The sequence below is a fragment of the Acomys minous genome (genome assembly GCF_964271855.1).
Source record: "Acomys minous genome assembly, chromosome: 9".
Classification (NCBI taxonomy): domain Eukaryota; kingdom Metazoa; phylum Chordata; class Mammalia; order Rodentia; family Muridae; genus Acomys; species Acomys minous.
The window spans coordinates 26,758,226-26,902,404 of record NC_140490.1 but is presented as its reverse complement, the minus strand read 5'-3'; the positions used below and the strand labels follow the sequence as shown (position 1 = coordinate 26,902,404).

The 144,179-nt window shown below is 41.7% G+C and overlaps 1 pseudogene across 1 annotated transcript; it reads left to right on the top strand.

Annotated features, from left to right (window-relative positions):
- Window positions 1-103,939: 103,939 nt before the first annotated feature.
- LOC311605084 (mitochondrial fission 1 protein-like) lies at window positions 103,940-104,424 on the top strand (annotated as a pseudogene). Its single transcript has one exon. The product of its transcript is annotated as a mitochondrial fission 1 protein-like (transcript).
- The last annotated feature ends 39,755 nt before the right edge of the window (window positions 104,425-144,179 follow it).

The following is a 144,179-nucleotide window of genomic DNA, read 5'->3' as shown; positions in this document are numbered from 1 at the left end:
TGATAAGCAGAAGAGATAACATTTCAACTTGGTTGTATTTGCATCCCCCAGAATCCTTTCTCTGGACTTCCCAACACTGCCAGCAAAGGTGTCTGCAGCCTACCTGGGCCCATACCAACAGACGAATGCAGTCATTACTCTTCAAGTGCTTCCTTCTAGAATGTCCTTCAATTGTCTCCCATAATTGGAGGAAACCTCTGCAGGCAAGTTGACCTGAGAGGAGCTTATGGCATGACCAGCAAGGCTTCATGGGGTTTCTGGGAACTATGGTGATCCATCATTAAAAGAGTGCATGTCTGGATGATGGCCATAGGGTTTCCAGCCAGTGAGATTGCTCAGTGGGTAAGGGCACTTGCCTCCAAACTCAAAAAGCTGAGTTCAATCACTAGGACCTATCTGGTGTAAGGGGATAACTGACTCCTGCAAGCTGTACATCCCTTGTTGCATGTGCATGCCCACAAATAACATATACATATGCAAACATGTACACACACAGATAAATAAATAAAATGCACTAAATTTTTAAGGGAAGTTCTAAATGCTCAGATGCATGCAATTTAATAAGCCATTAACATAGTAGATGATGTTTTGAGCACACTCCTAAGATCTTGCCATGTTCCAAACAACCACCTGTTCAGGTGTCAAAGGACAGGATTGATAAATGTGACTCAGAGGCATAAGGGGGCCTCTGAAGGGCAGGACTGGCATTTGAGGGCTCAAACTCAAACTCAAATTGAAGGCAAGGCTCTTCACACATAAAATATCCAGAATCAATTGGGTGAATTATAATCAAAATATCTTCACAAACTCAGTCTTTTCTGCTGCAAAACATACATCTGCAGCATACATTAATGCTGTGGGATGGATAATCAGAGTAATGGCATCATTCTAAGGAAGCACTATGGCGGTTCCTGATGGAGTTTCCCCAGAACCTGCATGGCTGATAGTACATCACAGGGGCTAAACAACACGCTCCCACAGCAAAGGATGCGGGGAATGCTATACCCTGTATGTCTCACACCAATATGTCTGCTCATCACTCAGCATGGACAAAAATCTTGTCTTGGAAAACTTTATGTCTCTCTGTTGTTAAAGTTCTTTTTATATAACTGTGTTAGTTTCTCTCTTAACCTGGTTATCACAAAAAATACCTGAGACTCATTTATATCTGTTTATAAAGCTGTACAACACAATCTGATCAGCTTTGGTTGTTCTTAACCCTCTATGTCGTTTTATCTTACTCCCAGCAAACATCCCAGTGATACTTGCCCATGGTAGCTTTCCTCAGCGCCATTTCCTTCCTCCTGACCTTCCTTGGACCTCCCCTAACTCCTCCTCCCCTGCTCATTGATTGGCTGTAAGCTACTTTATTGACATAGCAGGGGGACAATTGCAGATCAGAGTTTACACAACATTTAGACAACAAATTCTCAGGACAAAGCTTGCAAACCAGACATAGAGAGTACAGAAATCAGCATTTAAACTATACAATAACCTTATGTCTACACTCTGTGTATCTACCTATCTATCTATCACATATATGTAGTTATATATCATCTCCATAGTACTCAGCAGCCTTCACACCTTCCCCCGTTTTATCTATCTAGTTACTTTCTTTTAAAGGAAAACCATATAATATTTCATATATACATGTAGCACCTTATTATAAGGAATTTGACGTGTCTCTTCAACACATTTGTATGTTTTTAAATTAACACACTTGTGTGTTTTTAATTTTTTTGTGAATTTCACATCATACACCCAATCGCACTCATCTCCTCATCCATTCATATCTGTCCCCTATCCCAAAAGAAAACAAAAAATAAAAATACATAAAAATAAAATAAATCTCACCATGGAAGTTGCACTATGACACGGTGTGTCACACAGTATACCCCTTTGCCCAAACAGCTTTGTTTGTAAATGTTCATGGCAATGCGTCTGGTTCAAGGTCTGGTTCAAGGCCCGTGGCTTCTGTTACACTATCAATACCAGATCCTCACTGAGGCTCCTCTCAAATAACCTGTTGTTGCCCTGTGTCATAGAAATCCTACAGTCTGGTTCTGCAGGACTGGGCCTTCAAGCCCTCCCAGGTGGTGGTGTGGGTACAGGAGAGCTGGTCCTGATGGCATGAGCATGACCTTGGGAGAGCCAACATGCCTCATCCTGGCTGTTGCAGGCAGGAGAGCTGCCCCTGCCCCTCACCTGAGCACAGTGGGAAGCAGGTGGGCTGACCACCTCAGCTACCACCTAAGTCCAGATCCAGGGTTTTGAGTTGGTCCACTGTAACTATGAATGGAGCATTTGTATTTTTCTAATTAGGGCTATCCATCCTTCGAATATAAGGTCACATTGTACATCTTTGGTCGGCTGTGTTTTAATTCCACCTTACCCATAATCCTTGCCATTGTTAATGTGTCACATTTCAAAACTACAGGTTATCCCAAGAATGTACACACAATGCTCTAACAGAAAGTACTTGTTCATAATATCTGCAAAAACATTCTATAGAGAAAGAAAAAACATTCTTTAGGACCCATAGACTACTCCCAGATTCCCATCACCTCTTAGTTTCTAAAGGCAATAGGTTTGGGTATGTAATCTCCACAGTGAAGTGGCTGAGTTATCATACAATTAGCACTCAACTCTGAAAAGGCTCTTCTATTGTCCACTTAGTATACAGCTACTTGAATTTCAATGATGCTTATATATTTCATGAGGTTTTTCCAAGATGGCTTGAGGAATTAGCATCCAAAAGTTCTAAAGGGAGTCAATGGCAAATAAACTTTTGAGTTATTATCATCTTGAAAGAAGAATAACAGCAAGTACACACTGACCTCACTGCTTGCCAGCCCTAAGCCCCATAGATACCTTGCTGCTTTAGACAGCAGTGATGCCCCAGGGAGCCACAGGCTATGTTAAGGAGAATAAGAAATATGTCTTCACTAAGGGTTGCTGTCTGGTGGCAGCAGGCCAGAATATAAAGATGTACTGATCAAGTGTTCCAAGGGAATTCCCTCTACTTCTTGGCAGAAGAGACTCACGAGAGTACAACTCTGGAAAGGCTCCTTCAAAGAAGCTATCTTTCTTTGATACTGTGGGAACTGGATAAACAAGACACTGAATAAAAGCGTGTGAGCTGAGATCTATAAGATGATAAATTCCCAGAAAATTCACAGCTTCTCCATGGTCACCACTTGCATTTTATAGATCATAGTAACATTGGCACTAATTTACACACACATGCGCACGCACGCACGCACGCACGCACACACACACACACACACACACACACACACTCCACTGTCAAACTGATATGGTTTCAGCTCAGCTCAATCTCTGGGGCTGTAGGCACTCTCACCTTAGGGTATAGACATTCATTCCCAAATGATAGCACAAAGACTATATACAGACATTGGTGCAAAACTAAGTACAAATAGTTTTGAAAAGGAAGGGGAGATCCAGTTTATTGTTATATAGTATGCCAATCTGAAATTGTAAGTGCTGTGTTTGATGATACTAGAAAGCCATGTTTGCAACGAAAAATGAATATATTCATGACTACAAAAAACCCTTCACAATGAAGAAAGAAATTACAGAAGACCTATTGGATGATAGATCTTCCATTCCCCTGGACTTAGAAGAAAACTGTGAAAATGCCATACTATCAAAAGTAATTTACAACTTCAGTGCAGTGCTCATCAAAATTACATTGCTGTAATGACTGAACACTTTCTAAAATACTTCCTGTCCATTTCAAATAACTAGAAAGACAACCTTAAAATTCATATATAAACAGTAAATGTGGGCAGCCCAAACAATCTTAAGAAAAAGCAATAATGTGTAAGATAACACACTGTCTAACCTCAAATTACATTGCAGAGCAATAATGGCAAAGCCTGGTACTGACACAAAAACAACATATAGACCAATGGAGAGGACCCAGAAATAAATTCACACAGCTGTAGTCACATAACTTCCAACCAACGTGTCAAAAGCACATCAAGAAAAAGACAGCACATTCAATAAACAGTGCTGACAAAACTCGACACACACCTGTTGAATATTGGGACTAGAGTTGTATCTCTCAGCTCACACATCAGTTCACATGGAATCACAGACTACCATCACACACACACACACACACACACACACACACACACACACACACTTTACATAGTAACAGAAGAAACACTCTCTCAAGTTGGCAAATGGGATTACATGAACAGGCTTCTGCACAGCAGAGGATTTCCAGCTACGTGAACAGATAGTCTACAGAATAGGGGATAATCTTTGCCAGCTGCACTGCTGAAAGGCTGTTAGTATCTAGAATGCACAAATAACCTCAAGAAACTGAACACCAAAAAGCCCAGAATCAATCAATAAAGGGGCTAATGAACAGACTGTTCTCAAAAGAAGAAACACAGTTGGACAGTAAGTATTTTAGAAAGTGTTTGGTGTCCATTGCCACCATAGAAATGTTACACAAAAGTGCACTGAAAGCCCATCTTACCGTGGAGCTAGAATTGTAACTCCCAGAAGACAGATGATAACAAATGCTTGTGAGGATGACCAGAGAGGGGAACCCTTAATTCCTGCTGGGAGGAGTACAAACATGCATAGCCGCTATGGGCACCAGTGTGATCCATCTATAGCATTCCGCGGCATGCACTCGGGGGGCTTTGTGTCCTTCCACAGAGTTCTTGCACAGTCATAGCTACTGCTGTACTACTCACAGTAGCAAGGGACGACAAGCAGTCTAGATGGCCATCAGTACATGAATGGGTAATAGAAGTGTGCTATATGCACAATGGAGTTTTATAGAATTATATAAAGGGAAATTGGAGCATATGAATGCATTTGGAAACTGATAAGCAAGGTGACAGAAGCTCAGAAAGAGAAATATTGCCTGTTTGCTCTCATAAGTTGAAGCAAGTTTTTAATGTTTGCATATATTTATGCATGTGGGTGAGAGTCTAGGTACAGACTATGAAGATAGAGAGGGGAAAACAAGAAGGGAATAGACTGATAGAGGAAACGTGATACAAAAGGGGAAAGGAAGTTAATGGACAGCGGTGATATAACTGGAGTGGGTGGGAGTAGAGAAGAGGCCCAACAGAAACAAACTGTTTGAAAAGTCCATGATGAAACCCAATAGTTTGTATGCTAATTAAAGTTAATTTTTAGAAACAAATCACAGTATTTAATGCAATAGGCAACATTTGTTAATTGACACTCTGACACTATTCCCCGTGTGAATAGAACCCAGCTGGAATGTTGTCATGTCTATGGCACTGTCACTTCACCACTGCTCGGTAACTACTGATTGCTGTCCTTTGTGCTCTGATTTTAACCCCATAGAACTCAGTGCCGCTAAGATTTTATTGTCAGAAGGACACTGTGTTTTCCCAACCAGTTTACCTTTTCCTCCCTAGATAATGTTGCGTCGTGACATGGTTCACATCATCACTACATGGTCACCAGATGAAGTGGCACTTGGGCTCACCACCACTGCAGGGAAAGAAAGTGCAGGACACTTGGCCATCAGCATCCACTTGACTGTCAAGGACATAACAGTGGCAGCCTGTAGGATGCGCCTCTGTAGGCGCCAGGTCCTATGCAGCTGACAGACACAGACGAGCATTCCTAGGTTCAAACTGCAGCCCCGTCTCCTGCTTCCATTTGTGTGGTGCTAGGCCAGTGGTCTAACCTCTCTAGCCTTCATTCATATTTCTCAGATGAAAGCAGAATCTATCAGAGAGCACAGCAGTATAGATTAACAAGACAATGGTATTCAATATTTTATACACAGTTAAGTTCCAGCAAGGCATGGCACTATCCCTACCACTTGGAAGAAAGCTAAAGTGAAAGAATCCTCATGAACTTGAAGCCAGCATGGGCTATATAGTAAATTTTAGGGCAGTCTGGGCCACCCAGGAAGACCCTGTCTCAAAGAAAACAACAAAAAATATATTTAGCATTCATTCAAGTCTTCCATCAACATTCTATATTCCCATAATTTTAGCAACAATTGCCTATAGTGTATCAGGCACTGGTCTACGTGGGGACTTAGAAGAGCATAATTCTCATAGAGGTTCTCGTGCTCAGAGGACATAGAAGACAGGACAGCATATGAAGCTGAAGCTGGCATGTAAGTCGGTGGGCCAAGATGCTCGCTCTTCCAGGTAAAGGCTGTGAGCTGACCTTCTACCACAGTGCTTCTCACCCTTCACTATGCTGTGACCCATTAATATTGTTCTTCATGTTATGGTGACCCCCAGCCATAAAATTATTTCACTGTCATTTCATAACTGTAATTTTGCTACTGTGATAAATCATAATGTGATTTTTTTTTGGATATAGATGTTTGCCAAAGGGGTTGAGACCCACACGTCGAGAACTGCTGTATCACCTTAGGGTTTAGGATCCTATACGTCTCCTTACTCATAATCAATATATTCCAAGGGACCAATTCTGACTTGTTACAGACATTTAGAAAGGACTGTCTGTCCATAAAATTATTGTTATTATTTCCCCCTCTAGTTTTAAAAACCAAACTTAAGATGTTTGGTATTGCAATGGGATGTTCTTTTACAAATCTCCTGATTCTAGTATCTAATAGCCAGGATAACTAACTCCTACAAATTATACATTTTCCCAGGCACCAAATGCTGCTGACTTTGACCTTAGCCATCCTGTCATTCCACTCTGCTTATTCAGAAAATGGATCCATCTGTTAGTGTGAAATACAGTTTTCACAAAAACAGCGCCTTAAAATATTCTGATACAATGTTCCATCAGTGGTCCTTCTAGTTAGTCAAATAAAGACAATGAAGGGCCATGCCGACCTGCTAACATCTGCTCAAAACCTGCACCAGCACTGCCATGCCTCTGCTCACTCTCGCTGCAGCTAGAATTCATTTAGATAATTCCTTAAGCTTCGAATGCTTAGCATGTCACATTTCCACCAAGTCTCATTTATATAATTAGTGCTAACATATGGCTCAGAATCAACATTGGGGGATTGGAATCACTTTTAGCCTGCCGTTAGACCTAAAGGGGTATGGATTCAATATGGAAGAAAGAGAATTAGGCATGTGAGTTCCATTTACGATAACAAGAACCTTGCAATGGAAATTTACCCCCAAAAGGCTTGGCTGCTAATCACATAGCAAGCAGAAAGAATTACATTGTTAATAACCCTTACCAAGTGCAATAAAAGGAAATAGAAGTTTGTTTTATGTGCTGCTTAGGGTTTCTGCTTCTCCCTCTAAACTCAGAAGTATTTTCAAAAACTCATGCTAACAACTAAGTTCACACCAACAAAATCCTTTCTCATGTGGCCCAGTTTAGGTATGTAAATCAAGAGCATACCTAGTCATCATTCACTAAGATGCTCGGTTCACACTTGAATCCACGTGGCACTCTATCCCTCCGCTGGACCAGATGGCTTTCCTAGTCATCTTTCATGAATTCTCTACTGCAAATGTTGGCCTTTCCAAAAACAATCCATTTTCTCCTTGTTCTTTCACTTTAAAGTATTACTAAGAACGTTGAGATAGTAAGAAGATAAAGGAAAGAGACTGGCTAAATAATGTACCCAAGTCTAGAGTATTCACAATCCAATATAGACCTCACAGTAATAAAGAATTCCTGGGGCTAGGTGCAGCTCAGTGGGGGAGCTCAGGGTACCTTATGAAAATCCTGGGTCTAACATCCATTTAAATACATCCCCTCCCCTACAAAAATCCTCTACATGAACATGATACCTAAGTTTTTGTTATTAATCAATGAATCTAACGCTCCTGACAGTAATGCTTCCAGAAAACTGAAAACTTGCAGGCAGCAGGAGGCAATTTAACCACTATAATACCACGTGATCCTCAGAAAAGCCTCAACTGAAATTACCTTAATTCAACAGATGAACGAGTTGAAATCATACAATTTGAGTGAGGCTGCTTGGGCAGTAATGGCAGAGAACTCACTCCTAATACCAAGCTTTTCAGTCAAGTGCCTAATTCTCTACCTGTCTCTAGCTTCTCTATCTCTTTGTCTTAATAGTTAGCCATCCACTAAGACCCAGTGATTCTAAACACTAAAATTATCAGTAACTGTGTTCATCACAATTTACTTCATTACACGAGGCTTTCATTATCTCACATGTAAATTAGAATAAATAAATTCCAAGATCTGCTTCATACTGAACATACTTCTACAATTATTGAATCTCTCAATGGCATCTTCCAAACTCTACAGAGCCCTTTGGTGTGTCACACAACCCACGTGCGAAGACAAGGTGGAAGTGAGTAAGGCTTGCAATGAGGCAGTGCCCATATATGATGGGGGAACTGTATGTAGTCCCAGTTACCACACAAGAACTGTGTGGCTTTAAGCAACAATCAAACTCTTGGAAACATGAATGAAAACACTTCCTATGCTCAAGGAGCCCACTTCTTCTCTTTGGGAAAATCACAATTAAATATATTCAGCCTGGAAACCTGATTAGTCACATGCTGATATCATGAAAATATGTACACCTAAATGCTGGAATTTACCTATAAGCTTTTAGTTCTCCAATTTTGTCAATAACTCAGGCTTACTCAGACAATGATCATCTCTGTAGCTTGAAGGGAAGAAATGCAGATACAAGATTTTCAAATGTCGGTCTACGTATGAGTGCTTTACAGCCCATGGGAAAATGAGACAAAAACAGGAATGAAGAATTTTTATAAAGGTATGTTATCTGTCTTCCATCTCTGGAGATTCTATATTCATGAGTGCAAGCAATTGCAGATAGAAAATACTCAAAGAAACGGGTATTCCTATCTAATATAGATTTTTCATGAAATTAGATCCTAAAAATATTATACAACTATGTACACAGCACATGCACTACATCAAATATTATAAGAATATACAGGGCCAATGAGATGGCTCATCAGCCAAAGAACTATGGAAAAGAACCAAATGCCAAGTTGAGGCTTAAATGGGCAAATAACTTGAAAGATACTGTTAAAATTAAACTTGTATAGAATCCTTTCTTTTCCCTCCTGTGGAATTCTCTTCTAGACAAAAGATAGGGCTCCTCCATCCATGTTAAATGACCTTCCTACATCCTTAACACTGTCAGCCTATACCACATAGGAGTTTTTAAGCCAATGGAAAAAAGTCTTAACTACAGGGTTCTTCCATTACTTCTTTGGCTAGACAAAAAGGACAGTTTGGTACAAAATTGTCACATGAAGCTCCTTTGGCACTGTGAAAGGATGAAATGATGGGCTAACCCATTGATGCAGGCACTGGGCACTGCTCTCCCTAGAGGGACCCATGCCCACCAGTGAAAGGCTGCACTTCCTGTCCTCTACTGTGGATGAGAGGAGCTGAGTGTTGTTCCGCATCATTCTGTGGCTGAACTCTAATGACATTACAATGTGTTTAAATAAACAAAATCTTTGTTAGGATGGAAATAATAAAATATGTCTAAAATGAGTGGCATTTATTTATAAGAAAAATGGCTACACAAAATGTCATCTGTGTATATAGACTATAGATTTGCCCTGTCAGTATGGCATTACTTCAGGTCAGACCGTATCTTCACATAGAATTCTATAAGGACTTTTATGTGGAACTGCAACAATGTGTTGATGAATTTGCTTTGGTATTAAAAAGCTGATGGCCAGATGAGCACAGCTTGTAGTATTGCAAAGAATGTGTTCTGTGTCTGTGGTGGATTCCTAAAGGAACAGTAATTTAAAAAAGAAAATTACCCAAATAATTCAACTGAAACCAAATGTGTGGTGGACGGCTTGAAAAATGTAAACAATAATATTGATCAAAATTCAACCCCAAGAAACTCTTTTTTGTTTAGGAGATCTACACATATTCATCTTTTCTGACACCATAATTTCCATGTGAAAGAAAATAATGGCTTATACTAGAAAAGCAAATAAGTACTGAGAGTGGAAAGGATCATTGAATGCAGCTTACATGGCCCTGCTATAAACGTATGTTAACATGTTGACATTTGGGCAAAAGGTTAAACCGTTTCCATATAATGCAAGGATTCCATATCTAGACATGAAGAAGAGCTTCCAACAGACTGATCAAAGTTGGGAACCATCTGCTTTTAGTCATTTTGCTATTTCAAAATAATGATGGACGACATCAGAAAGGCAAAAGTCTACCTCCAATTGATTTTGTTTTTAAAGTAACAGAAGATGAAAATATCTGTAGGACAAAAATTTTAAAAATGTTTCTATGACCTAAGGAAGTACACAGATCCTCCATATAAAAATACAGATGCCACAAGGTTCTGAAAGAAGGTACATGGTGCTTTCAAAAGCATCACTCACAGACAACTCTAGGGTAATTATGGACATCTTTTAAAGAGGAAACAGTGGATTATAAATCTTGAATTGCCCTTCTTGGGGTAGGTCTTTAACCCCAGCACTAGGGAGGCTAAGACAAAAGAATTTCTATGAGTTCTAGGGTATATGGGGGTACACGGTGAGTTCCAGGTTAGACTGGGCCATGAGAAGAAATCTTGAGAAAGAAAGAAGAGAGGCATGAAGAAAAGAGGGGAAGGAAAGGAAAGCGGAGGCAGGAGAGGGCAGGGTAGGATGTAGGAGAAGAAGTGATTTGGGAGAGAGAGGCAACGAGAGAGAGAGAGAGACAGAGACAGAGCTAAGCATAAAGGAGAGGGTAAAAAGAGGAGAAGAGGGAGGAAAGGAAAGTAGGGAGAGGAGAGGAGAGGAGAGGAGAGGAGAGGAGAGGAGAAGAGAGGAGGGGAGGGGAGGGGAAGGGAGGGAAGGGGAGGGGAGGGAAGGGGAGGGGAGGGGAGGGGAGGGGAGAGGAGAGGATTGTGTTGTTAGTGTTGGCCCCCAAAAGTGTCAGTTTCCTGTGGCTATGCTTTAAGATGCCTACTGGGCCACTTTCCCTACTTTCACCTCAATATTGACCTCATCACGATAAATTTTGACTCTCAATTTATCAATCTCTCTTCAACCATCAACTTGCATGCAGTCACTACGCACATAAGGAGAGGGAAAGCCATGCTGGTCCACCCAGGCCAGGTAGCAGTGGGCTCTATCCTCTAAGCACTGGTGAGCACAGCCATTGCACTGATATTCTGAGACCAGTGTTTGGAGCTTCCTCCTCAGGAATTCTTTCATTGGATATCTGGATCCGTGATCAAGAGCTCTCGATTTTTAAGTCTTGTTGTGACTACTTAAAGTGTTCTATGCACCAAGTAAAACATCCATGAGCCCAGCTCTCTCTACCCATCTGCGTCCGTGTCCGTGAGTGTCCCCTGGTGTTCACAGATAACCAAGTACAATGAGGCAGTTCTAGACAGGCCTGGAGTCCCCTTTGCCTAAGTCAATCCAAGAAGAAACAAAGCTCTTCTTTCTTCCCCTACATCCAGCCCCCTCTTTAATTGCCCTGGGACCCAGAACTAGCTGGTTTCCTGTCATCTGATACACTGGACTTGGGTGGGAAGGCAGTGCTGGGAGGGTCTGAGGAGGAAGAGGTAAAGATAGAGGCCAGCTTCAGACCAGCCTTGGGGTTAGGGTAGCTCCTGGAGCTAGACAACACAGTGGTGGTGTCCATCCCCTTCAAATGCTCATGGGCTACACAGAGGAGCAAGGCCTCAGGCACACTGTGAATTTCCACAGTAATCGTCACTTTTTTCTGTGGTAAGATTAGTTATAAGGAAGATAAAAGAACAAAAAGGGAGGAAGGAAGAAGACATGACTTTCATTTTTGTTTCCTTGTGATAAATCTGTTTAACCAGTAGTTAAAACCCAGGGCATGCCTCAAGTGAGACAACTGCCTTTTGAAATTGTATCTTTAAGTTATATTTTTTAAAAAAGATGAATTTTATATCCTTTTACAGACAATAGCCAAGAGAGATCCATTTTTATTTCTTATAATGGCTTCAACAGTCACATATGACCATCACAGAGACTTATCCAGCCTCTGCATAGATAGTTAACCCAGGACTGGCCTCTTTCTTTGGAATTTTGGCACAGCACACCCTACACACTCCACAGCATTTAATTAACTGGAGGCCGTTCTCAAGAACACTTAATTATAGGTCAGTATTCTGACTATATAAATCATGGAAAAGGAAAGGAAATGACACAAAAGCCCTAGACTAATATAATTTATAGCTCTCTGAACTAACACAGAGAAAGAACGGTTCTGCTCTATAATTAAAGATTAGGTTAGTGCCAAAAAATCATAATTTTCTGCTTGGCTTTAAAAGAAAATGTCATGTTAATGACAGTTAACTTTTGATTACCCAGAGATGATTATATATAGTTTGTGGATTATCTATGCCCTCGCTTTCTTCCCCTTTCTCTCATGTTGCTTTATTGCTAATTAATCCCTCTATGAGAATTCTGATTAAGGAAGGGAAGAGAAGTAGATTAAATTAGTCGTAGCTGCCTTGGATAAAACTCTTGGTGCAGCTAATGTGAAAAATGTCTCTCTGGGTCTCGGTGCTCTTTCCTGACTCTGTAAGTAAAGGATGGGAGTGGGATAGCCAGACACGGGGTGGCACGGGGTTTCAAAGCAAAGACTCCAGACAGTGTGACCCAATGTCCTCACGAGTAGAACCCCGGAAACTCCTTTGTTCCCCATATTAATGAGTAAGACAAAATGTATCTCATGAATGATTCGGTGCCCTGTTAGCATCACACATCTGGAAGTTATGAGTGTCTTAAAGGCTCTGGGACCATGACATACTTCCAGTAAACACAGACTATGAGCAAAATGGCATACCTCACAGTAGTAAAGCAGTATGGAGAGGCCATCTCTGGAATGCATAGGTAAGAGGCTAAGAGGCCCTAGGAAGAACTTCCCCTAGTAATCAGCAACTACCATCCCCTAGACAGCAAAGTTCTAGAAGACCTCCAGCTAATTTTCAATCTACACGGCTCCCCCAAGACAACAAAAATTACCTACTATGTGCCAGTTCATCAGTGGTTGAAAAGAAAAAAGTAAAACTAAAGAGAGCAAATGAACTCTCAGATACTAAGGCAATGAACAGGAGCCAGCAGCTCGCCAGGTTGCTGCCACCAATCTGACTCCACTCGGCCAGTGACTGTGAGGGCAAGTGAAATCAAATCCCCCATAGTGACCCTCCTAAGCAGAATAATTCTGCGATGGTCCATAGAGAGGTGTCCACTCTGACACACAGAGCATAGTCTAAATGTTGGGGCCTGCGGAAAGTCAGCAAAGTAGCTCACTTTTCATAGTAAGATGAGGGTGTGGTTTTTTGAAACATGAACAAATTTTAAAATTAAAAATCTCTTTGGCCAGGAAGTTCTAGCCAAGGTCTGTGAGACCAACATGGAAGTGATAGCAGGTAAGGGAACAGTCTCAGTGAGATAGCTTAGCAAGCTTCCACAGAGAGCTGTAATACTGTCTGCTTTCCAGGCTATTTTAGTTTGCTTTACTTGGCACATGCGGATTGTTTAAGAGGAATGGACAGAGACTAGGTGTTATTTTCCACTCTTAATTCCTGGCACTCAAAGATCCACATATATAAAATGATGTGAAGTCTTCGTTCCACACCTAAGTAAAACAAAGCCATGCAATGTCTGCTGGAAACAGGCAACAGAGTGTGGAGGATCTTCAGGAGTGAAGCCAGCCAGCTGTACCCTTCGCTGAGCTTCATGAAGGAAATGAGGATGATAGAGTAGGGTATAACCACCCTTCAAATCTCTCTCCTTCTGGAAAATGTAACTTGACACAGCCCTGTGCAAAAGGAAGGTTGTCCACCATGACTGCCCCACGTGATCTGTTCTGTTAACCGCTTGTTGTCTTTAGGGTGCCTTTTGAAATTTTAAAATATTTCTGCTACATGCTACCATGATTTTAATACCCCAAAATATCATTCGCTTTTAAAAGAGCCAATTTGTTTTTGATGTTTGATGAGTCTTGGTTGCCACTGATTGGCCCAAGATTCATTTCTGCTGCCTTACGACAGCTCATTCTGATTATATTTCCCTCAATGAAGCAAAATTTAAAAACAAACAAACAAACAAACAAGTAAATAAAACCACCTTGGAACTAAAATGCTATTTTGTCAAAATACTACAGGAATATGCCAGGCATTTTCTTCTTTTGCATTCAAAGTAGTGTAATTATTTATGGCAGCAAAAATTAGTCATCTTTTGATTATATAAGTATATTTCCAAATAGCTGTCTGAAGCAGAGTAGAGCTATAGCACTAGTAGCATCAAATATACAGTTTTCATTCACAAAACCACAAAGAAAAAGAAGTTTCTTTCAGGCAAGACAACACTTCGGGCTTACTAAAGCGCAGTGTTCAGAGCAGAGAAAATCCAGCCTAGCAAAATGAGGAAGGCAGTGACTCTCTCCCTGACCCTCACGGGAATGGGGATGGAAGAAACACACAGCAGTCAAGCAAAGGATAGTTAAAGAGAAGCACTCTTACCAGGAGGGCTCCCCACAACATCTCCGGGCTACACAGCTAGCAGAAACAGCTCATCTATAGCTGGCAAATGCAGTAGAGACAGCCAGGATGGAGAGGCATGGGCAACGCTCTCCTCAGTTCATGAGGACCCGGGGCCACAACAGAACACTGAACACATGAGTCGCCATGAGCACAAAAACCTCCACAATACCTTTTGGCAAGTAACAATTGGAAAAGGCCCATTATTTATCATCCTGCTCTTCAAAAGGGAACTTCACAGCCAAGCTGTGGGAAGCCTGCTTAACAAAGCAAAGTGCAGTCCTGAAGGCCCCAGGGATGTGGAGAGCACTCCTAGTTCTCTCATGCAGTGGGTTAAGGCATGAGAATGCATACCAAAAAAAAAAAAAAAAAAAAGAAAGAAAGAAAAAAGAAAAAAAAAGAAAGAAAGAAATAAAAAGAAAAAGAAAAAGAAAAAAGAAAAATTTCACATGTGTTTTCATGAATTTATACCACCAGTTTTAAAATACTTGATCTGGTGATGTTTTATTTATTTTATTATGACTTAACAGAAACAAGAAAGATCATGAAGGCAGTGTTCATTTTAAAAATACTGATTCGCTGATTTTTCAAAACAAATAAATAGATAAAAAGAGTAAACTGGCTTAAAGTCATTAAAGTGGTCATCTAATAAATAAGGTCTAGCCCAGTGAGGTGGTGCATGTCTTTAATCCTAGAACCTTGGAGGCAAAGAAGGCAGTTTTCAGAGTTGGAATTAGCCTTGTCTACACAGGCCATCCAGGGCTACACAGGGAGTCCCAGGCTCAAAACAAAACAGCAGTTTTGAGACAGGATCTTCCCTAGAGAGCTTGTTTCTCTGAGCCTGTGGTCACTGTGGCTCTGAAGAGTTCCTTGTGGGCTCAGACTCTAGGACTCGGCTTGCACATGAGCTAAGTGGCTTGAAAAGCACAGCTCTGCTCAGAAGTAAGAAGGTCACTGGGCAGCCACCAAGAAACACTCACACTTGAAAACTGCCATCCCGGAAGTGGGGGTGGATTACAGTGTTCAGATTTACCTTTGAGGAAAATGTAAATAGGCTTAAATAGCAATATAAAAGACACAAAATGTTTTTCTTAATAGATTCATCTTCCAAACATTATATTCATAAAAACATGCAAAGAAGTTTTATAGTGAAATGTTGCCATTATCTGTCCATTTCTCCAAATCCAAAGCCAATAATTCTTGTTTAGGAGATTGAAAACATGCAGTTATTTGAAAGCATGTTTGCTGAGATTTGCATATTTTCCTTTGTTACCTTGGGCAGGGGGAGGAACGAATCACACAAAAAACACTCTTCCTTTTCTTTTAGGAAATTATTTTCCTCCACATTTGACACTACAGTTATACATTGAAATGTCTCAAATTAAAATTTTACCTTATTTAAATTTCTGGCATCAATATTTTTTCTGCCTTATATCATCAGTGCACCAGTTTTCTTCTGTAATGACATCCTATTAGTAAGAAAATTATATGGGCTTCTTCTTTTCTACAATCATTAATTACTCTTTCTGAGCTGAAAAAGAAATAAGACTGGAGGCCAGATTATCATCCCCACCAACTCTGTGAGGCAATGTTGGTTTCCTCAAAGTAGTGACTGTGATTGAATCCTAGTGGCTGCTTTCTGCTCAGCTGATAAATAACATTTCACAGCCATGCAGTAAAACCTCTTTAATCAGACAACTCTGTGAAAAAAGTGTGAACATGCTACTATCTGTCCTTGTCTTTAAAAAACAAAAAGCAAAACAAAGAAACTTAGAATAGTAAATTAAATAAATTCAAACCACTAGCCTATAAGAAATATACATAAGACTTTGCAGTTATTAAAAATTACAACAGAAACATTAACTATGTAACCATTTTGTGTGTGTGTAAAAATGTATGACTACGTGTTTACTTAAAACATACTAGAAATAAACATTTGATGTGGTCTTTGGAGTTAGTCTCCAGTGTCAATGGCAACAGGTGAAGAGACACAGTTCCATGCTGCCACCCCTTGGCAGTCTAGAATGTTCCCTCTAGGGACATCAACTCAGGTAAAGCTAGATTCTTGGATTTGCCACAGGAAAGAAATTCAGGACAAGCCACACTGAAGCAGAGTTGGAGTTTATTACAAGACACATTTATCATGGGTTTTAAAGTATCAGAATGAATAGAGAAGTACTCCTGGTGAAAACGAGACATCCATAGTTGTAGGCATGGATTTCTAGCAAGGAAGTCATGCTTGCTGAATTAACAGTGGCTATGTTGAGTGATTTAGATAGGTGTTGATGCTGTTATTTTTAATGGATTTTTAAAAAAGAAATCTAAGGGCTGGAGAGACAGCTTAGCTGTCGAAAGCACTTGCTGCTCTTGCTGAAGACCTGGGTTCAGTTCCCAGAATACACACAGTATCTCACAGGCATCTTTAACCTCAGTTCCTGGGCTCTGAGTACCTCCTTCTGGTTTTTGAAGGCACTACATGAACACACTACACTTAGATACATGTGGTTGAAACACTCACACACATAAAAATAAGGATAATTGATCTTTAAAGGACAAACAACCTCAATAATATCACAGTGGTTTCTGCGATGTGCCATGCTGAGAATCTTTGAGATGATAAAGCTCCATACAGCAGTGACTCGGGATGTTCAGATATTCCACTGTAACTAAAGTGGGCTAGAGCAGTGGCTCGGTGGCTGCTCTTACAAAGGACCTAGGTTTAATTCACATTACCTATATTGCTACTCACAACTCTCTGAAACTCCAGTCCAGGGGCACCCAACACCCTCCTCTGGATTCCACAGTACATCGACATACAGGCAGGCAAAAAACATCCATATCCATAAAACAATAAAATGATAACTTTTTTAAAGTTTTAAATTAATAGTCTTGTTTGAGAGATTCCTAGAAAACAGCTGGGAGCAGGCAGAGATCTTACTTGAAAAGTGGTACACACTTCAGGACTGGATCCTGGTTCACTATTATATTTTGAACAGTATATTATCTGTAGCTAGTAATTTTCACAGCAGATGTTGATGGTGTTAGAATTCTTGATCATTGACTTGCAAGAAGCTCCAGAAAGGGGACTCCCATTTTCTTCCCATGCCTGCATAACTTACCTATTTTTCCATCTTGCCTCATTGAATGTGAACATTATATCAACCAAAACAATAAAATGACAGTGAGACAGAAGAGAAAGACAGGGGAATTATTGGGACTTGGGACAGAGGAAAAGACCCTTAGCCCAGATAGTAGTTGAAATGTCTTGTCATTAATTCCAATACAATTAGCAGCATTTGCTTAAGGCTTTTCTTCCTTCCCAGCTATGGACTTACAATGTTCTAGGACTATCATCAGAAACGTCATTACATAAAAGCAATGTCCTATGTTCCTTGTGCAATCTTAGTGGCTCCAAGTTTTATCTTTTCAGATGATGACCCCATCCAAGGCACCCTACACCCAGTCTATAATTTATTTATCTAAGTAGAAAGAATAGGAAAACAATGCTTAACAATTTAATGGACAAAACTGGAAAGCCACCGACAAGGTTTCCATGGCCAAGCCTGACCATCTAATTGCTGTGCTCTCAATAGGAGTCCACAGTTGTATCTTTCTGAACATCCATCTTTCCCCTAACTCTTGTACTTAAAACTTATACTGAGTTGTTTTTAATAAATTTTCCAACATTGTTTCATACTCCCTGGTTCTGAAACTTTTTTCTGAGTGGATCTTTACCCATCTTAGTCTCTACTCAATTCAAGGAACTATACATAGCTAAGCAGTGCGAAAAAGCCTGGGCTATAGTCCCAGCCCTAAAGCTGACCAGCTCATCTGCAGCAAATTTCTCTGCATTCTATTACAATGTGTTCCATACAGGGCTTCTTTAAAGATGAACAAATTAGTAACTGAGAAGTGCTTGGAACACCATCAGACACACAGTAGGTATCATAGGTATGTTCAGTGGAAGCAACATTGCTAAACTAACACACATACATGCTAAAGCTTGGGAACACAAGATTGAAACAGATACAGAATTTACAGCAACATCCACAGCCTGTCAAGTAGCTTTCTCTGGCTTTCTATAATGACTGCCAATTAAAATAATTTGGATTTGGGGAATAGAGTGGAGTTTTTATAATGCCAGCAACAACCATATATTTCAATTCTGCTGCACTCAGAGGAGCTGATGTGCAGTGGTAAGTGTGAAGCCCTGACACAGACTGCCTCTTATCCTTTCTCTTCACTCGAAATCATAAAGGGAAAAGACTCTGCATAGCTCTCTAAGGAGAGCTCCACACTCCATCCAAACGCAGACCGCTGCCTCCCAGCTTTGCTTGATACGTTCTCTTGTTCTGTTTTAATAAACCTGTTTGTTTTCAGTGTGCAAAAATGTTCTTTGACAGTGTGATCAATAAAAATCCTCCTAATTTTCCAGTCAAATTAAAATATTCCATATCAGGTTCCAGAGCTGTCAGTAGCCCTTGGGAAAAAAATATCTTGACTTAGAAATGATTAAGGTATCATACTGTGCATGAACACATCAATTAACAATCAGAAGTGTTGGAGGAAAACTTAAGAACACAGAGCTGAAGAGATGCCTCAGCAGTTAAGAGCACTTGCTGGTCTTCCCAAAGGACCCAGGTTTGGTTTCCAGCACCAATGTTGGGCAATTCTCATATATCTGTATCTCTAGCTGCAGGGGATGCAATGTCCTCTTGTGGCCAGCACAGACACCTGTGCATACATTGCATACACACAAAGGAATAAAAGTAGATCTCGAGAACAGAATGTCATCATGGGCAGAGTCAGCACACACAGTCTTTGTAAGTATCTAGGGTTTGCCTATGGGGCAGCACTTCCAGGCATTCAGAATACAGAGGGCACAGGGCCACAGGACAATGTGGCAGGTGGTAACATAGAGGGTCTGAAAGAGGTCTCCTGCTAAGTGCTAGAGTCAAGATCCTGGAGATTGGGGAAAAGGAGAGAGGAGTAAAAGTTTGGCTCCTTTTATTTTTCTAACCTTACTTCTCCAGGATCTAGTACAGTGTTCCTGATTATAAAAGAAGGTACAATGGTTATTTTTGAAACAGATGAGCAGTGCCAGAGTCCTCTAACTTTTTACCTAAAGTTGTATTTTCCACTTGCAGAATAGAACAATGCTTCTTTGCTCTTTCATTAATGCTAGTTGTAAGGCATTATATTATGCCTTATATTATGTAGTCCTGGGCATTTTCCCCTAAAATGCATTTCACTTTTTTTTTTATTATTCTCATTGCAAGGTGAGGTCTTCCTATCATTTATCCACAGGGATAGCTAGTGCAATGTGCACGCAGGGTTTCTGCTGCACAGAACAACTTCCAAATCATGTATTAAAATACTAAGAGCGCTGGTACCCATCCCCACACCTCAGGAGATCCCACGATCAACCTGTTGTTCTATTTCCTCTTGACAAAGCCTAAAAATGCTTTCTAAATGTGACTTATATTATATCTCCCCCCACCCCCACCCCCACCCACCACCAAGTGATATTGTGAGGTTGTCAGGGTGAACCTAAGGAAACAAACCATGGTTTAGTTTGATATTTAATGTCATGTCTTTTCTAAAATTTGTTTCCCAAATAAAACAGGCATTTCAATGAATATAAGTAAGCATGGCTGTGACACTTGGAATAATCATTCTTGGGGGAGGGGCAAGATTCTTTCTTTTCTATTTGCAAGGTTTTCTGTGTCTTAATATGTAACTGGTTTCCTCAAGCAATGCAACTCTGAGGGGTTACTAATGAAAAGTAAGACTGATTTGGTAAGCATTTTATTTGCATTCACTACACATGCTCCGAGAAAGGGACTGTGTAAATTGAAAATATTCTGCCATCAGAAGGCATCTAAGTAAGTATTTCAGAGCCGACACCATGCTTAGCCATAAGCATTCATCTGTAAAAGGATGCTGCAGAGCCAGCCAACTGTCTCCAAGACCCAGACAAGGAGAGGCAGTGAATGATACTTGCACAGCCACTGAGAATGTGCAGAGATGGAGTTTAAACAGATGTCTCATAATCAGAGTGATTGGGACAGTGGCCCAGGTTGTGGAGATTTGCACTTTGTAAAGCTGTGCCTTGAAGGCCTACATTCCCCACCCAGCCCCACAACAGCAAATTGCACCTGACAGCCTCAGAAAGACAGGTGGGCAAAGCACAGGACCCTGACCTGGTCTTCAGGCTGGCATAGAAAGCAGCCAGGCATCCTTTTGCATCAGTGTAGAAGTGCAGGCCACGCTGGCCTCTCTGCACACACAGCCTTCCTTTTACATGGAGCACAAATGATCAGGACTTTAGACAGTCGTGTTCATACTCTACAAACAGGACAGTATGAATTAGCTGTGATGCCTGTCCCTAATGTTTAGGGCTTCATTTTCCTTCTTTAAAATAAGATGATGGTTATTTTTTTAACCCTATGAAATTACAACCCAATCCATGCTTGGAATGTTGAAATGTCACTCAATTAAAATAAATGATATTCAATTCTCTTTAAAAAATGGATTTTGAGGTCCTAATGAAAACAACTTGAGATTTAAAAAATTACAAATACAAGAAAAAAAACAAGCCATCGCTTACTTGGAAGGAAATGCCTTCAAGGCTACAGAATACCCTTGTAAAGTGCAAAACATTTGAAGAGTTAGAGACCATCAGCTGGATGGCAGTCCCACCATCTTCTCATTATGACATAATTATTTCATGCACCGGTGACACTTTGCTATCCATGTTGACTGTACTTTGGGTACATAAAAGACAAACCATACTTTTGGCATGAAAGATATAAGCTCTTTCAAATTCAGCACACCGAGACCAAGGGCAATTTTAAAGGGTTCCTCCACCTTTTCCTGTGTTTGACACTGTATATTGAAAATGCTGGTGTCTGGTGCTTTTCTCTGGCTTTCAATGGCCTGAACGCACTTAGCCTCACTCAGGGTTTCTTCACCGGGGTGGGGGGAGTTCTGTTTTACAACTCACTTTTCTAGTCTCAATAAGGCCCCTTGATTTACTGTGCAGTGCTCAGAAATACTTAAGATTCTTGGTTTTCTTTTACGCCTATGAGTACAGAATACGGCAGTCACTATGTACAAGAATAATGGGGACAGCACCTTCATGACAAGGCAAGGTGATGCTAAGTGTTTGTCCCTTCTAATCCAAAGTATATGATGATGCTTTAGTTTCTGCCACCTGGTTTTAATGGACATGCCAAACCCTTCTAGCACTACTAACTCAATGGAACACACACCACTATGAGTAGATGGAATGTTGTACATATATATATATGTGTGTGTGTGTGTGTGTGTGTGTATGTATGTATGTATATGTATGTATATTATTTGTATACATAGTTCCAAGGCACATGTGTATAAGTTAGAAGACAACCTTCAGAAGTTCTCTCCTTCTACCTTGGGCCCCAAGAATGGAAACTCAGGTCATCAATCAGGGTTAGTGGCAAGCTCCCTTACCTGCTGAGCTTTCTATCTAGGCCATAGTGCACAGATCCAGATACTTCAAAGATACAATTAACTCGGTGTTTTGTTTTTTGATTAGCAGGACATCACAGATCATCAATCCTTAATGCCTGGCCAGCACCACAAAGATACTTCACAAAGGAGGCTCCCTGCTCAACTAAGATAAATGTGAGTGAGTGTGAGGTGTGAATGTGTGTGTATGTGCGTGTGTGTGTGTGTGTGTGTGTGTGTGTGTGTGTGTGTGTGAATGGGTTAGTGCCCTCTCTTTCCCACTTGTATGTAAAGCACCACAGAATGTATTCACTTGTGAAAAATAGTCTAACTCCTGGCTAGTGAAACAGGTGACTTCTTGCTCAACATATAGACCTTCTTATACTCCCATCACAGGCTTCAACTGTACATGCTCTGCACTGCATTTTTTCAGCCTTGCTACCATCTCAATACTTCCCAACACCCTAAAGACTACTTATCTTGCCATTATGCCTCATTGCATTTGTTTCCATAAGAGTCAACTTTTTAATTTAAACCTTCTCAAGAGACAAAGAAAATTAAGAAAAGGACACTTGAAAAGTGTAACAAAGATTGCACTCCTACCAGCAATGGAGGAGTGTTCCTCTTTCTCTACATCCTCACCAGCATGTGCAGTTACTTGATTTTTTTTTTATCATAGCCAACCTGATGAGTATAAGATAAAATTTTGAGGTTGTTTTGATTTGCATAACCCTGATGACTTGTGATGTTGAACATTTCTTTAAGTGGTTCTTGGCCATTCAAAATTCCTGTTGGGAATTTTGTTTAACTCTGTACTCCATTTTTTAATTGGCTTATTTGGTTTGTCAGTGTCTAATTTCTTGAGTAGGGTTGGTGACAATCTTTCTCCATTCTGTTGGCTGCCATTTTGTCCTATTGACAGTGTGCTTTCATATCATGGGAGAAAACCACTCCCTGACACTATTAATATTACTCCGCTATTCTTGCAGACAGGAGCCTAGCAAAACTCCTCTGAGAGGCTTCACCCAGCAGCTGATGAAAACAGATGCAGAGGACCACTGCCAAGCATTAGATAGATCTTGGAGAGTCTTATGGATGAGTTAGAGGAAGGACGGAGGTAGAGGAGTCAAGGACTCTACAAGAAGACCTACAAAGTCAACTGGCCTGGGCCCATGGGGGCTTACAAAGACTGAACCACCAACCAAAAAAATATGCACATACATAGTAGATGTGCAGCTTGGTCTTCATGTGCATCCCCCAACAACTATAGCAGGGGCCCTCTCTGACTCTTATGCCTCCATTTGGATCCAGTTCCGCGGACTGGATTACTTTGTCTGGCCTCAGTGCTGAACTGTATGCTGAATGGCTAGGCAACCTTGATGACTCTTAGGTTCTCTTTTGATTACTTTATTTCTCTGTGGTTGTCATTGAATCATGCACATTTTGGGGATACTATGAAAGCTATACATTATAATTACCTAATCAGTGTAATTAGCATAGTATAACCACAAACATCTAGCATTTATTTGTAATTAGGTCATTCAATATCCCTATTTTAGCTGTTTTAAAATATTCTATGCATAATTGACAAATATCTTCACCCTGCTGTACATTGGACATGAGAAGTGATGTCTCTGATGGTAATTGGGTAGTGGCTGAACAGTTTCTCATTCTTCTCCCTTCTCTACCACCATAAACTCTTGTAACACTCTACCCTTATCTCCTAGGGCTCCAACTCTTGTTGATTCCTCACGCACATGAAATTGCCCAATATTTGCCTACTGTGTATGTCTGTGCCTGGCTTAGTTCACTTAACACATCGTCCTCTAAGACCTATCCATCATGTGGCCACAAATGAGGCCTCAGCTTTTATGATACACAATGATGCAATTGAGGCTATCATTTCCCAAGAGTCCAATGCTGTCACAATATCTAAACATCAGCAACCACAGAAACCTGCCTTCACTATTTCTTCCCACTCCCCATCCACTCTTAGTACTTTTCAAAGAGAGCAAACACTTGCAGTCTATAAATAAGAACCCAAATATTCCCTTGTACTAAGAGTCTTTGAGCTTCATCTGCTTTTAAGGTCTATATTTGCTCAGTTCCATTTATTTTCTCAAGCCTTCCCAATAATTCCACATGATCTATTCAGCTGTCTGCAGGATTAGACAGTCCTCAGGGGCAATTCTTATGCTTCGCCCTAAGCACACGGCCTTTCAGGCTAGCGCTAAATCCACTGGGTTTATTCTTGATACTTTTGCCTTGTATCTCAAAAAGCAAATTGTCGGAGCTGAAACTTTGCCTCTACATGTTGCAGATTCAAAATAGAAAAGGGAGGGGGGGAAGAAAAGAAAAAGAAGTGCCTATATAAGGTTTTAAAATAACGATTCTATAATTATTGGTAGATCTCAATGGATTTAGCACATCACTAATTATACTGCATTACTGTCAAATGAATTCTTTTAGCATGATTAATGTTATTATGCCAAATCCCAAATTAATTCACAATGAGTATCTTAAAGTCTCAGCAATGCTTTAAAAGGGAGGGGAAAAAAAAAGGTGACAAATTAAGCTGGGCCATTATAGTGAAATACAGAGAGGTTTGCTATCTAAGCACTTCAGATATATTGCTGGAATTAACCTATATATTTATGAAGCACCCTCTGATCTCAGTTCAGTTTTGCAGTAGATTTCCCAGCTGGGAAAATAATGGGCTAAATGAATAGCTCACACACCCAGTCTCTTGACCTTTTACCCTTGTCTGCACATCTCCATTGTTTGTGTGCCTTTTGTTATACCCTGCAGCAAGTCATTGTGGAAGCAAAGTGGGATGTAAATAAGGAATCCAAGAACAAAGGAAAAATACCATCTCTTTGTCAGTTAGTTTTTTAGCTGTATAATTACTGAATTATTTTTTCTGATACATTTAATCTTCTCCAAATTACCTGGGGTTTGATCATTCCTGGCCAAGTTGACAACGAAAATCTTGGGCAGGGCTCCCTGCCCTCCAGAGGGAGAGCAGGCAGGAGGAAAGCATTTAGGCACAGCTTGCACAGAAGTTGCTAGATTCCAGAGTCTTTCTTCTTAACCTTTGACACCAGAAGTATTTTCATAAGTTATTTCCTTCCATTGGGAGAGGGCAATGGCACCGACCTTTACAAAGGAGTCAGTGACACCTGGCTGAAACTGGCTTCTTTTAGCTTATAGGATTAGACTGCTACAATTTGGAGGCCTGGATACATTTCTTGAGCCTTGTAGCAAACGGTAGCATATATGGCTGTCTACTGAAATCTCTGAGGAAAGAAGCCTTGGGGAACAGGCAGTGCATACCCAATCTGAAATCTCAAGCCAACAAGTGCATGAATCAGTTATCCATGACAAGGGCATTTGTCAGGGATATAGGGTTGGAGCCCATACCTCCAGGACGGACTGCAACCTGGAGGTCGTGTCTTAGACCACTCTGTGGTCCTGACAAGAGACAACCAGGGTATTTGAACATGCTGCCCCTTAAAACTGTGCCCCATCTAAGAATCGGCATCGGTCACTAATTACAGAGATCTCCCACAAATCGCTGATCCGTCTCTAATTCTCAGCACAGGTCTAGACATTTTTCAGCAAATCTCAGCATGAGGGAATGGTCAGGATGCATGGTGCTCATGAGGCGTGAGAAACCACTCCTCCTTCTGTCTGCGGTGCTGTGCTCAGAGCACAGCGAGTCAGCAGTGTGAGGATGGACTAGCCAGGTGCTGTCTACGGCAAGGGGGCCGGCAAAGTTTCAGCCACAAGCTGATTAACTAACTACTTAGAATTTTACCACTTCATAATTATCTTCCATATCCCCAGGAGAAGACTGTATACATAGCCTTGCCACGCCATTTGAAAACACACAGAAATGTGCCAAGCAGGCCTTGACCATTTCCCCTGCTGGGGTTGAGGAGGGATTGTGTTGTGCCTTGACTTGTAGACACGGCAGTCATGGAGTGGAGGGGCATGTCGGGTAAGAGGTAGGTAGTGCCCGTGTGAGCGTTAAATGACCTACTTAGGAGTAAAGACGACTTTGATTTGTCACTCAGATATTAGCTAAACAGCATGAAACTGGGGCACTTAGAAGATGATTAACAAAACTAAGGAGATCTGCTAAAGACAACCAAGTTGTGGGCAGGAGGCTCAGTCTAACAGGAGTTTGTGACTCCAGGGCACAAGCATAGGATGGAACTGTCCTTAACAGGACCAGAAATCTAGCTCAGCACAAAGATGAGTAGTGAGCAGTGTAACTGCAAATTCCATCTGGAAGGGAAAAAAACTATTTTAACTTCCAATTTTAACCTGGTGTTAAAATCTTACAGAGCCGACAGCCAGAGCTAGCATGTTGAAATGGAAATAAAGGTGAGCATGCCAAAGACTGCCATTTTTTTGGTGAAATTTTTGAGTTTATTGCTTCAAAGAGCTCCAGTTTTAAATCCTGCAATTATCATGTTTTGAGATGTGGTAACTGTGCTATCTTCACACTGAAAATATTTGTTCTGACAATTAATAGGATCATTAATGATTAAGACAGCATTGGCCCTCACTGGGGGTAGAGGTTGATTGTTGGCGACAACTCCCCCACACACCTCATATGCAATCACTGAGCTGAGCTCCCAGTTGTCACATGGAAAGATACCAGCAGGGCTCTGCAGGAGAACACTTGGTAACAGCCAGTTCTCATTGTTAGCCTCACTAAAAAGTAAAGCAACTGCCTCTCATTGCTAGATGAACTTTAAATCAGCCTGCAGAGTGTATAAGTAGGACACCCACAATCTCTCTAAATGGAAGTTTGAGTCTCACCCAACCCATTCCTGATAGTTAGCCCCAATTTAACAACAGCCTGCTTTTTTCCTACCTAGGGACCACACCCCTCCATTCACATCAGCTCAGAATGACACCCCGAGAAGCAGGAAAAGTCAAATCAGTGTCTCACATTAAGACCAGTGCATCCTACTTTATAGGTGAAGACCCCCAGCCCTCACTTAGCCACTGTGGCCTTTCTCTCTTATAAGTCTTAACTGTATCTGAACTATTACCAGAGTTCAACAGCACCGTGAGAAGCTATCAAGGACAGTTCTCTTTTCTAAAGGTATGAAGAGAACAGAAGGAAAGGACCGTGGCAGAGGAGAAAAAGAGAAAGGTGCAAGAGTCACAATAGCATTGGGTTGTATGTCCTTTAAGGAATGAAGCCCTGTTTCAGAAAACAGACAAACAAGCAAAAATAAATAAATAAAAAGAAAAAAGGAAAAGAGAAAGAGAGGAATGACATCTATAGAGCTGGACAGCAAGTCAGAAAACGCACATGCATTCAAGGTTATGAACTTTGAGCTAAAAAACAAGAGTAAAATTCCGGCCAGGCTTTCTCTGCGTCGTTACCATAGTCTTTAAGTTTATTAACTCTTTGGTTTGTTGAAGTCGTGCTGAGTATGTTTATCTCCTGCAGGCCCCTTAGCACTAGGAAATGGTAATGTGCTATCATGATATTTCATAGAATACAAATAAGTCACAGAGAGACCAAGTAACTTTAAAAAGTTTCAGAGCGAGGATGAAGGCGATGAGGGACTAAATTCCATTGCCTAGTGAGGAAACAGTTCTTGGTGGCTTCTGAGTGAGTCCCAATCTGTGTTCTATTCATAATCTATGACATTGTAAACACCTTTGGGATATAAAATCCCATGACAACAGCTCTCACACTACAAGCCAATGATTGTCACCAAACTTATAAACTTACAGAGGTATCACAGCAAAATTTCTAGGACATTTCAGTCTCCCACAGCAGCCCCCTCTTGCTCACTTTTCCTCATAGGTAATTACTTACCTATTTGCTTTCTTTATAGATTTACCCTTTCAGGATATACCATAGAGATAAGAGGTTGCACTACAAAGTCCAGGGCAGAGATCTGGCCGCCTCCACTTGCAAGGTTCAGGTCATAGTCCATCCCACACACTGGCACGGTCTCTCACCACTCTGCTGCTGCTAGAATCTACATTGCTTCTATTTGTTCTCTGATATGGCTCCTGCTCTGAAAATTCACCCACAAATCTTTTGGCAGATCTGTGGCCTTATTTCCCTTTCATGCCATGATGGGTCGTGTGATTGTTGTATACTTAACATTTCCAAAAAATGAGAAAACGTGAAATACTTGCATCATTCTACATCCCTACAGCTGTGTCTGAGGATCCACATGCTCACCAATAATTGATTTTTGCTTGGTTTTGTTTCAAGACAGTCTTACTAGCGATGCAGTTTAGGCTGACCTCAAACTCAAAATCTTCCTGCCTTCATTGCCAAAGTGTTGGGACTGCATACAAGAACAACCATACCCTGCTTGCCTCCTTCCTGGTAGCCATCTTAGTAGGTGAAAGGCAGCTGGCACTTCTCTCTGGAGACCAATTCCTAAAGCATGTATTTATCATCTTCAGTGCAGTGACCTTTCAAACCTTTGCCTCTTATTACTGAGTTTTAAGTTGTTTGGTGCTGGATCCTATATCAAGTCTCGGATTTGAAAATATTTTCTTACCCAGGTTTTTTTCTTTACTATTTTGTTTTCCAAGGCAAAAAATTAAGTTCTACTGTTTTGACTTACCCACATTTTCTTTTGTGAATAATGGCTTCTGATGTCACAGGTAAAGCCTCTGCTTAATTCAAGGCCAGGAGTATTTTTCCTCCCTGATCACCCCATAAGTTTTATAATTTTAACTTTTTGGTTTGTGATCTGTTTTTGAATGTTTATTTCTTGCATAGCATAGGAGCCTAATTTGTTTCCTCTAAAGAAGCCAAGTTTACACATTGTCCATACCCTCCAACAACTTTATTCTGAACATTTTTAAAGAGATCAAAGGCTGAAGAATTACACAGTAAACCTCCATGTCACACTGCTTAAGCCCTTGCTGTGCTCATCTGATCACACCCTGTCTGTCCGTCTATATTGCTATCAGTCAGCTCATCTTATTTCTTGATACATTTCAAAATAATGGCATGCTTAGTGTCAGAGCTCACTATGGTTTCCTTGAGCTGCAATTTACATAAAATGCACAAATCTCAGCTCTCCTACCTGATTAGTTTGGAACACTTTCACACTTTTTGTTACCATAAGTCTTAATAGCATATAACAGTGCATAAAGCATACTCATTACTGCAAATGACCTGGGCCCCAGCAAGACCCTCCAGCTTCAAAAACCACTGTCATGGTTTTCCCTGTGAATTCATTCTGCCCCTTCAACTTCATAAACATGACAGGTTTAATGCTATGCTTCTTTGACTATGTGGCCCGTTTCTGAGGGTCATGATTTTCTTGATGGAGGCTTTCCTTCTGCACGTGTTCTGTAACTTAAGCATAGATTCTGCTACTGGACACCCCACTAGGGTTCACGGGGAGAAGACTTTCCTATATTCGTGGAACATTCTTTTGAATGGAAAACACATAGAAAAAAGAGAGTAGGTCGCAAAAAGAATGACTAACTCAACCTCCTGAAGAAGTACAAGACTGTCTTTTCTTTCTACCCTCCTATCAACAACCTAGACGTCTACCTGTGCCACATGATAATTTGGCCTCTTGGGCATGCTGTGCTCCAAGGCTGCTGTGTTGCCACTAGACCACCAGAGAGAACAGCATGGGTGCCACAGAGTGAGCGTAAGGGTTCTACGCTGTTTGGGGGAGGAGAATAATGACAGCCCAGGCCTTGGTTATACAAACAGAGAAGACCAGGACTTCTTCCCAGACCCTCCTAGGAATCCCAAGGACCCACAGGAAAAGCCCTGGAAGAAAGCAATCACTAGCCAGACACAGGACATTAGGTGAGAGGGGGGCCTTGGACAAACCAGTGTGACCCTTGTCCCAGTGACTAAAATGGAGCATCCAGCTCACAGAGTTTCTTTTTATACTGTGTTATTGCTTCTTGGGAAAGCCTGATTTTTTTTAAAGCTCAAACATAAACACAAACATCTCTGCTTGTGTTCTCACTATATTGAAGTCAGCCACCAAGGACAGACCTGGTTTTTATTAGCTCTCTTGTCCACTCGAGCCAGCACACCTCCACAAAGCATCTGCATGCCTTGCTCTCCTGAACCGCTGTATCCCGCCTTCCTCCCTAGCCTGCATCCTCCCTCCCTGCTCCTCCTGGAGTCTGCTCCTGTTCACTCCCCTCCTGCGCTATGCCACAGCTTCCCTTCCCAGCTTCTATTCCTGGTTGCAGACACCCCACTCTTTCTCCTGAGATAACATCTCTACAACTGACCGTTCAATTTAATGCTCCACCTCCTCACCTATGTTTGCACAGATCCGGGATCGATACAGAAGCAGTACCAGAGAACTGTTGGGTGGGCTCACCATGGTTAAAAATGTCACCTCATCTCATGCATCACTTGGAACAAATCCAGAGTCACATACAACGTCAGCGCTGCTATACACAAGCACATACATCACAGCCAATGTGTAATTTCCCTTTCTGAAGGACTTGAAAAGCTTCTTCAAAGAACAAAATTTGGACATTTATCTCTAACTAGAAACTGCTCTAGAGAATTTAAAAGGATTTCTTAGCAATTTTGGAGCACGGCTTTTCGGCTGTCTTAATATGCCAGGCACCAGAGAACTGAGATGCACTGTGCATATATAAAGTACACATATCATGATAAAGAACAAGTGTAGAATACATCAGTTACTTTTTAGTTTCAGTGGCTTGTTGCAATATTTGGATATTCCAAGTTCATTGAAATGATTGAAACTAGCCCCATTTCTGTCAACATGACTACCGACATGTTAAAATTGTGTATTTGGCTTATATGTGTAGAGAGCTAGTGTCTATGGGATTTTCAATGGAAGTCTTTCAGAATACTCCATCCTTATTTCCAACGTTAGCATCTTCTATCTAAAATCAGAAGCTCTAAAATCAGCAATGCCTCCTAAGTGGGATCTTGTTCCAACTTTTCACATACACTATCAAATAGCCACTTTTGCCTTCCCAGTCAGCTCTCTCCAGCCAACTGATGGGCTCTCCAGAATGCCCCACACAGCAGAGGGGCCCACCATGTGAGGACAAGGTTCACTTTAGGAAGAAAGATGTCTATTAGATATTTTCCTCATTGCTGTGACCAAATGCCTGAGAAGAAGTAATTAAAGGAGGGGTGTTTACTTGGGCATATTGCTTAGAAGACACTGTATGCTCTAAGATGGCAGGAAGGCACTGTGGTGGGACTAGGCCCTGCTCATCACAGTAGCCCCAACATTTTAGAAGGCAGGAAAGGGAGAATACCAGCTCTTCGCTGTCCTCTTCCCTTTTCCCTTTCCTTTATTCAGGCTGCCACCCCAGCACATGGGACAGTGCTAGCCATGTTCAAAGTGGGTCTCCCCATCTAGTTAGCCCTCCCTAGAACTGCCTCCATGGACAGTGAACATATTCAAACGTGTACCTCACTAATATCCTAAGCATGTCTTAATCCAAACCAGCCAATGATCAACATTAGCCATCACAGATCGCAATGGGAAAGGCCACGGAAACAGAACAGAATGAGACGCATCTGCGGTGGCACGTGTGTGTTTAAAACAGGCAAATCATGGAGCCACGAGAACTGATATCCCACATTCTGACCACTGTTTTCCACGTCACTGATAGGAAATACTATAAGCTCCACATCCAGGGAGTTTGCTAGCCTTTTCCCATGAGCAGGGTGGGCACTTATGACAAAGGCCTTAGGTACTTCCCTGTCTCCAATAATCCTTTAGCATCTCTCAAACTAAGATTCTTTAAGGTCACAGCAAATGGAAATAGCTCAGGAATCCAGGACCCACTCATCCTGGAGATGCCTCGGAAAAACCCTGGGAAATAATGCTCAAGAGATCTGTGCCTGTGCCTGCAGTAATGCTAAAAAGATGCACAGTAACACTCTGCCTCAGGTTTCACCTCAGAGCCTTTTACTTCTCACACTAAGTAACTAGCATCACAGGCTGCAAGGCTCCATCTGTGGTCAGAGCTGTCAGCCAAGCCCGTCTCCTGCGTCTATAGCCAGCCTCCTTCTGTACCTGGCACTTGAGTAGTCCCAGTGCATAGCAGCAAGGACAGACAGACTGCCTTCAAACAGTGCAATTTAAATTCTGAAACAATTCTTCAATCCCTTTTCTCCATATGGTACTGGGCAACAAACATATGGTCTTGTTCATGATAGTCACATTACCCAGCTGTCTTACAAAGTCACCTAGGCTGATTTGAACTCTCTCATATAGTCCAGCCTGGTCTTGAACTTGAGATTTTTATGCCTTTGTCTGGTAAGTGGCTGGGATTACAGGCCTGCACCTCCAGGCTAAGATATTCCGTTTCTAAGACATTGAGAAAACCCTCAGTTTCAGTGGGTGGCACTGTACTGTTTTGCAATGGGTCACCCCTAGCTATTTCCATTGCCTTTAGATTAGTAACCTCACTGTAATAATTCCTTTATCTTCCTTCAAAGTTGAAATATCAGGTTGGAATATAAATACTGATGACCAGCTAAATTCTATATACAGCACTGCATGTGCCCAGATAAGTACATTTTACTTTAAAACAGGTGATTGTATGTTGTCAAAGCTTGGGGGCACACCTGCAACCCCAGTATTCCAGTCAGCAAGGCAGGAAAGTGATGAGGCTATCCTGGGACACACAAAAAGATCCAGTCTCTAAATAAAACAGAGGCCAGCTGAGCGGACACAGGGTGTGTGACTGTCTTCTGATGGAGAAGAAGTCACAGACACCACACTTCACTAAACACTACAGCCAATTTTTCTAAGTAGTACTTTTTAAAAATAGAGGAGATTAGTTTAACCCTGCTATTCTAGAAAGAACCGATGCATACATTTTTCATGAAAGTGTATTTTACATAAGCTCTTGCACTTAAAGCTAATTTCTACCCTTTTCCTATTTCTAGAGTCACTGATATAGGTGACTACAGAAAAAGGGGGGGAGTAGATAAAAAAAAACGGGAGCAAGAAGGGAAAAGGCCAAGGAGGAGCCATCCAACCATCATGGAGTCTAGCGTTTTACGGGTGACCGCTGAACATTCCTGGGACTACTGCTTAAAGAAGTATCTGGGTGTAACTTAGTTTAATTGCAAAGTTTCTCTCTTGCCTCAAGAAGTGGATCCTCCTACTTAAAACACTTTCAGTTACGGAGCTCCGTCTCCCAGTTCCCCGGCTCCATGTTTCTCCTTTTCTGTGATTATTAAATGTTGTCTATGCTAAGCTGAGTAGTGTCTCTGTAAATCCGATCTGTTGATGTCTGTTCTTCCCACAGGGCCACCCATAGCGACGCTAATCCATCTCACTCCCGACACGCTCAGATATTTCAAGATACCAAATAGTAACTACCACTTACCGAGACGTTACTGGGTCTCAGGCGCCACCATAAAGTGTATCGTTTAATGTATTCTCCTTCCAATACAGAGGAGGAGGATCATGAATCCTCATTTTATAGAGCAAATAGAGAGATTCACTCTCCCCTGAGATAACAAACGGAAGAGACAGGCTTCTGCCTCCTATGCGTATTCCAAGTGAGCATGGAGCACCATTGCTGAGTCCTGCATCTCTGCTCCTTGTCCTCATCCTCCTAAGGCAGCTTCCCTCTACCTGTTCCTGTATGTAAGCACAGCATGGGGCATGGACAACTCACCTAAGGACTATCTGCTTAGTGACTATATGCAAGAGCACACCTTACAAAATGGTTCAGAGGCACACGTCCCTCCCTGCTTCTTAACGTGCTGGGCCTGAAGGCTTCAACTTTTTTAAAGCAACCATATGCACTGTGGTTTCTGTGATTTTTTTAATTAACCAATTAATCTATTTACTTTGCATCCTGATCAGAACTTTCCCTCCTTCTACTCCTCTCAGTCCCTCCCTTTCACTTGCCCTCCCCCTTGCTCCCCACATTTTCTCCTCAGAGAAGGGGAGACCTCCCACGGAAATCAACCTGCCTTGGCATATCGTTGTAGTAGGACTGGGCATGTGCTCTATTGAGGCTAGACAGGGCCATTCAGTTAGGAGAAAGGGATGCAGAGGCAGGCAACAGAGATAGCCCCTGCCCCTGCTGTCAGCGGTCCTACATGAGGACTAAGATGTACTCCTGTTACATGTGTGTAGGGGGCCTATATCCAAAAGATGCCCTACCATACTACAAGGACACTTGCACAACTATGTTAACAGCAACTTTATTCACAATAGCCAGTAACACCCGGATGTCCCTCAACTAAAGAATGGATGAAGAAAATATGGTGCATTTACACAATGGAGTATTACTCAGCTATTAAAAACAACGACATCATGAAATTCGAAGACTAGAAAGCTAGACTCCTGAGTGAGGTAACCCAGAGCCAGAAAGACAAATATGGTATGTACTTACTTATAAGTGGATATTAGCTATAAAGTACAGCATAACCATGCTACAATCCACAGATCCAAAGAATCTAAGTAACAAGGAGGGCCCAAGGAAGGATTTTTTGAATCTCACTGAGAAGGGGAGATAAAAAAAGGCATCTTGGGTGGATGGAGGGAACTGGGTGTGGGAGGGGATGTGGAGGGGAACATGAAGGATCAAGTGTGGGGAGGATGTCCGGAGAGAGGACTAGAATCAGGTGTGTGGGGTGGTATCTGTGGCATGAGCCAGACACCTAGGACAATGGAAACTCCCAGGAATCTATGAGGGTGACCCTAACTAAGACTCCTACCAACAGGGGAGATGGAACATGAAACGGTCACCTCCTGTAACCAGGCAAGACTTACAAAGGAGGGGTGGAGATACCAACCCGGCCACAAGACCTTCAACCCACAACTGTTTCTGCCAATGAGAGGCCCAGGGATAAAAATGGAGCAGCGAGTGAGGGGATGGCCAAGCAATGACTAGCCCAATTCGAGCCCCATGCCATGAGGGATAGCTCACTCCTGACATTATTGATAATATTCTGCTATCCATGCAGAGAGGAGACTAGCACAGCTGTCCTCTGAGAGGTCACACAAACCTTACACTTCATGTCTTCTTTCCTCAGCATCCTCCTAAGCATTAGAGGCAATGTCACAGACTCTTGGGAAGTCTGCCACAAACTCTAATGAAAACCAGACTCTTGTTTCAGGAAAGGACTCACAGACAGACAATTGGTACCCTTCTATCTCTCTAACGCCAACTTGAATCAGCCAAAATAAACACATGTATCCAAAGATGCCAGAGTTCACATGATACTGCTTAAAATTAGGTAACATTCATGCTCAATACCAAACTAGGGAGTCCTTCCTCCATCTTTTCCCAAATATACATCAGACATGTCAGCCTATTCTGGGTTTATCGTCCCCAAATTGTTATGAAGAGATTAAACCATGTTGTGCTATCTTGGTTAGTAGAGTTCTTATTGATGTGACTTCTTCTACAGTCACAAACTGAACACTCTTGTCACCTCACTTATTGTGAGGTCTGTTCGTTTCTGGAGGATTCCAACTCTCCTGCTCAGAGCTTAGCTGCTGTGAACAAAGCCAAATAGATTCCCTCCAAGAGAGAAGATGGCTTTATCCTAGAGATACTTTTAATTATTAAGCAGTCCAACTTAATTCATCATTAGTGCCCGTAATGAAGCGCAATAAGGCAATTTGGAAGGAACGGAGCAGAGGTGCTATAAAATAAAATATAGAGTCATAACATTTATCACAGCTTGCTGTAGAGAAATTTATTCTGCTGGAAGCAGTCATTTTGGATGTAGGACTGGAGCTGTTAAACAACTTATGCCAGCCCTCCAGCAGAAGCTGGCTGGCTGTGCACAACACCCAGTTCCTTTCCCTTCTAGGCATACAGTTGCCTGCCAGCCTCTCGCGTGTGGCTAGCCCTCATACCAACTTGGAGACAGCATAAGGTAGTTGCAGAATGCTGCTTTGGGGTCTCCACATGAAATCTTCCATCTACATTTATTTCTGCCACTGGCTGCCCACCATGAAAAATACTTTTGAGTCCTGCTGAGACCCATACATCAAAAAAAAATGTGAGACATGTCTAACACACACACACACACACACACACACACACACACACACACACACATCTCACACCTGTCGAGTGAAAAGGGAATATGTAAGAGAGCTGAAAGATGGGGAAGAGTACTATGAAATGCTGTCTTTTGAGCTCAGGTACTCACAACAACTGAGATTATCTGCACAGACCGGCAAAAGATCAAAATGGTCAAATACCAGCCTCGATGTCAAGTGCCTTTTGGCCCCACCCTTTCCTGAAGTCTTCCAGGCAGGGAGTAGGTGCTGGGGAAGGAGAACGACCCTTTCATGAGGGCATGGTACTAGTATGTGTCCCGTTCTCATCACACCTACAGGCCACGCTAACTGGAATGAGTGAGTTTGAAGAGGAGGAGGACAGGAAGTGGGTAAGGGAGTGGGAGGAGGTTGGGAGAAGTTTGAGGGATAATGGAGAAGGCACATTATACTTCGTTGTATACATGTGTGAGTTTCACAATAAGATAAATACTTTTTAAAAACAAAGAAAATGTGGGGATATGAGTGGTAGCACTGAGTTCAAGGTTAGGGAACTAGCTGTTAGACCGTGGACATCCAGACTGGACTGTGAGCTGAGTGATGTAGGCTTCGGCCTTTTCCAAATCTATGGTATTTGCCGTTCTTTAATGCTTATACCTCCCTTCCAACCCACCTACCCTAGATAGTAGAGAAAGGAGGTTTATGGGAGAAATAGACCTTTTTTATGCTCGGTTCCTGGGAGTGATTCCCCTGGCGTAGTTGCAGGATTTCAGCGGACCAGCAATTCCACCAAGGTTGCTGCTGGAACCTGGAACAGCAGCCAGAACCCGGAGCCTTGAAGCCTTTCCTGGAGCAGTTCTCTTTACAAGTGTCTCCAACAGCCAAACAGTACCAAGACCCAAAAAGCCCCACCTCCTGTTTTGTTTTGGGCTGAGTCTGAGCTAAGATGTGTTTCAGCTGGCAAAAACCAAGCCCCTGAATGAGGTGATTCATCTTCTAGTGCATAAAAATCACCTGTTCTCTCACAAGTCTGTTCCCCATCCCACACTTGAGATCAAAACAAAAACATGTTTATATCCATTACATATTCCACACTTGGGATCAATACAAAACCATGTGTACATTCACTACAGAGTGAGGTAACTTCTCTTTTAGGAAGTCCGTGGGGTTTGGGGATGGGCGTAACTGCCTAGTATGATTTTAACTAACACAGATTCTGCTAATAAGCAGAGCTATGTAAAGGTGCTAAAAGTTTGCAAAGAAAATTATACCGATATCTAGACTTTGTATTTATCTAGTTATTCTTGCGCTTATCTTCAAGTGTGCTTTGGAGAAAGAGCTTTGTCACAAGAGGGTTTGGGATAAAAGAGCTGGACCCTGGAGCTGAGGGCAACATCCAAGGCAGGAAGGCAAAAGTAGTTTGCCACCTCATCAACCGTCCCTTCCAAGTTTCTAGGCTTAGCGAGGGCAATTTTCCTACTTTAAATTTAGTATTATATTACCAGAAGCAAACAAAACAAAACAAACAACAAGAAAACAGCACAATAGGTTTTTTAAAAAGGGAGGCATGCCGGGCACAATGGCACACACCTGTAATCCCAGCACTCTGGGAGGCAGAGGCAGGTGGATCTCTGTGAGTTCCAGGCCAGCTTGGTCTACAAAGTGAGTCCAGGACAGTCAAGGCTACAAAGAGAAACCCTGTCTTGAAAACCCAAAATCCCTTAGCTACTAGCCACAGTGAGTTTAATGAAACCCAAATAGAGTCCCTGTAGCTCCTCCTGTCTTTTATATCTGTATAAAACTCAGCTCCTTAATGTATCCTGAAAATGAAGTCCTTGTCACTGTCAGTCATCCTTGCCACCTGACACCACCCTACAGCTTTGGGGTTGTATGTTACCCTGACTGCCCTTGGTTTCTGGTGCTTTGCATGCTCTCAGCCACTAGCACGCTCACTCCTGCTGCCTGGTTTCCTGGGTCTTGTAGAAACTCACCCCCCATCAGTTTTGGGTACTCAGGTGACGATACACTTTGGTCACGAAACCTTTTCTGCCTTAGTGTATCCTTATGCTGCAAGCCATCTCAATATTCAACCCTGTGTTCCCATTTTTCCTGTTGAGCGTGTGTGTGTGTGTGTGTGTGTGTGTGTGTGTGTGTGTGTGTGAGTGTGTGTGTGTGTGTTTTAAGAGAACGCAAGCCCTTCTTCATTATCCAGTGGCTTAGGCCAATGCCTAGGGCATAAAAGACTGAAGGAAGAATTCAACATGAAAAAGGACATTGTCTTTTTTTTTTTTTCAGTAGAAGAGTGGTTATTTAAACACCAAACCATAGGTACTCTGATAGAAGAAATAGGGATTTGACAAAAAATGAGTCAGAAAATCTGACAATAGTAAATGTAAGTATAAAGCTACATAAATCATCTGACAAGATCAGCTTTGACTTATGCACCTGCAAAGGGACCATCTCAGGAGCTCAGGCTCTGCATCACTCCTGATCCTTCTGTAGACCTGCTCATCACTCAGGATTCAGCCATCTTCGCCAGTGACTCCCTGACTGGTACCCTGTCAGTTGCCCACCCCTAGAAAGGGGACAAAGCCTATCAAGACTACCCTGTCAATTGCCCACCCCTAGAAAGGGGACAAAGCCTATCAAAACTGAAAGCCATCAACTCAAGATTCCGGAGCAAGAAGATGAATATGGTGGAGACATCTGTGTTCTGGAGCTTCAAGGAAACACAGGTCTTCCCACGCTGTTTAAGCAATGCATTTGGCTTAGAGATAGTAGATAGGCTCAGATAGGGCTGGGTTTGTATGTGAGGAAAGTGATTCTTACTGAGCCGCTGAAGCTGGCTGCTCAGGAACTTTCCCAGGGCCCTAGATAAGGAGAGCATGGCCACCTCCTCTCTACCACTGAAGACATAGAGGATCAGAACTACCACAGTCCAGACCTGTAAAGAAGTTCAGAGAAATACAATGTAAGGAAATGAACTAAAACATAGGCGTGTCATAGCAGCTATGGTGGCTGGAGTCAGGTAACCCCCAGTCATTTCTCCTTGGTAGTTTAACCTGTTGTGGATCTTTGTGGTTGTCTTTGTTGCAAAAAGATGAACGAGAGAAATATTTCTCTGTGAGCATAACGACAGGCTTTTAAAACACAGAGATTTTGTTAGCTTAGGAAGCGTCAGTAGTGAGTTTTTTCCTACGGTCTTTGACCTCTTAAGATCGCCAGGTTTACTGTACCAAACAGGATTTCCCTCCCACTGAGTCGGCCTTAAGTCCAATAAGACACTCTAATTTCTATCAAGATATACATGGCCAAATATCTATTTGAGGCTGTGAGAACAGAGGAGGGCATCAGCTCATCCAGCTACAGAGTTATGGGTGTTGGAAGGCTTCTGGGGTTGGAAAGTGGGTGTAGGCTATGAACTTCGCTCCTCATGGCTGTACAACACGTACTGTCAACAGCCAAGGCATCTCCCAGCCTCAGGCTAATGAAGTTTTGAGTGCAGGTGTTAGAGTTTGCTTTCCCTTCACCCTATAGAAAACGACTGACCTTGAAGTTCATCTGGCTATGACACAAGGTCAGGCCCTTGGAAATATGGAGTACTCATTCTTCTGAATCACACAAGGTCCAGCGCTAGCACCAGCCAAAGGTGACTTCGGAATGTGCTGTGCATGTGAGTCTGAGGGCACCTAAGGAGCCACACATTCCTTAATATCAAACTGAATGCTTTGAACAAATTTAACGGAAAATATAAACTATTTTATATTCATAAATACTGGTAAAAGTTAAATAAATTATGATTATACATATATAAATATAAATAAGAAAAATATGCAATTAGTAGATTATAAATAATAGAGGGATTTTATATCTACATTTGTCATTTTCAAATATATAACAAATGAAAATGGTACGTTTATTAATGGTTCTTGTATTACTGTTTTGCCTCTTCTAAGTCTATCTTGATGTATTTTATATGTATTTTCACATTCTACTGCTCTCCCTTAATATATCACTTTTATTTTATATTTTCTGTGATAAAAGACTACATTATAAAAAAATTGCTTTATACTGAAATGTCATGTTATGCAAAAAGAATACTTTAAAACTATGGTAGTGTCTTAGGGATTTTGATTACTGTGAAAGCATCAGGAACAAAAGCAACTTGTGGGTGAAAGGGTTAGTCTCCTGTTGGAGGTTGTAGTCCATCATCCATGGAAACAGCAGGGGACTGGGGGCAGAAGCTGATGCAGGGGCCATGGAAGAGTGCTCTGCTCAGCATGCTTTCTTATAACACTCAGGACCCACAACAGGCTGCCCCTCTCCATTCACTAGTTCTAAAAATGCCCTATAGGCTGCCTATAACTGGATCTTCTGGAGGCATTTTTCAACTGAGGCTTGTTCCTCTCAGGTGACCCTAGCTTGTGTGAAGGTGACTCCTAGCCGGCACAGACTACTACTAAGCATAAACAGAAATTACATTAGAAATGTAGTTTACTAAGCAAGGTGGAACTTTCCCTGGGAGTCTGAATAAACTTTAGAAGCATATCAAACCTCTCCTGGGCTTTCCCAGTGATCATAAACTGGTACTTTTCTTGGATGTACCTTGTACATAGATATAAAGATACTCTGAAAGGGCTGGAAAAGGGAAATCATACCTTAGACAACCTTTTCCCAGCATAAAGATGGCTGATTGCTGTGGTCTGACTGTGTATCTGTGGTGTTGCAGAAACCTTTGAGGCACAGACACACCATATCCAGCCACCATAAAAATATCTACCCTGGGGGCTGGAGAGATGGCTCAGTGGTTAAGAGCACCACCTGCTCTTCCAGAGGTCCTGAGTTCAATTCCCAGCAACCACATGGTGGCTCACAACCATCTATAATGTAATCTGATACCCTCTTCTGCAGATAAAGCACTCATATGCAATAAATAAAATAAATAAATCTTTAAAAAAATATCTACCCTGTAATCAGGTTGGCACAGCCAGTTCTCAGGTTCTCAACTAGACCTCCTTCCCAACAGAGGCTTGCTGACCATACCAGTCTTTGAGAGACATGTGCAAGCAAACCATCCTTTATCATCATCCAGGCTGTCCCCAGCGGAGCGCAGTTAACTTTAAAGCTCAATAAATGACCACCAGCCAGATGGCTGAGGGTAGGAGGGACCCTTTGACTTGGTAAGATAGAAAGAAAGTAAGAAAGAGGTGGTCTCAGCTGTGGCCGGGTGGCAATGCTGGGAGCTGCTTCCTGACTAATGGCCCCTCCTGTTGAGTTTTTACATTAGGTAGGAAAGTGACACATAGTTCAAAACCACATGAAAATAAGGAGGGGTTCCGGGAGTAGTTGATGATAAAAAACGTCTGGTCTCCAGGGGCAGACAAAGCCTGAGGTCAAATGCTAGACCTAAGATTTAAGAACATGTACACGCTGATTCCCCTTGAAATTCTAAGATAGGTAATAATAGCGTCATTCTCACATGGTGGCTAGACATTAGAAGGTAAATGTAGAGACACTTACATCGGTATAGTAAAAGCATAACCTCAGGATTGGTGTCCATGTGATGATAATTGCCACTCAGAGAAATGAGACTCCACTGACAGGGTTGCTTCCTCCCTCCCGACAGTCAGAACAGGATTCCAGAAGGAAGGGTAGCCAGGCATCCCTAAGGAGGTGATGGTTGGCAAGCTACACTATTGTCTGGAACACATTCATTCGCCTAAGATCTGAGCTTTTTGATATAGCAGCTGTGTAGTAACTCCTTCCCTCTCCTTTCGGTTTTGTTTGCTCTAATGTTAGATTGGTTTGAGTTACACAAAATACAAGTGAGGTATGATCCTCACCTTCATAATCCCAACATGCATTGCAAATACTATTTTTTCAAGGGTAGGGCCTAGCTTTTGAATTATGTGGCTGATCAGTGAAATCATATTTAGACCTTTTCTTTCCTTTTTTCATGCTCTTCCTAATTCAAAATCGTTTTATCCAATTTTTACCCAGCACACCACCTAATGTATGTAACTACATCATTGGATTTCTACCAGAGCAGAAGGAAACCCCTGGAATTAAGCATTGCCAAGTCTGACAGTTGCGTGGATTGCCGCACCGTTTCCCAATCTCGGACCCAGGATCTTCGTATGTATTCATTCTGGATTCCATGAGTGAATCGTCATTCGTTTAAACCCCAAAAAGGCTTCCATGATTTATTCTTTTATATTCTTTACTGATATCATCACCCAAGATTTTCCCATATTTTACGATATTGTCACTTTCCTGGGATCCTTGCTTAAGCTGCAGGCTTGCCTTGCTAAACAGTCATGTTCCATATAAAAGCTCAGACTTTGCTTGTGTGCATCCCCACCAGCCCTCCTGCTCCTCTCCTTACAGAAACTGGCAAATAATCCTATTGTGCCAGTTTTCCAAAACCACATTTTTTTTCCAGCAAGCTCTGGCAAATTAGATAATTACTAAGCAAACCAATACAGGGCCTAGCGTGATGCATTAACAGTTCCTAATGTTATTGAGGCCAACGACAGGAGAGGCCCTCTGTTCTTCCTTGCTTGGCAGACCATCACTCTCCACTGCGGCAATACTTCATGTGCATACTTCCAAGAAGACTCATGAATGCAAAGGTTCATTAAGGGAATGAGAGAATCGATTGTAAAATGGAAAAGGCCGGGTGAGGTCATATTTCAAAGAGATGAATATGGTACACTCCATTATGTTGTAATCAGCCCCTCTCTCTCATTCCACAAACTGTAATAGTTTATTCTAATTTTTTTTAAAACAGAAAAACAATGTCCGCAGCCTCCTAACCACCTTTGTCCTGAAGCCAAGAAAGGAATCCCAAGGATGTGAGGATCTTCAGCCTACGGGAACCGTTGGTGCCCACCAAACCTCACATTACTGACCATTTTTTTTCCTTAATAAGAAAAACATTCAAAGGCTACTATTATTGCTGCCCTGGCAAACTGCACTTAATAAATGGGACTTGCCCTGTACACGACACTCCCAGCATCAATCAAGACTGAATTTTATTTCAATTTATTATGGTTGCTGTCCAAATGAAAAAATGCTTATATCGTAAAAGTGTCCTGCAATATAAATGTGCCAATGATGTAATCACAGATTTCAGGGGGAAAAAAAAATCCTGATTTGGGTTAAGCATTTGCCCATTCCTTCTCCTAAATTTTTCATTGAAGTTAAACCTAACAAAATAATGGGACCATTAAGAGGTGATGTTGGTACGAAACAGAAGTCACATGTTAAATATTTTATATCTTTATGAGCGAGCTTTATTATATTTTCCCTCTTTAAGAAGCGAGTTGATATCACCAAATGATCTGGATAAATGACTTTAATTTCACTTTCATTGAAGGCTCATCTGCAATTTTTTTTTTCACGAGGAAACATCCATTCATCAGGAGTTCAGTCCCCAGCTTATTAGTCTGGGATTTATCCATGGCCACAGCTGTTGGCCTACAGACACTCCTTTGGGTCCCCTCTCCCCCCACCAGGCCTCCATTCCCAGTGAGGGTGAGAAACAGATGTCAATGGATGCGGTTCACAATGGCAGCCAAGACCATATTCGCATCTCTCATGAATGATCAGTCCCTGTACTAGTCCCCAGACAGCCCTGATTTCTCCAAAAGCTTGAATGTCTAGAAGATGGCTGTGTACCTGTCTCAGGCAGCCGTGCTTGCTTCTTCAGTTCTTCTGAAGGCTGAGTTCACCTGTGGTGCCATGGACCTCAGCTCTTCAGAAGTAGGACCAACTTTACGGGTTGGACAAGGATTGCAACAAGGGCATGCTGGTTTAAAGCTCTGCTATTGTGTTGGAATTCAGCACAGTTTTCCAATGAAGGGCTCCTCAAATTAAGTAGCCAAGGGGAGTGTGAATGGCAGGGCCTGAGAATCTGCACGCCACATAAGATCCCTGGGTCATGCTCTTGCTGCAGGTGAGGAAAGCACTCTTTGAAAGCTAACATGCTGGAATATCTTGTCTTCACCGTCAATGGTTATTGATTGTCTTGGCAGAGTTTGGCAGTCAACTCTGCCTGCATCCAAGCTTGCTCTTTTTAAGGCAGAATTCTTTCTGTGGTATAAATGAGGACATTTGGCCCAGTGGCTTTTTTGCCACATTTGAAGCCATCTCCATTAGGAGGTTCTTTGATGCTCATCATCCTGTTTGAGGTAGGCTGGGTATTTCCAGGAATTAACCTATCTCATTATCAGTGAATCTTTAAAATAATAAGAACATTTTTAAATGCCATATTATTCAAGGTTGTCAAATACAAATAGCCAAAACAGTAAGAATGCAACATTTATATAATTCCTGATTGTGCCATGGTTCTTCTTACTATAGGAAGTTTATTGTAATAATATAAATGTGTATATAAAAATTAAAAAAATGTTAAAAATAAAATAAAACACAAAAAAGAAAAAAAAAAGAAAGCTAACATGCTGGAATAGATGCTGGAACGTCTGATACAGGACCTGCCAACCCACCTTCAAGGAAACAATCTTGCCAAGGAGTTGTAAACTGCAGTTTATCAGCACGATCTCCCTTCCTGAATAGAAGCAGAACCCTTTCAAAACGTAGATGTTCTTCTATCTTTCCCAGAACGCAATGTAGGTCATGGGCATGAAGCAGCCAGATTGCAACAATGAGGCATCAGTTGTTTAAATAAAGTTTTAGAGTGCAAAGCTACTTAGACTAATATCTTTACCGTGGATGAAGGGAGAATTCTTAAAATTAGGGCCAACCAGATAATAAATCAATGTACTAAATTATAACACTTTGAAAAGCATAAGAAAAATTCTCACTTAGAATCCACCAAAACAAGCTAATAACGGTCTCACAGTGCACCTTCTAGTGTTTATTCTGGCCACAGTTGTTTTCTAAACAGTGCAGTGATCATTACATATAAAAGTTTCTAGCTTGATAGAATCGTGATAAGGATAAATACCAAAGCCATTGTCTCCCTGCACAGGGCACTAGGGAGAACTTGATCTGTCAGCTGAGAAGGCTGTCTCACAGGTGCCATCTCACTTGCTGGTCACAGGCTGGGAGCTGGGACGGGAGGAAACAATGTCAAGGGACAGAATGTTGAGTTGAGAAGTGTCTGAGGGCATCAGTCAGTCAACAACAGCAATGCAAACTGTGACTTTACCTTAACCCTTTGTATTCCAAAGGAAAAATTCATATACTTTCAAGAGTGTGTAACGCCAGATAAACTGTGAGCTCTAAAGTCTTTATTTCTTCCATTTGTGTGATGAAGGTAGGTGGACTAACTTTTTCAAAGTCTGCCATTTTATACTTGACTTTTGGGAGATCACTCTTGGGGGATAAGATTCCACAACGAATGAGCTTTGAATAGTTAAGTGTAACACATGCTTGCTTGACAATATGAATGCAAATTAATAAAGCAAAATGCTTAGGGGTTCTGTAGCTTTTGCTTGTTTTCTGATTTTTGATTAAGAAGCAATGAATCAGACATTTTTTCCATAAAAAAAAGTCAGTTTTATTTCTCAGAACAATGCATCTCTAGAGGTGACTCCCTTTAGTTTTAAAGTTACTTTAAAGAGAAAGAAAACAGAAGACCCAGGAGAAAGACAACTGCATGAAGTAGTTACTGGACCTAGGATTCATCTCACACCCGGGGACACATTAACTTCACAGCTTACAGGCCCCTGTGTTCTCTCTGGATTCATAGCTTCCAGTGGTCACTTTTGCAAGGATTTTAAAGTTGGCCAGTTAAAAGCAGTGAAATTTCAGTTAAAATGGAAATGGGATATTTTTGCTATTAAGACATAATTCAGAAAGAAGAACTTTCTTTTGCAAAATGTCATTAGCATCAACTATCCATGGTGTTCACACTTAACAGCCCCAGCTTGAATGGTAGAAGCTACCTCTAGGGCACTCACTACATGTATTTATTTTACTATTAGGGTTTTCAGCAAAGTTCATTTTGGTTGCATTTAATTGAGTTAAGCAGCTATGCCTAAGGTTAGAAATTATGAAATGATGGAGACAGACAACTCCCCAAAATGGCAGTGCCCTGGCTTATGAAGGAGGACAGACAGGGCATGATGCTGGCTTCACATTCTTATTTAATTAGCAGCAATCTAATTGAGATATAAGTGTCAGAGACAGACATCACTGAGACCAAAGCAGACAGCTTCTGACTTCCAGCTGTGTCTAGGAGCAGAGCTCATAGATGACAGGCTCCGAATTCAGACAAATCAAGGCGTGTTAATTCGCCTGGCCAGTGGGTAGGTGTGAAGGGTTAACTTCTGGGCAAGTTCAGCACATACGCGAGTGCTGTAATTCCTTTTCTGTGAAATACCAAGTCTTGAGGTAAAACATTATGCTACAAGCTTATTGTCCCTCTGTAGGAGAACATACTACAGTCCTATTCCAACTCAACATTCAACGGCACACTATTCTAAACTGGAGAAACGCTGCAAAGAGGAAAAGGAAAGGGTAAGCCTGCTCTTTTCCTTTTCGGCTTTGAGACATGGTCTAACTACATACACTGTGCTGGCCTTGAACTTCATGTCTGATACTTTCCACAATCCAAATGCTAGTAATATATATGGGAGTGTAACATTTCAATTAACTGAGAACATTATTAGCTTGTCCTTTAAAAAAAAATTATAGTAACTCATACAAAGAAGAATTTGCTGTTCCAACCGCTATAAAGGCGTGTTTCAGGGGGTGCTATAGAACCATCAGCACGCTTCACTTCCAAAACTGAAACTCTGCGCCCTTCATATAACTGCTGCCCTCCCCCCACGTCATCCCATACCCAACAGTAACCTCCATTTCTGCTTCCTGTCGCCACAGATGTAAGAATCCTAGGGTCCAATATAAGTAGAATCATGTGATGTTCTTTTGTCCTACCTGTCACTTAGCATAACTTAGTCTTCATCTGCATTTAAAGCTGAATCCTACCTCACTAAACGTACAAGCCACATTCTGGTGAGCCATCCCTCCATGGAGAGGTTTGTCTCTTTGTTTGTTTCAACCTCTTGGCAATTGTAGCTAACGCTGTTATGAACAGCAGCATACAAACTCCTGTTATCACCTGCCTTCAACTCTTCTGCATAGTTCTTTTGGAATCACTGGATTATACGTTGGTTCTATGTTTCATGTTGGACCTGTCCTCTATTTTTGTTTTTATACACGATACACCATTGAGTGTGTCCACCAGCAATGCTAAAGGATTCCAGTTCCTCTGTATCTTACAAGAACTTGTTACTTGTTTGTTTGTTTGTTTTTCATCCCAAAGCATTTGATCTCCTTAAAAATGATAACAATTCTACAGAAAAGAAAGAATGCATATTTTTATGTCCATCCCTCATGCGATCTTTAATTTAGAAAATTTTGGGTCTATAGACCCAAATTGTAAGTCTCTATCTTAAAACTACTGCAGCAGAAATTCAGGAGCGAAGTTTGATAGCTCCATGCTTTGACACACCTCTAGAGTATTTGACACACACAGAACTGGAGAACTAGACTTCTGGAGCCCAGGACTGATAAGAAGCAATGCAGGTCTATCTTGGAGTGTCTCTAATGCAAACACACAAACCGGGTCCAATTTTACTCCACTCACTTAATGAACCAGCTGCTCCTACTTCGAGCCTTTCAAGACAACATGTAAGGGTGCTTTAACCACCACAACACCTCCCCACAAGCCTTCACTCTCTCACCTTTGCTCACTCCCAGGTCTCACTGGGCTACAGTGAGGCTGAGATAGGCCTCTGCAGTCTCCACCCTCCACATGCCAGTGCGTCCCTGTAGGAAGCTCTCAGCCTTGGTCACTTGCTGCCATGAATTCAGGTACAGGATCAAGTCTGCCTGGCCCAAAAGAAGTTGAAATTAGGGGTGCATGCCTCACATTCTGATAGATGCCTCTCTGCAGAGCCCTTTATATGTAGGCGAGTTTTCGTCTTACCTATTCTAGAATGTTCTACCATCATGCTCATCCTGGCTTTCTCCAATTCTCATAGGGCAGAAAATTGTCTTTCCTTTATTATCCCTTCTGTCTATTCATGGGTGCTTGATGGTATCCTCATACTTATTATCAATATTTAATTTAGCCACAGAGAAGAATTCTGATGAAAGGCACACGTTTATGTACTTACCGGGATGGGCATGAGATAGACTAGGAACATTAACAGGATATTGGCTATGCGCAGCAAAATGCAGGTGTACTTCGAACAACACTGCACAGTACAACTCATTACAAAGAGCTATTATTCTTTTCAACAAAGTGAGGCTAAGTAACTTTTCCAGCCTCATCTTCCTATTCACTCGTCTTTCTACATCCTGTGGGTGACACTTTGAAGTTAAAGTCAATTATTAACCTGACAGCCATGTTTTCCCATGGTGCTAGGGAAGAAACATATGTCCAAATGCTGAGAAAACTGATAATATAGTCAACCTAAAAATGGGTCTGGAGTTTCCTAGATTCCAGATTAGTACCAGCTATGGTCATCTACCTCCAGGTTGTAAAAGCATGCTAGTTAGGACTCCACACCACCTGAAATGGATGAGGGGGCCACATCAGTTCTGAAGGGGGCAACAACCAGGCCAAGGTTAAGACCAGAGCTTTCAAAAGACAAGAAAATGATAAAGCACCTCCAGGGGGCAGCAACAGGATCAGCAACCCAGGTTACCAGCTCCTAGCTATTTTTTCATCTGGCAATGGAGACATGGTATAAAGGTATAAAGGTAATTATTATGATGCTAGTGATCACATCAGGATACTGAATGCACGACAGAAATGCCTTGTGTTTATGGTTCTCTTTAATGGCAGTCCATCAAAATCTTGTGAAAGGTTTTCTTTTGTATGGTACCATCTCTACCTTAAATGTAGTTTCTTTGGTCTGCCAACATTATCACCACCTCCATAATAATGTAAATGAAACTTTGCTTGTTTGTAGAGTTCTTTCATATCTTGAAACACATTAAATTTTTTTTAAAACCCACATTTATCAAATTATCATTTGTGCTCTTACTGAAAATACCTATAAAATATATCTCTGGGCGTATATAAGTAAGATAGAAGATGTAGGTATGTGTATAGATATTTGTGTGTATGTGTATATAGGGATGGAGTACATCTGTGTCTAGGTGTGTATACAAGTGTGTAAGTGTATGTAGGTGTCTAGGAGTGGGGTATATGTATGTATAGTTATGTTTGTCGATCTGTGTGGAAGTGTAAGAGAGGGAATATATGTAGGTGTGGATATATGTGGAGGTGTGGATGTTATAGTAGTTGAGGGTATGTGTACAGATGTGTATGTATGTGTATATGTATGTATCTAATGAAAAGTAGGTATGTATAGATGTGTGTGTGTATAAGGGTGAAGGGTAGGTGTGTGCAAATAGGTTTATATGTTTGGTGTGTTGGCAGGTTGTGGTATGGGTGTATGGGAAGGTGGGTAGAGGCCAACATAAATATATTTGGAAGTAGTTAAATGCATTTGGAGCAAAGGAATGACACAATATTGAAGCAGTAGGAGAAACTGAAACAAAATATTTCTAAGCAAATGTATGCTCTGAAGATTTAGAAGAACGAAAATCACCGATGACTCGTCCCATATAATTTCACCAGCAAAACAATTCTTTTGGAAACAGTAACCTTAGGATTTTTCTTGCTGTTTCATTAGGGAATTTTCTTCTCTTAAGACGCATAAGGAAACAAAACACAAACAATGCAGCAACTGGAAGTTACAAGACCAAAGACTGTCTTTCTTGCCTCTGTTCACTAATAAGCAGCCCAGAGTTAAGGCCACAAGGCTAACTCTCAAGTAAATGAAAATTTGGTCAGGGACAACACATTGCTATAAGAGCTGACAACTGTGGTCTGTGGTGACAGCACCCTGTTCAGCGGTGGCACCAGTCTTAGGATGGAGAGGAAGGCAGCTGTGTGGTTTTGCTCACTCCTCCCACTCGTGGGTGGGGGAGCGCAGTGAGCCTAGAGGACAGCACCCTGCCATCACTTCCTGACCTCTTCTAGTTGCAACAACGCCAGATAATTCTATTAGCCAATTAGAGAAGGAAATTCACGTTATCGGGAGGAAATTAGTCTGACAGTGGCTGTTTGCCAGTTCAATAAGGTCAGGACTGTCAGTTACAAAGTAAGGTGCACTACTAAAAATGCAGAAAGTTGCAACACAAACATGAGGCCAAAGCCCATGCAGACAGCTACTGCAACCCAAGGAAGAGGTAACCCTGGAGTCGGACCCCGCTCAGAGGCCCCTCATCCTCATTCCACCGTCCCTCCTGTGATGAATTTATAGCACATAAAATATACACAGGGTCAGTAGATGCCTGCCGGTCGAAATCCCTGAACGTCCATTACCATGAATAACGGTCAGTGCATATATTAGGGATATCACAGTTTTCAGTGCAACACTGCAGAGTGAGACCTGTTTATCCCCCCCCTTCAACTGTGGATTAATTAAAAATAAATTAAAAAAAAAAACAAGCTCACCGAAGCATGGGTCTTAGGGAATACACAGCATTTCAGCTAAGCCTCTCTTGTTCACAAGACCTCAGTGTGGAAACACTGTATACAACAAAAATGCAGAAATGTGTGCAACTCCAGCTGTATGTACGTGATTCCAGCTTCACCAGGAATAGCTGCAGAAGTTCACCTTCTGGCACCTGTCCTCTGTGGGATGCCATATCTAATACACAAATATATATGAAATATATTTACTTGTCTCATGTGAAGTACTACACAGCCATTGTCATCCTTACGGCAATTAATATGATGCTCAACGTGAAGCATCCGTCCAACAGGCTCTGAGATTTGGACAAATGCTGCATCTGTCTATCAATATCCCCTTGTAGCAACTGTGGCTTTCTACAATCGGACAAGCAGCAACTAATGAGGATGGGCATCATCACAACGGTGGGCCCTCGTGGACAGCAGGCTCTCAGCCCTTCCCAGCCTCCATACCACACTGCCCTCGGCCCAAGGTGGTTGCTTCTCCTCCTGCATGCATACATACTGATCTCACATCAAACAACTGCCAACCAGCCTAACCCACAGAGGTACTTCCAGTGAATAACCACCCCCTACCCAGGTGCCCATGGCAGAGGCAGATAACCAGAAAAACAAAGCATAAGCCTTAAGAGGTCATGGGGTACCTTCAAGCTGTAGCATCGAGCGTTGCATTGAATAATCTCAGCTATGCAAGGTCTTGGGTTGTCACAGAGCCTGCCTACAGGTGGCTTTTAATTTTTGTAATGCTGTGGATTGAACTCAGGGCCTCATGAACGCTAGGCATAAGGCCTATCCCTGAGCTACCTAACACCCCTCACAGTTTCATTGCAAATGAAAACAACTGTTCATCTCCTGCTGTCCCTGCTACTCACGTGGTATATGATACATACAAACAAAACTGTGATGACCTCTCATAAAATAGTGATAACAAGTTTCAAAGGGGAACTGATGAAACTTAGGGAAGCAACTCACAGCATTCCCATGCACAGAGCATGGCTTAAGTTCAATCAGGAGATGCTGGGAGAGGCAGGCCCCAGCTGGAATTTATCCTTCAGACATTGGCATATGTAAACTGTGAAGGCAAGAGCTCATCAAATATTATTTTTCATTGTGTCCAGCACATCCTTCTGTCTCCCCCAAATCTCCAAAAGTGTTCTCCATAACTCATCTTTTCTTATGCACAGTGATTAGTTAAGAGAAGAAGTATTAAATCTTCTGCAGTCCTCTTATACACACATTATTTGTAATCAATGCTCCTTCCTTATGAACCCTGAGTCAGCAGGTGCCCAGCACACACAGACTTTTATGACTCCATGATAGTAACTCAAAAAAGCAGGAATGGACAGTGATGCAGAAGCCCATGGCCCTTAACTAAGAAATTCTTTAACTCCTGATGCTAACATGTTACATAAAATGTGAATCTCAAACATGAATGTGTCACATGAAATCAGATTGAGTGTATGCAAACTCCCCAGAGGGAAACAGAATGGTCCAAAAACAACTCAAAGCCATTTGAGAAGGCACAGTCTACATACTAAGAGCACTAGCAACTTTATATATGGGAGCAGCTTTAAGCGACTTGAACAATTCTCTTTTGCATTTGGCAGGCATCTCTATGTGAACAGCAGCAGCTCCATCTTCCAGTGTGTATGGCGAAAGGGTGGGGCCAGTCAAGATGCAGTAAGATCTGCTCACGTGATCACACATCTACAGTGTGCTGGACATGAGGCTCTGAGTCTAGTAAGGGGCATGCTGTCTACATAGAGGGGGTCATACGTAGTCAAGCTACAACAGAGAGCAGTACAGATGGGACTATTTTAATGTCACACTTTGCCTCGTAGACAAGAATTGCTAAAGGCTAAGATGGGTTTGCTCCTCCATAGCTACCACTGAAAAGAGCAACTTGACAGAGCCAAGGGGCTCCGCTAATGTTGAGAAAAGAAATTTTGGAATGTTCAAAATCAGAAGCAACCTAGAGTACAGGTGCAGATGAATAATGAGCAAATGAGGCCAAATTCACAGCCAACATCACCCTTGAAAGTATTCTAAGAATAATAGACTATATAAAAAATAGATGATAGGTAAGGCATTCGAATGCAGTTTCACAGCATCATTTAATCTATAGTCAATGTGCCCAGAACAAATGTTCACTTGATGTGTCTTCACTGTAAAGAATATGGACTGTGTAGGACCTCATGCTACTTCCAAAAGTCCAGCAGAAAAGCCTTCCAAGAACCAGAGATCTGCTTCCAAGAGAATTGATTTTCAAGTTCTACGCTCTCTAACTTTTGTATTATTGATACCGTAAATCAACATCTACCGCCACTCAGGGATGCTAATGTTGATCCTTGATACCCATGCTAGAGATTCTGAGATTTCTTCTCATCTCAGACTTGAGGGTTAGGTCCATTTTTGTTCCATTAGTCACTCATGACTACACTACAGCACAGCATTCTAGAACACAATTCCACAAACACACATTTAAAAACTTGATGTAGAACTTACAGTCTTCCTAGGTATAACGGTTTGAATACAAGTGTCTCCTACAGGCTCGTATATTCAAATGATTAGTCTCCAGGGAGTGGTTAGAAGGATTGGAGGTGTGGCCTCTTTGGCCTCACTCTGGACACAGGCTCACTTTGCCTTTCAGCCTACAGATCAGGATGTTGCTCTCATCTACTTTTCTGGTGCCTGCCTGCATACTGCCATGCTTTCCACCATAATGATCATGGACCAAACTTCAGAAACTGTAAGCCAGAGCCCCTGGCTTTGGCCCCTGGCTTAAATGCTTTGGTCATGGTGTCCCTTCACAGCAATACAACATCTCCATCTGAAGCTAAGATTTTTGGGGTCTGCAGCATCTTACAGTTCACCTGGCCCAGCTCATGCTTCTGTATGACATCCTTGCTAATTGCCTGATGATCACCACCTGAGCAACTTGGGCATCTTTCACTATCAAACCGTTCCTAAGCAACTGCTTCCTTACATTGCACCACTCTTCCTTCTTCCCCTTGGTCCTCCTTGAAGCCTTTGAGGCCAGTAGGCCAGCTCTCTTCTTAAAGCCAGGATGGCCATGCAGCCAACTTGCTCAGCATGCTTCTTGTGTACTTACCCTATAGGCCCCACCTCTTCCTCCCAAGGGGTCCCATTTGTAAATTACACAACCACTGTAATGCAATAGCCCATGGTCAGCTGTTGGATGACCAGAGTTACCATCTTCCCTAGTTCCAGTGAAAACTTTACTGGTCATTCAAATGTCTCCAAATAGCATCCACCATGCCTGTTATCAGCCAGCTTTTCCCTCCTGCCTGCAATATACAGTGTCTGTGTGGGTTTGGGGGAAAAGATGTCAGATGCTCTATCTGCTACATGCTGTGAGCACACTGCTTCAAGTCTGATAGTCATCTCACTGCGTGCTGTGTGCAATAATCCCCAATTCTGCTTCAGCAGAAGCGTTTGCATATCAGCCGCACATCAAAATCAGATTCCCACAAATAATCTCTTATTGAGTCCAGAGACAACAAATGGTTGGTAGCACTCAACCGTTTGATCATGCTTAAATGTCATAGTCATTGAGCAAGTTCAAAGATGTTTCATGATTTGAGTATTAAAACAAGACTAGAAAAGTACACAACGGTTAAAATCAGAACAGTGTCATGGACGTAGAAGCATATCAGTATAATTTACAAGTCAAGCCAAAGCCCACTAGCCCACATGCATCGCAGCATCCATGTCATTAGCGAACAGCCATGGGAAACAGCGGACAATGAGGTCAAGTGTGCAGCTGCTCTTTTGGTATTTCCACAAATGTCCCATCTGTGGCTTAAGAAAACACACCATGAGTCCTACCCTCAAACCAGGCATGTGCAAGTCATACTGTGAGTAGAGCCATTCCAATGGATAAAACATGAGGCATGGCCTCCCGTCCTTCTCCCCTGGAGCATCAGCAGTGATCCACATACATGGTTTTCTATCCATGGATTCCACATGTGTGTGGGGGGGGGTCACAAGACACTGGAATTAACAATTGGTAAAGTGTGTGGGCACAAACCATTCATGTGGACACCTGTTAGAGAGCTTTATTTTCCTTTAAAAATTTTTATGAGAGCCATAACACTTTTCTTGGCATTCTATGAGACATGCTGTTAATGATTACTGCATTGCCTTAAACAAAACAAAATCATCAATGCCAGGCAGCCTGGACAGTATGTGGCCAGATGCCTTCATCTCTTTAGAAGGCAGCGAAACACAGCTGACAAGACACACACCACCTGGTTTGCTGGTGAAGATAATGAAAATTAAATGACCACGTAGAACCTAAGATGAGGAATTTGATATAATGATACAGAAGTACAAATGAAATGTTAAAATAATAACAACTTACACCAAAATCCATTGATTTCACTCCCTTGGATTACTATTTCAGTGATCAGAGTGCATTAGGGACGTGTTTGCTTGCAATGTGTTTTATTAACGCAGTTTCTGACACCCAATTTGGAAATCAATGCTTATTTCATCATTTTTCTCCGAGGGGTTCTATTATTTACAATTGATTTAACAGGAATGAAAGGCTTACCATTAACAAGACCCTGCTGCTGACACTTCACAGATGAATTATTGAACTTCAAAAAGTGAATTAACTTAACCATCGCCAAGACTGATGGTTTGATGATATTTTGCACCAAGTCTAATGTGTTTATAATTACAGTGTCAAAACAGCAGTGTTCCCTCTTGCTTCCCTCTCTCTAGATTCCTTGGCTTCATACTATCCAAGTTTGCTTGCTTCACAGACCACCACTCAGGGTTTAAAACTATTCCTTACTGCCTTAAAAATGCCTGGTAATGACGTCTTGTCCAGTTAACAAGAAGTCCAAGTGTGTGTGTGTGACCCTTTTATCCCTGAATATGAAATGAATATGCTTCATAAAAGCAACTTACTTTTGGGGAAATAGCAATTAAAATTACTTCAATTTGAAATAACAGCTGCAATCCAGATCCCATTGTCTATCTTGACTAAACGGCACTTCTAAAGCATGTGCTATTGTTATATATTGCTTTAAAAGCTTACACGGGGAATTATAGTGGCCCTGGAATGCTCTGCTACCCTCCATGCTACAAGCAAGTTCCAGCACCACACCTAAAATCATAAGAGAAGCTGGTCATACTCATCTGCTTTTGTATAAATAAGGGCCTATTTTTCAGACTTCATATGACCACTTCTGACATATGCCAAACTTGCCAGAATTCTGCTATGCTGGCAATAATCAACCAATCAGAGACTGCAGACACAAATATTATCCTTAAGCACTTTTCTGGAGAAGGCGGGGAGTGTCCAAGCAATCTGGGAACTCTACAAACAAGGTGTGAATGTCTTTCTTTATCCATGGAGTAGCTGCAGCTTTCTACAGACTTGACTGTGCTAGGTCAGTAAAAACAGAGGCTATTCCATTCTTGCCTATCTAAAATTTTTATTACAGTTACCATGTGGCTCTGTTCTAATAGATGGCAGTAAAATTAAATAATCAGTTATATTTTATAGGCTCTTCCCCGCTCATTCTTTTCCTGTGTGATTATAAAATCATGTTGCTGTTGAATTTCCACCTCTCACCTGCATTCGGCCATGCATCCGTATCTTCTCTCATTCTCCAAATATAATATAAAAATGTCGGTTTGTTCACTATTTGATTTCCCATTATTAATGATTGCATACATAGTATTTATAGTTCAGTTTTGTGGCACAAGATACACTGAAATTTCAATACGATTTTATTTCCCTAGAGTAAAAAAAATTTGAAGGAAATAGTTTGGCTCTATCAATTTAATGTCACTAATTCATTCATAAACCTGAAAGTGCAATCCCTCTCAGTTCAAACAATTCAGAGAAATGCTCTATCTCATGATTCTCTATAACTACGCTCTTGGGGTCCCATTTTCCAACATTTTGTATAGAATCTGGGTAACTGGCCACTGTCCTTGCACTAGCTCTTGCTTTCTTGGACTAGAACTCTATTTACCATCAGGATTCTGAAGGCATCATCCTTTGTCTTCATACTTTGCCTTCAGGGACTTTGTTGTGCCATTATGAGTCTCAGACACATACATAGGATCTTGTTTTCTTCATAAAAATATCCACAATAGTTTCTTGGTCCTTCACTTGAGATACCACACTCTGTCTTCTAAGCAAACTAACCTGTTCTGCTCAATCTTGGGCTCACTCGATCTAGAAACATGTCCCTCATGTTCAAGGTGTTCTACTGAAGTTTCCAGTTCTGGAATACTTGAATAATTATCTTTATCTTCTTCTCAAGTTCCATTTGCCAGATGCTGGACCACCTGTGCTAAATGAATAATTCATCAATTATCAAGCATTTTGCTCATAGACACTTCACATTGTTAAACTGAGAGTCCAGAGGAACTAAGGGTGATATGAATGGTACTATACATATTAGGTATAAAAATAAAAATGTATTCACTTCAAAGAAATGTATTATATATAATACTCAGTTTAAAAATATATACTTCAAAACAAAGTTGAGAATGTCATTTAATTTTTTTGTTTTTAATGTCTATTTTAATACAAGACATTTGGATTTTCACATCTGCTTCCATATTGAAATTTGGGGCTGTACTGTCATTAGAAAATTGGAAAACATTTGGATTTGCACTGATAATGGGAACATGATTTCATGAAGCTTCTTCTGAGATCTTAGGAACCACACCCTCTCCTTCTGGGTCCTCACATCCTCTGCTCAGAACCATCAGACAAATGTTAATACTTTTGGTTTCCTATCTTTTTATCTACTTGTTTTACTTAATAATTTGGCTCTTTAGTATCCTTTTACAACTATTTAATTCTCTATGTAGTTTTGGAATTTTATGTGTGTAATCTTCATATCTCATGGAGACATTAGCTTCTTTTATCTCTTCAAGTGTATTCACTTATTTGGGTTTTTCACCCACAGTTTTCTTCTGCTCTCTCTGACCTGAGATCCAGGTTTCTATTTATTTTCTCTGGGCATAAAGGCTCTTCCTCTGTAGGCCTTTCTGAAATGTCAGATGGCCATGTATATTTGCATCAGTTTTACCAAAGAAGCAAATAAATACAATCTCTGAAGGGCTGGTACTGGGACATGCAGAATGTGTCCTTGACTCATTAAGAGCAACTAAAAATTGTAAAATGATTTTGAGAACTAAGCACTGGTAAGTTGTCACAAAAGCAGTAAACACTAGAGAAAAATGACCAGAAAAGCAGGGAGGCAATGCTGAGCAGGCGTCTCAGTGCTGGGTGTCTGTGTTTCTGCTTTGCTTTAGTTCAGGAGGCTGTGTGGGGCACCGAAGGCAAAGGCAAAGCTTAGGAGCATCACAAGCCTTAGTGGAACTGAGAGCTCAAATCAAAACCCAGCAGGGGCTGCAAGGAAACTCACTTGCTTGGACTCCTGGTGAAACGTGAAGGAGAAAAGCACTGCATGGCCCATCTCACAGGGTCTCATGCAGGCCTCTGTCAAGGGAAAAATTTAACTCAATAGTAGATTGACAACCTCTGGTTACAAAGCAGTATGTTTGCATACTCACACAAGATGGCTCTCAATTTTAATTCAAGCATTGAAGATGACCACCAATTAGATCCCAAGATATTTAAGTCCAGTGTGAAGAAAAAAATTATGAAATGAATAAGAAAACTGTCATGAATGTTCACGGATGGAACAGACAGCAGCAGCTCCGCATTTGGAGCCCTCAGGTATACAGTGCAAATATTCTCATATTTCTAAGTAATGGGAAATGAAAGAGATGAAAAAATGAGCAAAGAGATTTTAAAAGTAATCAAATGAAAGAAAAATATCTTCAACCAGGTTTTTATCACCAGACAGAAATATCATATTTTGTTTTGGTTTGGTTTGGTTTTAGAGGAACCCCAAAGCTTATGCCTTCAAGGACTGTCCCATCGAGAGGTGTGTACAGACCATTCTGAAATAGTGTTGACCAATCATCTGGAGGTATGGGAACTCCAAACGCTGAGCCCATCTGAGTAGATAGGGCCATTGTTCTCCTTGTACTTTACGTCTGCTGGGACATAGTCTGCATAGAGATGAGGATGCTACCAGAGAGCATACAGCTATCTGTCCCTGATGCCCAAGAGTTCTTTGGCCCTGAGGATCCTTGGGTGGAAATTTGAGACACCTGCCATAATTCTCAGGCATATGCTTTCCCAGCCTTGCAGACTCTCCCATGCAGCTTTATTTCCCATTGTACATGATGAGCATCCAACCAAGACAATTTACCAGATATGGGAAAAATGTGTGGGAAATGAATGGTAGGAAGCAAACACAACTCCAAAATTTAAGAGACAAGCAGCTTGAAAGCATACCAGCCCTGAAGAATGAAAGTCCAATGTAGAATCTACTGTTCCATATGAGACTGAAGCAATGGAAGCGCAGGGTCTTCCCTTAAAAGCAAGTCAAGAAAGCCGTATGTGATGGCACGTGCCAGTGCCACTAGTTCTAGGGAGGTGGAGGCAGGAGGGCTGCAGCTCAAGGTCATTTTGGGCTCTATAGTCTGAGGCCAGTCAAGACTCCAAGAGTCCCTGCCTCAAAATAAATAAACAGTAACTGCAACAAAAGACAAGGAACATTACTTCACTTGTCACACTCAGAGGAAGTCAGGGCTTCAGGACCTCTCCTGTCAGCACATGGGTTTCATCATATCCCTCCTTCTAGGTGAGAGCTCCCAGTGTTCCAGCTCTCATCGTACCAAAGCCTTTACAAATGAGCTAAGTGCTTTCCTTTGTAGGCATTCAGCCAATTCTCTCCTTCTGAGCCATGCCTAGATTCTACTTTAAAATGTACCTGGTATTTTCTATTCTTGAGATTTTCTAGTGCTTTAGAACAATTAAAGGTCACCATGAATGAATTATGAAGCCAAGTTCATCCCTGTGTAATTCCCATTCAAGCCCAAACAAAGAATTTTTTTCACAAAGTTACATAGGTTTTATATATATATAAATATATATATATGCTGTGCTGAATTTCAATTTGCACTATTAGTTCTTAGTCCTAAATACCCTCATAATATTCAAAATTGTCAAAGAGATTATCTGAAGGACATTTCTCACACTTAAGATTGATATCTGTGTATATTTTTCTTTTGAGTATGTGTATGCATGAGAGTGATATTAAACATTCTCATGCCACCATCTAAATATCATCCTCTGCACTGTGTTTCTATGTAAGTAGACATGGGTTCAGTCTGGCATAGTCCTGTAAACTGTTGACTCACCAGTGCTATGATTTCCAGCAATGGACAGAGTTATGAAACTGATATTCTCCAAGAGAATTCTGGTAGTAAAATGAACAATTTTTAACACCAAAACCTATTTGCAGTATATTATGTATTAAAATCTTATATATTGAATTTTGCCTAAGTAATGTGTTCATACACTGAAACATTTCATCTTAACATAGAGTATGCTTACTAAGAGTGAGATATGCTGGGTGTGGTGGCGCGCACCTTTAATCCCAGCACTCAGGAGGCAGAGGCAGGTGGATCACTGTGAGTTCAAGGCCAGCCTGGTCTACAAAGCGAGTCCAGGACAGCCAAGGCTACACAGAGAAACCCTATCTCGAAAACCAAAAAAAAAAAAAAAGAGTGAGTTATCCAGTCTCCTCCATTCATGACATATTAATTATTTTCATTTTCATCAAATATAGACAGTAACAATAATCACATTAAAAAATAAAGAACTCTCTTTTCTTTATAAAGAGATATGAAATGCAAGACTTTAAAGTGAGATGCTATAGATGGCAAAAAAAAAAAGGAAAAAGTCATGATGAAGCAAAGAGTAGAGTTAATTGTTGCAAGCTGGATACACCAATGGATGATGGAACAGCCAATGTATCTTCTCCCAATATATTTGTTAATCACAGCAGAAACCATTTACCTTAAAACAAGCAGAAATCCCTTAAGTGAGTGATCAAAGTTATCATAGATGACACAAGATGATATTGTGAATTTCTGGAAGGGCAAATAATTGCATAAGAAGTAAGATTTCAGTGGGCTTAGTAAATTTTGATCTGTTAGGTACAGTTGTTTACTTCCAAGGTGGTTACTAAGCAGAACATGAGAGGCTAAGAGAGTGAAAGAAGTGTAGCAAAACAACAAACAAACAAAAAACAGGAAGAAAAGAATATACAGAGGAAAATGTAAAATTAAAAATATTCTAGAAATAAACTCAAAACAGCAACTGTATCAACAAAAAAATGAAGTAATTTAAAAATAAATGGTATTTTAAAAATCCAGTTAAATGACATTTATCCCTAAACCCTATCTCAAAAAACAAAACAAAACAAACAAAACAAAAAACTAACAGGAAAGGGCAAAATAAAATTGAATATATAAAGGTGGGGAAAGTAAATGGGTCAAAGCACAATCAAATGCTGTATAGAGTACACAGCAACATTAGCAACCCTAGCAATAACAGAACAGTTAACTATGAACACTCAGAGGAAAAAATTATGCATTAATCTGTCAGAAAGATAGCTCAAGCTATAATCATATCATAACTATTAACATAACTGAAATATTTAAATCTTATACTGTTCAATTTACCAATTCACAAAATACAGGATGTGTAAATAAGAAAATATATGTTCTTGGGATGCTAACAAACATATCTTACAAACCAGTAGGTGGATAGAAAGTCCTATCAATGAAGGAGACAGTTAATGGTCATAATGTAATGAATATCTGAAGCTCCAAATAGGCCATCCTTCACACCAACACAAAACACTGTAGAATTAACCACATAATGGGCCATAAAATAATCCTCAACCATCAAAAAGATCAGGACATATCACTCTATTTCATCAGTATCTATGTAACTTAAACTACACTTAGGTATTCTGAAATTCACCTGATCCAGCTATCAAAAGACATCATGTAATATGAATTGTATTGAAAGCAATAATGCTACATCTCAAAATACATGGGATGATATAGTCACTTGAGAAAGATTTATAACTGTACATTCTAGGACACGTGAAGTTTGTCTGTCCATTTCCCATTTCTACACAAAGCCTATGTATACCGTGCATAATACATTAGTATTTATCTTGACCACTTGTAAAGCTGAGACAGCCCAGAGGCTCCCTGGGAACAAGTTACTTTAACGGCTGAGCTATCTATACTAAAGTTGGGTTTAAAGGATAAATCGGCCTGGAGTGGGTATCAGGACTGGCCTTGAGGAAGAGAAGAACTAGTCACTCTGAAGACTATGTGCGATGCTCAGGGAGGGACAATGTTTCAGAGCTGTACGTACCCATGTCCAGTACTGGGGAAAATGACAATAAAACAGCAAGCAGGAGATGAGATGAGAAGCAATGGGCAGACCCGTGTGAAGATCCACATATCAGCCTAAGGCCGTGAGTTGATCCTGGGGCTCAGATCATCATAGAGGGGTCTGTGGGATTCAATACCACTTGTATGGTGAGAAGTTCTACCATCTACAAGCAATTTAGCAAGAAGAAAGAGTTCAACTGAATGTTTTCACTACTGTAGGAAAATAGAAGGTTCACAGGAACTTGAAGAAACAGATATGACATGCTTCAGGCTGCATGACAGGACAGATCACAGGTGCCTCAGTGCAGCAAACCAAGCCTGCTTCATATAGCAGAAGCCAAGTTAACATTCAGTGGAATGGCAGAGTCCCCATGTCCACCTAATGCCAACACAGACTTTAACTGTTTTTTTATTTACATTCAAGCTAGTTTGGTTTTAGAATTGTATAACAACTGTTGGCAGAGGAAGCTCATATACGGCTTTACATCTACATATATTGAAAGTAATAAGTATATTAATACAAATAATGCAAATCAGGGTCAGAGAGTAAATATTTGATATTTGAAAGCCACATGCTATCTTCTTCCAAACATGCTATATGCAGTACACAGCAACATTAAACATCCTAGCAATAACAGAACAGTTAACTATGAACACTCAGTTGGCCTGGCTCTGTTCCAGCAAATCTTCACTTGCAGGTAGGATGGCCAAGAGGCTACAGTCCATAGATGTTTACTCCGAGCTGTTGGTGTCAGGAATAACTAGGGAGAGGCAATGAAGTGGAGTAAGCTGAAGAGTGGGTAAAGCTTGAGTTCTTCGTGGCAGCTTTGAAGTAGAAAGGGCAAGTTTCCCATTAAAGATCTGAGTTCTAAGAGGAAACATCAGGGATGAAGACATAAATTCTGCCTGAAGACAGTAGAATAAGATGTGTATTTAGAAAGTTCATGCCAGCCCCAGTGCCCACAGAACACAAAGCAGATGAGAGAGAAAGATGGCTAGGGAAGGATGCCAGCCTCCTATCAATGCTGCCCAGAGAGGGAGGAAAAGACACCGATACCAAAGCGTCAAATTGAAGAGAGACATGGCCATAGCCAGGGGTATGGCTAACAGAGACAATAAGAGCTGCCCAGCCCTGAACCAATCCTGTACGCCTGCTGTAAGGACATCCCTAAGGGCTTAGCTCACTCAGCTAGGACACAAGTGAGCTTCAGTCAGAAAGTAAAAGGAGGAGAAAGGCCTCAGGGAAACTTGCAGAAACAGACTGCAGATGAGAGAAGACATGAAGACATAAGGGGTAGCTTGAGGGATTGAGATAAGGACCTGGGATAGGGCAGCAGACGTATCAAGGGAGGGACCAGCCTCGAGGAAGAGGTTACTGCCTCTGCTCCACACGTATGCAGAAGCAATGGAGACACGGTTGTCTCCAGGAGTTGGGGAGAGCAAAGTTCATTTTTTTAGTATTTATGACCTTATCAACAAAGAGGAGATGAATTTATGAAACAAGAAAACTGTTTTGGGATTAGTGAAAAAGCCAGATTTCTGTTTGAAAGTCAAACTGTCACCAATGTAGACTATATGAATATCGGTGGTGTCTTCTAACGCAGAGGACAGACACACCGGCTGGGCAAGCGGCAGACTACACTACATGGTTACTGTCCGGCATCTTGTAGAAACTCCTTTCCCCCAACCAGTTTATTATACTCACTTTTTATTTCTGACTTTCCACAGAGAAGAGGTCTTTCCTCACTAGCAGGCAAATGACATCACCCTTGATTGAAATGCTCATCATACTATGTGACCCTTAAACCATCACACCTCAGGACTGTCTCTCCAGACACAGACTTCAAGAGTGCAAACTGGATTCCAGTATAACTATTGTCAGTTTATAGACAGAAACGTGTCATCGAAGAGCTGGAATGAACTCCTCTGATCTTAAACAAAATACCTGTGGCTGCTGAGATGGGCTTCATGAAGTTGAAAGATGGGAGGAACTGTTGCACCTATCTGTGGGTGTGTCTCAGCCTACAGGACACTCCTGTGCAAACCAGTAAGATGAGGCGTCTGAGGCTCCATCATTGGCTGCCATAGCCCCATCTCTTTTCCTTCTCCTGCTTCTCACCTTTTGCACTCCTTGCCATCACTGCTGTCCTGTCAGCCTCCTCTCCCACCCCTCGCTGTCCTCACTCCTCACTGTCCCCACTCCACATGAGGAAGGCTGTTTCCCTGGCTGTCCCTGCCTCTGCATCTCTCCCAAGCTATCTGTGCCGTAAGAATAATTCTTGATGCCTCTGGGCCCTTGCAGTGCTTCACCCCTTGCTTCAGGTCCCCTGGCCACATTTGGAATCTGTTCCCTGCACCTGAGGTTGATGTCTGCCTCCTAAGGGGCAGGTGCTCTGGGCATCTCGTTGGTAAAAAGGAGACTCTTGCTTCCACTTCAACCCCATAATGCCAAGCTACTTAACCATGGGCAGCTTACTTAATCTCTCTGGCTATGCATGTCTCGAAGGATGAAAAGCCACTCCGCTGTGATTCTATCCCCTGCCCCCTTGTTCTTTGTATTCAGTATTTACTACAGCCTTTTGGACACCATTTTAAAAACAAGATCTCACTATATAGCCCAGGCTGACCTCAAACTCATGGCAACCTGCCACTACTCCTGCCTCAGCCTCACAAGGACCATGGACCACCACACCTGGCCAGCACTTAATAAATATTTAAACTCTATGGATACAAATCTCTAAGAAGATTTGAAGACCAGCCCAACCCAAGGCTCTGGGCTGCATGTGTGGGGGCAAGAGTGTCTCTTCTTTACCTCTCTCATCTGCAGTGCACCCTGCGCAGTCGTGAAGAAGGCAGTGCTGCCTGAGGAACACAAGTTCCACTTTCCACTCTTTAACGAACATCCTTAGGCCATTACTTCAGAATCACTGCTACAATAAAAGGCTGCATTTGAGCAACAGGACAGGTGATAAAGAGGTGCTAGCCAAACCAACCCCTTAGTAGGAGGCTCTCAAACTGTTGTCTAGCACACCCTGGCTGGCCCCACAGGCACCCATGGGATCAAAGCTGTTGAGAATAAACCTTTCTTTTGAGGCTCAGATTTTCTCCCAAGTGTACTGCTCAGTTCTGCAGAGGCCTTGGGACATGTGCAAATTCAACAGCCTGAATGAGGAAACAGAACCCTGACCTACCTCAGCTCTGTTCTATGAAGCCAAGGCTAGGTGCCTTGCAAAAACCAACAGGGAAATGATACCATTTCCCTAGCTTTTTCTTTGTTTCTTTGGGGAAAATTATTTTGTTATTTCAAAAAAATCATATTAACATGGGTTATTTTAAATAAAACTACAGGTGAGGAATGTATAATTTGCTTCCCATATTCCCTTGGACCCGGGCCTAGCATTCACAACTCACTCCTCCTTATGTCCAAAAAACATTAAGAATTGCAAAAATTAAAAAATAAAAACAACCAAACAAGAATTGCTAGAACTAATGAGTTGAAAATACAGAGAAATGAGTTAAACTTAAATTTCAGAAAAGCAACAAATACATCTTTAGTATACGTCTATGTACTATATATTAATTAGCTCAAAATATGTGTTATGCAAAATTCAACTTTAATCGGGAATTCCAGATTTTATCTGAAAAAATCACAGAACTAATTCATACCAATTTTAGATGAGTGAATAACAACTTAGTGAGTGTGTTGCAGGCATCTCTGTAAGATAAACTTCTTTGTAAACTTTGACCCAGACTCAAGTAGGCTTTAAGGCTCAGTTCTTCAATATGAGAAATAAGGGCGAGTAGACAAAGCCTCACCTAAGCCTTCGCAAGGGAAGTAATAAGAGTTAAGGATAGCACTGGAGGAATGGCCTTGCACTTTCAAGGATGCTCATGTAAGTGCTCAGCAGCGACCATGACTAAGTTCCAATACTTGGGATGAGTAAGAGAGGTCAATGAGCAAAAGCTGGCACCTTCTATTCATCTTGGGCCTCATTGAGAACTATCAGGTGTAGCTTAGCAACTAAGATAGTGCAAGGAATCCTCTCTGCAATTTTGGTATGCTTTCTCTGGCAAATAAATCAATTTAAAACATGTTGCCCACCTCGCACGCACTTCTCCCATCATTTTAATGTGAAAAAAAAAGGATGATATTTGTGGCAACTAATCCAATTGCTTCCTCAAGACACAGGCTCCTGAAGTGTTGCCCCAGTCCATGTCTGACCTCTTGAACTCACAGAGGGGAAATTAAGGCAGAGAACCTCGCCACTGCCAATATAAGACATGGCCAAATGTAATCTTTGTAGTTCCCTAAGGCAAATAAGTATGAGCCAAATAGCCAGAGTTACATGAAGAATGGTTTGTTTGCAGAGACTGAAAGTGACCTCAAACACAGAGTGGCTGAGACACTCTGGGTCACAGAATGACATGGAAGAGACAAGTCGAGCACTAAGAAAATGGCACACAGATGACTGGGTTTGAGGACTCTTTGGCCCAATTATACTAACAAATATCAAGGTAGACAAAATCACATCTTCCTCAGGGTTGGTGTTAATACACAGTGAATTGTAAAGGGTCTTTATTTCTCACTATTATTGATTGGCTTGAGCAAATCAAATAGAAATTACAGAGGTTTGTTCGTATGTTTGTTTGTTTGTGCCAAGGCATCCATGTGGAGGTCAGAAGACAACTTTCCTCCTACCATGCAGGTCCTAAGTTTTGAACTTTATCTCTGAGCCATCTTGCTGGCCTAGGGATTAGCTCTCTGAGTAGTGTCCTGAGTATTTGACCCATGATGGCTCACCTGAGCAGGATATTGAAAGGTCCTCACTGCCAGCATGCCGTGTGTGGGCCATAGCCTATCCTATCCTGACAAATTATTCATCTTCATATGAGAAAATTCCACAAATAGAAAGCTTCAAAAACAAAAGAGGGAACAGGATTCAAATAGATGTAAAGAATGAAGACTCTTCTATCATATATATATATTCACAAATTACTTGGATCAGCTGGATCATGAATGCCATTTCTAGCCTCCACCCAGAAGGCTGAGATTCTGATGGAGAGGCAGTAACTCTTCAGCGTAGTGAGTATTATGTGTAGTGTGTCCTATGAGCAATGTAAAGGGCTAAGCTGCGACTGAGAAATATGAACACACTCTGAAAGGTGGACCATGAAAGGTGTTTGTGACAAGTTCAGAGAACAAGTACTCATCCTACTGTACAGAAGATGAAGGTCAGGCCAGAAAAGATCAGGGCTGCCAAAGGACAAGTACAGACATCAAATCTGCTCATGAGGTCCATTCATTGTTCATTTATTCTTTCTCCCCTCTCCCTCCGCAGCTACCTCCTGCATCCTTGCCTACCTATCAACCCGGCTGCTACTATTTTTTAAATTTGCCTGGAACACACCTACCCGGGGATCTTACCTTGTGTCTTCTACCATCCAGTACTAACAAGGTCAGATTCTGCTTGGTTTCTTGGACCTGAGGAGAAGGGCATGTTCAAGGTGATGTGGCCATAGACACATGCTTCTTCTCCATGCCTGAAGCATAGACTTAGCCTTCTCACTTCCTTTAGTCTCGAACAGGTATCACTTCTGAGATGTGCCATGACCAATCACTTAGAATCATACCCCTACCCTCTCTTGCCCCCTAACCCTTCCTTCTGAATTACAATGCGCAAACTGCAAGGGCACCAAGTTCTAAATCTTGTGTGCCTTGCTCAATTCATTCAGAGTTGCTTGTTTATACAAATACACTCAAGCAGTGCTGCTTGTGTTTCCTTCCAGGAATGTATTTCTCAAAACTGGAATCACCAGGAGAAACTTTGATTAGATTCCTGCTTCCTACTCACAGACCCTGACAGAGCCGACATTACAGGAGCTGGTCAGCCATCCATTCAGCAGTCTCGTTCTAAGACTCTAGTTTTCACCAGGGCTCAGTTTGTAGCCTCATTCCTCTAAGGACCATTTCATAACCTTGGCCTTGCATCTCTATGTATACACTGAGGCAGAAGGCTTGTGGAGGGTTTGTTTGCATGTGTATTATTTAGGCGACAAAATTGAGAAAGATTTTAATCCTACTGAATACTCACTCACTACCAACCAAAAAGTGTGCCGAGTAGCCCTCACCAGATTGCCTAGATGATGCTTGGATCACACCCACCCCATGTCACAGAAACTGACAAATACAAGTATCCTTCATTTATATTATATTTATTTAGTCATTTGTCATAGAATTCTCATTTTTCAAGTGGACTCTCCCCTCCCTCTCTCTCTCTCTCTCTCTCTCTCTCTCTCTCTCTCTCTCTCTCTCTCTCTCTCTCTCTCTCTGTGCATGTGTGTGTGTGTGTGTGTGTGTGTGTGTGTGTGTGTGTGTGTTTGGGTGGGGGTGGGGTGTGTTTCAGACTCACCGTAACCCAAGCTGCCCTTCAAGTACTTTAGTGTCCTCCTAGCACAGCCTCCCTAGTACTTGGATTATGGGTGTACACCAGGTCCAACTCTCTGTTCTTCCCTGTTGGGCTGGAGGGGGCCCCTTGGAGTGTCACACAGCTGAGAGAACCTGCACGCCCTGGCTGCACTTGTGCTTCTGTGACCATGCCTCTGGCACCTGTTCTCTGTCACATAAAACCTTCCCAGGTGTTGCTAATGACCTCTTCTGAGATTGTATTCTGAAGCAGGAATCAAGTCAGTTCTTTTTATCCTGTGCCCTATGCCAGCCGTGAAACAGCTGATCTCCATAAATCAAGCACGTCTGATAGTTTAGATTCAATTGCCACATTTAAGACAGGCACTTAATGAAGAGCTGGACAAGGACTTTTAACAGCCACCGTAGAGACACTCCATCTTACAGATCTCTCTTTATCCGTGTAGGATCATCAGCATGGTATTGATTTCTAGTTACAGGGGAACTCTATTGTTTTCAGATGTCTGTAGCCCCTACTCTGCCATGCTGTAGGCTTTAGTGGCAGTGTGAAGCTTGCTGCTTTGTACACGAGACTTCCTCAGTGAATTTAATAAGGTGAGGAATCCATGATGCTACAGAGCCCAAGCCATTGCATAAGGTGATGAAACCATCTTCCTTGTCTCAAAACAGTGAAAAATCTACATGGGAAGGATGAAAATCTTGAAAAATGAGGAAGATTCACTCTGCATAAGACAATGCTTTTAGAGATATAATTTACAAACTATAGAATCCACTGGCTTAATTATACAATTCAATGCTCTTAGAATAAACAGTACCACTATCAACATTATCCAGCTCTCAAGAGACACGTTACCTACCTTAACCTCAGTCAGACACTCATCAAATTCTTGGTTTATCTACAGACTAGCCTTTCTGAGAATTATGTAAAAATACAACCCTGGAACATTTTGTCTTTGTGCCTGGTATTTTTACTTCCCAGGATGCTTGAGGCTCACGCATGACACAAACTGCCAGCACTTTATTTTTTCTCACTGCCAAACAGTGTTCATTGCATAGATGCACTACAGTTTGGTTAGGCAGGAGTGAGAGTCTTTGATTTTCTTTTGCCACTATGAATCATGCTGCCATAAACATTTGTGAAGCCTTTCCAGGGACATGTTTTCATTTCTCTTGATCACAGGGTCCTTGAAGTAGACATTCTAGGTCATATGGTAAATCTGTGTTGAACATTTAAAAGAAAGGCCAAACCGATTTTGAATGTGCCTCTACCACATCACAGCTCTGGTGACGTAAAAGGTTCTAACTTCTTTGCATCCTTCCCAACATCTGCTTTGCCTCTTGTTTACTGGAGCTATGCAGGGCTCAACCTTAATGTTGAAAAAAGTGAGGGTGCACCCAGGCTTTCAGCACATATGTGCAAATACACCCAAAGGGAGAGGTGAATGGTGGAGAGAGGGCCAGAGGGGAGTTTGAGGCCTGAGTGTGACTGATTGAATATGTTTTGATAGATATATGAAATTCTCAAAGAACTAAAATAATAACCATTATATTTTTAAAAAACTCATGTGGCTGTATTAAGGGCATGGTCTTTTCTCTTTCATACCCTTTAAAGGCAAACTGGTAGCCTGAGCTAGGGATGTAGCTCTGTGGTAGCACATTCATTTGCCATGTAATAGGTACTGGGTTTGAACTGTGGGCCAGGAAGGAAGGAAGGAAGGAAGGAAGGAAGGAAGGAAGGAAGGAAGGAAAGAAGGAAGGAAAGAAGGAAGGAAGGAAGGGAGAGAGGAAGGGAGGAAGAAATGGAGGGAGAGAGGGAGGGAAGGAGGAGAGAAAAATAGAGGAAGCAAAGAAGGATGGAGAAACAGTATCAGCCAGCCAGCTTACTATTATTAATATAGCAAGATCTCTGACGAGAAAAATCACTCAGTGGCTGGTGGCATGTACTTTTCTTCCAGAGGATTCAGGTTTAGTTTTCCACATACCAAGATCTCATCCATAATTTTTGATAAAACTATTATTTTACTCATTCAGTATTCTCATTCAAAAGGTAAAGATCTATACAATAGTGACTAATACATTGATTCTATGTTGTTTATGATTTTTAAAATTTTTAATTTATTCAGATTACCTTCCGAATCCCTTGGTTTGCATCTTCCTGTTCCCACCCTCACTCCCTTTTCTGCCCTATTCCCTTCCCTAGACCTCTGGCGGAAGGAGACCTCTTCCTCCACTGTCTGACCACAGCCTATCAGGTCTCATCCATTTAGCCTCCTCTGTGTGCTACCAGGCCTCCCCACCAAGGGGAAAGTGATCAAATTGGAGCCACCAGAGTTCATGTGGGGAGAATGAGGACTGCCTTTCATCCATAATTTACAAATAAAACAATTAAAACTTCAATGCAAGAGTCATTAAGGGCTAGACAAGACACATATGAACCCCAAATGTGCTAGTGAATCTAAACTCAGCCAAAGCATTTCCCTGACAGCCTCAAAAATGAACTAGGCCCGTGTTAAATCTGCATGCTTCTAGAAACTACGGTACATTTCCTTTCGAAGCAACCACACTAGCATGCTACAGAACACGTACAGCTTGACATTTCATCTTCAAACATCAAATCTCACCATTGTAGTTTTGATCAGGATTTAACCCGCAAGACATTAACGACAATCAGAAGTCAAGTGGAACATCCACCGTAGCAACGAAAATGCTGAATGATTCTTACTAATCATACAGAATCATTTTCTCCAATCCAAATTCTGCCAACCTCAGCTGTTCACGTGTGAGTACTCAGAAACACTTATCTTATTGCCAGCTTCTACGGACCCAGATAATCCTGATTTGGGAGGTGCTGGCAGAAGGTAGCCCCAGGCAGGAGGCAACTCACCCAGCTGACCATCAAGCTCCGCCCACTGTGCCAGTTGACTGTTCTCTGCCACTCAGAAAGCCACCCTGTTCACCAAGGCTACTCTTATTTTTGCCTTTGCCTGGAGTCTCAGTACAGTCTTACAAGGTTCAACACTTTCCTTCAGAGTCATTCTTCACCATTTGCCAGGGATGGTTTGCTAATGGACACTCGCTTCCCTGTTTCATTGTAGAGTGCCTGGTGACATACATCCTTGCCTTTCAGGTCTGGCAGCAACAACATTCGGAGGGAGCTCATTAGAAATGCAGAATTCTAGGCCTTGCCCTGACAGCTCATCAGACCTGCAGTTGAATCTGCCCAGCTGATTCCAAAGCACTAGGTCCTTAAGAGTCCCAAGTTGCCCTTGCAAGTCTCACTGCACCTACCTGAGCACCCGCACTGTCAGAAGGGGCCTCCAGGATACCTGGCAGGGAACCTCTTGGTGTCACCGCCACACACAACTTGCTTCCATCCATCCCTGAACCACTCCCTTTCAGACAAAACAATCTTTCCACTCTATCAACCTGTGAGCCAGGATGCAGCAGACTTCATACTTATCTGCATCCTCTCTGGGTCCAAGTGTTGAGCAGTCTCATCCTGTTGGACACAGGCTCACCCAAACAACTTGTTTTGGGTTTTGGTCAATGAAATGCAAACCAAGTGGTGTGTCATGTCCCAGCAGACGCTTCTGGTCAGTCACTTCATCCTCCCTTTGCCTCCCCTCTCCTCCTCCCCATCCCACTTCCCCTCTCTCCACAACCCTGGCAGGGACCCAGGTGCAGGAGACCCTACTACTGAAATCCGACAGGACCACATGCAGCAGAACATGGGGACCAGCAGCAGCCTGTGAAACGGCTGGAAGCCACAGAGATTCAGTGTCCTAGTTTTATCTCAATTGCCCAGCTAAACCACTCTGACTAAAAGCAACTTAAGGGAGATAGGATTTATTTTAACCTACAGTCCATCATTGCAAGGAAGGGAAGACGGCAGGCCCCTGAAGCAGCGAAGCATGCATAGTCAGAATAGAGAGAAATGAGCCCATTTAGTCTTACTGCTCTGCTCACTTTCTCCACTGTTTTGTAGTCCAGGGCCCAAGTTCAGGCAATGGAGCTACCTGTGTAAGTGTGGTTTCTTTAAAGCACACAGAAATACTATGGGAATATGTTTTGTTTTAATCCCAGAGCTGGGGATATAGGGCTGCTTCACAGCAGCTGATTGTGACTTGCCTCATACTCTGGCGAGGGGCAGATAGTCTGTCAGTGTGGGGCATTTGGAATTATGGGACCTTTTCAGAGGCTATGTAAATGCTAGGTCCTCAGAAGTGAGTTGCTGTTTGCCAAGTAGTCGTGTGTAAAAGAAATGAGAAGGAAAAATTAGATACGCTGACTGCAAAGATCAGACCTGACCCAAGGACACCCCAAGCCCGCAGGGAGTAGGCTAATGACAACTGTGTCCTCTTTCCCTTCTCCTTATTTTTCTCTCCGATCTAATGTTAGGGGGTTAATAGGTGTGGGAAGAGTGGAAGAGAGAAAAAGGAACCCATAAAGTAGCAAGTGCCAGCTACAGCGGCCATAGTCTTCACCTATGAATTCAAAATCAAGAAAGTCTTCCACAGATATAACCACAGATCAACGTCATGTAGTGAACCCTCCAACCTACTCCCGAGGGATTCTAGGGAGTGTCAAGTTCATAGCTAAAGCAAATCCTCACATTTGTAGTCCTACTGTTAGAGCCACTTTAGCATAGACTTATGGATGGTACCCTACATCTCTACTGGTTGTTGTTGTTGTTTTTACTGAAAATTAACAAGATCCTCACTTGCAGGAATGTTTGGCAACTTTTGGCTCAAGCTCATGATACTTCAGATAAAAACTATGTTAGAAAAGTTATCCAAACCATCACAGCTTCATGTCTGGCATTGTGACAAAAAGCAACACATGAGAGAAGAGAGCTTACAAGGCTTGCAATTACAGGTTGCAGTTCATTTCAGGAAAATCAAGGCCAGAGCTCATGGAACTATCACATTATATCCATAGTCAAGTCCCACATTTGTTGTACCATCCACTAGGTATTTATTGTTTACCTCGTTGCTTTTTCTACTCCCTCCACACAGTGACGCAAACTCCTTGGCACAAAGCAATTGTGCCCTGGTTTAGGATCCTTGTCCAGCATTTTAATACAAGCTTTCCATAATGTATATCCATAAAGAGGGGGACTTGGGGTATTAATATATGAGGTGTGGCCAAGAAGAAAATATACTTTTATTTACGTCAAAGGAAGATGCTGACTCTCACTCAGAACAGTCATCTCAAGTAGATGGAGGGAGAGAACTGGGTGGGAGAGGACGTAGGGATCAGGTGTGTAGAGAGCAGGGGTGAGAGGGTGGAAGGGAGGACAGAGAGAGAGAGAGAGAGAGAGAGAGAGAGAGAGAGAGAGAGAGAGAGGAAATCGGTAGAGGGCATCTCTGGAACAGTGGAGGCTCCCAGGAGTCTATGGGAGTGACCTTAGCTGAGCCTTCTAGCAGCAGGAGTTAAGGAGCCTGAAGTTGCCATCTCCTATAGCAAAATGGGACTTCCAGTGAAGGGAGAGGGACACCAACCAACCCATAAAAGCTTTGATGCAAAAGTTGTCTTGCCTACAAGAAGTGTAGGGGTAAAGATGGAGCAGAGATTGAGGCAATAGCAAACCAATGACTGGTCCAACTTGAGATGCACCCCTGTCATTATTAATGATCCTCTGCTGTGCTGTAGACAGGAGCCTATCATAACTGTCTTCTCAGAGGCTTCATCCAGCAGCAGATGCAAACAGATGCAGAGACCCACAGCCAAATCACAGGCTAAGCTCAGAGAGCTCTGTGGAAGAGTAGGTGGAAGGACTGAAGGAGCCGAAGGGGTCAAGGACAACACAAGGAGACCTACAGAGTCAACTAACCTGAGCTCATGGGGCCTCACAAACACTGAACCAACAACCAAAGAGCATGCGTAGACTGCACCTAGACCCCTTACACATATGTAGCACATGTGCAGCAGCGTGGTCAACATGTAAGTCCCCAAACAATGGGAGTAGGGCCTGTCTCTGATTCCGTTGCATGCCTTTGGATTCTTTTCCCCTAGCTGTGTGCCTTGTCAGGCCCCCAGTGGGAGAGGATTCCCTTAGTCCTGCTGAGACTTGAGGTGCCAGGGTGGGTTGGTACTCATGAGGGCCTCCCCTTCTCTGAGAAAAAGGAGATGGGGAGGGAGAAAGGGAGCATGAGGGTGAGACTGGGAGGAGAGGATGGAGGAAGCTGGGATCAGGCTGTAAAGAGATTAAATACATAAACAAACAAATGAATGAATGAAGAAAGGAAGATCTCTACTAACATGATTCTAACAGTGGGTCAGTGGCTGGAGATGAAAGCCTTTATCCCTCTGAGGGAACACAGACCATCTGAGTGAAAGAAGCAGACACCATATGTTCATACAATATGATACAATCAGAACTGGGTGTGGTGGTGCACGCCTTTAATCCCAGCCATCAGAAGGCAGAGCCATGTGGATCGCTTTGAATTTGAGGCCAGCCTGGTCTACAGAGTGAGTCCAGGACATCCAAGGCTACACAGAGAAACCCCGTCTTGAAAGAGAGAGAGAGACGGACAGACGGACGGACGGACAGACAGACAGATAGACAGATAGACAGACAGAATCTGTCCTAAATTTACTTATCTTTGCCTTCTCATATTTACATATAACCACTAAATCCACACTCAGAATCATTGTGAGCATGTGTGGACACATACCTAGCCATGGGAATGCTGAGCTCTGGGTGGCATATACCAGGTGAACACTAACAAATGAGGTGACAATCTGCCTCTGTGTTTCATGTCTTATCTTGCCCATAAATGGCACTGGGTGTTCTTTGCTGTGATATGGTGGTGACTGCACTGCTTAGCTGGGTCTTAGAGAAATGCTGAGGTTTCTATACACAAACAAACATGTTTTATATCATGTGTTATATCAGCTTCTTCCAAGAATCACTTATATATAGTGGTATTGGCCACAAGCCAATTTTGAATTGGTGTACATTCAATAAGGTGTCCTTTGTATACTAATCAGTGGATTTAAAGTTGACCGGGAATCTATAGGAACCAATAGGAATCTATAGAAACCCTTCCACTAGAAATAATGATTCAATACTTGCTAATTCAGTGTTTCTGGCGACGTGCTAGAACTCAGCTACCATGAGGAACTAAAAGAATTGTGTAGTAAAACTGCATGATGCATCAAACTCCTGGGGCAGTGGGTAAGCTTTTGCTGCGCTCTTCCTAATTCCAACAATTCTCACTTTTCCATAAACATATAATACACATATCCAGAAAGGCTGACTGTGGTGAACATAAGAACGGGAAGCAGAAATCACACTTACTCAGTACAAGCCTGCCCAGCGTAAGCAGTAAGGCGGCTTCACTCAGCAGTGGGAAGCAAACCCTTTCTTCCTCCTGTGCGTGCCCACAGGTACAGGAGGGCATGCTTAGACACACAGTTTATGCTCTGAAAGGTCACAATGAAGCCTGGTTTTCCTCTAGGACAGTCTGAACTAAAAGACAATCAATCATGGAAACAGATGGGGCGCAGAATGTGCTTCTGTGTTGCAATTAGTTAAAGGGAGAGATGGAGAAAGTGGAAGGCATTATGCTGAAAAGCAGAAGCACTGCCAGCAGCAAAAAGACCTCATGGTCACGCACAGCTGTAAGCTGCAGGGCAGACACACCGCTGGGGAGAACAGAGGCTACAGCTGAAAAACCCACCCAGACACTTTTCAGATGCTCCAGCTCAAACAAGGAAACACATTAAGTTGTCTACAAACACGAACCAAGACGTCCACGGACTTTAAGAATGCTGAATCTGTGGCTCCTCAGCAGTCACCTGTCCTATAATCAAAGGACAAATGAAATAGAGGCTGCGCTTCAACCTGGTAAATTAAAGAGCTCCAGTATAGGGTAGAGATTTATTGCTTCCCTCTATTTATAGTGAACCTGGCTCCTAAGAATGGAGCACGGCTCAGAAATTCCAAATAGGTTACAAGTAGGCTGGCCATTCAGAGAGAGTGGCTCTGTGAAACCCCTGACCTATTTATACATAGGCCAGCTCTGTATCCCCAAAGTAGTACACAATCTGCCAGGCTCAATGTAATCCCCAGAGACATGCATGGTATCACCTGGGAGGCTGTAGGGATCCTAAACCAAGAAGTAAGAGCTTGAGCTTGGATCTCAAGAAGACCTCCAAATTATTCATACTCAATCTGGGGCCACAGTCACCTGCCATGAAGGTTGCCAGTCCCTTGGAGACTCTTGTGGGTCCCTGTAGGAAATCTATCTGGCTCATAGACAACTGAGTCCAAAACTGCAAACAAAGTGCATCCTCACCTAGGAGGTAACATGAGACTTCCAAGTCAGTGAGGGACTCTGCACCCCAAAAACCACTGCCCTGGCTGAGCTTCGGAGTCTGGTCTGTGTGATCCCTAAAAGGGAAGGGAGGTGAGAAATCAAGGAGTCCCACGGAAACAAGGCTTCAGAGTGCCATCTTCCTCCATCCTCAGTCTTGCAATCCAGGGCAGACTTACACAGTTCAATTTTGCAAAAAAGCAAACAAAAGCAGCAACAACAAAAGGCCCAGGAGATGTTTGTTCGAGCCTTAGAGCCATTCTGTGTGCTTGGCTCCATTCAAGGCCAAGGTCAGCCACTACAATCACAGCTATGACAAAACCATCTGTTTCTTCTCCCCTCAGACTGAGCTACAATAGCAGAAGCATCCTAAACAGGAGGAGAAGAGGGTGTTTAAAATTGAGAAACCTGGGTTCTACTCCAGCCCTGCTGAGCTGTGATCCCTGATGACTTTCCTTCGTGGTCCACTTTAAGAAACCCTTAAACAGGAGACACTGCATCCTGTGTACAAACAACCATTCCTTCGACCCTATATTTTATGACTTTTCTTGAGTTTATGATTTTGTTTTAGGTTCAGATTCAAGAATACACAGAAGGAATTACCTTCAGTGCTCTGATTAGACAGTGCCTGTGTGACCTCAAACAAGCACCTACAGTGGCTCAAGGAACATAAGGTACCTTGTTATCTCCAGGGATGCCACCACAGTCAGATGATGACATCTGCATGCCACCAGTGCCAGCAGGCTATGTCCTGGACAGCTCGGAAAGACACACCTCAGCATCCCTGCTGTCCTCAGCATCCCTGCTGTCCTCAGCATCCCACTTCCTTTTGCAAAAGCTTCGGCGATTTTAGGACTGCAGCTCATACTGAAAAGCTTGGCTCATATAGGCTGGTTTGGCACAGTCTCTCATATAAGCAAATAGTATCATTGTCATATTTTCTACCTTAACATCACTTTTCCAGTCACGTAAACACACAGCCCATCTTACTTCTCTAGAGTCCCAGAACTGCTCATATTTCAGTCCAGATATTGTCTTAGGTACTCAATAAGCATCTATATGAAAATTAAAAGTAGAAAATATGACTGGTTCCACTTTACAGATCATGGAATTAGAGGCACCAGGGGCTAACTTTCCCAATGTTTCCCCTGAAGGATTCCATAGCAACACACTGAGAAGAACCATGTTAAAACGCTGTGTTTGGCCTCAAGACCTCTAATCATTTGCTTTACAGGATAAAACTGTGGGTTTTCACTTTGTGAGAGCACCAGCTATTCTGAGGGAAACTTCAGAGGGAACCAACTACTAGATAGTTCAATTAGTCTTTCATGCCCATACTCAGGCCTGACAACCAATATGCATGTCAAGACCACTAAGGACACTCATCAGAGTTTCCTCTGGCTTTGCCCTGTCCAGCCATAGTTCATCATCTTTTGGGTCCTAATAAATGAGAGTAGAGGCTGTCTCTGACTCTGTTGCCTGCCTTTGGATCCCTTCCCCCTGGCTGGGCTGCCTTATGTGGCCTCAGTGGGAGAGGATGAGCTTAGTCCTGCTGGGACTTAAGATGCCAGACTGGGTTAGTACCTCTTGGGGGCCTCCCCTTATCTGAGAAGAAGGCAAAATGGGATGAAGAGGGCAGGACGGTAGGAGGAAAGGAAGGAGGGGGCTGAGATTAGGCTATAAAGTGATTAAATAAATAAAGAAATAAGAAAAGAATGAATAAAAAAAACCAAAAACCAAAACAAACCCCACTGTTTGTCTTACCTTTCCTTTCCTGAAAATTCTATTTTCAGAATTATTGTAACAACAGAGTGGGTGCTGCACGCAAGAGTGGCCCTATTACAACAGATGAATTATGCCTTTCAACCTGTGCATACTGAGTTCCCTGGTGCACAGAGGAGGACAATGAGCCCAGACTTGTCCACACATGAGTGAAAAGCATAGGGTAAAGGCAGCGATCAAAGTGACAGAAATCACTCAAATAATCCATTAACTCTCACAGAGGCCTTGTGAACTATGCGAGTCTGGATTAATTGTTAGAAACTGTCAAAACCTAGTGTGCTGAGGTTCTATTCTTGTTCCCTGGGTGGGTGGAGGGGGCTTTGTGAAGCAGAGAACTGACTCCCAAGTAGGGAAGGGAATGTCAACTCTCTCTCCAGGTTTGCAGGAGGAAGAGACAAAAGAGGCAGGGTGCTGACTGATGGAGGATTGTGAAAGCTGGCACACAGCTAGGTGGGTTTCTCAGCCTTCTTGTGGATTCAATTTTAGGCAGTGACATGAGAGCAATAGTCATGTCCACTAGAGCCACATCTGACCAATGAGGTCGACACTCAAAGAATCAGAAAGAACCACACAGAGAAGAGGGCAGACCTTAGGCAGTTTGGCCCTTAATGGCCTGTTTGTAGTGACCTTTCCAATCTTTACATCTCCTGCTCAACCAAGGCCAGCTATGCCATCATTGTGCCATGTTCTGCCTATTCCTTAAGGTTTCATTTTATTAAATGGTTGAAATGTGGAGAACTGTCTAGTACCCCAGACAGTATTATCCAAATTATCACACTAATCTGCGGCCATGAACCCAAATGCTACTTCAACAATTACTCAGGTAGATTCAAATTCCCATGAATTAAAATTTCTACCTGCCAGGTGGGTGGCATGTAGCTATAAGCCCAGAAATGAGGAGACTGAAGTAGGAGGGTAATGTGTTCAAGGCCTGCTTAAGCTACATAAAATCCTAACTCAAAACATAATGAACAACAAGATTACATGGGGGTTACAGAAAATATGCTTTAAAAGATTAAAGGAGATTTTCTTTTCATATGGATGTTAAGCTGATAGCTTTCCTTCTAATACCTAGCAAATTATTCATATTGGATACATGAGAAGGCCAATGGGTGGATAGACGGATGGATGAGTGATTGGATGGATGGGTAGCTGGCTGGATGGGTAGATGGATGGATGGATGGATGAATGGATGAATGGATGGATAGGTGGGAAATAAGCTTTTCAGCAAGGACATAGGCATTTGTGAAAGAAATTACAGTGGTCTCAGAGTTCTTTATTTCCAGGACCAAATCAGATCCAGCGTAAGGCTCAAACATGACACTTTCAGTTTTGTCAACCTTGCCAGTGCAGGCAGGGACAAAGATGACTGAGAGGGTCCTATTACCTTGGAGACAGGTTGACAGTCTCAAAGTTCCAGGCATTGATAGTGGATTTCATAGACCTATACTCCAGATATATATTGACTTAAACTATATATATATATATTTGAAATCACCACAGTTGTATATGTTAAGAAAATGCCATATTTGATTTCCTCATGGCCATTCAGTACAATTCACTTCCCAAAGCTACAAAAGTTTCCCACTTCTTACCTTCCCCTTGAGGCAGCAAGTCCCTTCAAGCCACATTATCTTTCTCTAGCTAATATCTGTTTCTCAGTTTCCCCTACTGCAAGAAAACCCGGGAGTCAGCAGGGAGTCAGCAATTAAGAAATTTGAAGCTGATAAGAAACTGTAAGCCTTAGGCCTGCTAGTCACAGATACAGGTACATAGGATCCTAAAGCCAGGTCAGCTAGCTACCTCTTTGCCATTTTGAAACAAATAAAACTATCATCCAATAAAAACTGTCCCCAAGGCATGATCACACCAGCCTTGCTGGACAGAGAAAAGAGCGAAGCAAAAAAAGGTCCCTGTCCTTTGTTCTGGCTGCACACATCTGACAGGCTTCCATAACTTCAGCACACCTCCTGGCAGAGAAGGGGAGAGCAAGCCCCTCCTCCACAAGGCCTGGGTAATACCTCTTGGCAGAGGCCTCTACACATTCATCTCTCTCCAGGCCCTTCCAAGCTGCTGTGGTTCTGCAGAACAGATGGGAAGGTCCGCTTGTCTGAAGGCTGGCTGTTTTATCTCCCTCAATAAACATTTATAGACGTCCTGCCTATGCCAAGCCCTCTGCTGAGGGATGGTCCATAGATACATATGCAAACAGGCACGTGTCAACCTGCCTCGAGAAGCACGCACTGTGTGTGTGTGTGTGTGTCTGTCACCACCAAATCACCAAACCAACAGGTGAACAGCGAAAAGGAAAGGACAACCAACAATGGTAGTGGAAGTGGTCAAAAGAGGCATGTCATGGTCTAGCTGGCAAGTTGTCATTCTTGTCCTTGGCCTTGCTTACAAATCCTCCTGTATCTCGTTACACTAGATTCTGTGCAGCATGATGGGATCTAAACTCTGCATTTCTAATCAGCTCCCAAGGGATGCAGCTGTCCCTCACCTGAGGGCCACAGAACTGGAAAAGGCTCTCTCATTTCCGTGCTCACACCATATTTTAGTGTGATAGCGTGTGGGTGGGCAGGTGGCATGTATTGATCCAAATCCACATGTACCCAGGAGGGAAATGAAGCTCACTTTATAACGGGCCCACCACATGTCGGGTTCTTTGCTGTGTAAATCCAATCAATTTCCTAGGCAGGTGCTGCTGCAGCTCTCTTGCAGGTGAGAAGCTTGCACTCAGAGACAGTCTCAGTCAGTTGTCCGAGGCCCCCCAGCTAATGGGACTTAAAGGCAAGATATGACGTTAAGTCTCCCTGTTGCATAAAAGCGATACCTAGCCTCCTCCCTAAGGGTCAGTCTCCTCATCAGCCAAGACTGCCTTTGGTCTGAAATGGATTGTTTGACGTGCTACAGATTTGGAAGTAGGGTTTGTGTTCACACTGACCTCAATTAATTCTCAGAGGCATTATTTAATTCATCTGAGATTTTTTTCAAACATAGCTGTTGTTAATTAATCTAAGTTTTAAAACATGGCTATGGTTAAACACCTAGGAAGATGTTGAGAGAATTGTCTGTTGAATTGGCAGTCACTACAACACCTTATAAAGGACCAGACAGTAATGAACAGGTACTGGTAGGATTTTGTCATGTCAGAACAAAGAAGTAGTAATGATAAAGGCCATGGGTGAGATACCTTCTATCAGGAGAAGGCAATTCTCATGACATAATATCATGGAGGCCAATCACCAGACAGCATTTGGCTCAGCCTAGCTGTTGTCAGAAAAGAAACACATGACTGCTGTTGTGTAGCCTGGCCAAGTGTTCAAAATATATTGGGTTTCATGGTAAAAAAAAAAAAAGAATTATGTTTATTATTTCTTCTAATCAATGCTCCTTCACAAAATAAATAGTGGTGTGTCATTCTTAACTTCTCAGAAGAAAACACCGTTAAAAGCCTTACAAGTGCACTATATGTGTACGAAAATGGTTTAAGAGTGGGTATGTAGCCAATGGGAGGGCCTACAGCTGGCTCCTTAAGCTCACAGGAAACTCTAACTGCACAAAAGAACTCATAATTTCTCCAGAGAACTATTACTTAGCCAAGTCTCCACAATAACAATGAAAGATAGCTTGCCAAGGGATATAAATAGAAAAGAAGTTAATATATGCCCTTATTCACGAGATCATTGGCCAAAGGGTCCCGATAATAAGATCACTCCCTCAGCCCCAATCAAATTCCCCACAAAATAATATTCAGATTGCTGGCCTCATAAGGAGAAAAGATGATCCTTTAATTTGCTGTCCAACTCCCATTTATTTTTTATAAGTGAAATAAAGAAATAAAAATGACAAAATAATCCCATTTTGAAGTAGCTCTTGTGTGCTAATCTACCCATATATTTGAATTTATAATGGTGCCACTTCCCTGTTTTTTTTTTTAAGGACAATGAGCCCCTGACAAGAACTGAAACTGAGACACATTTGAATTAGTTCCCATCCTTTCATCTCTAGCCTGTCCTGGGAAGTTCTCAGCCTTTTCTTACCCTTTTTCTTTCTATTTCTCCCAGGACTGTTACTCAATAGGAAACAAAGGCAACAAAAATGAAGAATTCTTAGCACCTCATAAACTTTGGAAGCCAAAAATAAAATAAAATTTAAAAGGCCACATCAATTAAAAGAAATGAATTAAGAATAAATGTCCCTTCTTCTAACGACATCAGCTGAAAATGGGACATTTCTCAGTGTCCTTTCACATTCTATAGAAAAGCTCATGATACAAAGTGTGATACTTTCTAACCCTACTGTAAAGCCATCATCGTTCACAGATATACAAGCTTTTGCAAAATTATGAAACATGTCCAATTTTCTGATTACTATTTAATCTTCTTGTTACTTGTTTGCTGTTACACTAGGGAGGCATGTTTTAAAAGGAGAATCTTGGGCTTAGAGCTATGTAATAAATTTTTCTTCTGTTAGTTTAAATTTTTTACTCATCTAAAATACCACATGAGCAGGATACAAGTTTAACTCTCAAAATAACCTCACTGTAGATGGCATCTTACAGTCACCCAGACTCCCATAGGCCTTCTAGATTCTCCTGAATTAAACAAAGGCCTTCTGATTGACTGCAGCCATCTGAGTAAACAGTTACAGTAAGAGGCATTTAAGTGGAAGCGCTGATGAATGGCAAGGGCCCAGCCACAAGCCGGGCTGGAGGCCAGGATATATGCACGTGGGTGTACAGGGCTGCTGTGGCCTCAGGAATGGCCAAGCAAATGACCTATTTAGGTCTGGAGTTTAAAATTTTTACATAACATTTTTTCAGTGGTATCCTCTTAGGTAGGAAGAAAGACTTTCATGGAGTTACTATATTAACATCGCCATAACTGGAGTGTAAGAAAGAAAACACATCAAGAAATACTGTTGTGCTTTGGATGTGTTTCTTGTTTTCAGAGCATCTCATCCCGCCCTACAATATATTTTAGTGACACTTCAATTAGAGTATCTTCCTAGGCTCCCCTCCCTGATGATACTGCCCCACTACTTTCCCAAGTGCAAACACCTGCATCTGTGTGAGCATCCTGTGTTATGGTGGCATTGGAATACCCAGCTGGAACATGGCCTCCAGGAGGTTAGGCATTGTGAAATGTGTTTATGAGCGCTTGCTTTCCCTTTACACCCACACCTACTATAGCTGGAAAAAGATGAATGTTCAATACATATTTATGGAATAATGGAGAAGGCTTCTGGGTCATCTTTCCATTCCGTTCCTCTTGCTCATGCCAGACTGAAGAAAACAGCCCAGTAGGGGCAGCAGCAGGTACTAACCGTTTTGATTCCAAAGCTTTAAAAAAATTTTTTTATAGGCATTGCCTCAGGCAATCCTTTCCAGCCCACAGTGACTTAGAAAACTTAGTGTTTTGTTTCATACAAAAGGAATCTAAAGCCCGGAGGATTTGAGTTTAAATCCCATATCCATATGGCTTGGCTGGAATAGTATAGAGGAGAACTGGCATTCGGGTCCTTAGGCACCAAGTCTAATACTGTTGCCATGAAAACACAGCAACATCCATGGCAGAGGGGAAGAGAAGAAGGCTTAATCTGGAACCTAGATTGTTCTCACACACCATTATAGCTTCATTTGCTAAAGTCCAACATTTGGCCTTTACAGCATCCGGGCTATTTTCAGTCTACAGCATGGGAGCTGATGGGTGTTGGCAAGATGCTGGGTACCCAGATTCAGATTCATGGAATGAAAACACCAGTAACATGTGGGTTCTTTCAAGACAGATTTCCAGGGAATCTTCACAGAAACCTTGGAGGTAGGTGCTAACCATCCCATTTTACAGAGAAGAAAAGAGCCTCAAGAAGTGAAGTAACTAGTGGAAGGCCGTCTACCAAATGTCTGAACTCCATTCAAAGTCCAATCCATTGGCTCCTAGCTGTATTTTCAGCCATATTCTCCAACCTACCCATGGAACCCTATAAGCTACACTGGGTTGCACACATCTGTGCCCTGAGCACATGGGAAACTGAGGCAGGAGGACAGCAAGCATGAGGCCAGCCCTGGATACACAGAAAATCTTTTCTGTACAACAAAAAGAGCTACTCAACCAAAGAAATATCTGATTTGCCTCAAACCCAGTTTCTAGTACATATTGTCGCAGTCTCTGGGCACCTTTAAAATGTTTTCTGCTTAAGTTAGGAAATCCATTTCTCCTTAGCTAGAATGATAAGAGTAATTTCATGACCCTCGAGATTGGCACGTCACTTCTCCAAACTGTTCTTTGCAGTCATGCAAACTATGTAGAGAGCTCAGCGGCCTCTGTACCAACCCCACTTGTGCAGTGAGTATGCAGGGCAGAAGCCCAGATTTCTAGTCACCCCTGTAAGGTCAAATACTCAAGAACATTATTATTGTTAGTTACTCCCTCATCCTGTTGTGCTACAGACTAACAAACTAGAACACTCAAGTTAGTAGCGTCATGTCAGGGAGCTAAAGCCAGAGCTTCCTGCTCTCACTACACTGTAGTGGTTTAATACCTTTATCAGTGCTAATTGAGCATAATCTGTCATATTGGATTCTGTTTTACTCAAGCATGCATTTACTCAGTACAAATAAGCTGCTAACAGCCATGCAATACATAAAGCTCAGTTTAATTACTGTGGTTTTCCTATATTTTAAATTTTGATTAAGTTGGCATATAAAGTCCTTTAGCTTTCACAACGATTTCGGGAGTCACCCATAGCCCAGATTTCAAAACCATCCCTTATATTTAGATATTAGTCATTACGGGGCTGAAATGGTCCCCAAATGCCTCCTGAAAGCATATGAGTGTCCTACTCAGGACATGGCAAGTTCTTTGTTGAGGCTTATGTTTGGAAGCCACAGCTAATAAAGGAACTATGTCTTCATCAGTCCCATGAATATTGTGATATGTCCTCAGAGAATTCCAGGATAGTCAAAAGGAACACCCGGGTTCTCCACTTTATAGATTTCCAATACAACTGTCCAGGTGGCATTCCCGAGAGTCCCCAGATGCATGCCTGTCTCAGTCAGGCTACATTCCAGAGCTGACCCCATGGGCCCTGTGGAGAACAGACTGTGGATCGTGTGTCTTCTACTCTCTGTCATTCATGTGAATATACCACCACACATGGAAAAGGGATGCTTCAAATATAATTAAAATTAGTCATCAATCAACCTTACAAAGGGAGATTACCCTACATTAACTGCATGGACCAATTTTACATTTGTCCTTTCAGAGCAAAGAGCCTTCCCTGGATTCATGTAGAAAAAAGTAGGAGAGGAAAAAATCTGATAAGTTTCAATTATAATATTATATATTATGTTATATTACATATGTATATGTATGAAATTTATTAGAATTCATTGGAGTTTATTAGAATGGCTTACAGGCTATGGTCCAACTATTCAATATTGGCTGTCTACCAACAGAGGTCCAAGAATCCAGTAATTAGTTGCTCAGTCCATGAGGCTGGGTGTCTCAACTGGTCTTTACTATATGCCAGAATTCTGAAGAAGTAGGCTCTAATGCCAGTGAAGGAATGGACTTGCCAATGAACTTGACAGCCTGCAAGCCAAGGGATCAAGCTTTCTTCTTCCAAGTCCTTTATACAGGCTGCCAGCAGAAGGTGTGGTCAAAATTAAAGATGGATCTTCCCACCTCATAAGAGCCAGATTAAAAGTAGGTCTTCCTATTCAAATGATTTAAGAAAAAATATTCCTCATGGGTGTACTCAGACACTTGGGCTTTAGTTAGTCAAGTTGAGGATCAAGGATAACCATCACAGCAACCATTGCTGGCTTTGATGATGGATAGTGTCTTAAGACAAGGGTATGTTTGCATGACCCGAGTGTGCGTGCAAAAAGGAACTGGAGGTCACAGTCCTACAGCTCTAGGTAGCTGAGTACTTGTGTCATGTGGCTCGTAGCCACATGTACCTCCAGAATCCAATCTCCTCTTCTAGCCTCCAAGGGTATCTGTACACACACACACACACACACACACACACACACACACACACACACACACAAATAAATAAATAAAGGCTTTTTCCCCTTAAAAAGCAATTTACCCCTTTGTGGTGTAATGAAGCTATAACCAGAGTACCCAGCCAAGCCTGACTGAGAATTAATTAATATGCAGTGCTTGGAGCCACTAAGCTTGCTTTATTTGCTGCATCGATATAAGGCCTCACAACCAACACTCCCCCTCAAGATGGGATGTGAAGAGCTTGGTGTCTGGCTCGGTGTGAGGTGTGACGTTGCTGATCAACCATAGTGATTTGGAATCTCTGAAGTTTTATTGCTACTAGAGCAAATCAACACAGACTGAATATACAGGGTGAAAATTTGGTACTAAGACAACTTGGCTATGGGAGACTATCTTGATTGCCCACTATGGGAAGTACCATCCGTAGGCAGGTGGGTGTGGGTTGAAAGAAAGCAACTTAGATATGCGGCAGGAAGTGAGGCAGTAAACAGTGCTCCTCCACGATTGCTGCTTCAGTTCCCGCTCTTACTTCCTTCTATAGTGTAACTTGAAAGCATAAACTGAAATAAACCATTTTATCCCCAAGTTGCTTTTAGTTAAGAGAATTTTATCATAGCAAAATAAAGTGAACTAGAACAATATGAAACTAAACGCGGGGAAAGCCACTTACTTGGGGTCTTCTCATGTCAGCTGGTTTTGGAACAGTATTATTTTTTTAATTATTTTAAAGTATTGACTATGTAAACAAATTTATCTAATTAAGACTTATTCCACTAACTGAAAACTATTAGGAAAGATCCTATGTGCACTCAGGGCAGGACTGTGTAAACTGTTCTCTGCTATCTGAGTGAGCTTGTACAGCACTGGTCACTGCACTGTACCTTAGATGCTCCCTGGCTTACTCCAGAGCCATTCTTTAATCTCAACATGGCGACACTCACATATGACACCAACACTTGGGAGGCTGAAGCAGGAGGATATGGAGCTCTAAGCAAGCATGAATTACAAAGGGCGATGTTGTCTCAAGGGGAAGCCCGCTCATTCATTCATTCAACTAAAAATGCTAATATGTGGTGTGAGAGACATAAACTACATGGTGATTTTTTTTCCTTAAATTATAGCTTTTCTTTCTTAAATTATACCTCTATTTGTTAAAGGCATTGTAATCTGTTTCCTAATAGACTGTCAGCCTCACAAGAGCAATGAATTTACCTTTTTACTCACTGATGGACAGCCAGCCTTTAAACTCATGCCTGATACAAATTAGATAGATGCTCAATGCTGATTTGTGGGACCAAAAAATAAACAAACAAGTAATGAAGAATATAGATGAGCATCCAGAAGTTTTGATACATTCTTTTGTTCCTAGTTCCTCATTAATTTATCCCTGCACCTCTTTTCCCTAATCCTAATTTCTCCATTACGATCGTCCCCATGTTTGCATATTCAATAAACACCACTAAGGAGCTTACATATTCCCTGTCTTCCTCAATGAAAATTCACTTATCCATTCAGTCACTCCTCAAGGTCACTGTGTATGTGCATGTGAATGTATGAAATGAGGTCAGAGAGCAAACAAAGACCCAAATCCTAAAGAGCCCTGAGGACATTGTGTGGCTATGGCACAAGGCCTTCCGGGAGAGTGAACTGAGCCTTCGTCATACTCTTGACAATCACTGTAGTAAAGCCAGTTGAGCTACATGTGAGGGAAGGATAGTCATGAACTGTTATCTAGGCAGTGGGGCTACAAGCGTGTCCCTTCATTCCTGGGCTTTTCTGTGACTCAAATTAGGTTCCTTAGAGAACTTTATGTAAAAGTAGACTTCTTGTCGAGAGCTCAGGAAGAGACTCGGTGTCACTGGTCTATTTTCCTCTCATTCATTCTCAGGCCCTCCCTGTGAGTGGGATCAGGGTGAATTGCCAGCGAGGAGGAACACAGGACCACATCACCACCACTGCCCAGGTTATTAGCAGAAGCTCTACTTTGTTCAGCTCTCCTACTCAGATCTGTAACCTTTCTCTTCATCTTAGACCTGCTGTGATCTACCATTCACTCTCTCAAAGAATATTTATTCCCCAAACTATAAAGTACACTGGCTTCTTATTCATAATAGCCAGAATATGGAAACAGCCTAAGGGTCCCTCAGTAGAAGAATGGATAAAGGAATTGTGGTACATTTACACTATGGAATATTACTCAGCTATTAAAAACAAGGAATTTCCAAAATTTGTGGACAAATGGATTGAAATAGAGATGATCATAATGAGTGAGTTAACCCAGATGCAGAAGAGTCAAATGGTATATACTCACTTATATCTGGACACTAGCCCGAGGGACATCTCTCATGAAAGTCTTCACTTATCAGGAAAGTGGGAAAGAGGGGAGGATATCCTGTTAGGACTTTAGGTGAGAGAAGTATGGGAGAATGGGGAAATGGAAGGATCCAGAGGGTCCTAGAAACCTACAAGAAGAACATTATGATGGGTGGATCTGGACCCAGGGGTCCTGCTCAAACTATGACACCAGCCAAGGAATATATGGGAAGTAAACTTCAAACCCCGACCCAGATCTAGCCAATGGACAGGATATCCTCCACAGTCGAGCCGAGAGTGGGGACTGACTTTGACACAAACCCTGGTGCCCCATATTTGACCACGCCTCCTAGATGGGAAGGCCTGGTGGCACTCAGAGGAAGGATAGCAGGCTACCAAGAAGAGACTTGATAGCCTATAAGCATATACAGGGGGAGGAGGTTCCCCCTCAGTCACAGTCATAGAGGAGGGGAGTAGTGGGAAAGCGGGAGGGAGGGAGGAATGGGAGGATACAAGGGATGGGATAACTATTAAGATGTAAAATGAATGAATTAATTTTTTAAAAAGTACACTGGCTTCACAGAAAATGAAAAGCACTTGGAGGAAGGCTCTTAAGATTTCACAAAGCTGCTGGTGCTGTGGTCATCCCACATGGCAAATCCCACTGTTTTCCAGGCTTCCTCAGTACTCACACCAGAAAGTCAAGTGAGCTGTCACTACCGTGCTTTCGTGCAGATTTCCCAACCTTCAAATTTACCTATCTGAACCAAGCACCGTGGAGCCTGAGCTTGTGGTGCCAGTGAGTGCCATTATGACCACCCATCCTTTCCTTGATGTGTACCATATAAGCCACTGCAGCTTCTGGGCTCTCCAGGACATCCACACAGTTATTCTGCATGTGGGAGCTGGGTGTAATGCAGAGGGGCCTGCACTGAAGAACAGAGTCAAGTGTGAACTCACATCCTCTTAGCTCTGCAGCCCTGCTCAGTTTCTATCCGCAACCTTTGTCAAATACAGGTCAACTAAGAGTGAGAAATAAATAGCAGGTATAGGTCTTCTCCTCAGAATCTCACTCACAGCAAGCACTCAACAGTTATTACTTAACATTATCCAAGCCATTATTCAATTTTAACCATCTCCGTGAAGATGAGCGTGTATCTTCCAAATGGCAGGTGAACCCAGCGTGTTGCTATTTGCCTGGCTTGTTACTTGGCTGCAAAAACTGCTAACTGGAGAAAAATCACTTTACAGCACAGTTTCTTAAACTATGGGTTGTGACCCTATGAAAGGGTCACAAAAGTGGATAGGAGTAATCACAAAAACTGGCAACAGCAAGAGGTTTCTAAATGCTCAACAACACAAAAATTTGCAATAAGCTCAGGGTGTGTCAGGCAGCATTCACCCTGTTTCTTCATGCGACCTAACTACAGCCTTGGTCCTGAACACATATGCACTTTGCACTGTGCATTTTATCATACCACGCAACAAACGTGGGTGTAGGCTGAAGCACCTCAGCTCATATTAGAAACTACATACACTAGGAATTGCTACATTTTCACTGTACACAGGAAGTTGTCTGTCCTTAAGGAAGCCTGACAGCGTAGTCACGTGGGGCAAAGACCCTTAATATTTTCCTTCTACCATTTCTTCCCCTATAAGCACCAAAATTTAGCATATCTTTGCAGCACATTGCATTGAAGATTTGGTTTTAAAATTTGTTGTTGGGGGGCGGGGCTGTGGGAGTCGGCCTGCATGCAAGCCTTGTCCATGGACAAACAGTCATGGCTGTATCCGGTACTTTTCACTCCAGTGCTGGGGGATGGGGTCAGGAGGCAGAGACAGGTAGATCCCATAAGCCCTTTGCCCAGGAAGCCTAGCTGAATCAATTAGCTTCAGGTTTAACCAGAGACCCTGACTAAAAGTAAAAGTAGAGAGCATTCAAGGAAAGATAGCCAATGTTGACCTCTGACCTCCACTTCTACATGCGTATAATCACACACCACCTGTATGCACACAACTGCATGAAAAGCATAGGCACCACAGCAATCATGCACACATGTACATACAAGCGGAATTTCTGCATGAGCTGCTGGCCTGAGTGCCATAAAAGATCTTCAGTGAACTTTGTCTCAGGATTAGGGTAAATTTTCTAATTTCTAAAATGGTGCTGAACATAAATCTGGTACTTTGTATCGTGTATTTCTATGAAGAAGCCTTCTCAGCATCAGTGATTATAAAAATAAAATATCCATTCATCCTGAACAACACTGAAGATTTGCTATGTCCTGTGGTACCAAATGCACCTTTCAGGGTTTAGTTTTATGTGAAAATAAATTTTAAAATATCCGTGTGATCAGTCTGAAAATGTTTTCATCTTTAATAGGTAACAAGGTTCTATATGTACAAAAGAATTTATTTAAAATAAAGTTCTTAATGGTTTGTTATTAGTAAATATCTGATTTGTACCCTTATTTCACACACAAATCTGGAGTTCTGTGGTGAGGGGGGGAGGTGAAGAACTTTAATTTTCTGGATATAAGGTTGAAATAATGCAGACAAAGAGCCCCAACTGCCGAAGAAGTCAGGGTACTGTGGGAGAGAGGAACTGAAAAGTGAAAGGGTCAGCCCACATATGTCCAGATCTCCTGAGTTTTACTGTTTATAGTTTATTTGGTTGGTTGGCTTCTGATCTAAGAAGGATGATAGAGAACGAAAATGAAAAGGAGATAGGTAAGAAAAGTGGGACAAAGTGGAGGCACCAGAGGGATAAAAAGAAAGACATGAGGAGAAGAAAGGGGAGACTTGTTCGTGTGGCTATGCTGAGGCTGCCATTGCTCTCACAATTAAGCCCTTTAGGTCACAGCTACCCTGCGCACAGGTGAGTGCTGTGGCATGCACAGCCCACAGCGCTGGCCTGGACCCTGTCACAGTGAGTGCTGTTGGTGTGAGTTCCTAGAACCAGCTAGAAGCAAAGTCTGGTCATACCTGTGAGGACTTTCTAGATCAGAACACTTGAGGTAGGAACACCATCTTCAGCATAGGCAGCACTATTCCATCTTGATTCCCTGAGGAGAAAGTCAGCTGAGCGCCAGCATTCATGTCTCCGCTTCCTGCCTGTGACTGCAATGAGACTGGCAACTTCATGCCCCTACGGCCATTAACTCCTTGCTACCTTTAAACTGTGAGCCAAATAAGCCCTTACTACCTTGATTGCTATTGTCACAACAATGAATAAAGTAGCTACTACAGATTTCTACTCTTGGTAAAAAAAAAAAAAAAAAAAAGAAAGAAATCTGAATACCAACATATAATTTCCATATAAGTCTCTTAATTATATTTTAAGATTAGGTGTTTGGTAAAATGCACCCTGTTTACCTAGAGAGTAAAAGAGTCCATCAACCACTATGATCACGTTAATATCTTTTTGGTGTCAAAACACTAATCTAATGACATTTCTGCAAAAGATAAAAGTAAGCTTTGTGAGTCAGCCTTTTGTCAATATGACAAAATACCTGAGGAAATCAACTTAAAAAGGAAATGATTTCTTTTGTCCCACAGTTCCAGAAGTTTCAGTCCATGTCCTCATAACCCTGTCCATGGTGATGCACAGATTGTGGTGGGGAGCATGTAGTGGGGCAAAGCAGGCTACCACAGACAGTTGGAAAGAGAATTAGGGAAAGGATACAGGAACAGGCCCCAAGCATCCAAGCAAAGGCCACCTTGAAACAGGTCTCAACTTCTATGCTTTATCATCTCCCAGAAGTTTCCATCAGCCAGTTTCCACCAGCAGATGCTGTCTCTATGGGTGGTGGAGGCAGAAGGCAGTGTGCTATGGTTGGACAGTGTGCTAAGACAGCACAAGACAGACTTCATGCGGACTAGCCAGCCTCACTGCGTGTTTGGGTGACACCGAACAGGACTCACTCAAACTGTCACATTGCAGAGTTCCGGGGTGCATTACAAAAATCTGGGGTCTCCCCTTTTCTGAGGAGTAGGGAAGGTGGGATGAGGAAGAAGGTGGAAGGGTGGGACTGGGAGGAGAGGAGAAAGGGGGGCTATGATCAAGATGTAAAGTGAATAAATAAACAGTAACAAATTGACAAATAAAGCGGAAAAACAAATATTCAGTTGTGCTTGCTTACCCATGTAACTATCTCTTTTGTCTTTAAAAACTACAGAATAGATTACACTGTATAGATTACAGAGCCCACTTTCAGGTACTGTGGCTGAGTCCAACTCAGCCACAATCACAGAGTTCGACACCTAGTTTTAACAACGGCTACTGGATCAGTGACTGTATCAAGAATTGGTAAGCTAAGAAAAAAAATCAAATTTGTGCCTTTGAGAAAGTTAAAGGACTCCTGTGGGGCTGCCATAAAAGAGTAACAGGAGTTGCAGAGAATTTGGTCACCCTGTAAAACACCTAAGACATAAGAGGAAAAAAGAGAAATAGGGGGGTATAGAAGGTGTATGTAGTAATGAAACAGGGACCTAAAGTGTTCTTTGCTCACACCATTGCACCTCCCAAGTTTGTGAGCAGTAAATGTAAGAACTTGACCCAGTCCTAGGCAGTGTCTTAATATTTCTCTGTTCCTAAAAGCACAGAGGTGGCCCTCGTCCTTACAGGAAGCCTATTCCCAGGTAATGCTGACTTTACAGTGTTGTCTCACACAAGCCCAGTGTCTGCATGGGGAAGAAAAGGCCCCTTCAATCGCTGCACTGTTGTGTGTGCCTGGCAAAGATAAATGGACTTTTTAAAAAAATAATCATGTGATAGACTGATCACTCCCCCCACCCCACCACATGTGTGGCTCAGCTGTTTTTCTGGCATGTACTTCAGAGCCCTTTTTAATACAGTTATTAATTGTTCTCTTTATCATATGAGTAAGGCAGTTTTAACAAATATTCCAAGGTTAAGATAATTCATAGTCATTTTTAAGATGGGTGAATGCTGATGTCTTTCTTAAAATGTGAATGACCTAAGGGTCTTGAGCTTTTTACAAAATTCATCTGTCTTCACTTTCAGATGCTCTGTCCTTTGAAACTCTGAACAGCAGAAAGGAATTTTGCAAACTAGCACAAATACTTCACGCTACAATATGTGGTGCTCAGTTTTTTTGTTTGCTTTACCTAAGATTAGCTAGAATAGGAGTATAGAGCCTGTCCATCTACGACTTACATGCATGTTGGGGCAAACTATCTGAGCAAAGTTAAATAAAACAGAGATGGTTATGGTTGGCTAAATCTATGTTCCCATTATTTGCAGGCAGCTTCAAGTCTCGTGAAGTTTTCGATTCCTTCATGCCTACTAGAAGGATAGCCTCCTGGGGTTTGTCCCACCTCCCCCAGTATAAGTGTCAAGTGTCTTTTTTTTTTTCTTCTGCTTGAAAACGGGATATACTATACAATTGAGCTATTCACTTATGCAAATGACGGTAAACAGAATTCTAAAGGCAGATAATAAACAGCAAATGAGGTTATTTTGTTTCACGCTTTATGTTGTCAGAGTTCTGAGCATGGTTTAGTGTTTTCTATTCATGCTTTATATTACCAAATTACTCCCTGATGGTGTCTCAGATGTGCTTTTGTCTGCAAATGAGAAGAAATAAAATACCAGGACATTAACGTTAAATTACAATCGTTAATGGCGTAAATACGAAAATAATTACTGCATCATACCATCAATTGTTATGTGTTCATTACTGAAGTTCTTGTAAAGCCTTCATTTTCTTGTTACAATTATTTTTTCCTTTATTTTTGTCTGGCTATTTTATAACCCTGACAGTACTTTAACAGCACTCAGCAGTTACACAAGCCATTTAATCCTGCTCAAAGCTTCATTTAAACTTCATTTAGCTGCACTTTATTTTCGTATATAACTTTTACTTCTTCCTGGCAGTCAAAGGTTTTTCTGGATAGGTGCAGGAAAAAAAAATGTGTCAGAGGGATTGCCTAAAACCAGTCATACACTCCAGAGAGGACTTCAGACTTACTTCAATACCACTTTGTATAACGCCTTTGGAAATAATCAAATTTATTGTGCCACAAGCCTCTATAATTTTTGCTTCATCTTTACTTATCTCTCCCCCCCCCCCCCTTCCTCTGGTGTCTTTTAAAAAGTCGATTTCTAATTCTTCAGCTTATCAGGCAAAATGTCTCCAATCCCAGCTCTCTTCTCCCCTACATGCTCATCTCCCTCCTCTCCCATCAGTGCTCTCTCCTGAGCTAGCAGGAAAAGGACTGGGTCTCCTCATATGTATACTCAGGCAGCAAGCCCTCCTAGGGTCTTCCAAATGTGCCCTTTTGTCTGCTGTACTCTAAGACCTTCACTTTGCCTCTCCCCTGTCAGAGCCAGGAGTGAAATGGCTCAGAATTCAAAAGCTGTCAAAATCTCAAAGGAGGTGGGGAGAAAGTACTCCTGTGGTTGAGCACCTTAGCATGCCTACTCCTGTGTGTCCCCAAACTCTCACACAAGACACAGACACACACAGAGAGAGAGAGAGAGAGAGAGAGAGAGAGAGAGAGAGAGAGAGAGAGAGAGAGAGAGAGAGAGACAGAGAGAGAGAGAGAGACAGAGAGAGAGTGAGAGAAAGAGAGAGAGACAGAGAGAGAGAGAGAGAGAGAGAGAGAGACTGTCTGATGTCCCCATCACCTGTTCGCTTTCAAAACACTTCTAGCGCTGGGTAAAACTTACCCCTCACCCGTCACTTTAGCCCTATTTCCAGCTCTGGGAACTAGGGTTCCATCAGATACCCCTTGCATTGTTCTTCCAAAATATCCAGATGCGGGGCACGAATATAGTCCCGGTACCTCCCTCCATTCCCACATCCTTTACAGCCACCTTGCACGCTGTGGTCAAGCACCATCTCAGCCAGATTCAGGCTCAGAGCCACAGCCTCCAGGGCTGGTTCTGGTCCTGCTCTCTCAGCTCCTCCTCTGGCATCTTACATTCTCTCCAACTCAGGCTGCCAGTTCTCTAGGCCCAGTCTATGACCCAAACTTTTTTCTCCACCCACCCCCCACACCCCAAATTTGCACAAACCAGGTGTGCGATGCCTGGGCTTCCAGTCGAGACCCTCAAGGAGTGATGGCCAGTGCTCTGGTGGGCACTACATCTCACAGTGTCTGCCCCGGTGAGCTCTGTACAACGCTATTGCACCCCCTCAGGGAATCGGACCCAGCCAGGATAGATCCAGCGGGCCAGCAGGTGCAACTTGACAGTGTCTCTCGGGTTCACACCCTTGGAGACCACAGGAGAACAAAGCTGGAGTCCGGGGAGCTGATGAGACTGGAGGCGCTAAGACAATGGCAATAAAGGGAACTTAGAAGAGGAGCGCTGCGCAAAGTTGCCTCTGAGTCCCGACAGCCTAGCCAGGCTGAGGCGTCGGCAGCGACCCCACTCCCCAAGCCACGAACCCAGGGCCACGCATGCCGAACCCCCGCTGGGCAGCAGCCCTGCCTGCATGCCACACAGATGCCCAAGCACCCAAACACAGCTTTTATGACCCGGGACGCTCCGTGTTGGCACCTCAGCCACCTGGCAGGAAGCCCGCGAACGCGCTCTTGGCTTTACCTTTCGCGGGCTTCTGGGAGTCCACGGCGCGCCGCCCGCTGGCTGTGCCCTCAGCCCCTGCCTCCGCAGCCAACAGCCACCAGTGGGAGCCCCGGCCGCTGTGCCCCGCCCCCGGCCGCTGTGCCCCGCCCCCGGGCTCTAGGCTCCGCCCTCCGCACGCTACTTCCTTACCTTCAGCTACAAGCTATTCTGGTGGGGTTTTCTTTTGAGCTGGTGCGGGCTGCTGCTGCTGCAGCTGTGGCTGCAGCTACCAGGCTACTGTTCAGCAGACAGTCACCACCGCTGTTGATGCCACAGGCTAGAACACCCCAAATTGCCAAAGGGGTGTTCCCCCCAGCCCTCCCGCCCCAACAAAGGAGAGCACTGTAATTGAAATTGGCTGCCAAGTGCTGAGCAGGCAGCACCTGTGAGCTTGACAGAGCGCCCCACCCCGCAGCTACTGAATCGGAATCTCTGGGAACTGGAGCTGCCTGGGGATATTTCACGCTGGGGAACAGGGTTTCCCAAGCACATTAAAGTTGGAAGCAGGCTGGATGCGAAAGAAAAGTAGAAAAGAGAATCATCAGCCCTTCGCCTTGGGTCCTGCCTGAAGCCAGGAGCCGCCCAACACAAAGCTTAACTTGGCACCTCCGGTAATTCTCAGGAGCATTGAGTGCGCCCTGGACATAGGTCGTTTTTTCTTTCTTTATTGACTGCAAAGTCTTTAGACATAAACAGAGAGGGGAACACATTTACTTTTGATCTGACAGCTCTAATGAGCTCAAGGAAAAATTATGTAAACACTATTAAGTGTAATAAACACATGTCGGCACCAGGCAATCATCTCTGGGAAAAGGTTTGCCAAAGTCGGCACGAGCCACAGTTTTCTTCATAATGTCTTTGTAACTTTACGTTACCTGTATTCTAGGCCTTCGGCTGTGCTGTTGTCCAGACTGAAAAGCATTATCCCTGTAATGGATGGGCACCCTCAAGGGGCTACCTGGATGTGGAGCAATTTCATTCCTAAATGTTGAGAATCCAAGACAAGGGAGTCATCTCCTTCACTGTTCAGCCCGTGCCCTGCTTTAACATACGAGAAACTAAGTAGAAATTAGCCATGGCTTGCCTCACCGTTTCTTTACGTCCTCTCTCAGCATCCTCCCCTCTCCTTCCGCTTTCCTACTCTGCTCCCCCTCCTCCAGCTTCAGACAGTATAAACTGATGGTCATTTGAGTAGGAGCCCATGGGGCACTTGGCTCCACCACTGGCTCTCAGTGTGGATTTGGCTGTGAACTAGAAGCTTTAGCCAGTTTGGACGCCTGAAGGTTGACCCTTGTGGGGGTGCTCTCGTGATTTCTGGAGCCAGAGTGCCTTTGAGAGACCTCTTCTGAGCTGCTTCTTACTCCCTCTCCGTTAAAAAGTTCAACCAACGGTATAATCTCTTGACCTGTGTTATTGAGTGGGGTGTGTGTGTGTGTGTGTGTGTGTGTGTGTGTGTGTGTGTGTGTGTGTAAGGGTGCCTTTGAGGGCCAGCTGCTTTGCCAGAGTCTTATGGTATGGTACAAGTGACACAACTGATGGGCAACAGTGTCCTTTCTGATGATGGACAGCTGGTACCTCTCAGGTTGGGGACCCCTTTAGGCATATCGACATTTCTAACACATAGTATGGCTGTTGGTCAGTAGCCCCTTCCACAAATGGCATGGTAAGTAGTTCACGATGACTCCCTTCTGATGAGGACAGCAGGTCTTCCCTCACCTAGACAAGGCTGGAGACCTCGGTAGTAAAGGCAAACCCTGTGTTGCACCCTCAAGAATGGCTTAGAGCCAAGATGCAACAAAAAAATGAGAGCAACAGCTACGCCTCTACTAGGCACTTACAGATGCTGCCTTTTGACACAGTAGTTTACAGCTCACTGCTAAGCTTGTCAGCTTCTGAATTCCAACTCAGAAAGTGTAACTTCCTCCCTTTCCTGTCTGTCCATTTCCCCTCTCCAAGCATGGACCCAAATCCTATGCCTCTTTATGGGGACAAGAGATCAAGTACTTGACAGGAACAAACCACTGCTATCAAGATGATCCATCCATCTGAGAATATAAAGCCATTCAGCTTCCTGTTCATAATCCCCAGTGCTAGGTGAGAAAAGGCTGGAAGTGGAGTCAAAGCATATTATGTCAAGGAAATAAGAAAACCACAAAAAGACAAGAAAAGATGGGCAGTAAGAAGTGAGGGACAGAGGAGAGGGAGGAGGGGGAGGAAGAGAAAGGGGAGAAGCATTCACAGTCACTCTGCATTGGGAATTAACCATAAAGGAAGCTGTCATGCTAACAGAGCCCCACAGCGCCCAACTGTGTGCCACATTCCACCAGGACAGACCCTCAGTGACATGATGAGTCCTGAGTGTTGTTGAAACATTGTTCCCAGAAGACACCAGTAATGGTACCGGAGGGTGAGTGGGAGAATGGGGAAGATGAGGATACTGGGTTCACAAGCCCCCAGCAAATTGGTTTGGGGCTGACCCTGCAGGGAAGTGGTGGGGGTTAAGTTAAGCCTCTTACTTGTGTCTAATGGAGTAAGGAGAGCTGAGGACTTGGGTTGCTTTTCTGAATAATCTACTGGTAAATACCTTCCCAAAAGGAATAAACTTCTAAAGAGATAGCACTTCATTAGGCTCCAGTAATTAAAGAGATGACATTCAAAGAAGAAACAGTGTCTTAGTGATGGGAAGCAATGAGACTGGGGGTTTGGAAGGAAGTGGGGGACCTAAGGCAGAAACATCAGAAATGGTTTTAGGGTACTTGAGCTGACTTCTGAGTCTGTCTGCTTCAATATGGAATTTTCCTGTTCTGAACATCTCGCATGAACTGAGAGGGCTAAATGCCAACCAAGAAGGCTCCGACCTAGGAACAGAGCCTCAGGTAGAAGCAGCTGAGGAATATTCTGTGGAACACAGTAGCTGGGGAGCTGAAGCAAGAGCAGCAGTGCTAATTCAGAGAAGACACACGTGGGACATCCCCATAGCCAACACCTGTAGGCCTTGGTCTTTTCAAAACCTGCTTTATTTAGGGTTCTTTAATGTTTCTACCTCCCTTCCAACCCACCCACATACCCTAGATAAGAGAGAAAGAAGGTTAGTAGGGACATTTTCTTGGGGTGATTCCACTCTTCATAGTCAGACAGAAAACACAGCAGCTGGAACAAGCAGAAGCTGGAGCAACAGCAGGGACCAAAAACAGCCTCTTCAAACATTTCTCTCTATGAGTGTCTGAAGCAAAGAGATGCTCAGCCAAGTGATGTGAAGTGATTCAGAGTGTGTAAAGTGATGTCTTTGTGTTTCTTGAGCTCCTATTTTTATCTTCTCAGAGTTTTACTACTGACAAAGACCATGCCCCTGGACTAGGCAGTTCCAGGCTGACAAAGATCATGCACCTTCACACAAGTTTGTTTCCAGTGGACAAACATCACTCACCCTCACGTAAGTGCAGCTTCATATCCCACACTAGGGATCAAACAAAAACATGTTTATATTCACTACAAACTCCCAACTCTGTCACCAAGAGAGTCCTAGTATCTGTCCTGAACGCCCCACTAGGTAGAGTCTCTCAGAGGACTTCTATGTCGGGCTAATATCCACTTATAAGTGAGTATATACCATGCACGTCTTTCTGGGTCTGTGTTGCCTCATTCAGGAAGATCTTTTTTAGTTCCATCCATTTGCCTGCAAATTTCAAGATTTCCTTATTTTTAATAGCTGAGTAGTATTTCATTGTGTAAACATACCACAGGTTTTTTTTTTATCCATTCTTCAGTTGAGGGATATGTAGGTCATTTCCAAATTCTGGTTATTACAAATAAAGCTGCTATGAACGTAGTTGAGCAAATGCCCTTGTTGTATGGTGAAGCATCTTTCAGGTATATGCCCAGGAATGGTATAGCTGGGTCTTGAGGTAGAACTAGTCCCAATTTTCTGGGAAAGCACCAGATTGATTTCCAAAGTGGCTGTACAAGTTTACACTCCCACCAGCAATGGAGGAGTGTTCCCCTTTCTTCACATCTTCACCAGCATGTGCTGTCACTTGGGTTTTTTATCTTAGCCATTCTGATGGGTGTAAGATGGAATCTCAGACTCATTCTGATTTGTATTTCTCTGATGACTAAGGATGTTGAGCATTTTGTTAGGTGTTTCTCAGCCATTCAATATTCCTCTGTTGAGAATTCTCTGTTTAGCTCTATACCCCATTTAATTGGGTTATTTTGTTTGCAGGTGTTTAGTTTCTTGAGTTCTTTATATATTTTTATTATTATCCCTCTGTCAGATGTACAGTTGGTGAAGATATTTTCCCAGTCTTTAGACTGCTGTTTTGTTCTGTTGACAGTGCTCTTGACTTTACTAAAGCTTTTTAGTTTCATGAGGTCCCGTTTATTAATTGTTGGTATTAGACCCAGAGCTGTTGGTGTTCTGTTCAGGAAATTGTCTCCTGTGCCAATGAGTTCAAGGTTCTTCCCCACTTTTTCTTCTAAAAGGTTTAGTATGTCTAGGCTTATGTTGAGATTTTTAATTCACTTGAATTTTAGTTTTGTGCAAGGTGATAAATATGAATCTATTTGCATTTTTTTACGTGTAGAAATCCAGTTAGACCAGCACCACTTGTTGAAGATGCTATCTTTTTTCCATTGTATGGTTTTGGCTTCTCTGTCAAAAATCAAGTGTCCATAGATGTGTGGGTTTAACTTCAGGACTTCAGTTTGAGTCCATTGATCAACCAGTCTATTTCTATGCCAGTACCATGCTGTTTTTATTACCATTGCTATATAGTACAGCTTGAGGTAAGGGATGGGGAGATATTTCTCTACATGATCTTTTATCATACAGAATTGTTTTAGCTATTCTGTGTTTTTGTTTTTCCATATGAAGTTGATAATTGCTCTTTCAAGGTCCATAAAGAATTCTATAGGTATATTGAAAGGGATTGCATTAAATCTGTAGATTGTTTTTGGTAAAAATGGACATTTTTTACTATTTACTATTTACTAGTTTTACAATTACTATTAAATCACTCAGTATATGCAAAGAAATATATGGAATTTACTTCCCATCCCAGAGAAAGAATAAATGGAGGGAAGGGAGAAGAAGAGAAAGGAGGAGGCAAGCAGGAGGGAGAGGGAGGCAAGGAAGAAGATGGCAGGAAGGGGAAGGACTTTTAGCCTCAGGTGCCATGACAACCATGTAAGAAAAGTCAAACAGTGAGAATTTTCCCATCTTCCTCTTCTCCTTCCATGCTCTATGACCAAAGAAGATATCTGTGCTTTAAACAAAGAAGAAAAAGCAATATGTGAGCTCCAGCTCTTTAGACTGGTGCTGGTTTCTCTTACTTGCTATCTCTTAGGCTATTGGCCCATCTGTGAGCCTGTCAACTAGAGCTCTCCGCCTAGGGGGTGAAACTGAAAGTTTAGCAGATGAAGTTGACAGCTGTAGGTGAATAACTAAATGTGACACAGTCTTGGCAATGGGTGTTCTGCCTGACAGGGAAGGGAATTTGACACAACCTCCCTGACACCTGTGGTCTGAGAGATAAGGAACAGCTCCATATTTATTCTGCAGTTTGCCCAGTGAATTAGTCACCTTTGGAATTATTTACTCCTGTTTTCATCCTGTGACATGCATGCCCTACCTTAGGAAAGTCTGTATACCAGCCATCATTGGGATCATTGCAGTATGTTTGTCCAGACTGGCTATGCTGACCTCTGGAGCACTGAGAATGTCAAAAAGGCACAAAGCTGGCATGCCTTGTACAAATCCACTTTGCTTTCTATTAAGGAAAAGCTCTAGGTTTAAAATATGAGCATTCTTCTGTTTCCATATTCAGTCTTTTTAAACATTTTTTATTAATTCATTTATTTTACATCTCAATAGTTATCCCATTCCTTGTATCCTCCAATTCCTCCCTCCCTCCCGCTTTCTCCCTACTCTCCTCCCTTATGACTGTGACTGAGGGGGGGGGCTCCTCCCCTTGTATATATTCATAGCGTATCAAGTCTCTTCTTGGTCACCTGCTATCCTTCCTCTGAGTGCCACCAGGCCTCCCCATCCAGGGGACGTGGTCAAATATAGGACACCAGGGTTTGTATGAAAGTCAGTCTCCACTCTCTGCTCAACTGTGGAGAATGTTCTGACCATTGGCTAGATCTGGGTCGGGGTTCGATGTTTACTGAACGTATATTCCTTGACTGGTGTCATAGTTTGACATATAGAGTCTTGTTAAAAATGACTGTGTAGGAAACAGAGGCAAGTGGATCACTGTGAGTTCAAGGCCAGCCTGGTCTACAAAGTGAGTCCAGGACAGCCAAGGCTAACATAGAGAGACCCTGTCTCGAATACCAAAACAAAACAAAAAGACAGTCCAAAAACTTTATTTTAGTTAGAATGTTTGCTCCTGAATATTGACAAATGGGTTCATCAATTCAGAAAACTTGTGTTATCTTCACAGAGAAATGGTTGTTGTAATCACTGGATGTTAAAAAGCCTCTATTCCTGTGGATATTCTTGATTTTTTTCCATTTTATAGATGTTAGAGGCTGATGTGTCTTCACTCCAGGCCTTTCCAGTGTTGGAATGTCTGTGGAGTTCCAGCTAAGTTCTCTACTACCCCCACCCCCTTTTCTGTCTGGTATTTCCTAACTTGCTTTCCATCAGATTTTCTCTAAGACTTCCCTTTTTCTATTTTCCATTTGGCCTATGAGTGGAAGAAAAGATACACAGTCTATCCTTTCTGCAGCAGATGTGATAAATATGGCTCATTGGACAGCACCCATCAATGCCAGGTTAGGTTAGAAACACACGGCATAGTGAATACTCTGCAGTTCAAGGTTTGAGACAGTAGAGTTGTCCCACAGAGGGTTTTCAGTGGTGCCATCAATGGCAGAAGTAAAGCTGAAGTGGCCTCACGGTTTCCTAGGATATCACAAGATTCTTTCCTACTGCCCTCACCAATCCCTCAACCACAGACACCTGCTTTCCTTAAAGGTATAAAACCAAAGCCTACATAGGAGAACTCAGGCACCTCTTGCTTCTACTGCGGACACCTGTAGGCCATTAGTTTTACACTATTATCCAAGCAAAGCTGGCCAGTAGTAACTTCAAACAGGTGTTCCAAGTTTGTGACGTACATTTTTTTACTGGACATAGCCTCAGACCTCAGCATGACAGAAAGTCGTGGAGCTACCGATTACCTGAGAAAACAATCTCTTTTGAAAACACCTTGGAGTCTAACTCCAAACACTTACAAAAGTTAAATCAATATCACATAAGCATTTCAAATAGACCCATAACCCCTAATTAAGTAAAGGCAGTAATTAAAAGGCTCTAGGCAAAAAAGCCCAGGGCTAGTTGGGTTTAGCTCAGAATTCTACCAGACTTTCCTTTCAAAGACTTGATACCAATACTCCTCAAATTATTACACAAAATAGAAGCAGAAAGAACATTGCCCAATTCATTTTATGAGGCCTCAGTTACCTCAATACCCAAACTAGATAAAGACCAAGCAAAGAAAGAGAAATATAGACCAATTTCCCTTATGAACATAGGTACAAAAATTCTCAATAAAATGTTTGCAAACTGGATGCTGGAAGTGTCTCTCCACCCCTGCTACTGGACCATGGAGACTGTGGCCCAATAGAAATCTTAGTGTGAGGCTTGCAGGGGGGAGGCCATGGAGGTTGTGGTGAATAAGCTGGTGTCTGTGGAGGATCTGAAGAATTTTGAAAGGAAATTTCAGTCTGAGCAGAGAGCTGGCTCTGTGTCCATGAGCAGGCAGTGTGAGTATGCCTGGTGCCTACTTCGAAGCAAGTACAATGACGACATCACATCCGTAAAGGGATCATGCTGCTGGAGGAGCTGTTGCCCAAAGGGAGCAAAGAGGAGCAGCGGGATTATGTCTACAACCTGGCAGTGGGCAATTGCTGACTCAAGAAATATGAAAATGCTCTAAGTATGTACAAGGGCTAGGGCAGACTGAGGCCCAGAGCAACCAGGCGAAGGAGCTGGAACACCTCATGGACAAAGCCATGAAGAAAGGTGGACTGGTAGGCATGGCCATTGTTGGTGGCATGGCCCTAGGTGTGGGTGGATGGCTGGACTCATCAGACTTGCTGTCTCTATGTCCAAACCCTGAAGACAGCCTGATCTCTGCCCCCAGAGGTTCTTGGGAGCCTGGGGGACACTGAAATAGGGTCCTGACCATTCTCACTATTGCCCCCTCTTTTCTTCTGCAAGCCCTGCCCACCTCTGCAGTCTCCGGTACCCTCAGCCTCCCAACCCCTGACATCTGTTGATTATCTCTAAGTCATGCTTTGCAATGAGTGTAAACAAAACTGGGCTGTGGCTTAGGAAAAAAAAAATGCTTGCAAACCAAATCCAAGAATACATCAAAAAGATCATCCACCGTGATCAAGTAGTCTTCACCCCAGATATAGGGGGTTCTTCAACATATGTAAATTGATAAATGTGACCCAACATATAAACACACTGGAAGACAAAAACATACATGGTTATCTCATTAGATATAGAAAAGGCCTTTGACAAAATCCAACATCCCCCATATGCTAAAGGTCCTAGAGAGATTAGGGACATAAGGGACATACTTAAACATAATAAAGGCAGTTTACTAAGCCTATGGCCAACATCACATGAAATGAAGAGAAACTTAAAGCAATTCCACTAAAATCTGGAACAAGATAAGGCTGTCTCCTCTCTCCATTTCTATGCATGATAGTACTTCAAGTCTCAGCTAGATCAATAAGATAACTGAAGGAGATAAAAGGAATACAAATTAGAAATGAAGAAATCAAAGGATCATTATTTTCAGATTATATGATAGTATATATAAGTGAGCCTAAAAATTCTACCTGGAAACTCCTATAGTTGATAAACCTCTTCAGCAAAGTAGCTGGATACAAGGTTAATTCAAAGAAATTACTAGAAATTATTGGACACAAATGACAAACAGACTGAGAAAGAAAGCTGGGGAACAACACCCTTCACAATTGCCACAAGTAATATAAATATTTTGGGGTAACTCTAACCGAGCAAGGGAAACATTAGTATGGTGAAATTTTCATCTCTAAAGGGAGAAATTTAAGAAAATATCAAAAGATGGAATGATCGCCTATTCTCATGCATCAGTGGAATTAATATGGTAAAAAAAATGGCCACTCTACAAAAATCAATGTACAGATTTAATGCAATCTTCTATCAACATTTTAAAACAATTTCTCATGAATCTTGAAAGGAAAAAAGTCTACTTCATGTGGAAACACAAAATCACAGGATAACTAAAACTGTTCTGAATAATAAAATACTGCTGGGGATATTATCACTCAGGACTTCAAACTGTATTGCAGAGCTATAGTAATAAGCATGGTGTTGGCACAAAAGCAGACATGTTGATTGAAGGAATCAAATTAAAACTCCAGACATAAATCCACACACCCATTGACATCTAGTTTTTTTTTTAAGTAAAGAAGCCAAAATCATACACTAGAAGAAAGACAGCATCTTCAACAAATGGTGCTGGTCAAACTGGATGGCTGCATGTAGAAGAATCTAAATAGATTCATACTTATCACCCTGCACAAAACTCAACTCCAAATGGATCAAGACATCAACTACAACCAGACACACTGAACCTAACAAAAGAGAAAGTGGGATATAGCCTTGAACTCATTGGCACAGAGAAAGACTTTATGAACAGAACACCAATAGCAAGGCACTAAGATCAATAATTAATACGAAATAGGAACTCATGAAACTGAAAAGCTTCTGCAAGTCAAAAGACGCTGTCATTCAGATAAAGTGACAGCCTACAGAATAAGAAAATACTTTTTAACAGCTATACACTTGATAGACATCTAATATTCAAAATATGCAATGAACTAAAAAACTACATATCGAGAATAAATAATCCAATTATAATGGGGTACAAATCTAAACAGAATTCTCAAGAGAAAACAAATAGCTGAGAAACACTTAAGGGAATGTTCAACATCCTTAGCCATTAGGGATTCGCAAATCAAAACAACTTTGTGACTCCATCTTACACCTGTCAGGATGGCTAAGATCTAGTACAAGTGAGAACTCATGCTTGCAAGGATGTGGAGTACAGGAGACACTCATCCATTGCTGATGCTAGTGCAAACTTATGCAACCATTATGGAATCAGTTGGTTCCTCAGGAAGATGGGAATATATCTACCTCAGGGTCCAAATGTACCACTATTGAGCATATACCCAAAGGACATTCCATTTTATCACTTACCACAATGCTCATTTTAATTCAATTCCTTTTCTAAGTCTTCTTCTTCTTCTTCTTCTTCTTCTTCTTCTTCTTCTTCTTCTTCTTCTTCTTCTTCTTCCTCTTCCTCTTCCTCTTCCTCTTCCTCTTCCTCTTCTTCTTCTTCTTCTTCTTCTTCTTCTTCTCCTTTTCCTCCTCCTCCTCCTCCTTTTTCTTCCTCCTTTTATTTTTTTGGGCTTTTTTTTTGAGACAGAGTTTCTCTGTGTAGTCATGGCTGTCCTAGACTCACTCTGTAGCCTTGATCTCACAGTGATCCACCTGCCTCTGCCTCCCGAGTGCTGGGATTTAAGGTGTGTGCCACCACGTCCAGCCTTTCCTAATTCTTAAGATTTCTAGTTATTCTTTCAAGGCTAAGAGGGTAGGTATACCCTCTTAAGGCAATTTTAGTTTTATCAAGTTTCTTGAAGTTGTTAAAAACATTTCAGTGCATGCATGTCTGACAGCACATGCATTTTTTGCCTATGAATATAGTTAAAAAGAACTAACTGAAAATATGCACCATGAGGCATGAAGAATATTTCTCATCAAAATCCTGCAGAGGCTTCTCCTTATTCCCAGCATTAAGATTCTGATATAACTCAATTGTGTTTCTTCTTTGAGTGATCTGATATTTACCGGATGAAAAACTCCATTTTGAAAACTTGTAAGTTGTATTTGGAAATGCTTGGATGTCTGCCATTTCAATGATACCGTTTAAAACCAAAGGAGTGAAGTCATCAAAAGGTGCAAACTTCCCATAGGGACTGTTTACATTGTTAAAACTGTAGCAGAGTCATAATTCTTTGTGATGCCTATCTAATCATCAATTGTATTCAGCTTATTCCACTCTTTCTCCTGAATATTTTTCAGGAGAAGTGAAAGGCCAAACCTAACTAGGGTACGTGTCAGTCAGAGTGGCCTGTTTCCTATATTGAGAGGTGGATATGGGAGGCAGATTCATATTTGTGTTCCAGTAATACCCCTCCCTATGCTCCCTCAAGCAGCCCTAAATAAATGCCACAGGTATGTGAGTGAGGTATTCTTTCTTAAAGACATAACAATAGGAGAGTAATTTGTTGAGAAGAAAAGAACTGATAGGAGGGGGAAAGAGTGGATAATAGGTTGTGATCAAAGTACATTGCATATGTTTACGAACCTGTGAATGAACAAATAAAAATGTATAAAAACCCTTTAGTTTGTATGCTAGCACTGAAACATTTTTAAAGGAAGTTGAGGCAGGGGAGAAAATAAAGGCTTGATAACATGAATGCATTTTGGTGGTAGAGCACAATCCTAGCATAAAAGATATCTTGCAGTTCATACCTGGTTCCCTACTCACCCCACAAGACAGAGTTCATTTGAGCTCACTATATTCTAGCTTCCAGACCATGACTATCCGTCCTTGTTGCTTTGGGTCCAATGATCTGGTTGCTTTGGACCATGGGGAATCTCGCATTAGACGGGAGTTCAAGGTGAAGCAAACCTACTTACCTCACAGGCAGGAAGCAAAAGAGAGAAAGGAAGCGTCAATTTCCCATAGTTCCTTTTCAGCGGCCTCTAATAATCGGAATACCTCCCACACTCCTAATTTTTCAGAACCTCCAGGAATCACCAGCCTGGAGACCTTCAACACTGGGTTTTCTGTGGAACAGCAAAGGTGCAAGTGGTCACATGTACTGAGAAGATGGAGATTTCTCAGGAGAGTAGACAGAGATGGGTACTCCATAAGTTGTCCTGGCTTCATTCTAATGTGAGATTCCTCTCTCTATAAAACAATACAGATTGTTGTTGCCAACAACAACAACAACAACAACAACAACAACAACAAAAACCCCACAACTCTCATCTCAAATATGACAAAAGATATATCACTTTAGAGCCAAATATGTGTGAATATGGCCACACTGTGCAAAGGATGGGGTCTGGGCTAGGGAGGTGCTTATTGGTTAAGAGCACTTGCAACTACAGAAGACCCAAGCTCAATTCCTGAATGCAAATGGCTGGTCGCAATCAATTCCAGGGGATCTGTTATCCTCTTTTGCCCTCCATAGCCACACATATGATACACAGACACACATGCAGACATATTCATATGTATAAAATGAAACCAAATAAATATTTAAAAGAAACAAAGGACACATCTTTCATGTTATATGATATTTGCTTTGGGAATTATTTGCATAACACAGGCTTCCTGGTTCATTTGCATAGCATGGGTTTTATGCCTCATTTGCATAATCTAGGCTTTCTATTTTTAAACTTTTAATTGATTCTTTGTGAATTTCACATCTTGCACCCCAACCCAAATCACCTCCTACTCCCTTCATAGCTGCCCTCCAACCTTGCAACCTCCCCCCAAAACAAACAAACAAACAACATGTCTTGCCACGGAAGCCTCAGTGTGCCATGATGTGTCCCACAGTATACCCTTTTGACCACACTTCATTACTTGCAAATGTTCAGTGCAGTGAGTCACTGTTCTGGTTCCAAGCCTTTCGCTTCTGCTACACTATCAAAACTGGCTCCTCACAGGGATTCCTCTCAGATATCCTGTTGTGGTCCTGTGTCATGGAGATTCTGAAGATTTGGGTCTGTTAGACAAGCCCCTCATGCACTCCAGCAGTTCAAAGATGAGGTAGATGTGTGGGTGAGACCACTCAGAGCCCTGGATCTGGGCCTGGGTGAAAGCTGTGCTGGTCAGCCTGTCAACTCTTCTGCACCCATGGTACCATGGCAACCACTCCCATTTTGCTCAGGTGAGGGGCAGAGGCAGCTCTCCTGCCTGAAGCAGCTGGCAAGGAGTGGGATGGCTCTTCCAAGCTCAAGCTCACCCAATTGTGGCCAGCTCCTCCACACTGCCTAGGCAGAGAATGCACACGACATCTCAGCATCATGTTACATCTCTACCCAGAGGTGTGCATTTTAGTATTATAAGGAGCTCAGGTCACATTCAGATATTCTGAGTGTCTCTGACCTACCTGGCGGCTCCAGCCATTTACATCAGCTGTGACTTCGTTTTCTAGCCTTCCTCTTTGACAACAGGCCTGTCTCAGATGCTAAAGTACAGTGTTTGCTTTGTGTGAGGCTTCCAGGCTTACTGTCTACTCTACTTTCCAATCTCGCTGACACATAGAAAGTGGAGCACGGAGGATCATCATGGTTCATGACCAGCTGGGAGTGCTGGTCAGAATGGCTACAGGTTACTACCTCGTTAATTAAATGGTAGACAGATGCTCTGAATCACTATTTCTTCTGAGCACTGCACGACTGGAGCCATTATGAAGAGTGGTTTCTGTGATGACCTACATTGTGCCTTGGCCCAATAGTCATGACAATGAACTAAACAGTGATAACTAGGTCTGCGGTAATGACAACAGAACTACTAGCATTCTTCAGTAGAAAAGGGACTAGACCTCACCTGGGATTCCAGCGTCTCAGGTGCATGTGACCTTTGGGGATGCTACAGTATATTGAAGGTAGAAGGCTAACCTGCAGTTGATGCACTTTTCCCTGGTTGACACCCATGCTGAAGGGGTACACTGATACAGAGGCTTTTAGGTCACAAGATTCTGATTTCATAATAACAAATTTAGGAGACCTCAAGTTAGAAATGTGAGACAGACAGATTTATTCTCTCTTCTGTAGAAGGCACTTTTATTCTCTTGAATGCGCACACACAGTACACATGCACACATACATGCACACATGGATGCATACACGCATGTACACACATGAGCTCACGGACATAGGTATGTACACACATGCATACGTACATCCACACACACATATACACACATAAATGTACACACATGCCTGCACACATACACACACACACACACACACACACACACACACGGCTTCCCTTTTCCCACTGGCTGGTAGTTACTCCATAGAGTTACAATTGCCGCTCTCATCCAACCCAGCCCCTTCCTCAAATTCCCTTCCCCATTTCTGATACAAAGGCTCAGTCACTTAGCCAGCTGCAACTTATTCAGTCCTAAGATAAACTGAGAGTTCATTAAAAGCTGGCACCAGTCGCTAGCTAGCAAAGAAGATGGGGGGCCTAGTGCCTACTGCTTCTCTGAAGATCCCCCAGCATACTTTACACTTAAAATAAAGCAGAGTGATTTGTCCCTTACAGCCTGCCTTCCTGTAAGTAACCATTCACCCACTCTCTGCTCACTCGTTCATCCGGCTGCAGCGCTGGGTGACAGCACCATTTCTCTGCTCTGGCTTTGATGCCACAGATCTGGGGTGAAGAGATGTTTGTCTACATCTCCCCCAAGAAAAGCCACACAACAGCAAGTGGTGATACTTCGTGGTGGCTGTGTTTTGTATTGCCCTATTTACCGATGGGTGTTTAACATACTGCGCTTTGCAGAAGTAGACTGACCTCCTGCATTTCCTTGTTTGTTAAATGTCTGTCCTTGTCTTTCTGTGTTCCAGTGGAGCATTGATCAAGGGAGATTCTGATTTAAAAGCTTTAACGTTGACAAACGGGAGCCTTTAAAAGAACTTGGTGATATTAAAATGAATATAACTCACCCTTCCCAATACACTTAAAAATCACTCCACTAGATCTCAAATCCCCTTTAACTTCTCAGTGCCAAACCCAACTAATCATAAATTTTAAATGCTAGAGGAAAATTAATTCACTTATATTCATTAATGTGTCTACATCCAGAAGATGGATTGTACAAAGCTCTTAGATACAATCTGTAAAACATAAATACTGTAAAAAAAACTTTTAAGTAATATTGTTGCCTAAATTTTTATTAAACTATCAGAGATATTTCATTCTTTCTTTTTAGCAGAGGTTTAAGTTAGGGAGTAAATTGCTGCTTTGTAGGCTTTGACCTTTTCCAAACCTACTTTATTTGGGGGGTTCTTTAATTCCTACACCTGCTTCCAGCCCACCTACCCTAGATAGGAGAGAAAAGAGGTTAACGGGAAGAGGAGAAGTAGACCTTCTTGGACTTAGTGCCTGGTAGCGAGTCCCCTGGCATAGTTGGCAGGATTTCAACAGACCAACAATTCCACCAAAGTTGCTGCTGGAACCTGGAACAGCAGTCAGGACCCAGAGTCCTGAAGTGTTCTCTGAAGCAGTTATTTTAGGAGCATCTCAAAATGGAGCGATAAGGAGCCAAACAGTATCAAGACCCAAAAGCCCCCAGCCTCCTGTGTTGGGCTCATATATATCCTCTAAGAGTCCGTACTAAGATGTGTTTCAGCTGGCAAAAACCAAGCCACCACACAAGGTGTGGCTCTTCTAGTGGACAAATATCACCTGATCTCTCACAAGTCTGTTCCCCATGCCACACTTGGGACCAAAACAAATACAGGTTTATATCTACTGCATATCCCACTTTCTATCAAAAAATAATAAACTGTATACAATAAAATAATTATGAGAATTAACCAGGAAAAGTTACATTTACAAGGACCAGTCCATTTGTATTCGACAGTCTTGGAGACATTATTCCACTGTCTGCCCTATCCTACTTAGTCTTATCACAGTGTCCAAAGTTTTCCTAAATCACTTTATTATAATTTACACTTATCAACCTTTAAACATGCTTTTAGCTCTTAAACTAATGCTTATAGTAATACTATGCCTATCTGGTTTTCAACCACATCAAAGACTTAAGAAGGAAATATTATCTAATATGAAGAAAGTGTAGGCAAGCAACTTCCAAAAATATAGACAGGACAGAGAGAGTTGCCTGCCTAGACAGTCACAGGTTTTTCTCTGTCACTGAGGCATCCAGTCTTTGGCCTGCCAGCCCCAAATATATATTCCATGAGGCAGGAATTTTGAAGGACTGGCCCACCTAGTCTCTGCAAAGCTTGACAGCCAATTTTTCAGTGTCATGTTTGATCACAGTTTGGATCGTCAGTCGGCCATCAGCTGTATTGATGAGAACAGTTCCTCAGTTGAGTGGCTATTCTGCCACACTTGTTTCTTTGATGTCCATCATCTTCATTGAAGCAGATTGGAGGTGCTGCCAGGAGCAGATGTGTCCCTCTGTCAGAAAAGCCCTTTATTATTAAATGCCATATTCTGTAGATCTCTGAAGTGCTTGAAGACCAGCTATCTATTTACTATAGTGCATAATTATATCTACCTATTGATTGATTGATCGACTTATCTATCTCAGTATATCTAAATAGGCAAGCATTGCTTGTTTCTAGCTACGCACTACCTGCTCAACCTTGAAAACATAAACAAGAAACTAAATAAGGCTTCTTCTATAATTAACTAAACTAGTATCTAACAAGACTACAAATAAGATTCATAGGTGCTTAGCACTAACTTGTGTCTCTAACCATCCCAAACAGTTTGTAGTAGTTAGCTGCCATAAGGCTAGAACTTTACTAAAAAAATAAGTCTAGACCTTTACATCACATTTTTAAATGAGTTGCATATGTACAATACCTTAAGCAAACGTCAAACAAAATCTATCAATATACAATATATACAATACACAAAGCTAAAGTTGAACAAAATTATCTTAAATTTCTACTGATCTACAATACCAATGTAAAATATTGGAGGCTAATAGATCCAGTAATCTACCTTTTATCCTATAGTTCTGTATCCTCCTCTTTTATCCTTTTCCTTTTCCCTCCTTTCTCATAACACTAGATAGGATAGAAAGATAAGAGAAAAAGGATAGAGGGAAGAAAGAAATAAATCCCTAAATGTAACCTTTACTAACATATTAACTAACCCCGTAGACAATAACAAACATTGGTAACCCACAAAAACACCCTCCCCACCTATTTGGAATGGGGGCATCATGTTCTCAAAATTTCTTTTTGCTGTCTAGGGTACCCTTAAAAAATAAGATATTGGTCAAGAACTGCAAAATCTGTTTCTGTCCAGTCTTTTGGGGAATCAATCCACTGGGTAGCCCTTTTAAAGTTGATATACATGCAAATTCTTGAGGAAACAGTAGCTGAGGCAGTCTTCAAGGTTGAATCACCTGGGCTACTTGCTTTGTCTTCATTATTATGAGGGTTTTTGCTCTGAAAATAAGCAAACTTTTAAAATTATTAGTATAGGTACATTTCTACATATACATGGAACATACAAGGTATACAAATTATCTAGAGATAAACATCTGCCCTATTTTTGAACAGGTGTAAGGCATCAATGCTATATGTCTGTTTGAGCTGCAAAATACATGCTATATGAAAGAATGGCGTGTCATAAGGACCAGGTAGCCTTAAGATTGTCTTGCTGTATGAACACATTCACATTTCAGGTAGCAGGATGTCTTCCCTGGTCAGATCTAATATTTATAAGTTTTGTCAGTAACCATATTTTTTCACTCCCTGTAGATACATAAGCATAACCATGTCTCCATCTCAAAACTATTGCAGGTTTCCAGTCCATTCTCAACAGATCTTTATAGTATATTGGTTGTCCCAGTTCATCAGTTTTTTTTTTCTATAATCCAATGTCTCTCAGCTGCTGTTGTCCCTTTTCCACCAACATTAAGAAAATTTAAAGTCAACAAAGCATTATTTAATCCATCCTTGTGAGTCTTTACCTTTCCTTTTTATTTAATAAGCATGTCTGTTAAGGTACACTTAGCTCTTTCTACAACTGCTTGTTCTGTAGGATTGTGTGGTATACCAGTAATGTGCTTTATGGTATAATATGCAAATTTTTCATCTTATTGAACACATATGCAGGAGCATTGTCAGTCTTAATTTGGGCAGGTATTCCCATAATTGTCATTATTTCTAATAAGTGAGTAATTACACAATCAGTCTTTTCAGAACTTAAAGCAGACATTCATTGAAACCCTGAGCATGTATCAATGGTACGATGTACATAACTTTATCTTCCAAATTCTGCAAAATGAAACACATACATCTGCCAGATTTCATTCCTTTTGGTACCCCTAGGGTTACTTCCAGCGGGCAATGGAGTTTGCTTATAAAAAAAAAAAACATGTAGGATACTTTTTAATTATGTATTTGGTTTGTTGCCAAGTAATAGAGAATTTTTTTCTTTAAACGTTTACTGTTAATATGATGCTTTTCATGAAACTTTTAGGCTTTTGACACATTTCCTATTAGTAACTGGTCAATTTCATTTCCTTGTGTCAATGGACCTGGCGATCCTGTATGAGACTGAAGATAAGTAATATACAAGGGATACTTTCTACTTCTGATGGCCTGTTGCAGTTCCATAAATAACAAAGTCAATTCTGTGTTGTCAGGTGTAAATTCAGCAGTTTCTATATGCAAAACAACCTTTTCTGTATATTGAGAGTCAGTAATTATATTAAGAGATTCAGGAAAATCTAATAGCACCATAAGGATTGCATACATTTCTGATTTTTGTACTGAAATATATGGGCTCTCAATCATCTTATTATTTTATCTGACTTACACGTGCCATTCCCATCCTGTTAGCATCAGTATAGAAGTTTGATGCCTCTGGAATTGGTGTTCTCTTTACAATATGAGGAAGGGTCCAAATAATTCTTTCTATAAACTGTATATGGTTGTTTTTCAGGTATTTGTTATTATCTTTTCCAAGACGTTACTACAAGCTCTTTGCCAATCTTCACTGATTACCCATAATGACATAACCTCAGCCTTAGTAAGAGGCACTACAATTTCCACTGTATCTCTTCCTGACAGTTGACATAGTCATATTTTACCTTTTATAATTAATTCAGAAAATTTTCTATGTGGGTCTTCAATTTTTTACTTTATGTGCTCAGAAAATCCATTCCATGATTTTATCTTCCCTTTGCATAATGAGTCCAGTAGGAGAATGAGTTGAAGGCAAAACAACCAAAATACAATTAAGCTTAGGCTCAATTCTACCCACATATACATCTTGTAGTCTTTGTTCTACCAGAATTAACTCTTTTTCTGCTTCAGCCATTAGACACCTTGGACTGTTTAATCTGAATCCCCTTGTAATGTTTTTTAAAAGTCACTTAATTCATAAGTAGCTGATCCAGTTGTAGGCCTCAGCCAGTTAATATCTCCCATAAATTTTTGAAAATCATTAAGAGTTTGCAACTGGTACAGATCCATAGAGATGGATATGTACCTTTTGTGGTTGATTTTTGTTGTTGTTGTTGTTGTTATTTTATAGCCCAAATAGGTAATTAAATCTATTTGTGTTTTTTTTCCCTTGGAGAAATCTGTAGCCCCAGCATGGCAGATTTCTCTGTGTTTCTTTAAACATTTTCTCTAAAATATCTGCATCAGAATCAGCCAACAAAATATCATCCATGTAATAGTAAATGATAGATTGAGGAAACTGCCTATGAATTCTTTTTAGTAGTTGTCACACTAAGTATTGACATAAAGTTGGACTATTCAGCATTCCCTGTGGAATTACCTTCCAATGGTATCTCTTCATTGGACCACTATTTTTAAGAGTAGGTTGGGGAAATTTTCTTCTATGATTTTGTTGAGAATAGTTTCTGGGCCTTGAAGTCTGATATCTTCTCTTTCTTCAATGCCTATTATCCTCAGATTTCTTCTTTTCATGGTGTCCTTAATTTCTTGGATGTTTTGTGTCAGGAGTTTTCCAGATTTGGCATTTTCTTTAATGGTTGCTTCAAGATCTGTGATTGTAGAGGAAGGACAGCAGGTTACCAAGAAGAGACTTGATACCCTATGAACATATACAGGGGGAGGTAATCCCCCTCAGGAACAGTCATAGGGGAGAGGAATAAGGGGAAAATGGGAGAGAGGGAAGAATGGGAGGATACAAGGGATGGGATAACCATTGAGATGTAACAAGAATAAATTAATAAAGGAGAAAAAAAAGAATCAATAGAAAAAAAAGAGTAGGTGCTGAGAAAGCAAACCTTTCCCTATCCTGCTCATGCAAGGGTATTGTGAAAAAAAACAATCTTTTAAGTCAATTACTATTATAGAACATCACATAGGTAACAAAGAAGGTAAAGGAATTCCAGGTTGTAAAGGACCCATTGGGTAAATTATTCTATTCACTGCTCTTAAACCTGTTACCATCCTCCATTTTCCTGATTTCTTTTTTACAACAAACACAGGGTAATTCCATGGGCTGGTAGACTCTTCTATATGGTGAACCTCCGGCTGCTCTTGTACCAGTTATTGAAGTGCCTGCATTTTACTTTTGTTATGGGCTACTGCTCTTGCCACACAGATCTGTTTGATATCCATTTTAGAGGCAAGGCTGTTGGTATATAAGCAGTGGCCCTTTTTATAAATTTGTAAACTCAATACCTGTGAAGTTCTGTGTTTGGGCAATAGGCACAGCTTGAGATTATTCTTGATTACACATATCAATATATTCCCCAGAAACATCTACAATTTCACCCCTAATTTCATCATTGTCTGTCTCTGTGATTTCAGGAATATTAATTTGAGTAACCCACTGTTGTAAAAGATCCCTTCCCCCAAAATGTATGGGTATGTCAGCCACATAGGGTCTCAGCTTCTCTGTTTGCCTTTCTGGTCCCACACACTTAATCCACTGTCTTATTTGTCTTATTTGAAATAACTTACCAATTCCTTTGAATTGTGTGTAAAACTTCTGAAGTGGCCAATTTGGCTTCCAATACTTTTGAGAAAGGATCGTGACATCTGCTTCTGTATCCTCCAAACCTTCTATTTCAACACCATTCATTTGTACCATTAATTTAGGACTCTTATCATTAACCATTGTTTGCCAGAACACACATCTCCCAGTACTCCCAAATGCATCTGTTCTTTCTACTGGAGCAGCTTTGCCCTTGATGTAAAGAAACAGTAACAGCTGAGCAATTCTATCCCTTACATTAATTTGCACCTCCTTCTTTGCATATGCTATGATTTTAATTTCTTCCTTGCAATCCCCATTTATAATACCTGGAAGCACAGTAAAGCTTTGAGAAGTTAATCCACGTCTTCCCAAGTTTATTCCTACTGTCCCTGAAGGTAAAGGCCTGTAAACACCAGTCATTATTTGTAACATTCAACATGTGAGGATAGTGTAAGAGATTTATCTGAGGCCAGATCCATTGTGCTGCCTTCAGTAACATACATTAAATCATCAATACCTAGTCTTTGTTTTCCTGCAAGTTTTTTATCTCCTGGCTGACCAAAGAAAGAAGGCGCATATTGTTTGCTCTGGGGCCTCAAGCTAACAGGTCCCTCCTTTCGTTTACCAATGTCAAGAGATCACCTTGTACATCTCTCTTGGATTGACAGTTGTAGACCAATGTTTTCCCTTCCTACAGCAGCTACAATACCCTGGATGTCTTGGAATATCATTATCATTACAGCCAGAAGCTCTTTGTACTCTTCTACAAGTACCATTTGCTCTAAAGTGAGGGCATCTATTATTTTGAAGTCAGGAAGTTTTAACCTTACAGTTCCTTTGTAAATGGTCTAATTTACCACAGTTAAAGTACCAGATCTTTTGATAGCTGAGACCTCTAGCTATAGCTTGTCCTATGATATTGTTTTGCTGCTCCTGGGAGCTACTATTAACTGTCTCTCTTACCCATTCATCTAATAGGGCTCCTCGTGCTTTTGATGGTCTAATTGCTCCCTTACATTAAGAATTTGCATTCTCACATGCCGTGATCAGTGTCAATGCCTGTCTAGTCTCAGGATCTGGTACGGTTCTATCTAGAGCTGAACCCAATCTCTGTAAGAATTCTCTGAAGGCTTCTCCGAGGCCTTGAAGTACCTTAGTAAATGAAGTGGTTTTGTTACCAGGATCCTCAGCCATGTCCCAAGCTCTTAAAGCTGCAACAAACATTGTTCAATTAGTACATCTTCAGATCGGGCTGTTTCTTTAACAACATTTATGCCCTTGTTATATTTTGTTGTTCTATTCTCGTGGCTTCATTTCTCCACCACAATAACTGCCATAACTGTTGAGTAGCTTCTAAAACAGCTGACACCAATCCCTTCCAATCTTAAGGACTAAGTCTGTGCTGTGTAGCCCAGTGACTGGAAAAGCTGATGGTGTCTGTGTAGCCCTAGAGAATCCCTCTATCTTGTCTCCAAAGCCTTTTTGGCCTGTCTGCTTTTCTTTTCCTCTAGAATCTTTACAGCCTCTCTGGTTTCCCATTTTTTTCTATGGCCCCTTCCACACTCTGGTGCTCTGGACACCTGGCACATGGAGCAGGGCCCTGTAGCAATTGTGGGAAGTGCTAATCTGATCTGATCTGAGCTGCAATGGTTGCAGGGCTTGTCTGGGATGTACTCACATTACCCAGCCAGAACCAATAAGAACCCTAGCTTCCTTCACACTGGCTTTGAGAAGATTCTTATCATGGAGCGATTGGTGGCAGCTCTTCCCTTGAGACACACCTTGGGAATCAGAAAGAATGATACATTCTAGTGGTTAGAAGGACGCCACTCTGCCTGGATGCCACGCTGCCTGGCCTAGGCAGCAGGGAGGAATGAGATAACAAGGCAGCATCTTTTGAAGGAAGGGATATCACTGTATTTGCAGGCTTATCTGGACACTCCCAGGGCTGCAACACAAGAGTTGGTCATGGACTAAATCTCTCCTGATGTTCTGATCTCACTCTGCGTCACTTATTATGGTGATAGCTAAAGGTAAAGATGGAAAATTGTCCCATTTTCTTCACAGACATACCTTTTGGTGACATAACAGCAGAATGTATTGTCTTTCCACTTAAGATTGTGTGTGTGTGTGTGTGTGTGTGTGTGTGTGTGTGTGTGTTAAAAGTATTGATAAACTCCTAAAAAGAATGAAAGATTTTATTATTTTGACTGTGTCATATCTGTGGGTTTGTTTTTCAGTATCCATCAAAAAATAAAAATTCACAACATATAGCAACAAGAAATTTCAAATTACAGATACAAACAAAAACTAAATACAGCAAACACATACAAACCAAATATGCCTCAAATCCTAGTACACATTCTTTTGACTAGTACAGTACACAGTGTATTTTTGAGATTTAAGACCACAGACTGTTCTCCAATCTGTATCTCAGGCTAAGTTAGGTTTCCCATTTTACACAGTTATGGATATCCATTCTTCAGCGTGTCCTTCCAGCCTATAGTGTAGCTACTCATTAAATTGCTCCCTCCTCTTACTGTATTTCAATTAGTACTAGCAGTTTTCTGTCACAAATTATTAAAAAAATTAATTATACTACTAATACAACAATTTTTACTTTATAGCAGTGGTTCTCAACCATCCTGATGCTGTGATCCTTTAATATAGTTCCTCATGTTGCTGTATCCCTCGCCCCGATCATACATTATTTTGTTGCTACTTCATAAAGGTAATTCTGCTACGGTTATGAATTGTAATATAAATATATGATATGAAGGATATCTGATATGTGACCCACAATGAGGTCACAACCAATAGGTTGAAAACCATTGCTTTATAGGAAAATAAAATCTCAAAATACTTTCTAAGCTGCCACTGTTAACCTCTCAGGACAGGAGAATTTTCTACATTTTTTTTTAGGTGTGAGTGTGAAACCCAGACCAACACACAGTAGTGCCTAGGTGTAAGCCCCTTAAGGAGTCCAGACGGTCACCCCTCAGACTGTCATAATGGCCTTAGTGGCAATTTCTAGCTCCTAGAGATTCAAGTACCCAAGTACCACCCTACAGAAGAAAAAAGCCCAAGATCGGGCCACAAAATCCCATCAATCCCAGGGCACCCCAGAAAGCCCCCCTCCCAAGAAACCCTGCATAAAGTCTGCCTACTGCTCAGATCTTTGCTGCTTCTCACCTGAGCAGAGACAGCCACCCTTTTGAATCTTCCCAATAAATTTCTTGTGTGAGGTTTGTTGTACAGTGGCATTCCCTGGCTCCCAACTGCAAGAATACTTTTTCCTTCAGAGCCACAACACTTGCTTTGGGAAAACCTTTCTCCTTAGAACTGTAACACTGACACTAGGGGCAGATGTGCTTTCCTGATTTCCTCTCCTTTCTCCTTTCTCCTCTCTCATCTGTCTTCTCTCTCCTTTTTCTTCTCTTCTAACTATCTTTCTTTCTTTCTTTCTTTCTTTCTTCCTTTCTTTCTTTCTTTTTTTTTTTTTAGTAATCTGGTCCCCTACCTTAATATGAGGACATTCAAAGGTACCTGGAGGAGCCCCTCTGCTCCAAAATTGCAAGGCAAAATATTTGAAAATGCCAAGCATTCAATATATGTCTTATAGTTGGGCATGGTGGCACATGCCCTTAATCCCAGCACTCGACAGAGGAAGCGGGATCACAGTGAGTCTGAGGCCAGCCTGGTCTACAAAAAGAGTTCCAGGACAGAGGGCCTATTACACAGAGAAACCCTGTCTTGAAAAACATATGGTCTTAGGGCTGGAGAGATGGCTCGGAGGTTAAGAGCACTGACTGCTCTTCCGGAGGTCCTGAGTTCAAATCCCAGCAGCCACATGGTGGCTCACAACCACCTATAATGTGATCTGGTGCCCTCTTCTGGCCTGCAGGTGCACATGGAGGCAGAGCACTGTATGCATAATAATAAATAAATAAATCTTTAAAAAAAAAAGAAAGAAAAACATATGGTCTTATAAATAAATAATTCAATAGTAGAAACAAAATTGGCACTTGTTTATACCATCAAGGGTCTTTCAATTATTAAAAAAAAAAAAAAACAATGAAAACGTAAACAAGAACTTTCTGGTTATTTTTGACTCAGTAAATTTGAAGGATAAATTAAGTCTTCTTGGTGACATTTCACATTGTGACCCACATGATGCTTTTGCAGTTGTAGGAAGGAATGGGGTTGTATGCTAATCTTTGCTGAAGGGATTGGAAGTGCCAGTAAGAAGAGGCTGAAGAAAGTGTTCACTTGGTGCCACATGATTTGACACATCTGATTTAATGTGTGGACAGAAAGAAATAGAACGGCACCTCGGAAAAGGCAGAAATCAGTCTCTGAGGCCAGTAGTTGGATAAAGGCATGAAAGATGCTCCTTAATCTTGGTGGGTGACAGAACTGATGTCCAAATCAGAGCAGAGCTGGGGTTATTCAAACCCACATTTTCACTGACTAGATTGGTCATTTTGGGTAAACATCTTTGTTCATCAATGGCATTTTAACTACTATGAAATAGAACAGAATTCTACAAATATGATGCCCCTATGCAGAGAACTGAACATTCTAAAGAAAGGACAATACCTTTGGTTCTCTACTGGCCTCAGCCATGATGTACAACTTGTGTTTCTAAGTCGGAGAGTCAACCAGACATGTTACTTGGACCCCAGTACTCCTCAGACTTCTGCACAAATGGATCGATAGGATTGGAGTGGCAGACTTTATCCTAGTGCACTCTACCTCCAGAAGAGCAATTCAATTGTCTGTCTCATCTGAAGAATTTTCAAGTATGATGCTGGGTAAAAAGAAGGGGCTCTACAATCAGACAAACACACACACATGGGGGAGATGCACACACACACAGAGAGAGGGGGGGGAGACCTGTCCTTGGCTTGGTCTGGGCCTCTAGAAAGGGAATGCTGAGGTGTCTGGAAATTATGTAACTATTTCCTCTGAGACTGAACATCCCATCCTTCTGGGTTGCCTCGTTTACAGGAGGGTAAACAACTCATAAAATAATTTCAGGATCCCTGAAAACAACCAGATTCCTAGGCCCTTCCTTGCCAGAGTAAGCTGATAGTTTCCTCTCATCAATATTTCTGTAAGTGATTCCAATAATCTCCCTGGGTCACCAAATTGGGAGTTTGGTCTTGTCCTCTGTCGTGGGTTCCCTGCCTTCATGTGTGTTGTGTCTCCTCAGTAAAGTTCTGTCCCACAACACTGGAGAACAAACGTATGAAGTGTTCAGATTCTATGTTAGCTGCCTCAGAAATTCCTGTTTAATAATTATTTCCTTCATGCTCTCTCCTACACACACACAGACACACACACACACACACACACACACACACACACACACACACACACACACACAATATTAGTTTTATTCCTTCAGAGAACTATACCTATTATGTCAGGTATCCTTTTGGTATATCTCCTTCCATTGAAACTACTATATGATGTCTTTCTATGTTAACCCCCCCCCCGCAAAGAACAAGTAGTAAGCACTGTTTTTCCACCAGAATGCTTGTCACCCAAAACTCTCTGCTTGCCAAAATGCTCACCTCACCCCAGACCTCTATTTTGTACTTAAATACTCAGTTCATACTTTTACAGAAGAATAGCCAGGTTAAAGAACAAGAAGGGTTTTTTTTCTATAATATTCTGTAATCAAAATGTTCCTCTGTGCAGAAGATGGAGGCACAGCATAGTCTTCTGCCAGGGCAGCTCCTGGATGCCACAGTTACCATGCTACAATGTAAGCCTTCTGTAACTCTCCATACTTAGCCACTACTATCATGAAAGTAAGAGTCTAAGAAACAGCATTGTAAATGTTGCCAGATAACAAACTTAACTATAAATTATTATTTACAATTTACAGTTATATTTTCATACAGATACTGTTATAGGAATGCTTTACCCACTATATTTTGTATTCTGGTTAAGTTACACAGAAAATTGTTAGTACAATATAGAAATATCAATAATTTCTTCATGTCTAAGAATGTATTTCCCAGCTCAGTAACTACAGAGACAATCCTTTTCTAATATGACAGCATTATGCCCAGTTCCATTCAATCTGATGAATATTTACTGAGCACTTTTCATGCTGGAGAGAACACACATAATTCTCACCCACCAGGAGTATACTGTCTGGGAGAGTAAAAGAATACCACAGTGTATCACATACACTTATCAAAGTTTTAGTTATGAACCCAGAGGGGGTCCAGGGGTACATGGCTGTGTCCTCCATTAGGACCACCACACTCATCCTCTCAATGTGTTTGGAGTCAAGCCCTTCTAAGATACAGTAAAGATTAAGATCTGGCACATGCATAAGTGTAAAAGTCCAGCTTCCAAGATTCTTGGCCATCTACCTAAAGCGCCATCCATGGTACAGACTATGTCTGGGGGCATTGGTAGAGACTGCAGCCATGATCGTGTATCCAACCCAAGGTTTTGGCCTGAAGCAATTTTCTAATAAATGTGCCATGTGTACACCTCTTCTTCAGAGCTCATGTTTCAGGAAGCTCACCTTGGAGAGTCCACCATTATGTATTCATAGCAATTATAATCTTCATTTATATAACATCACCACACATATTACAGATGCATACAATCTGTGTCCATTCCAGTAATGGTGTCACATGTTAGGAACACCAGTATTCCCATTTTCCAGCTCAACCGAAGAGGTGCTTTAGTCACTTTTATCACATGTTTTACAAGGAAGCACAGCCAGAATTGGAGCAGAATCTCCACACTGCCTCCACAGGTCTTACCACACTGCCTTCTTTAATCTTGCTGACATAAAAGATTAAGGATCCAAGCTAACACTGTGTCTGTTCTGCATGTTGCTGCACTTGAGTGGTTACTAAGCGAGCCATTACCTGGGTATCAAGCGCATGAAAAGTGATACTGCGGTTGTCCAGTATGTATCTCACAGTCTTAACTAGAAAATGTGGCAGTGTTGGAAACGCTGCCCAGGGAAGCTGCTGTCAACAAGTAGAGCTAGCCTTTTGTAAAGAAAAGCTATTTTGTCATTTAACCACAGTTCAGTGATTGGAGTGTGAAGGCAAATCAGCTGCGAAATACAAAGAGAGAAAACAGGGAGTCCAGGTGAAGGTGGAGCTAAAAGAGATGAATACAAATGCCTGACTTAAGGGTGTTATAATCCAGGCCTCCAGAATGAAACATATCATCTTTGAGCCACTGGGGGAACAGGAAGTGCTGCCAATCATAAAATGAAGATGACATCATTGCAGTCAGGTTTCCATGGATCAGCTTTTGAGTTATAATGTCCTATGTTTATTATATTCTGTGTCATACAGAAAGAAATCAATTTACCTCAATAAAAAATACTGTTCAAGAATATTGTATCTGGTCACCAGGAATGATGGTTACAGTAAGTACAAGGAAGTTTACACAGTGACATCTTGACAGTGTCCCCAGCCTCCTCTGGACATGCCCGATGACAGCTGATATTTCACTTGTTCCTACTCAATAGAAAGATCAGCAGACATTCATGCCTTTGCTTCTGTAGGCTTCAGAATACAGAAGAAGGTGTGGGAACAGCCTGGAGGGAACCGCACTGACAGCACATGCCTACGAAGAGATTTTATTTGCTTTTGCACACTTTAATGTTATTAGTGGTCAGTGTACTTTTCAGGGTGGTTCACCATCTGGTGTGCCAGCTAAGTGATTCTAAGAAGAGGTGAAACAGTTTGACCAATAAAACACAGCTAGGAAATTTTTGGGTTAGGATTTTGATCCAAGTGATCAGGCCCAGAAGGCCAGTCCTTACCATGATGCCTTCTTTGTTCAGAACAGACCCCACCCACTGTATAAGCCTTCCGTACCATTGTTCTCACCGCAGGGATATGAGTGACTGTTGCCTTCGCAATAGAAGCAGCAGCCACAGAAATATTTATGGAGCACTTACTATCTGTCAAGTCTCAAGTCTCATGGGAAGCACTTTACATGCTTTTTGTCATTTAAGACCCCAAGATTTAAAAAAGAAAATGTCTTAAGGGAAATGAATGTGCCTCACAAGAAGTGCCCAAAGATGACATAAGTGGAGGAATTACCATGAGTGAAAGTGACGGTGGGAGGTACTGGGAGTGTGCTTCCCAGCTAAGGGGAAATTTATTCAGAATCAGAAGGAATATGCATTGAAGGCAAATTAGGATTTATTAAGTTCTGTGTGCCAGACTCTAGACTAAGCTGCTTTGCATGCTGTACTCTTACCTGCATTAATCATGATTGCTTCCATCTACAGATGAGAGATTTGAGATGTAGCCAAGTTACCTAGCCTGTCCCATTCTGTGGCTAGAGGCAGCTGTCACATGCAGATTTGCTCCAGTGCTACAGCATCCTCTATTCATGATAGTTCAGGGAGGTTGTAGGCCACAAAAAAATGGGCATGTAATGACCAGATAGCAGTTTCAAGACCATATGATCAAAATATTCAGGGAGGGATAGGAAAGGAATATACATGCAGAAAGTTACACTAAGGCTGCCCATGGATTTAAGCGTTTGATTACAGAACTTATAGAGCCTCCAAACTTTTTGAGCAAAGGTACAGCATAATTTGGCATTTTACAACAACACAGAAAGCAAATAGGCATTTGAAAAATGTTTTAAAATTCTTATGAAAATACAACACTAGCTCACTACATCTTTGTTGTTGTTGTGTGCACATATAAATTTTGTTAAACTCATGTTCTGACCATGATTCCCTTCCTCTAGGAGACATATGAACTAAAAACATCCACTTCTCAATCCTTTCTGTCTGTGGGAAATATGGCATCATTCTCTTCTTTTTCAGGTACATATTTTACACCAGGTAGGCTCTGATGAGAGCTTGTAAGCTAGGATTCTTAGAAATTACTTTGACATGTACTTCTAAAGGCCATAGAGATGGATGTTAGAGAGATGATGATAGAGGCAAAGAACGGTAAAGGAAAATAGATGAATGCATGCATGCATAAATGGATATATGGATGTACAGCATCTGTCAATGGAGCATCTTCCACCTAGTGTCCGTGCATTCTAGATGTGTTTGTAGACCATGTTTCATTGTGCTTCTGAGCCTGGGGACCATTTACAACTCACATGTCTATGAAGCATCTTCATAAAGCCTACACGTCTGTAGAACATCTTATATCCAGCCTATGTTATATTGAGCATCTTCTGACTAGTTCACTTTCCATGGAGCATTTCCTATTACCACTTTCATTCCCATTACTGTCTGCACTCAGAATGCCATGCCAGAAAACTGCCACAGTTTATACCCCAGCCTTCATCAGCTCCCTTCACTGCTAAATTGTACCATCAGGTCTGGCATGCTTTGCACACTGAGGAAGACAAATGCATCTTAAGCTGAGTAAACGTTTCAAAATAAAATTATGCAAATACTTTTTTTTTACACTAGGGATCCAAAGATATAAACAACTACCTGTGTGGGGGCACTTTGTAATCCCATGATCATCCAAACTAATGCAAACATTGGAGAAATTTCATACTCCTAGGTCAACTGAAAATACAGAGGATCGTTACTAACCTTATTTGTATGCCCCAGTCTACTCGATGCCCTGTGAAGACCCACCCATGCAAGGACTTGAATAGAAGAAGCAATTTTCCCTCTTCATACAGAGACAGAGACAGCAGCACTAATATACAGAGCCACGGGGGATACTGTAATTTGAACAGCTCAAGATGATAGTAGAGCTATGGGGCCTATCTTACTTAGGGTTTTCAATTGCTGACACAAATGCCATGACTAAAGGCAACTTGGTCAGGAATGCATTTCATCTATAAAATTTTAATGTCACACTCCATTGCTGAAAGGAGTCATGGCAGAAACTCAAAAAAAAAAAAAAAAAAAAAAAAAAAGCAGGAGCCAGGTGTTAGTGTTATTTTTACAAAACTGTATTTGTTTCTCAGTTTTTCTCTTAACCTAGATATCACACAAATATCTGAGATTCTATAAACCCTCTAAGCTAATTTGGCTTCCTCCCAGCTTACTTCTCAGAGATAGTTGCACTTTGTAGCTTTCCTGCTCTGGCTCCCTCTCTCTTGATATATCCTAGAACCCTCCCATGGCTGAATCCCCTAATTCTTCATCTAACTCCTCCTCCCCTAGCTTGCAGAAAGTCCAGCCCTATTCTTTCCCCTGCTCAGTGATTTGCTGTAAGCTGTTTTATTGTTAAATCATGGGACAATTGGAGAACAGTTTTTATACAACATCAAGACAGGAGATTCTCAGAACAAGGATTGAAACCATGTATGGGAGCAGGTACAGAAATCAGCATTTGAATTACACAATAACCTTACACCTGCATCTGTCCCTTTTAGTCTAATAAAAGGCTCTTTCTCTTATAATAACAAACTATATGTAATAATAACAATTATGAAAATTATTGGGTAAAATTTACATTTGTATCTTTGGTACCCTTGGATAAAGAATTCTATTATCTAGCAATTTCTACCACCCTAAACAATTTAATGGTGAGACTATAACTATCTAATCTTCAACCCCATCATAGACTTAAGGAGGACTAAATATTATCTAATATATAGGAAGTTAAGGCAAGCAGCTTCCGAAAGTATAGAAATGACAGAGATATTTGGCTGCCTGGACAGTCCCCTAAAATTTCTTCTATAATGTTGGAGCATCATATTCAACATTCTGGCTCAGAATATTTGACAGACTTTTCTGTGAAGCAGGAATTATAAAGGACTTGTCAATCTTGTCCATTCAAAGCTCAACAGTTGACTTTGCTGCATTCAATGTGTCCAGTTTTGGACAGTATTCGGTCTGTAATTGCTGCAAGGACATTTTCTCACCCAGTAGCTACTTGGCACATATGAAACCTTAGATGCTCCTTGAAGTAGAATGGGGATTCTTCCAGAAGCAGACCTATTTCATGATCAAAAAACCCCTTAAATTAATAAAATATTTAAATGTCATATTCTGTAGATCTCTGAGGATTTTGAAGATCATCTTTCTGTCTATTCTATATGAATTGTTTGTTTTCATCTGTCAATCTAGAAAACATATTTTGTAATTAACTAAACTAGTATCTAATGTGACCAAGAGTTTGACTGTCTGACTTCTAATATTCATGTCTTACTAATTCTAAAAGTTTGTAATAGTAGCTTTCAAAATCACTAGAACTTAACATTTCATTTTTAAGTCTTACATAGGTACAATACCTTAGCATGTTGTAGCAAAATATATTCTTACATCCATATTAATATACAAATATCTATACCAACATAATTTTTGGCTTATTAATGTTCTTTGGTCTAAAAGTAGACTCAATAATCTATCCTTTTACTTATAAAAGGGGCATAGTTTTCTTGAAATGCTTCCTAATGATTTGGGATATAGTGTTTCTTTTGGGGGACAAAAAAATTGTATATTGTCCAGTCCCAAGAAAGCTGGATGTAACTTTTGCTTTCAAGTCTTAATGCTGAGAAAATTCAGAGCTTAACTGAGGTCCTGACTAGAACAGTCTGTGATGATGGTTGATATAACTAGCTGTTTTGGAATTGAGCCAGATACAGATTTTTGAGGAAAAAGTTATTGAGGCCTTCTGTGAGGTAGGATCACCAGGGACACTTGTCTTAGCTTTTTTGGTTTCTGATCCTCTTGTTCTGTCCTATTTGGTCTTCTTGATTTCTTTCCTTCTGTCTTTAGCCAAGATCATCAAGAGGTCTCCCTTGCCAAATCTTATTTCCAATAGTTTGGATGGAATACATAGCTTTTTGTTTCCTGTTGAGACAAGAGCATACTCTCCTCCACAATGCAATATATTCCCTGTCTTCCATTTGGGAATTAGTCCATTTATATGATGATCTAATTCAGCATTCTTTCTATAATCCATTTCATATTAATAGATGTGCTACTTGTCTCATTTAAATTTTTTAAATGAATAAATCATTTTTAATCTACTTTGGGGGAGATATTATATCTCCCTTCTATTTTATGACCACATTTTAAAAATTATTGTTAGATTTTTTTGTATGAACTATAAGATTTTAAATTATATTTGTGACAGGTTTCATGTCATAATGTCTAAAACATTGTATTCCAATGGATACACTTGCTGAAGCACGAATAGCCCCAACTTTCAAACCTCTCTCCAAGGCTTTTTTGTCTGCTTCCCTCACTGGATCCTGACCTTTCCCCGACCTTGACAAGTTATATCATCCACAAGTCTTTGTTCCTCTGGCCAGCAAGAGTCCCTTCTCAAAGGAATTTAGCTTCCTGTCTTGGCTAGGAATTTCTGGCTTTGTGAAGCTTGCTTGTGTTAAGCCTTCGTCTACCAGGAAAGTCGGATAGATGTGAGGACATCCTATTTGGACTCTAGGTGAGAGAAGTATAGGAGAATGGGGAAATAGAAGGATCCAGAGGGTCCTAGAAACCTACAAGAAGAACATTATGATGGGAAGATCTGGGCCCTAGGGTTCTGCTCAAAATATAGCACCAACCAAGGACAATATGTGCAGTAAACATTGAACCCCTACCTAGATCTAGCCAATGGACAGGACATTCTCCACAGATGAGTGAAGAGTGGGGACTGACTTTCACATGAACTGTGGTGCCCCATATTTGACTATGTCCCCTTGATGAGGAGGCCCAATGGTACTCAGGGGAAGAATAGCAGGCTAACAAGAAGAGACTTTATACCCTATGATCATATACGGGGGGGGGGCATCCCCCTCAGTCACATTCATAGGGGAGGGGAATAGAGTGAAAGTGGGGGGAGGGAGGAATGGGAGTATAGAAGGGATGGGATAACAATTGAGATGTAGTATGAGTGAATTAATAAATAAAAAGTGGTGAAAAAAAGAAAAAGAAAGAACCACTTCTTTTTAGTACCAAGGCCTTCCTAAAATTACTGCCTCTCTGGAGTTTGTATGTATCTTTTTTTTTTCCGGTAGCTGGCTGGGAGCCTTGCTGCTCTGTGGGGCATCTAATCAGGAAGCTGAGAGCTCCTGCCTTAGAGAAGAACTAAGAAACTGATCTGTAGTTTTACTTTCTAGGTAAGTTCTGCCCCACCTGGAATGCCACAATGTTAGTGTTATTTTTACAAAACTATTTTTGTTTTTCAGTTTCTCTGTTAACACAGCTATCACAGAAATAATTGAGACTCTATTATATTATTTAATCAAGCTTCATGGCACAGTAAGTAAACAGTTATGACTCTATTTTTAACCCTCTAAGATAATTTGGCTTCCTCCCAGGTTACACTCCAGAGATACTACATTTTGTAGCTTTCCTGCTCTGAATCCTTTCTCCTGGTATGTTTTGGACTTCTCCCATGACTGAATCCCCTACTTCCTCCTATAACTCCTCCTCCACTAGCTGGCAAGAAGTCCATCCCTATTCTCTCCCCTGCTTAGTGATTGGCTGTAAGATGCTTTATTAGCATATCAGGGGACAATTGGGGAACAGTGCTTATACAACACCAGTACAGGACATTCTCAGAAGAAGGCTTTCAACCATATATGGGAGATACAGAAATCAGCATTTGAATTATACATTAACCTTATGCCTACAGACAGGAGACTGGTTTGCTCAGCTTTGCCTTCTTATACCACCTAGCACCACCAGCCCAGAGCAAGCTGATCCCTACCACCTCAATCATTAATCAAGAAAATAAGCCACAGACTTGCCAACAGGTCAATGCGGTGGCAGTGTTTTATTCATTTCAGGTTCCTTCTTCCAAAATGACTCTGTCTTGTGAAGTAGATATCAAAGTAGCCAGCACAGAACCTATATCGATAGGGTATACTCTCTTCTTTGTTTGTTTAATTTAATTTAGTTTTTCTTATGTCTTAGTTTTGGGTACAGGGTCTCATTTTGTAGCCCAAGCCTGCTTCAACTCATGATGGAGGCCAGATTGAATCTCCTGCCTCAGTTTCATGGGTTCAGGGATTCCTGGTATCTACTCCCGATGCTTGGCTTTATAGGCACATTTTTAAAAGTGACTTCTGTAATGGCCTACTGCATGGAAGAGAAGAAAAATTTTCCTCCTTTCCATCCTATACCAACACCCAAAGAACAAAACCTCCTCTTCCCCAAATTTTCATTAGTTTTAAACCCCCAAAGCATAAAGATGCAATTAAGAAAGCAGATTGAACAGCGAAGGCACACTGTTCTACCAGAAGCCACATTGGTTGCCAGAATTCCAGGTAGGTCAATCACTCAGGGACATCCCCAAAACATGCAGTTGCCTCCCATCCTATCCCCAATCTCTCACCCCTCCTCATTGCTGTGTCCCAACCCCCAACTCTAATGGAGACTTGCTCTTCAATGATAGGCCACACCAGCATAAAGACCAGAGAGGAAATAGAAACCAAGAAACAAAATGCCCAGTTAACAAAGACAAACTTGGAAATCAGTATCTTGAGCTATAGTCACCTCAAACTCAGATGCCTAGATGCCAGGAGAGGAGCACAGTCAGCAACAACTAAGGCAATATGGGACCATAAAACCAACCTATACTATTACAGCAAGCCCTGGACCTACAACTGAAGCACAAGAAAAAGACCTTAAAACAAACTATATAGAGATGATAGAGGTCCTTAAAGAGAAAGTGAATAAATCTCTTAAAGAAAGCCAAGAAAAAAAGACAGTTAAGGGAGCAATAAAATTATTCAAGATCTGAAAATGAAAATAGAACCAATAAAGAAAAAAACATAAAATGTGGACTTCTGGAAATTAAAATGAAAACCCAGGTAAGCAAACAGGAATTATAAGACATAAGCATCACCAACAAGATACAAGAGATGGCAGAGAGAATCTCTGGTGTTGAAAATATAATAGAAGAAATAGATCCATCAGTCAAATAAAATGTTAAATCTAAAAAATTCCTGACAAACGACATGCAGGAAATCTGGGACACTATAAAAACACCCAATCTAAGAATAATAGGGATAGAAAAAAGCTTAAAGCACACATTGATGTTGGAAGAATTCAGTGTCAGGTGCTTACCAATAGACGGGTCACACAGCCAAAAAGTAAACAGAGAAATACAGGAGCTAGCAGACGTTATAAGCCAAATGGACCTAGCAGATGTCTACAGAACATTTCACCCAAACCAAAGGGAATATACCTTCTTCTCAGCACCTCACAGAACTTTCTCCAAAGTTGATCACATACTCACTTGCAAACAAAGTCTCAAAAATACAAGAAAATTGGAATGGCTCCCTGCATCCTATCAGATCACCATGGACTGAGGTTGGACTTTAACAACAGAAACATCAGAAGCGTCTGAACTCATGGAAACTGAACAACTCTCCACTGAATAAAAAGTTGTCATAGCAGAAATGATGAAAGAAATTAAAGATTTTCTAGAATTCAATAAAAATGAGTTCACACCATATCCAAACTTATGGGAGAAAATGAAAGCAGTGGTGAGGAAAGTTAATAGAACTAAGTGCCTACATGGAAGAATTTGAGATATCTCATACTAGAAATTTAACAGCATACCTGAAAGTTCTATCATAAGGAGAGGTAAGCACACCTAAGAGGAGTAAATGGCAGGAAATAATTAAACTGAGGGCTAAAGTCAATGAAATGGAAATAAAGAATGCAAGGTGTCAATGAAGTGGAGTTGGTTCTTTGAGAAAGTCAAAAGGATGGACAGGACCTTATTCAAAATACCTAAAAGATGAAGAGAGAATATTCCAATTAACAAAGTCAGAGACAAAATAGGAATGTAATAGCTGTCATGGGGGAATCCAAAGAATCATTAGGTCATACTTTGGAAATTCTAGAAGAAATAGATGAAATCCTCTACAAATGTCACTTACCGAAGTTACATCAAGATCTGATAAACATTTTACATACACATATAAACCATAAGAAACAGAAAATAGAGTCTTCCAAGGAAGAAAAGCCTGGGGCCTAATGGTTTGGGCACAGAATTCTACTAGACTTACAGGGAGGAACTAAGGCCAATACTCCTCAAATTATTCCACAAAATAAAAAGATAAGAAACATTACCAAATTTATTTTTGGGAAGCCACAGTTATTCTGATATCTAAACCATAGAGAGATTCAACAAAGAAAGAGAACTGCAGACCAGTTTCCCCTATGATCATAAATGTAAAAATACTCAATGGAATGCTCACAAGCTGAATCATAGAACACATCAAAGAGGTCATCCACCATGACCGAGTTGGCTTCGCTCCAGAGATGCAAAGATAGTTCAGCACACAGAAAATCAGAAATCCATATAAACAGACGGAGGGGGAAAATCACATGATCATCTCATGGGATGCAGAAAAGGCCTTTGATAAAATCCAACACCCCTCCATGATAAAATTCTTGGAGAGAGTAAGGATATAAGGAGCATATCTGAACATGATGAAGGCAGTTTACAGAAAGCCTATCACCAGCATCAAATCAGATGGAGAGGAACTTAGAGCAATTCCATTCAAATCATGGTCAGGACAGGGCTGTCCACTCTCTCCATATTGATTCTGCATAGTGCTTGAAGTTCTAACTAGAGCAATGGAACAATTAAGAGCTCAGCAGCATGAAGGTTAAAAGGAATGAAGTTAGGGTGTTGCTATTTGCAGATGATATGATAGTACACATGGCAGACCACAAAAACACCTTCATTGACATGTCTGGATACAATTTTAACTCAAGGAAATCAGTAGCCCTTATATATACAATGACAGCCAAACTGAGGAGGAAATCGGGGAAAGAGCATCTTTCACAATAACCGCAAATTTACAGAATATCTTGGAGTGATGCTAGCTAAGCAGGTAAAAACTTGTTTGATGAAAACTTCAAGTCTTTGAAGAAACAGATTAAGGAAGATATCAGAAAATTGATTATCTTTCATGTTCTTGGACCTGTGGGATCAAATAGTAGGGGTGACCATCCTACCAAGGGCAGTCTGCAGATTCAAAGCAATTGCCATCAAGATCATCTGTTCACAAATGGGACCTCAGGAGACTGAAAAGCTTCTATAAGGCAAAAGACACTGTCAATGGGAAGAGATTCTCACCAACTCAACATCTGACAGAGAGCCATTATACAAACTATATAAAGAACTCAAGAGGGTGGTGGTGGTGCACGCCTCTATCCCAGCACTTTGGAGGTAGAGGTGGGCACATCTCTGAGTTTCAATGCAGCCTAGTCTACAGAGCGAGTCTAAGACAGGCATGGCCAGACAAGAAAACCCTGTCTCAGAGGACCAAAAATTAATAAGTAAATAAATAGGTCGTTACAAATAAAAAGGACCTAAACCCCCTACACATATGTAACAGCTGTGCAGCATGGTCATCACGTAGGTCCCCTAATAATGAGAATAGGGGCTGTCTCTGACTCTGTTGCCTGCCTTCGGGATCCCTTTCCCCTACCTGGGCTGCCTTGTCAGGCCCCAGTGGGAGAGGATGCACTTAGTCCTGCTGCAACTTGAGATTCTAGGGTGGGTTGATTCACTTTTGGGGGGCCTCCCCTTCACTGAGAAGAAGGAGGGGGTGTGGGGGAGGGGCATGAGGGAGGTACTGGGAGGAGAGGAGGTAGGGGAGCTGGGATCAGGTTGTAATAAATAAATAAAGGGAGAAAAGAAGGAAAAAAGAACTCAAGAAATTATACATTAACAAACCAAAATATCAAAACAAAACAAAACAAAAAAACCAACTTAATTTAAAAAGAAGTACAGATCTAGACATAGATTATCCAATAGAGAAATCTCAAATGACTGAGAAACACTTAAAGAAATGTTCAACATCCTTAGCCCCATCCTTGGACATGGGATCCGGTGTGGGGAGGATGCAGGGAGGGAGAAAGCACTGGAAGAAAATGGAAATGAAGGGCATTTGGGGGGCTATATGGAAACCTAGTGCAGTAAAAAAAAAAAACTCTTAGAATCTACAAGGATGTCCCTAATGAGGACTCCTGCTAATGGAGGATGTGGAGCCTAAGCTGGCCAGCTTCTGTATCCAGGCAAGGCTTCTAGTGGAGGAACTGGGACACCAAGCCAGCCACAAAGCCTGCAACTATAGTCTATCCTGCCTGAAAGTTTTCAGGGGTGGTGGTGATGGTGGCAACAATAGAAGCACAAAACTTGTGGGAATGGTCAACCAATGACTGGTTAATTTAAGGCCCATGCCACGAAAGGGAGGCCACACCCAACACTGCCTAGATGACTAGGAACCACAGACTGCACAGCCCATGGATGTAAAGTAGAAAAAAAATTAATAAAAATATTATCTTAATGATATTCTTCTATATTCATATATCAGTGCCTAGCCCAATCAGATTCTTTCAGGAGCCTTTCAGGTCCCCTGGGACCCTTTGCCTCCTAATGGGTTGCCTTTGTCCTGATAGGAGGGTTTGTACCTAGTCTTATTGTATCTTTTTACAATATGCTGTCTTTGGTTGATATCCCTGGGAGGCCCACACTTTTCTGAAGAGAAAAGGAGGAGTGAATCTGCAGAAGAGGGGAGGTGGTGGGGGAAAACTGGGAGGAATGGAGGGAGAGAAAACTGCAATCAGGATGTATTGTAGAAGAGAAAGAGGCAGAGGAAGACAAGGAGAGAGAGAGAGAGAGAGAGAGAGAGAGAGAGAGAGAGAGAGAGAGAGGCTCATTATAACCATTTGGTTAGTCCTGTTTAATGAGATGCTGAAGGAAAACCCTTTTAGACAGATTTCCCATATCTACTTTCGTGTGTAATTAAGAAGCATGTTGTTTTGGCCCATGCTGCCATCAGCAGCTGCTCTTTGGCCACCATTAAGAGTCTGAACAGCACACCTGTGCTTCCAGGTACACTGGGAAGCCTGGAGAACATGTTCTCCACTGTGCACCATAGGCAATAAAAAGACGACTGCCGGAAGATGGTGCCATGATGCTGATGGATCACCTGGTGTAGCACTCGGAATTAACTGAGCCATCTACTCAGCAACACAAACCATTTCCTGTAGAAAGGCTGCCATTAAGTTAAGATTAGTATGTGAAGAAATAGACCAGACTCAGGAAAACAAATACCACATATTTGCAGTTATATATATGGTCAAGATGTGTGTGTGTGTGTGTGTGTGTGTGTGTGTGTGTGTGTGTGTGTGTGTGTCAGAGAGACAGAGAAAGACACACACACACACACACACACAGAGAGAGAGAGAGAGAGAGAGAGAGAGAGAGAGAGAGAGAGAGAGAGAGAGAAAGAAGATTATGAAAAGGGAGGAAGGGCTGGAGAGATGGCTCAGAGGTTAAGAGCATTGACTGTTCTTCCAGAGGTCCTGAGTTCAATTCCCAGCAACCACATGGTGGCTCACAGCCATCTATAATGTGATCTTATGCCCTCTTCTGGCCTGCAGGCATACAAGCAGGCAGAACACTGTATACATAATACATAAATAAATCTTTTTAAAAAAAAGACTCAGAAAATTCTCTTTCTAAAAGAAAAAAGAAAGGGGAGGAGGGAGTCTTAATCAGGGAGGGAGGCAGGAGAGAGGATACTAGAATATACCCAACAGAAAAGAAGAATGAAGGCCTTTTGGAAGGAGGAGGAGACCAACAAAGGGGTAGAGAGGAGCTGAGGGAGGAACGTGGGAAGAATGACTGCGAACAAAGCGTGGCGCCATACATGCTTGGAGGTGCCCTAAGGAAGCTCATCATTCTGAATGCTCCATTTAAACAAATTCAGGTGGATAAATAAATAAATAAGATTTGAAAAAAAATAAAACAGCATTGCCACATTTCTGTCTGAGGGATCAGAAGAGAATCTGGGCGAGCAGCCATGGGAAAGAATGGTGGGAATCTTAGGGTGAGTGACACCCAAGTTCTGAACATTGAGGGTGTCTCTGTCTCTGTCTCTGTCTCTGTCTCTGTCTCTGTCTCTGTCTCTGTCTCTGTCTCTGTCTCTGTCTCTCTCTGTCTCTGACTCACACTAAGTTCTATTTGTTTGTCTGGGATTCAGTGAGAACTGAACATGTGGGATATGCTTCACACTCTGACAGGTATGCTCTCCACAGGTTACCCATGCTGGAAAACATACCAAGGCTCTTTTAAAGAATGTAACAGAGGTTACAGTTGTGGTGCTTTGAAGGAAGACAGCTCCCATAGACTCATTTGTTTGACTATTTGGTCATCAGTTAGTGGAACTGTGTGATAAGAAGGAAGAGGTGTGGTCTTGAAGAACAGTGTCACAGGGTGGGCTTTGAGGCTTTAAAGCCCCCTGTTGTTCCAAATGTGCCCTCTCTGCGTTCTGATTTTGGATCAAGATGTGGCCATACAGTACTACCATGCCTTCACTCTGCCGGTAGGGATGCTCACCCTCTGAAACCAGAGCCCAATTAAGCCCTTTTTTATTAAGTGCCTTGGTCATCTTGTTTTATCACAGCAATACAAAAGCAGCTAATACAAAATGCAACAGTGTAACATTCACAATGCTCATGATATAATCCTGTTAAATGAAACAGAGCCAAGAAGATGTTACTCTTCCTCAAAAGTAAACATAATCAAACCAGAAAACTCACAACTTAACCAAAATTTTACTTCCCATTACACTAAAAATTTATAGTAATGTATATGGAATATCACATATATGTGTATATAGGGAGTAACATATATGTAGTATATAGGTATATACACACATACATATGTAAGGAGAGAGGAAATATGTCATAATTATTGCAAAGGTAGGAATTTTAGCATAAGAAAAGAAATTTAACAAAGTCAAATAGAAATTCTAGAACTAAAAAATTAAATATTTGAAATTATTTGGCAAATGGAATTTACACTAGTGGACTTGAGATGGCTGAGAGAAAAGAATGTGATGTTGAGTTCTTTCTGCTCCTCAAAATATGCTGGTTAACAAAGCAACAAGACATGCCTGAGAATGGGAAAATATTTCATATATAATATGTACATTATGTTCTATAATATGAAGTATTAGATATGTGTGATAATACTTTATGTTCTGAATATACGAATAACTCAAACTAGTTATACAAATGTGTCACTAATGTGATATAATAAATAATGGGATGCTATCAGTCACTACAAAGAATACAGTTCAACAGTAGGTGTTCAAGTGGAAAAATCGCTAAACCATGTTATTGTGTGAACCAAAACCAAAACAACAGAAAGTAAAAACAAAGACCACAAAATAAGCATCATCTATTATAATCTGCGTAAGCTAGAAGTCTCTGAGAGGAAGTCTGTCTGCTTCCCCTGCTCAGCTAAGTTTGCCATCATTGGACTTGTTTCTGTTTCAGAAATGCTCTCCTGAGTCTACTTCAGCCTTACAGCTCATCTGAAGAGACAGGAAGGAAGCCTGCCATCCCAGCCAACACCCTGTACTTGGAAGCTGGAGAACTAACTTTTGAACAAGGAAGTGGCTGCTCTTTTAGGCACCAACATTGGCCAGTGGTCAGAAAATACAGCAGAAAATTTCAGAAAAGGAATTTTGAAATGAGAAACTGGAACACCATAGAAAATTAACTGTTCCACACTGGGTATATCACTGAAAACCTGTGGGAGAACAGGTTCTTTGATTATGGGAGTAAAAGGCAACTCAAGAACAGAAGAAGTTAACAACGTCCATTCATAAGTGCCAATGTTAAGGTTTTACCTCATCCCTAACCATTTCCTGACACTGCTTATAAACACTGGACATGGACCACCGTTAAGTCATGTGTCTGCCCTTTCTGACACTTCACAGACGTTAGGCTGAAGCTTGCTTTCCGACTTTTATTTTGCCCATCACATGGGCAAGCACATCAGAGTCATGGTTCTATCCGTCCCACTGCTGCATTCGGGAAAGCCACTCAGCAGCCCTGCCTTCCCTGTCACTCCCTCCCACACTTCAACTAACATTCACCCATCTTCACCCATCCTGAGAGGGTGGGAGATGGAGGAAGAAGCAGCTGAGGTAAGTACCCATCCTGCAGGAGTGAGGAGATGCAGGAAGGAGCACTTGAGATGGAGGAAGGAAAGGCTGAGGTAAGCATACGAAGGTCATGACCTGAGCTTCGTCTCAAGGGCAGAAAAAAAGTTTTGTTTCTTTTCATCTTAAGAATTTAGAAACCCTGATAAACACTAATTGAGCAGAATTCAGTTGAGTAAAGCATTTTGTTTGCCCTGAAGCACTTAAAGGCACTCACTTAGATAAACTCAGCTTACCTACAAGGCAGGCAATTATGAATGTTCTCATTTTAATTTCCACGGACAGGAAGAATGCACAAACTCCAGTTTGCTCAGGTTATTTACACAACCAATTTATACAGCCTCACACTCTGCTTAGCCAATAATGTTAAATGTGGCCATTTCTCCATTTTCCTTCATTTCTGCAACAGATGTTCATGGGGTCCTGACTATGAGTGACCATTCATCTTGCACCAGGAACACAACAGTAAGTAGAACAAAGAAAACCTCTTCACTGCAGAATTACCATTGCATTTGGAGCTAGGTGATCTAGGCAACACCAAAATGCCAGCATAAAAAAAAAGTCCAATTATTTTTTTTTTATACTATGGATGGAAAGGGAGAAAGGGCTTCACTGATTCTAAGAAGAGAAATCCCCGAAGCTGCAGCCACTTCTTGCACATGGTCACAAATTGTGGGACTCTCTGAGCACTGTTGCTAAGGGGACAACTAGGCAAATAGAGACACCAGCACCTATTGCACAGGACTAATCAGGATGTCAAAGAAAGGCAGACCACTGAAGGTAGCTCCAGCATCTGTAAGCCCCATCAGCCCATGGGCACCTGTGGTATTTAAAAACACATCAACCGTTTCAGATATATTTATAATGTCATCATACAAAAACAGAGGGCAATTGCTTAGCATTTCTAACTGCATACAACCTTCCATTCAACCCAATCTTGAAGTAGTATGATTCAAAGTGACAATAAGAGTCCAAAGAGCAGCCTCAAATTGTTTGTTATCAAACTAAAAGTTACTTGGTCTAATACTATCTTTGCAAACTTACGGAGGACGACAATGATCCAATGATCTTTTACTTTTCTTTCCATATCCTTTTAATTTGTCCCAAATCATAATGTTTGCCACAGCTACTTACTCAGAAAATGTTGGGCCTATTCAAATGACATCAACTAATTTTTTTAATCTCCATTTTATTAGCTTTATTTTCAAAAGTATACTAGTTTGCATTCCCACCAGCAATGAAGGAGTGTTCCTCTCTCCCCACATCCTCGCCAGCATGTGGTGTCACTTGAATTCTTGATCTTAGCCATTCTGATGGGTGTCAGATGGAATCTCAGAGTTGTTTGATTTGCATTTCCCTGAAGACTAAGGAGGTTGAGCATTTCTTTAAGTGTTTCTCAGCCATTTGATAGTCTTCTGTTGAGAATTCTCTGTTTAGTTCCAAGCCCCATTTCTCAATTGGGTTATTTGGTTTGGTGGTGTTTAGAACATTCTCCACAGTACAGTGGAGAGTGGGACATGACTTTCTCACGTACTCTGGTGCCTCATATTTGACCATGTCCCCTGGAGGGGGAGACCTGGTGGCACTCAGAGGAAGGACAGCAGGTTACCAAGAAGAGACTTGATACCCTATAAGCATATACAGGGGGAGGTAATCCCCCTCAGGAACAGTCATAGGGGAGGGGAATAAGGGGAAAATGGGAGGGAGGGAAGAATGGGAGGATACAAGGGATGGGATAACCATTGAGATGTAACAAGAATAAATTAATAAAAAAATTTTAAAAATTAAAAATTAAAAAAAAATTTAAAAAGTATAAAACTACAGATCACAAGTAATAAGCTTATCTTACTAAACCCAAATGCTACCTTGTTTGTTTGGCTCCTAACCATGGAAAAAATAAATAAGGAGATGAGGGAATGATGAGTCGGACCTGTGGAGTGGAGCACATGCATTCGCTCACTCCACTTTTATTTTCATGTCAGCTCAGGCACTACAAAAAAAAATATTGCTAGTAAATCGTAAGGAAGACTATCTGTCAATATCATCTTGGAGGTAACTACACATAAATTCAATCAAGGGAGAACAAGGCTGACTAATAAATGCCAGAAAGAATTAAGGATCCATTCAAACAGCAGAATGGTCATTGATGTACTGCTTGAAACTGTGATGATTGTTTCCTTGAGCAACCGATTCATAGCATGCTCTTTAGATGTTTGGGCAATGGCTCTCAGCAACTGAGTGAAGGAGACTCTGTGGGCAAAATGTATTATTTCTCATCCTCTGTAGTAGAGGGGCACGCAAGGGGTAGGGGGCAGAATTACATGTGTATGAGGCAAAAGAACAAGACACGAAAGAACTTGGAGCATTTGGAGAATTTGTTCCCTCTTTGTTCACTGCTACACAGCATGTTTCTCATCTATGAGGATGGAGAATGTAATCAGAGTGGAGCGCAGGTTGATAAAGGACTGGCCATAGGTTCTGATGTGAGCAGCTCCCTGCTGGTGGATAGAAAGATCTCCCCCTGTCATCAGGGAACATCCAACCACAACTGGATCATCCTCCTGGAATCCTGGACAGGTCTGCAGGACACACAGGGCTTGAAAAGGAAACCTCAGAAAAGCGCATCTTGTGAAAAGGCATCTCCCAAACAGGCTAGATTGAGGACAGACAGGGCAGCCCCTGAAAGGAAATCAGGTAAACAAGGAATAGGTGGGCTATCGTGCACTGAACTGCAAGGGAACACACAGCCAGCAGGAGCAGCATTCCACAAATCTGGCAGGGCTGACTGCCAGCCTCATGCCTTTCTCCCCTTCTCCCAGACAGAAAGAGATGCTCCTTGCAGAACAAGGGTGTGGCTATATGATACTCATCCTCAAGCTTTATTGATCATGAACATTTGCTAGGTTTCTGGTTAAACATGCAGATTCTTATTCTGTAGGGCATGACAGGGACAGAAAAAGAATGGCATTTTTACCACTTTCCAGGTGATGCTAATGCTGTTAGGTCACAGGGCGGCAAGATGAAGAAGGTTCTTAGGTTACTTAGGAGAAGGCTTGTCATGAAAGCTGGAGAAACGTTGCCTGAGCTCGTGGGGAGAAGAATAACAGTGATGCCCAATGCAGAGGATGCACCTGCCAAGGGGCAGCAGGGAACAGAAAAAATAGCCCCCAGCTGGTCATAGTGGTGCATAAATACTCTCTAAACCTTGTACTTGGGATGTGAAGAAGGGAGGATCAGGATCTCAAGATAGGTCTCAGCTACATAGTAAGAGGCCCACTGGAGCCACATGCAACATTGCCCATAAACATGATAGATAGATAGATAGATAGATAGATAGATAGATAGATAGATAGATAGACAGATACATAGATAGATATATAGATACATACGTACATAGATACATAGATAACATAGATGATAGATAGATAGATAGATAGATAGATAGATAGATAGATAGATAGATAGATGGATAGATGGATCCATGCATGCCAGCAAGATAACTCGGCAGATAATGGCATTTGCTTCCAGGCCTGCTGACCTGATTTAAGTACCCCAGGTTCCTCAGAGTTGTCCTACTATATGCATTGTATGTGGATGCCCCCACATATGCACACGCATATACAGAACAGATTAATATAGAATGATAATAGTAAAAAAAAAAACAAATTACAAATGAATAGCCCCCAGAGGCCTTCAGAGAACAAAATCCTTAAGAGTCCCAGACTTAGCATCAGAACGATCCCAGACGAATGCACCCCGTAGCTGCACACAGGGGTCAACAATAAGTCTGCCTTCTCCCTCAGCAAATGGACTCACCATGCCTACCCTGTATGGCTGTTGTGAAGACCAAGTGAGATAATGTAGCCATCGTTCTTTTACCCCTTAGTGCACAATAATGCACACCTTGGCAGTTTGCCCATGACTCAGCTCTATGCCTATGCCTGAAGCAGGTTCACTCAAGGTTTCTTGACTGCAAGGCTCTGTTGAGTCTCCACTCACCATCTCAGGATGTTGGTGGAAGAGTAACAGGAAAGGGAGAGAATCCATGTTTTCCTTCTATCTCTGGAAAACGTAGATGGCAGAATAGCCAAAGCCACCGAGGCTAAATGCAGCAACTGCAGCCACAAAGACGATGGCACATTTACTGCAGGTGCCCTCCAGGTGTAGCGGCTGCTGAAGCTGCAAAGATGATGGCAAGCTACTGCAAGTGACTTCAGGCGAAGTATTAGTGGCCTAGGTATGGAAGCAAAACCATAGAAACAACGATTGTGGGGTGCACATCCCACACAGGTAGGAGGACTGGGTTCCAAGGTAAAATCAGAGCAACAGTGAAACTCATGGACCCCCTGATCCCACCAGCAGCACAGCCCTTGTGGTGTCCTGAAATACCAAACTGTCCCTTCTCCTTCCAGCTATGAGAGCACAGAGGCTTGCTTCCTGCTTCTACTCTCAGTAATGTCTTCTCAATTCTCCAGTCTTTCCAAAACTTTCCTGAGGCATGCCCTCTGTTTGAAATAACTAGAAAGTGGCCCAGCAGTGAACACTTCATGCTTCTCTTGCAGAGGACCTGAGTTCAGTTGCCAATACCCATGTCAGGCAACATACAGCTGCCTGTAACTCTGGTGCCTGGGGGACCTATCGCCTCTGGCCTCTGCCAGCAGCAGCACTCTAGTGTCCACAAAGACACAGACATATAACTAACTAAAAGTAGGTCTTTAAAAATAACTTGATTTGAATTTTCATAAATGCGTAAGTGGCAGATACCATGGTTATCACTGGAAGTAACAGTTTTTTGGGCTGGGACAAGACAGGCTGGGAAGCAAGCAGCAGCATTAGCTCTGGCCCCTAGGGAGGTTGTACTCAGCAGCCACGCATTCATCCTTCACTCTGTACACAAAGTACATTTACTTAGATGGTGGACACCAGGAATTCTGGCCACAAGACTCAAATCAGACATATGATGGCACATTTAAAACACAGTAGTAGCATTTGGCAAAAAGAGTCCCAGAACTATCTCCTAAGATTTAATGGAAGTTAAAAAAAAAAAAACAAGAATGTAAAAGAAATATTTAAAAAAAATGAGAATCAATAAGGAATTCAAGTACCCAAGTAAT